Below are 144,179 nucleotides of genomic sequence, written 5' to 3'. Positions count from 1 at the left end.
CCATCTCACAGAGGAAAAGTGGGAGAAAACATCTGAGAGACTGAGCATTTTTAGTGAATGGCAGCTGCGCACAACCAAATGATCTGATCAGACTAAGGTTTTGAACCAGGACGGATGTTAGCTTTTTTCTCACAGTACCAAGTCCTGTTGTGACTTTGCATTCTACAGCGTATTCACAAGATGCCTCCTTATCACAGAACCTGGGGCCACGGGGAAAGAAGTGGGGCCACTCATCCTCAAACTCTCCCTCCGCCACCCACAAGACACAAGACTCTACTTTACCATTGTCACTCACCTCAGTGCTAGCCAGGAACAAGAACGAGCCGTGAAGTTTCCTTCCATTTCCAAAACAAATCTTTAACTTACAAATGAAGATGAAACGATATTTTTTTTCTAAACCAACAGTGTAAACCAGCTGGACTGTTTTGTAAAAATATCACACCCTCTTGACACTTCAGTGGCTAATTTGCATGGTGCCAGATGATTTTCTTTTCCCCTCTTTCAATCGACTCAAGTAAACATACAACACTCAACCAGATCGCATCCTCTAGCAGGAGAAGAGGTTTTGAAATGTTTTCTTGTTAATTGTTTACCTTAATCTGTGTGTTCACAATTTCTGAGACAGGACCGGTGGATCATCAGAACAAAGTTACTACAAGGATTTTCCAGGGGGGTGGGCTGCAGCTGGAGGTTTGTTATATAACTTCCGTTACGTGGCTCTTTCCATTTTCAAGGTGGTCAGCAGGCACTGACTAATTAAGGCAGGAATTGATTGATGTGCTGGAGCATCCCAGCTAGCTGCAACAAGCATTTCATGCCTGGTGTTAGAAAACATTCTCATTGCTTCTTTGGTAATGCTGAGCCCTGGTTAGAGAGTAATGACAGTTCACTATTGCCACTCTGTGAATGCTGATCCACAGAACCTTGGGGGTCACACAATCCTCCCAACGAAGGGACTCTAGCCCCCCAACTTTGACACATCCCAGATTCTCCCTGAACATATCCAGCGACAGCCAACTCACCAGTGCCAGACAGCTGATTGCTGGGGTTCAGGTGGGTCTGAGTGGAGTGAGTTGTTCACGCAAGTATTTCTCCCTTTGGGGAGAGGGTCCCAAAAGGAGGCATGTGACCATGTGACTCCAAGGGGCGCGTGGAAAGATGCGCATCCAAGTCTACTCTCATCCAAGGTCAGAATGCTCCCACTAGTGCTTGGTCCTCTGGTTTTAAAAAGCATCACTATTATTTTCCATTACTTATTAAGCAATAATTTTGCACCAGATACTGTGCTGTCTTCCGGGATGCACTTAAATAGACCTCCTCTTTGTCCGCCAGGAGCCAACCACATAGTTCATTAAGTTTTACTTACTTTCAAATAGGCAAAACCAAGTTCACCATTTTTAAAAGATTTTATTTATTTATTCATGAGAGACACAAAGAGAGAAGCAGAGACATAGGCAGAGAAAGAAGCAGGCTCCCCCGGGGGTCCTGATGTGGGACTGGATCCCAGGACCCCAGGATCACTCCCTAAGCCGAAGGCAGACACTCGACCACTGAGCCATCCAGGTGCCCTCAGAATTTGTCATTTTTATGACTTTCATCAAATATACATTGATTTATTCATTAAAAATGTATCAATGAGAAATTATAGTCTGGTAGGGAGAGAATCCTCAAGAAATGATCACAAGTGCCAAGTACGAGTTATAAGTGCCATAATAAAGCACAGTTTACTTATTTACTTGATCCTTCTTAAGGTAATTGGTCAGGGAAGACTTTCAGAGGTAGGCAGAAAATCTAAGGGCAGTAAATAAACACCTGCAGGAGTGGGCTTTGGGAGAAGATGCTGCCAAAAAGATCACCTACTTTCTGATTCTGTTCAAGGGCAGCTCAGCCAACTGATTCCCAATCGTCCTTGGACAACACCCAAAATCATTCTTACCCACTAAGGTGGTGTGACTAATGAGAGGTCTCGTGGTCATGGCTTAATGAGGTGAAATGATTAAACTGTAATTAGCACATTTATTACCTTAATATGAATCAATGCTTCTAAAGTTCCTGAAATGAATTTAATCCCCAAAATAAATTAAGCCTTTCCTACAAGCTCCTTCATACTATTATCATACCGACTTTATTTTCCTTCTTGGTATAAATCACAAATTTCATCCCCCAGATAGTCTCAGTCATGCAAACAGCCAGGCCAAGAGGTAATGAAGTTTGATTGTAAATTGTTCTTTGGGCTTTTCTGCAAATCCCAAGGAAAGGTGAGGGGGACCAGACCTCCAACAAGGAATGAATCCTGATGGATCATGATGAGGGAACCAGGGTTCTGGTAAAGCCAAAAATGGTGCTTTCTAGCCAGAGGGATGGCCAGAAGGTGGCAGGTGGCCAGGTCTGGGCTTTCTGCAATCACTTGTTGCCTTCATGCATTCATCCATCAGGCTGAACACAGAATCAATGACTAGCTGCCTAGCCGAATTTTTTAAGGTTATTGCTTGCAGTCTTTCATTTGATGGATGCTTAATGTTGAGCATATTGACCGAGAGTTGAAAAGTAGCCTTCTGATGCAGGTTTGAGGAATGACCATTTTCTGCCAGATAAAGAAGTTTCTACAAAAGAAGAAAAATTGCTTTTCTGGACTCTGCTCTTGCTCTACAGGAACAGAAATGTAGCTTAGAGGCTTAAAGCAGAAACACCAGATAATTCAGGTTTCACCAAGGACTATGGTGACTTCTGAGAGGAAATTCCTCACATCCTGCGTATATTCAACCTATGGACAATGCAGAGGTTAGGGGTGCAGGACTCCCACACCTGTGTGGTCATAGAACTTCTGAATCCCCCCAAAATGTTACTAATGGCCTACTCTTGACCAGAAGCCTTACCAATAGCATACACAGTCAACTAATACATATTTTGTGTATTATATGTATTATACACTGTATTCTTACATTAAAGTGAGCTAGAGAAAAGAAAATGTTATTAAGAAAATCATAAGGAAAAGAAAATACAGGACTGAACTGGATTTATTGAAAAAAATCCAGGTTATAAAGTGGACCCATACAGTTCAAACCCCTGTTGTTCAAGAGTCAATTGCATTTTTTAAAACCACTGTATCTTCTTTTAAGAAAGATTTTTTTTTTACAGGAAATCATTTTTAAAATGATTCCAAAAAAATTTTCTTTGGAAACTCTAAAGCAAAATCTCTTAGATATTTGAGATGTGGTCTTAGAATAATCTAAAGTTTTTTTTTTAAAAGATGTATTTATTTATGATAGATATATATAGAGAGAGAGGCAGAGACACAGGAGGAGGGAGAAGCAGGCTCCATGCCGGGAGCCTGACGTGGGACTCGATCCCGGGACTCCAGGATCGCGCCCTGGGCCAAAGGCAGGCGCCAAACCGCTGAGCCACCCAGGGATCCCCGAATAATCTAAACTCCAATCAACACATACCAAAAACTATAACTATCAAGTTACATTTATTCCCATTTATCCAAAATGTTTCCAAATTCTGGGATTTTTTTTTTTAATTGAGATTAGAAAAGGGATAGCAGAGTCCTGTCTTTGGCAATGGACTGACTCTCTTTCTTTCCATATTTGGAACTGCTTTCTCTAGCAGTGACAAACATGTCTTTTATTAATAAAAGTAGTTTTATTTCAGCTTTATTGAGGTACAATGGACAGAGTTGTAATATATTAAAAGTGTACGCATGATCATTTGATAGATGTATACATTGTCAAAGAAGTCCCACAATCAAGTTATTTAATATATATATAACAAGATATATTTATCTTCTTTTTTTTTTGTAAGAACAGGTAAGTTCTACTCTCTTAGGAAATTTCAATTATACAATGCACTATTATCAACTATAGTCACCTTGTTGTAGATTAGATCCTCAGACCTTAGTCATGTTGTAATTGAGAGTTTGTACCCTTTTTGTACCCAAATCTCCCCATTTTGCCTACCATTTCATTCCATGTTTCTAGGACTTTGACTTTATTTTTTTATTTTTATTTTTTTAAGATTCCACATATAAGTGATACAATGCAGAATTTGTCTTTCTCTGTCTGGCTTATTTCACCTAGCAACCTCACCAACATTTGCAAGCTCTTATCTTTTGGTTAATAGACATCCTAACAAGTGTGAGGTGATATCTCATTGTGGCTTTGATGGTATTTCCCTGATGGCTAGTGTTATCGATCACTTTTTCATGTATTTCTTGACTACCTATTTTCTTTAGAAACTTGTCTATTCAGATCTGGTGACTGTTTTTTAAAAACTGGCTTGATTTTTTTTTTGCTAGTGAGATGTATAAATTCCTTATATATTTTAGATATCAGCCCCTTACCAAATAAGTGGTTTGCAAATATTTTTTTCCATTCTGTAGGTTGCCTTTTCACTTTGTGGATAGTTTCCTTTGATGTTAATAAAAGTAGTTTTAGAATTGTTAGCCCAGACCACTGCAAAAAGCAAACCTCCTAACTAGAGTTCAATATTTATTTCCCCACTGAAGTAAAATGCATGAAGTGCAATGCAGATGTCTTAAATGTAAAATCCACTAGGTTTGATAAACCTATTCTCCAACCAAGATATAAAGAACATTTGTATTATCCCAGAGCTTACCCTTATGCCCTCTTTCAGTCGATCCCAGCCCCCAGACACCACTGCTCTCAAGCCTATCACTGTAGATTACTTCAGCCAATTCTTGAACACCATATAAATTTAATCATCAAACTATGTGTTCTTCTATACCTGGGTTCTTCTGCTCAATAGAATGTCTGGTTTTGCCATCAAGATTAAGCCTAGGGTCATAGGAACAACTGTGGAATATTTGATCTTTTATTATTCTCTAGAAGAGAATCTCTAAGATTAGAATTATTTGTTCTTTGAAAATTTATCAGAATTTGCCTGTAAAAATCCTCTGGTTCTGGAGTTTCCTATGTGTGAAAATTTTAAACTACTATTTCTATTTTTTTCCCTTGTAGATATTGGGCCATTTGGGCTTTCCGTTTCTGTTTTGAGACAGATTTAAGCACGTCGTATTTTTCTATGAATTTGTCCAGTCTGTCTATGCTTCTAAATTATCAGCATAAACCTGTTCATAATATTCCCTATTTCATTTTGAATCTTGCTTGTATCTGTAGTTATATAATTTTTTTCATTCCTAATATTACTATTTTTTTTCTCCATTAATCTCACCAGAGATGTAACTATTTTATTTTATTATTTTTTTTAATTTTTTTATTGGAGTTCAATTTGCCAACATATAGCATAACACCCAGTGCTCATCCTGCCAAGTGCCCCCGTCAGTGCCCATCACCCAGTCACCCCAACCCCCTGCCCACTTCCCCTTCCACTACCCCTTGTTCATTTCCCAGAGTTAGGCATCTCTCATGTTTTGTCACCCTCACTGATATTTTCACTCATTTTCTCTCCTTTCCCTTTATTCCCTTTCACTAATTTTTATATTCCCCAAATGAATGAGACCATGTAATGTTTCTTATTGACTTATTTCACTCAGCATAATACCCTCCAGGTCCCTCCATGTCGAAGCAATTAGTGGGTATAGATGTAGCTATTTTATTAGTGCCTTCCAAGGACAAAATTTTGGCTGTATTGATTGTTTCTAGGGTATTTTTTAAAATTATTATTGATTTTTGCTCTTATTTTTTTTGTTTTTTTTAAATAAATTTATTTTTATTGGTGTTCAATTTGTCAACATACAGAATAACACCCAGTGCTCATCCCGTCAAGTGCCCACCTCAGTGCCCGCCCCCCAGTCACCCTCACCCCCCGCCCACCTCCCCTTCCACCACCCCTAGTTCGTTTCCCAGAGTTAGGAGTCTTTCATGTTCTGTCTCCCTTTCTGATATTTCCCACTTATTTTTTCTCCTTTCCCCTTTATTCCCTTTCACTATTTTTTATATTCCCCAAATGAATGAGACCATATAATGTTTGTCCTTCTCCGATTGACTTATTTCACTCAGCATAATACCCTCCAGTTCCATCCACGTCGAAGCAAATCGTGGCTATTTGTCATTTCTCATGGCTGAGTAATATTGATTTTTGCTCTTATTTTTAATGTTCTCTCCCCTTCCACAGTCTTTGGATGTATTCTATTATTCTCCTCAATTTCTTTATATTGACAGCCTTTCTTCCTTTTTATTTTTTTAAAGGCAGGAAGAACTTCAGCATTTAAAGATTTATTTATTTATTCTAGAGACAGAGAGAGAGGAAGAGCAGGGGAGAGGAGCACAAGGAGAGAGAGTCCCAAATAGACTGTGCTAGGCGCAGAGCCCAACACAGGGCTCAGTCTCACGACCCTATGTTCATGACCTGAGTCAAAACCAAGAGTCAGTCACCTGACTGAGCCACTCAAGCACCTGTTCTTCCTTTTTTAAGCTAAGTGTTAAAAGCTATATATTTCATCCTAAGTATCACTCATAAATATTTTAGCATTTATATCTTGCTTCATTTGAGAAAAGATTTATAAGGAAGCGTACAGTACAAGATTTAAAAATGAGATTATAAAGAGAGTCTTAAAAGATGGCAATGGTGATTGCATAGGTTTGTTTTGTTTTGTTTAAATGCATTGCTTTTTTAAAATGAATTGCTTCTTTACATTTTGGGTTTCTTTTTGGCAGCATGTAGTTGGTTAGTGTGGTTTTATCAAATCTGATCATCTCTACGTTAGAATTGGACATTTAGAAAATTTACATTTAATGTGATTACTGATATGATTTGACTTAAATCTTCCATATAGCTATTGTTTTCTGTATATTCTATCTGTTCCTTTTACTTTTTATGCCCTTTTTTTTGTATTGAGCACATTTTATTATTCAATGTTATCTCCTTTGTTGCCTTATTAATTTAACTTCTTGTGTTATTTTAAGTGTTTACTTTAGGGTTTATAGTACACATTTTATCAGTCTATCTTCAAGTGATATTATATCACTTCACAAATAACATAAAAAGCTTACAATAGCATGCTTCAATTTCTTTGGAGAAATGTTTATTCAAGTCCTATACCCAAATTTAAAATAGATTGGGTATTTTTGCTATTGAGTTGTAGGTATTTCTTATATATTTTGGAAATTAACCCTTTATCAGATATTGGGTTTGCAAATATTTTCTCCCATTCTGTAGGCTGCCTTCTCATTTTGTCAATTGCTTCCCTTGCTGTACAGAAGCTTTTTAGTTTGATGTAGTCCCACTTGTCTAGTTTTGTTGCCTATTTTTGCTGTCATTTCCAGGAAATCATTAGCAATACCAATGTCATGATTTTCTTAAATGTTTTCTTCTAGGAATTTTACAGTTTTAGTCTCATTTTACCTGTCTTTTTTTTGGCATAGCTATTCTAGTAGATGTGAAGTAGTGTTTCTTTTTTTTTTTTAAAGATTTATTTGAGAGAGTGCGGGAGGGGAGGGACAGAGGGAGAATGAGAGAGAGAGAGAGAGAGAGACTCTAACAGATTCCCCACTGAGAGCAGAGCCCAATGTGGGGCTCGATCTCATGACCTGAGCCAAAATCAAGAGTCAGATGCTTAACTGACTAAGTCACCCAGGTGCCCCCATGAAGTAGCATTTCATTGTGCTTTTGATTTGCAGTTCTCTGATAGCTCATGATACTGAGCATCTTTTCATGTGCTTATTGTCCATTTGTATATCTTCTTTGGAGAATTGTCTATTCAAATATTTTGCCAGTTTTTAAATTGAATTATTTTGTTATTATTGAGGTGTAATTGTCTTTCTATATTTTACATGCAAATTCCTTATTAGATATTTTATTTGCAAAAAAAAAAAAATCAGCCATTCTGTGGATTGTCTTTTCTTTCTCTTGAGAGATACCTCCTTTAAGGCAGAAAAGTTGTAAATGCTTATTTCATTAAATGTACTTGTTTCTTTTTTTCCTTCTCTACTTGTTCTTTGATGTCATGTCTGAGTAACCATTGCCTAATCTAAGGTCATAAAGATTTATGCCTGTTTTCTTCTAACACTATTACATGGTCTTTTAAAAAATAGTCTTTTGATACATTTTGATTTAATTTTTGTATATGGTGTGAGGTAGAGGATTCTACTTCATTCTTTTGCTTGAGGATATCCAGTTGTCCCAGTATCATATATTAAAGAGACTATTCTTTCCCTCCCTTCAACTGTCTTAGACCTTTGTTGAAAATCAACTGACTATGAAGTGTTAGAGTTTATTTCTGAACTCTCAATTCTATTCCATTGATCTGCATGTTTATAGTTATGGCAGTACCACATTATTTTGAAAACTACAGATTAGTAGTAAGATATAATGACTATTAGTTTTATGTACAAAGCATTTAACAACAAAGGAGATGCAAGTAGAAAATGACAAAAATACAATAATAATAGAATTTAATATACTTCTTTCAGTCCAAGACCAATCAAATGGATAAAAAATTAGTCAAACTACAGAAGACCTAAATAACACAAGATGACAGATTTTATATCAAACTCTGAACTCTAATAATAAAAGATACACATCTATGTCAAGTGCTCATGGAATAGTGAAGAATACTAATCAGAGTTTGGGTCATAAGCAAAAAGTGCTATTAATTTTTGGGTAAAAGGTGAAACAAATCTAAATTGCAACATAAAAAAATAACAATAATGAGAACAGTATATACCAGAAACTGTGAGATAAAACTAAAGCAGTTATCAGAGTATTAAATGTCATACCAATAAATATTTTAAAATAAACTGAATTAAACACCCAAGTAAAAAAGGAAGAAAAATCAAAAAAAGCAGAAGACAGAAGAAATTTACAAACAATAATTTAGAAAACAGAACAACAGAAATAACAAATAAAAAAGCGGATTCAACAAAATAGGCAAAACAACAGGTAGCCTAATCAAGATAAAAAGTAATAGAGCAGAAATATACAAAAGTATCTATGTCAAATGGGAATAACCAACAAAGAGAAAAAGTAAGGAAAAACCAATGAGCCTGCTTCGCACAACTTTCTACAAATAATTTTAAAATGTAGATGAAAAGAACCATTTTTAAAGATATAGCTTTAAAAAAATGGATCGTAGTAGATACAAAAGGTCTTTTTTTTAAAGATTTATTTATTTACTTACTCATGAGAGACACACAGAGAGAGGCAGAGACATAGACAGAGGGAGAAGCAGGTTCCCTGTGGAGAGCCTGATATGGGACTCCATCCCAGGACCCCGAGATCACGCCCTGAGCCGAAGGCAGACGCTCAACTGCTGAGCCACCCAGGCGTCCCTAGATACAAAAAGTCTTAATAGACTACCTATCACAGAACAAATAAAATGGTTATTTCACATACACATACACACACACACACACACACACACACTGTACACAGTAACCGAAAAAACCAAACCTAGGTGGTTTCTCAGGGTACTTCCACCAAACCTTCAAAGTTCAAATATCCCCACTTAGACAATTATGGAACAGAAAACCAAATTTGCTTTATGAAGCAAGAATAACCGTGATGTAAAATCCTGAGTAAGATTAGGGTACCTGGGCAGCCTGGGTGGTTCAGCGGTTTGGCACCACCTTCAGCCCAGGGTGTAATCCTGGAGACCCAGGATCGAATCCCACGTCAGGCTCCCTGCGTGGAGCCTGCTTCTCCCTCTGCCTGTGTCTCTGCCTCTCTCTCTATCTGTGTCTCTCATGAATAAATAAATAAGTAAAATATTTTGTAAAAAAAGATTGGGGTACCTGGGTGGCTGGCTCAGTTGGTTAAGCATCTGCCTTCAGCTCAAGTCGTGATTCAGGGGCCCTGGGATAGAGCCCCACATTGAACTCCTTACTCAGCAGGGAGTCTGCTTCTCCCTCTGCCTCTTCCTCTCTCCCTGCTTGTGCTCTCTCTCACTTGCTCTCTCAAATAAATAAATAAAATATTTAAAAAACATACTGATAAAGATTGTTTTAAGAAGAAAACTAAAGAACAATTTACTTATGGGTGTTGAGGAAATGATCTTAAGATCATTAAGTAAATATGAAAAGGTTCTCAACAATAATGGTCATAAGGAAAAAAATTTAAAAAATGGTCATAAGGAAAAAAAAAATGGTCATAAGGGAAAAACAAATTTAAATCACAACATGACATTATCATATACAAAATGGCTAAAAATTTAAAGCCTAGCAGCATAAGCGTGGCAAGGGTGTAGGACATCAGATTTGAGTTCCTTCAAAGTCTGAGACAAGGTTTCAAGGACAAGTAATTTATTTGGGATGTGATCCCAAGAAACAGGTAGAGAAATGAGGAAGAGAGGGAATGAAAGGCAGATAATAAATTATGTGTCATCAAGCAAATTACCACTCCTCTGGGTAACTGAAGCTTAATCCCATGGGAACTCTGAGAGACACTGCAGAACACTTGCCGTATGGTTATCCTACTTGAGAAGTCAGGGAACTAAGGGGTTTATATACCAACTCCTGTGGATTATTGATTAAGAGCTACTCCTATAGGCAGTAACCTTAGAGTATTTCCCGTATGCCATCTGTGTGGGCAGAGCAGAGTCCAGCCTTCAGAGAAAGCCCTTGGACAAAGAGAGATGTAGATCCTGACAGCTGGAAGTCAGGGGGGTATATCCTACAACCCAAAGGGACTACTAAATGAAGCAACTGGAATTCATAAACTGCAGGTGGGAATGTAAATTGGCACAACTACTTTGAAAAATGTTTTTGAAACCATCTACTAAAGTTGAAAATATTTATAACTACTCTTACAAATATACCTGATGTAAATGAATGCATATGTACACCAAAAGACGGGCACAAGAATGTTCATAGATGCTTCACTATAATGGCAAAAATTGGAATCAATCCAAATGTCTATAGATAGTAGAATGAATTGTAGTATATTCAAACAATAGAATACATTAATGAAAAATTAAATTAATTAAAGGCTACACAAAACATGCTTTAATCTCAGAAATATAATGCTAATCAAAAAATGCAAGACCCATGAGTCTATACAATAGGATTTTATTTATATAACATACAAAAACCAATCCATGGTGATAGAACTTATAATGTTCACATTTGGGATTGATAGTAACTGGGAAGGAACAAAAGGGAGGCTCCTCAGATGTTGGTAATGTACTATGCCTTGATCTGAATAATGGTTACACTGGTGTATACATTTGTAAGACTTCTCTAAGCTACTCACTTATGATTTATGCATTTTTCTGTGTAGAAGTTATGTTTTAGGGGCACCTGAGTGGCTCAGTTGGTTATGTGTCTGCCTTTGGATTAGGTCATGATCTCAGAGTCCTGGGATCAAGCCCTACATTGGGTTTCCTACTCAGCGGAGGTCTGTTTCTCCCTCTGCCTCTGTGCTCTCTCTCTCAAGTAAATAAATAAAATCTTAAAAAGAAAAAAAGTTATGTTTCAATGGAAGGCTTTTTAAAAATCATTATTTCCTTGCTCTTTTCACAAGAACCAATGGATCAACACAGTAGTAATCAGCACTCCTGAGCTAAGACTGTGGTTTTGAAATACTATTTCCCATTAAACAGACAAGGAATTTTAGAGAAATGGCTGATTCTAAGAGGAAGGAAATGTGAAAGATAGGTCTGGATCACACCAAGAGCAAGGACACTATTAAAGATCACTGTATTTATAGCACAGGGACTCAGGAGTGAATCTGGGCAATACCACAAATGTCAAGGTATGTAAGGTAGGAATATTAGAGCACCAAAACAGAACAATAAATGAAGTGGAGGTAAACACTTCAAATACATTAATATCTATGAGTTAGTTCAGAGTGTCATCAAATAAAACCTCATTGGCCAACACTGGAGGATGGAAACATTATTTTGAAATATGATAAATAGGGAAAAGAATCAAGTATCAATTTTTCTATATTATCAGCACTATAACCAAATAATCAAAGAGAACAAGTGTCTATTTAAACTACTTGCGCTGAAAAATGAAGGCTGACAGAACGAAAATGTCACCATTTTGCAGCTCCTAATGAATGACAGAGCCAGGCAATGATCATCAGGGACACGTAACATCACCAAAAGGGACATTCCAGACATGATATTTCTCAGGCTGGACATCCCCAACACCACTTATGCAAGAGTTGGGCAAAGCTAAAACAACAAACCGACAAGAACTTTGACTCTACAGGTATTCTGCCAATTTACATGAAACATAAGGGACAGAGCAATATAGAGACCAAGACTAAATCTAGACCAAGATAAATGTGCCAGACAATTTAGTTTCTTCAAAGAAAATCACAATGAAAAAAAAAAAAACCACACCAGAAATGGAAGGAGAATCTCTAGATTGAAAGAGCTTTAAGAGTCATAGGTCAATTGCAATGTAAGGGCCTTATTTGTTAAATCAACAAACAAACCATAAGAAAATAAATAGCAGGACATAATCAGAAAAGTGTAAATAGTAACCAGATATTAAAGTATTGTTAAATTTGGGGTGTCATAATGGTATTGTGGGTGTGTTTTTATGGGGAAAAGTCCTTTTAGAGGTACATACTAAAAAATTTACAGATGAAATAATGTCTGGGATCTGCTGCAATATGGAGCCAATGGGATTTAGATGAAGAAAGATTAGCCACGTTTTAATAATTATTGAAGTTGAGCATATTGGCTAGGGCTGCCATAATAAAATAACACAGATTGAATGGGTTAAACAACAGAAATTTATTTCTCCAAAGTTCTGGAGGCTAGAAGTCTGAGATCAAGGTGTTGGCATGTTTTGTTTCTTCTGAGGCTTCTCTCCGTGTGCCCTTGCATGGTATTTCCACTATGAGCTCATATGTCCTAATCTCCTCTTCTTATAAAGACGCCAGTCATACTGGATTAAAGCCCACCTATATGATTTCATTTTAGTTTAATTATCTCTTTAAAGTCCCTTCTCCAAATACATTCACATTCTTAAGTACTGAGGGTTAGGTCTTCAACATTGGACAATGATGACAATGTGGTCATTATACTATTCACTCTACTTTGGTTTAAGTTTGAAAATTTCCATAACAGAAAGTTTTAACATTTTTTCAAATGTGAAAATCAGTGGAAGAGAAAAATAAACTTTAGCTGGTGTCAACTACTCCATCTAGTCGAGTAGAAACATTTATCTTTTATTTTTCCGATTAATGGATTGATAATCTGTAGGCCTTCTAGCATATCACCTTTTACGTTTCTGAAGTGGGTCCATCTCCAGTGTCTAAGAAACCCAAGGGTATATCCAATCCAAAGTGAGTCAGACCTCCCCCAGTGCCATACATAGAGAGAAGTAGTCTCCTTAGTTCACCACTGACTGGACTTTGCTGAAACATGATACTGCTATTCGTTCCTTCACAATATAGCACACATGCTTGCTTAGCACAGCAATAAAAGTGACCTTCATGCCCTACATTGTGGCACAGGCTGAAATGTTTGTGGGAGGACAATTGCTTCTCTTCATGGTAGGTTAAGACACTGCACTTAGGTACCAAGTTCAAGCCATTAGCGTTCAGCTCTCTTAGTTCATTTAAGCTGTCTCTTACCAGTACACTTCCAAGGTAACGGAGTCAGGACAGTTCCAACACATCATGGATTCAGAAGATCCATTTCATGAAGATGAAATAAGATAACTTTCCAAATTTACTAAATGGGAGAAAGTGGGTTAATACTCACAGAATCATAGAATTTAGACAACTGACTTCCATTTCTGACAGTATGGTAGATTACAATAACTGAGAAACTTCCCACCTGGAAGTGATGGAAAAAATAAAGTAAACATCCTTTTCAATATATATCTAAACACGCAAGAAAGTAAAGGAAATCTGTAAGGGCAAAGCTAGACATAAAATAAAAAAGCAGAAGTTCAGATAGCCCTCAAGAATTTTGCTGGACCAGACAGCTTTTGGGGAGGAAAACTTTTTATCTACCCTTTGAAATTGTTCCAGTTGGTCTAAGTATTGAATTGGCATGAGACATATTAATAGGAAAGAAATTCCGACAAAGTTTAATTAAGTGCACATGGCAGCACAATTATGAAATTGACACCTGGGATCCCTGGGTGGCGCAGTGGTTTGGCGCCTGTCTTTGGCCCAGGGCGCGATCCTGGAGACCCGGGATCGAATCCCACATCGGGCTCCCGGTGCATGGAGCCTGCTTCTCCCTCTGCCTGTGTCTCTGCCTCTCTCTCTCTCTCTCTCTCTCTCTCTCTCTCTGTGACTATCATAAATAAAATAAAAAAATTAAAAAAAAAAAAAAGAAATTGACACCTAAAGAAATGACTGATGCAGGCAGTTTTTATACTGTTTAGACAGATAGACGCTGTCTAAATCTGTGAAGAATTGACAGGACAAAGAAAACTTACATTCAGGAGCTTTAATTAATAAGGAATTGTAAACAGAATTTGGGCTGGGGTAGTAAGTAAAGTAACAAGAGTTGTTTAGTTAGCTGTTTCCACTCTGAATTCCTGATCTCTAGTAAAAAGGATATCTTTCTACCTTCTGGTATGATGGAAAAGTACCTTTTACATAGATTTATTTCCTGCTTTCTGGATACAAAAGGGGTTCAGAACTCTTTTTGCGTTGGCTGTTTCTGAAGTAACTTTTAATTTAAAATCATCAATATGCCAAAATGGCACATTTGGGAAGCCTACCCTTGGCCTCTCTATTGCCAAGAAGCTATCATTTTAGCAGCCATGTAAGGACCAAAAGCATAGCCCTGAACCCATGGTAGGAAAATGGAACAGAAGTTCTCAACAAGAGTCAGGGCCCTCAAGGCTGACATCCTCAGTAAAACTGTGAATTAAGAATATTACCCATAAGCAAAGCAATGCAACAATTTAGCTTTCTGGTTTCATCCAGTGCTTTGAGTCTAATTGTCTTTAAAATCAGTACTACTCTGAGACATCCATGGACTTTTTATCTCCTGTGTTTGCAGTTCACATTTGTATTACCTTTGTGTAGGGATTTCTACGTTGAAAGATTCACATAAAAAAGCCATCTCAGGGTATAAGACCCCTGGTATGCCTGAGAGAACTATCTAGAGACCCACCTTTACCCCAAGCTTGTAGGACTCCAGGAGATAAAACTCCACCAAACATGAGCTCACAACCCATGATTATATGATACTTAAAATGTGAGGACTGAACCCACTCATACATAACTGAACCATCTGAAACCCAGAGATCTTAATGACTTGCCAAAATCATGTGGTTTTTTAGTGGCTGATCCTAGGTCTTTGAACTGCTTACAAATTATGTTCTTTTTCTTCTAGATATATGCCTTTTATCATAGAGAACTTCTCTCTCTTGAGAATATAAGGGAAAAACCAGGTCTCATTGTCTTTGAATTCAACATTCCAACATTGAAAAAGGCCGAAGGCTTTCAGCCCCCAAATATCAAATGGATTCTGCTAGTATGATTTCTCAAGTTCACGGGTATTCTTATCTGTATTCTAGAAATACTCTTCACCTGAAAAAATATATTTTAAAATGTGTTACTCAGCACTCTCATCGTCTGCTAATCAGAACATCCTCTTGGAAAGTAATTTGGGTTAAACACACCAATAGTTTTCAGTGTAATGTTCCTTTGGGTAATTCATTCATAGGACATTCTTAGAGATGTGAATGAAGGTTTAGTGCTCAGTTATGCTCACACTTTTGTAATCTACAATGACAAAAAATTAGAAACAGCCTAATGTTCCACAAGGAGGAATAGTTATATAAATTATAGAACATATTTATAATAAATTAGTGCTTTTGTTTTGTTTTCTTTCTGAGACAGAGTGGGGAGAAAGCAAGTGGGGGCAGGCAGAGAGAATATTAATCAGCCTCTATGCCCAATGCAGAGCTGATGCAGGACTCAATCTCATGACTCTGAGATCCTGACCTGAGCTGAAACCAAGAGTTGGATGCTTAACCATTTGAGCCAACCAGGTGTCCCTAGAATAGATTGTTATATAGCCTTTAAAAATAATCTTTGAAGAACTTTGATATAAAACTGAGTGGAAAAAAGGGTTATATAAAAATGTACATGTATAAACCACCATTAGGATAACTGTTATAAAAAAATAAGAAAACAGCAAATATTGGCAAATATGTAGAGAAACTGAGGTTCTTGTGCTCTGTTGATTATAAAGTAAAATGATACAGGTGCTGTGGAAAACAGTATGGCAATTCCTCAAAAAACTAGACATAGAATTACCATATGAGCCAACAATTCCACTTTGGGGTGTATATATACCCCAAAAGAAATGAAAGCAGGGACATTAACAGGTATTTGTACAACCAGGTTGTTAGCAGCATTATGCGAAATAGCCAGAATGTGGAAGCGACCCAAGTGTCTGTCAACAAATGAATGGATAAACAAAATGTGGTACATCCACAATGGAATACTATTCAGCCTTAAAATGGAGGGAATTCTGACACATGCTACCAAACGAATGAATCTTGAAGACATTGTATGAAATGAAATAAGACAATCACAAAAGGATAAATACCATATAGTTCCGAATACATGAGGTCCCTAGACCTCCAGAACTTTTTCATCTTCCCCAACTGAAACTCTTTCCTCATTTTTAAAAAGATTTTATTTATTTATTCAGGAGAGAGAGAGAGAGAGAGAGGCAGGCAGAGACACTGGCAGAGGAAGAAGCAGGCTCCCCACAAGGAGCCCAATGCGGGACTCAATCCCGGACCCCAGGATCCCGTCCTGAGCCAAAGACAGATGCTCAACCACTGAGCCACCCAGGCATCTCAACTCTGTCCTCATTAAACACTAACTCCACCCACCCAAAAAAAAAACCACTAACTCCCTATTTCCTCTCTTCCCACTCCCAGCGCTTGGCAACAACTATTCCACTTTTTGTGTTTATGAATGTATTTGGAGATGGATGGTCTGATGGTTGCACAGCATGAATGGACTTAATGCCACAGAACTGTACACTTTAATAGTAAATTTTATAGCAATAAATATATATACATGAATATATACAATATGTATAAAATATGTGATATATATTAACATATGATGTACATATGCATATTGTATATATAATCATGCATATATATAACAATATATAAGTCATCTAAAAAAGACAATATGTGGTAAGTAGGCTCATAGGTATAAAAACTGGTAAGATTCATGGTGTATTCATTTCCTATCACTGCTATAACAAATTACCATAACTTTGGTGTTTACAGTTACAGTCTTTCACAGTTCTGGGGGTGGGAAATCAGAAATTCATATCGCTGGGCCAAAATCAAGGTGTCAACAATGCTGGGCTCTCCTGAGGCTCTAAGAGAGAATCCATTTCTTTGCTTTTGCAGCATCTAGAAGCTGCCTGCGTTCCTTGGTTCACAGCCCTTTCCTCCATCTTCAAAGCCAGTGGCAACTTGCTTTAATGGTGACTTTGCCTTCTTCTCCTGTGTCAAATCTCCCTCCTGCTTCCCTCATCTAAGGGCACTTGTGACTGCATTTAGGCTCCACTAAATTATCCAGAATATCTATTATCCAGAATAATCTATTTCGAGATTCTTTTTTTTTTTTAAGATTTAATTCATTCATTCATGAGAGAAACAGAGAGAGAGGCGGAGGCATAGGCAGAGGGAGAAGCAGGCTCCCTGTGGGGAGCCCAACGTGGGCCTCGATCCCAGGACCCTGGGATCATGCACTGAGCCAAAGGCAGACACTTAACCACTGAGCCACCCAGGTGCCCCCTATTTCAAGATTCTTTTTTTTTTTTTAATTTTTATTTATTTATGATAGTCACAGAGAGAGAGAGAGAGAGAGAGAGAGAGAGAGGCAGAGACACAGGCAGAGGGAGAAGCAGGCTCCATGCCCCAGAAGCCCGACGTGGGATTCGATCCCGGGTCTCCAGGATCGCGCCCTGGGCCAAAGGCAGGCGCCAAACCGCTGCACCACCCAGGGATCCCCCTCAAGATTCTTAATTTAAGGGCATCTTTCATCACAGAAGGTAACAGTCATCCTTTTGCCATAGAAAGTAATATTCACAGGTTCTGGCGATTAAGAAATGGCTATATTTGGGGGACTTTATTCAGCCTCCTTACACCATGGAAGGAAAGAAGGAAAGGCAACAAAAGGAAATGCCATGAGACGTTAATAGTAGCTAATGTGGATTCTAGAATCATGAATTGTTTTCCCCTTTATATTTTTATATAGTTTATAAGTATTCTGCAATAAACAAGTTTTACAATTAAAAAATACTGCCTAAAATGGAAATGTAGCTCAATGTTGTGGGGGTGCTTTTTCAGGTGTTTGATGGATTTCACTAAATCTTGTATAACTCTCCTGATAACCAGAGTAATTCATCTGTAGATGTCTATCCTCTAACATGAATGTTGTCTATAATGTAGAACCAAAATAAGTTGCCCACTTATGACTTTGTTCAGGAATGAATCCAGTCAAAATCAAAAGGAATTTCCTATATAGAAAAAGGATAATATAAAAAAAATGTGATGCTACAGTTAGAAGTCATTTCATGAAATCCAGCTCTTAATTCCTAGCATGGCCTTGGTTTGCACCCTGTTGGCTCATTGGTAATATTTATGGCTCCTTCTGGAAAATTTCCAGTCTCACCACAGTTAAGTCTCTGGTCCCTAAACTCTTATGCCACTAGCATTCATAAATATATGTATGCACCTTATAAATGAGGTATATTTGATGTAGTGTTCCATTCATTATTTTGGTAGCATGGTGAAAAAGTGAGAAAATTAAATATCTGCCAAGGATCTTCACTATCATTCTTCAGTTGGTGAAGTTTTTTTTTTTTTTTTAAGATTTTATTTATTTATTTATGAGAGACATAGAGAGAGGCAGAGACATAAGCAGAGGGAGAAGCAGGCTTCCTGTAGGGAGCCCACAGAGGACTGGATCCCAGGACCCGGGGACCACGCCCTAAGCCAAAGGCAGACGCTCAACCACTGAGCCTCCCAGGCGTCAGGAAGATTTTTTTTTTAAGTGAAGCACCATGCCAAGTGTGTAGCCGCATCCCAGTGGACTCTCAGCCAAAGGTGGATGATGGTCCAGAGAGATCAAAGACAAAACAGTGATCAAGAAATAGGTGTATTTGAGGGTAGTGCTTTCATGTGATAAGCTGGGGTTCTGTAGTTTTTACTAACCATAAATATCCTTTAATGACAGAACAAAAAAATGTTGTAAAGTAAGGCGGTTTTTTTTTTTTAATTTATGTTACTGTGAAATTCCTATCTCCTTGTGTATTAAGGCTCAAAAAGCAAGTTTTTAGGAAAGACAAATAGAGGAAGAAAAAAAAAGAAGGTGTCATGATTTAGAGCATTGGCAGAAAGGCGAGTTGCATCTATAAATCTCTAAAGAGCAGTTTGTTAAATAATGGTTTCTCTCTGGAAGGCAGATGTTTATCAGTAAATACTCTTCCGGACGCACAGTTTGTTAATCTGCAAGGGGACATGTCTGGGCATTTTTGCTCCCCTAAGGCCATGGTGAGATAAGGCGGACAAAGCTTGACAGCTGCTCTTGGATCTGTATTCACTAAGCAACACTGAGCCCTATTTCTGCTCCTGGCTGATCACAGACCTCTCGTCCTAAGATACAGGCTGGTGCTACTGGCCACACACATGCACACGCAGACACAAGCCCACTGTCCCTGATTCTGGCAGAGCAACAAGGATATTAATGTTCAGAAAGAGGCATGTCACTAGGGATTGCACTGATGTTTTTGACAGTACTACACAGCACACTGATTTTAACCTGGGTTAAGCAAGAATGAAGGCAACCAAGCTTACTTGAAGTCTAAAACTGGGGGTGGTGCGGGGACACAGCAAAACGTCAGAGTTTCCTAACTGCCAGTGGTTGCACTCGGAAGCACCAGCCAAATCTTGGGAAAGAGGCCTGAAATCTCCACAGGTAGTACAATATTCTTCTGAACCCAAACCCCTGAGACCAAGAGGAGATGGATGACTTCTCTGCTTTTAAATCCCCAGTGGAGGATGAGTTTAAGACTTGAATGACACAAGGTACTGGAGGGAGTCAGCTTGCTACATACTCTGCAGAGAATCTTACTCTCCCTGAGCCCAGGGAATCTGACTCACTTGCTCTCATTGCATACCCAGCCCTAGAACGGGACTGGGCCCAATAAATAATTGATGAATGAGAATATAAATGAATGAAGTGAATGGATATGAATGAATGAATGAATGAATGCACAAATATCATCTTAAGGCATGCATTCCCCCTCTTGGGGATTTCAGCCGGAGCAAAAGAGAGGTAACTTGCCCAGCCAGCATTTCCACTCTGTAATATAATGAGCTCATGACAGAAGAAAAAGGTAGATATGAACGGTTTTCCCCCTGTGGCTGCAAATCTTAGCAGGACCCTGATCACAAGGTACTAACCAAGTCTACAAAATAATAAGTTTTTCAGAAGCTTTTGCCTGAAAGGAGTAAGAGAAGTTCGTAATACCAAAGCAATTGGCAACAACACACCCACTCACCTCTTTTTCCCTACCAGCAGGCTCTATCCCTCTAATGCTGGTAGGAAAATATTTGGGTAAAGTCCCTTCTCCCCCTCCCAAATAATCCCAATGTTTGCTACTTCTATCACCAAACCCTTTCAAAAATTTACCCTCACTTCCCACCATCCAGAAATTTCAACTTTCCATATCCCCTCCAACCCTGCACACTTTGTGAGTAAAAATTTAAAGGTGGCATGCAAAACCAATAAACTTGTCACTAAACAAAAAACCCAGTAATTACTCTGCTTTCTTAAGTCAGATACCTCTGCTAATCTGATACAAACCATCCCAAATTAGCAGTTTCCTTCCCCCTCAGTGCCAACGGCACTAAATGACTCAACCCTGCCATGCACCAGCCTCTAAAGTTCCCAGGGTCTGTGCTGACATCCTTGTCACGACACACTCCCTCATTCTGTAACTGCATGTCTTCTGCATCTTTACATTTACCCTGATGAACCTCCTGCACTTCAGCCCCCTCTGACTAGTTCAAACAATACCAGGCTGGGCTCTTTGGCTGCACAGTGATAACAGACACTGTTATCTGACATAATGGGAGGAGGAAGAACACTTCATAGTCTGTGTTCTCGTTAAGGGAGAGGGATCAGGCTTCTCATAGATGGGTGGCCAACCTTCAGATAGAGTAACCACCCCCCCCCGGGAAAATGTACTTAATGCTGAAGTTATAGTGAATTTTAACAAGTCTTTGATGATTCAGAAGGCACTGCAGGAATACTGCAATACTTGTGACTCACCATTATGAACATCAGTGATCAATGAGTAGTAGGTTTTGGAAAGGCCACTGATGGATGCATCAGATTTGTTTCTGCTTAATTATTTCTTTGCATGGAACAGATACAGCAAGTCTCTGAATGTGTCTGGAAAAGCTCTAGGGAGTCCTAGCTGTTTTTATTATTATTATTGAAATATAACTGACTTGTAACATTGTATAAGCTTAAGCCCCACAATGCATTGGTTTGATACATTTATATATTACAATATATTACAGTAACTTAGCTAGTACCTTTACCATGTCATATATCATTTCTTTTTTATTGGTCTCTTGGAAACTAGTTTATAATACAGTATTGTTGATTATAATCACTATGCTTTGTGTTAAATCTCATAACTCATTTGCCTACTAGTTGTAAGTTTATACTATGAAACAACATCTCCCCAGTCCTCACCCCCACTCCGCAGTTCCTGGTAACCATCATTCCACTGTTTTCACAAGTTCAGTTTTTAGATTCCACATACAAGTGAGATCACGTTGGTATTTCTTTCTCGGTCTGACTTACCTTCCTAGCTGGTTTCTTGGTGCTCAAGCCTCTAGTATGATTTCATCCACCTCACAAATTAATTAAGTTCCTACAAAGCACCTGACAGAATTTTTGGTTCTGGCATCAATTTTTGGTTCTGGCATCAAGTACTGCAAATGCTCTCCTTCTCTGGAGCACCTCATCAAACAGTTAGGTGCCATGGCTCTTTGCCTCTGACTTTCTGGTAAAGGTTTGTTTTTGCCGGTTTCTTCTCAATGGTCAATTAGGCAGATGGAGAAGTTTCATAGGGCTTTTCAACTCATCTGGTCTGCTGGCTAATAAGGCACAGGTGAAACATGAACACGTTTTTAAATTATTTTCAGCTTATTGACGAGTTTTCTCAAATTTTTAAAAGTTCTTTATTTTAGAGAGAGAGAGAGAGAGAGAGCATAGCAGGGAGAGAGAGAGGGAGACGGAACAGACTCCCCAATGAGCAGGGAGCCTGACACGGGACTTCATCCCAGGACCCCGAGATCATGACCTGAGCTGCAGGCAGATGCTTAACTGAGCCACCCAGGTGCCCCTGTTTTTCTAACTATAAAAGAGAACTATACCCAAACTCATCCCTATGTCAAGCTAAGATACACTCAAAACTTTTAATTTTTAAAGTTTTATTTAAATTCCTGCTTAACACAGTATAATATTAGTTTCAGTTGTACAACATAGTGATTCAACACTTGGATATAATGCTTGGTACTCATCACAGGTGCCCTCCTTCATCCCCATCTCCTGTTTTCCCCATCCCCCCTCACCTTCCTCAAGTTTTTATTAGTTTATTCTCTATAGGTAAGAGTGTGTTTCTTGGGTTTGCTTCTCTCATTCCTCCTTTGCCAGTTTGTTTGGTTTCTTAAAATCCACATATGAATGCAATTGTATGGTATTTGTCTTTCTCTGATTTATTTCAATAAGCATAATTCCTTTTAGGTTATAAATGACATCATTTCATCCTTTTTTTAATTTTTAAAAACATTTTATTTAAATTCAATTTGCCAACAGATAGTCTTTTTTTTTTTAAGATTTTATTTATTTATTCGTGAGGGACACAGAGAGATAGAGAGAGGCAGAGACACAGGCAGAGGGAGAAGCAGGCTCCATGCAGGGAGCCCGATGTGGGACCCTGGATCACGCCCCGGGCTGCAGGCGGCACTAAACCGCTGCGCCACCAAGGCTGCCCCCAACAGATAGTCTTGACAGATATACTCAAAACTTAAAACTGTACCGGTCTCTTTCCTTTTATAATAACTCACCAATTTGGGGGTGGGGGCGAGGAATATATTCACTAATATTTGATCCCTAACTTTATTCAAATTTTAATTAATTTGAAGGCATGTTGGAGGGAAATGGGATTCTGCAAACCATGGACTGACCCTGGCTCTCCTAGTGACCAACCTCTCACTTGTCTTTCCTATACTTTAACTTCCTGAATAGTTTCAAAGCAGGTATGTTACAACCTGCCCATAGCAATGCAAGAATCAAGCAGATGACTGAATAGAAGGCTTTACATAAGCAAAAGTGTTTTGGAGCTAACTGCTGCCTTTTCTCAAGAGTTGCAATATTTTAAAAAATAATCAAGCATTTTTAACACTCAGATGTCTTTCCCTGAAATTCTTCACATTTTCTTGATGTGCTCATTTCAACAGAATTAAAGAACAATCTATCACATCAAAATATTTTTAATTAATGATATTTAGCACTATCCAGCAACACAACTCGATTCCCCAGGCTTTTACTGTATGTCTTCAGTACAAAATAAATGGCTCTTCTTTTCTATAATAGGATAAGCAATGCCACATGATTAAACACAGGTAAGCATTGAAATCCTTCATATAATTTGGAAGGAAATGTCACTTTTCTGAGTTTCTGCCTGGGTAAAAGAACAAACAGGATTGTAAAAAGTTCAAAGTTCCTTTCTCAGTGGCCATGACCTTCATATGCTACAGGTTGCTGTATGTAACCCATAATGGAAGGCAGAGACTGTGATAAACATCTTTCATCAGTCTGGTGCTTGCTTCTTCCATTTTGTGCAATATCTAATCTAAAGGATCTTAAAAATCATTTAATCCAATCCTTTTCTAAGCAACAATTACAGAAATCACTTGTTTTGTGAGTCTCCAAAAGCTATAATAATACTAAAAAGCAAAGGACGAGGCAAAAGATAGCTTTGAAAATCACATTCAAAGAAGGGAGGATGTAAAGGGAATTAGATATTCCATGTGTTGAGAAGTGGGACCAAGTTTGGGACTTAATTGATTTAAATCCTAACTTTTTACTCAAATTATTCAAAGTAGCATCTATTTCAAGCTGGGTCTGTTGCCAAGCTAATCTTTTTTTAAGTACAGCAGTAGATGCTTGTTGTAAAACTGAAGCAACAGTGCAGAAATAATGCGCCATACCCCAACCATGACTCCCTCACCCCTGGCCCCCCAGTCCCATTCCCCAGAAGTAACCACTGAAGAATGTGTGTGTGCCCTTTTGGACATTTTCACTGCATGTATTAGCATGTTACTTCAACACACACACACACACACACACACACACACACACACACACACACGGAATTAAAATATACTTTGTGTCCTTTAACGATTCATACAGCTGATTTGTAGCAAGTAAGCTATGAAGTGAGGTGGCTTTTCTAGCAGGGCTGTCCATGTGCTGCCTTCATGGAACAATAAAGAGAATATCAACAGGGCTATTTCTTTTAATATGAAATCCTGAAGCTGGGTGTTAGGGTGCTAGGGCTTTTATGTCCCAGTGTGCTTCTGAACAAGAGAAAATAATCAAGGCTTTACCCTCGCTCACTTAATAAACATTTTATGTAGTGAACTACATGGCAGGTGCCAGGCTAGGCTCTGGGGGTTCTGAGCCCAGTTGGTGAGTCTTGGCTCCTGCCCTCACGGAGCTTCATAGAATTCTCTCCCTACAAACCACTATCCCCCTGAGAGAATCTGCTCATCAACTCAAACCAACCTTTACTGAGCACCTATCAGGAATTGAGCTCTATTTTAGACATGCAAATATAAAGATGAATAAGCTTTCAAATCTGCCCTCAAGAATCGCAGTCTAGGGCCACCTGGGTGGCAGAGTGGTTGATCATCTGCCTTGGCTCAGGACATGATCCTGGGGTCCTGGGATTGAGTCCCCTACAGGGAGCCTGCTTCTCCCTCTGCCTGTGTCTCTCATAAATAAATAAAAATCTCAAAAAAAAAAAATCACAGTCTAGTGGGGAAGTAGATTATTCTGTTGCCATGACAGCAGTGGGAAGTATGCAAGGTTCTATTGGCAGACAGGAAGAGAGGTCACGTGGCTTTCAGGGAGTTGAGCATCTGAAGTCCATGGGTGGAGGTCGGGGTGGGGCTACACCGAGAGAAAAGACATGAGCAGACACCTCCTTCAGAGCACGTAGAGTGAGTATGCGGAAGGCTCTGTGAATGTGTAAGGCCTTTGGACATTTCCTAGGCAAGACGGACATCTGATCTGGGCAGCAGGATAGAGGTGGGCGTAAAGTTTCAGAAAGCTCACTGGAGGACGTCGTAGGAGGCCAGGAAACCCACCCAGCAGACTGAGTCCCGAGGAGAAATGAGAATCTAAGCCTGGGCAGGGTAGGAGAGAGAGGGACTAAAGAGGTATTCAGTGGGTAAAATGGTCAGAGTATGGCAACCAACTGGATGTGATGTTTCAGAAAAAGGGAGGGTAGGGACAACTCTCAGGTTAAATCATGGGGACTGGTAGATGGAAGTCCAGGCTCTCTGGACTTAGGTGAAAAAACATGTACTTTTTTTTTACTTTTGCACTCTCTAACCCTCGTAACCTCTATTTCCCCTTGGCATAAAAGCCCTTGTCTATCTTAAAATATTCCTTCCATTCTACCTACCACTCCAACATTATTTTGTTTGTTGTTCCAAGTTTTTATTTAGATTCTAGTTAGTTAACATATAGTGTAATATTAGTTTCAGGAGTAGAATTTAGTGATTCACCATTTACATGCAACACTCAGTGATCATCACAAGTGCCCTCCTTAGTATCCACCACCCATTTAACCCATCTCCCCACCCCAACCCCCCAGCAACCCTCAGTTTGTTCTCTATAGTTAAGTCTGTTTCTTGGTTTGTATTCCCCCACTCCTGCCTCTATGTTCACCTGTTTCCTTTCTTACATTCAACATGAGTGAAATCATATAGTATTTGTCTTTCTCTTATTTCACTTAGCAAAAGACACTCTAGCTTCATCCATGTCATTGCAAGTGGAAAGATTTCATTTTTTATGACTGATATTCCATTTTATGTGTGTGTGTGTGTGTGTGTGTGTGTGTGTGTGTGTATCACCTCTTCTTTATCCATTCATCAGTTGATGGACACTTGGGCTCTTTCCATAGTTTGGCTATTGTTGATAATGCTGCTATAAACATTAGGATGCATGTACCCCTTCAAATCAGTATTTTTGTATCCTTTCGGTAAATATCTAGCAGAGGAATTGTTGGATCCTACATAGTTCTACTTTTAACTTTTTGAGGAACCTCCGTGCTGTTTTCTAGAGTGGCCACACTCCTTTGCATTCCTACCAACAGTGCCAGAGGGTTCATCTCCTTTTTCTGCATCCTCACCAACATCTGTTTTTTCCTATATTGTTAATTTTAACTATTCTAACAGGTGTGATGTAGTATCTCATTGTGGTTTTGATTTGTATTTCCCTGATGATGAGTAGATGTTGAGAATCTTTTCATGTGTCTTTGGCTATCTAGATGTCTTCTTTGGAAAAATGCACATTCATGTCTTCTGCCCATTTCTTAATTATTTGTTTTTTGGGTGTTGAGTTTCAACAAATGGTGTAGGGAAAACTGGAGAGTAACGTACAAGAGAATAAAACTGGGCCACTTCCTTACACCAACACAAAAATAAATTTGAAATAGATGAAAGACCTAAATGTGAGACAGGAATCCAAAATCCTAGAGGAGAACACAAGCAGCAACCTCTTTGACCTTGGCTGTAGCAACTTCTAAGAGCTATGCCTCCTAAGGCAAAAGAAACAAAAGCAAAAACAAACTATTGGGACTACATCAAAATGAAAAGCTTCTGCACAGTGAAGGAAACAAAACTAAAAGGCAGTCTACGGAATGGGAGAAGATATTTGCAAATGACATTCAGATAAAGGGCTAGTATCCAAAATATATAACTTACCAAACTCAACACCTAATGTTCATTAAAAAACAGACAACTTCCTCACCTCCCCTTCAACCCTCAATCCGCCATGTCTGCCAACGGTCCCCACACCCTCCGATGATGCCGCAAATGCGCCCCCTCTCTCTCAGACCACCTGACATGGATTCTCCCAGTGTCCTTTCCCTAGAGAGCTGCCCTCCCACCCCGTTCCTGGAATCCAGCTGTCTTGGGTTCCCTTCTCATGTTCTCCACAAGCTGTCCTGTCCATGCTTGTGGCCTGGCTTCCATCTTCACAATGAAGCCTCCCTATTTTAAGGCCAGTCTTCCTAAATTCCAGTCATGTATCTGTCCATATTCAGTTGTGTCAAATTTGTCCCAAACTCATTTCTTCTCCCCTCCTATATTCTGTGCAGTAGCAAGCGGTACTGGGTGCACTCATTCACCAAAGCCCAACACGCAAAGCCACACTGGCCCTCATCCTGGGGTACTGCGGCCCAGACACAAGGCACCCTCCTGCCCCGCTGTTGTTTGCTCTAGCTGAAACGTCCTTCCTTTCTGAAAAATAACTATTTGACACACACAACATCAGATACAAAGCCACCATCCCAGATTTTTGCTAATTATTTTCTTTATTTAAAATATACTTAATACAGACATTAAATACATGTAATAATAGGTATGACCCTGTTATAAAGCATAATATAACAAATAGCCATAAACATATCATACAGCCCAAGAACCAGAATATTACTAATAACCTGCATCCACCTATGTGTTCCTCTATGATCTGCTCAGTTTCCCCTTCTCAGGGTTAATTACTCTACTAAATTTTGGTTTATTGTTGCTTCTTTTTCTTACAACATAGTTTTACGGTTTACATATGGCTAGACAACATATTCTTTGGTTTTGCTTGTTTATGAGCTCAATAAAAATAGCATCATAGCACATGCTCTCCTGGAGCCTGCTTTAGTTCTTGTATTTCCTGAGATTCATTCTTATCGTCCAGTACAGCTGCAGTCCATTCATTTCCACTCCTGAATAATGCCCGTTAGTGTGGAATATACCTATCTATCCATTCTCCTACAGACAGATGGACATTTCGGGTTTTCTGGTTATTGACTATTATGAAGATGTTACAATGAACATTGTTGCCCACACCTCCTGGTACACGTGTGCAAGGTTGTTAGATACTCAAGCAGGAGTCCCAAGGCATGCAAGAGGTCAACTTTGGGAGGTGGATTTGTTTTCTGAAGCAGAGGTGTCTGTTCACATGCCCGTATCATGCAAGTCCTCATAGACTTCTTTGGGATCCATCTCGTCAAGCTCCTTAATTTCTGCAAAACTTACAGATGTAAAATAGGATCTCACTGTGGTCTCAATTCATATTTCCCTGATTGCCAATGCTGTCAAACACCTTTTTTATAAGCCATGTGTATTTCCTCTTCTGTGAAATGCCTTTTCCAGTCTAATTCTGTCCAGAGTTATTTTTTCTTAAACCTATTCTGCTTACTAACCCTTTGTCAATTAAGTGTATTACAAATATCTCAAGTCATGGCTTGTATTTTTGCTGCCTTAAATTGTTTATTAGCTTAACATCAGTCTTAAAAAACAGCTGGTCTAATCATCTTTTCTTTAATGATTAGTCCTTTCTGTCTCGAGGGATTCTTTCCTGCTCTAAGGCTTGTCCATGAGGGGAATGGTTTTTTTTTTTTTTTGTATTTAAGAACTTAATATATTTGGAACTGACTGTTGGATTAACACGTGAGGCAGAAATCAAATTTCACCTTTTCCCTTCGAATACACATTGTTCCGGCACCACATATGGGGTCACCTTGCCCGTCCGCCTGGATGCACCATGCCACCTCTGCCGTTCGTAAAGGTCAATGCATGCACTGGTTATTCTGCAGGCTCCTCGTTTCATGGCACTGCTCAGAATTCCCACCTCTGTACCACATACAACAGAAATTACTACCTTGTAACCTCTTCACATTTGGAAGCACTCAGTCATTCCCAGTCCTTTGCTTTTCCATATAAATTTAAATATCTGCTTGTCACATTGAACAAAATCTCTATTGTAATTTCTGTTGGAAATGGCACTGAATCTATATATCAATTTGGGGAGGTACGATCCTTAATATTCTTGTTCATGAACAAAAATAGCTCTTCATTTGTTCTTATCTTGCTTCTTCACCTTAATCCTCAAGTCCCAAGTCAGGCCTTCATCTAAGCATTGCCTTCCTGAAATATCTCTACCACTATCCCAACTATAGTAGGCTAAGTGTGTCTTTCATATGCTAACTTTTCAGGTAACCATAAGAATCTAAGCCAAAGATGATCCAGGCTGAGTGTGAGGTCTGATGCTGGCATGGTGGCACCATTCATCATGACTGAATTTCACGATTTGAGAGGAATGAGACGAGATATACTAGGTCTGAGATGTTCATCTGTCTTCCTGGCAGGGGCTGCTGGGTGTATGCTGTGCTCCTCAAGACATAGCTGAGATGGGGATATTGGCTCAGTGAGATTGCCCACTGAAATGACAGACACTAAGGAGGCCACTAATGACAGGCCCTTGAGGACACCAGGATCTTTTTTTTTTTTTTAATATTTTATTTATTTATTCACGAGAGACACAGAGAGAGAGAGAGAGAGAGGAGAGAGAGAGGGGCAGAGACACAGGCAGAGGAAGAAGCAGGCTCCCTGCCAGAAGCCTGATGTGGGACTCGATCCCAGGTCTCCAGGATCACACCCTGGGCTGAAGGCGGCGCTAAACCGCTGAGCCACCCGGGCTGCCCGAGAACACCAGGATCTAAATGGGAGGAGGGAGATAAAAATCTATGAAAATGGCTGAGAAATTATCAAAAACACAGGACAGCCAGAGAGTGATGCCAAGAGGGAAGCAGGGAAATGAGAGTTTCAAGGAAGTGGTCTATATTGTCCAAGCCCATGCAGATGACGATCCCTGGACCTAACCTCGAGAGGTCACTGACGTCAGAAGAGGCAGGTAAAAAACTAACTTCACGGGGTTCAGGATAGTACGGGGGAGAAGGTGTAGGACACAGCAGATACCTGGTATCTGCAAAGGCATGCCAGAGAGAAACAAAAACAGACTATGTGAGTTCAGCTGAGTGCAGGGAGGACATAATTACAGTTAAGGAAGCCACTCTATCACGTACTCAGCTGAGGGAAGAGATAGTGAATACTTAATGAAATCAGGAGACTCTTAGCAACTGTAATCCTGAAAAGATACACTCAAATATTTAGAGAAGGTTACTCTTTCTCACAGAAGAATGTACCACCTGTTATAGAACAGAAGTCTTCTAAGTATCTTGGGAAATCGAGGCCCATTCTTACGCATACATGAGCTAACTGTACCTCACAAAGCACATGGCTGTCTTCGCTCCGACGGCAAGCGATGGCTGAACAGGTGCATTACTCGGCACATCCACTGCAAATGCAGATGGTTCTTTTTCTGAATGTTTTGTCCCTCTGCCTCCAAGGCACTTGAATGTTAATCTGCTACAACTGCTTTGAAAAGCAAGGCCAGCTTACACCACGGGAGCCGAGGGCGAGGCCTGTCATGCAGATGAGCACTAATGGTTCAGATGACACAAGTAGCTTCCCTGCCCAGTCAGAGGGTAAATGGGGGTCTACTCCAGAAAGAGCGCCTCCTGCAGTTGATCCAGTCATCACCTGCATTTCCCTGGTATCTTCTCACAGTCTCCATTCATCTCTTCCCTTGCCAGGAAGGCTTCCCATGTGCTGAGCTGGAGGCACTACCCACTGAGCTCCACAGAAGCTACCATTTAGCAAGCATGTCCTGTGCACCAGATCCTATACTACGTGCCCTACATGCAACTCTTATTTATCTGCCCTTCAGGTCCATGGCAGAGGAACTGGTATCACTGCCCCCATTTCACAGAGGGGAAGATAGTGTTGGAGAGTGTAAGCGATCTGCCCATGTCACACAGCAAGTAAGTGGCAAAGGTGCAATGTAAATCCAGGTAGGTTTGACCTCAAAGCCCATGTTCTTAACCATTTCCCCCAAAATAACTAAAAGCAAGTCAATGTGCCATTCCTACACTGTAGGAGTTGGGTTGCTGCAGAAATAGGAGAATTAAGTGGAATCAACGCTGCTCATCTGCCCAACTCTGCACAGGACACCACAGCTCATTTGAGAGTTGCTCAACTCCAGAAAACAGCTAAACAATGCTAACTACCCTCAGCAGCCACTTTCTCGCCCCACCTCCTTGCTTCTGCTCAGGGCAGGGAATGTGAAAACTAGAACACCACTGTGTTCCACCACACTAGGGCAAACAGCTTGGGCATTTCTGAACCATCAACAGTGAGAGCAGGCCTTCTGCAACCATGTGATGGAGACTTTAGAAAATGAGGTCTTCCAGAGGGACAGTAGAGTTATACTTTCTTCCCTGGCAGAGTCTGCTGTTGTAACCATTTAGATGAAAATGCCCCATTTTGCACAGTGTGACTTTTGCCACAGGGCCACATTTTTCGATACATCTCTCTATTCAGCTAAGTTCCAGGCTTTTTTCTAAGGGAGCAAGAGAAAGAAAAAAAAAAAAAATAGGTGACCTCCTGGACCAGAAGTAAAAATGAAAAACGCAAGTTGACTTGCTTTGAAATGCAAAAGACCTCCATCTCCAGCTTGTCCCATCCAGGAAAACCACCAGAGTGGGGGTTACTGCTCTTCATTTGAGGTTCTCTGGAAAGGAGCCACTTGCTTTTCAAGGACATAGGAAAGCCCTGCTCCTGTACAGGGTTCCACTGGACAGTCTTCCAAAAGCCTGACGCAGAGCAAATGTCAACCAGGTACGGCCGGGCTTGCATGTTGCTGTTACTGCTGTTAATTTTAAAAGGCACTCTAGACTATATTTTTTCAGGGATCCTTGAGGATAACAGAAAGGGATTAAAACAAAAAGTTACTCTGTATCATATCCCAGAATGGGTCCCAGCCATTTCTCAACCTCAGCCACAGACATGTTCTTCCTCAGAGCATAATCTTCAATCTGTAAAAGATTAAAAGCAGCATATCAAACCAAAATGATAAGACTTTCTGAAGTGAAGTTTCCACAGGATTTGCCAGGAAACATTAAAAGCCTTCCATTTCTTGTCTTAATAGCAATCTATTGAGTTACATGGAGATGGATATTTATTCGCCAAGTTGCCTTATTCTCTGGGCAGAAAACAACAAGCAGTAAGTATCTGGTGCTTAGATGCTGGCTGGAGTGTGTGAATGTTGCGGGCTAAGAGGTGTAAATGGGAGGAAAGAATCAGGGTAACAAGCTGAAATCAAATTAAGACATTATCCATTTATGGGGGTAAATTTCGTCATGTTTTCCCTTTGTTTTTATTCTCATTCACATGTAAAATAAATTAGGTTCTACAGTTCTACTTAAGACAAGACAAGCATTGGGGCGCCTGGGTGGCTCAGTCTGTTAAGTGTCTGCCTTCAGCTCAGGTCATGATCCCAGGGTCCTGGGAATCAGACTCCTGGCTCAGTGGGCAGCCTGCTTCGCCCTCTGCACCTCCCCCATTCATGCATGTGTGAAAAATAAATAAAATCTTAAAAAAAAAAAAAAGACAAACAATGTAGGCATCTAGAGAAGCCATAAACAATGAAACAGCTAACTTACCTGGTCCTTGGAAATCTTCCCCACTGCAAAGTATTTGGACTTCAAATTGGAGAAGTAAAGGCCGGATACTGCTGAAGCAGGTGCCATTGCTAAGGATTCTGTTAACCTAATGCCTGGAGACAGCAACATGGGGGAAAAACGCAGATTCATCCCATGCCTAGCAGAGGGCCTGGTGGTTGGTAGCACCCAATAAACTCTTGTTTAGGAGGTAACAGGTGAATGAAAATGAGCTGACACCTTCTAGGTGGACACCCGACACAGAAATTCAGGCCAGTGTCCTCTAATCCAGGGGGACAGGCCTGGCAAAGCCTGTCTGTCTGCCCCCACCACAAGTCTCCAATACCAGTTACAGAGGTCTCCACATGCTCTGCAGTGCAGGCCTCTCAAGTAAGGAGTGCCAGCCCTGGGAGGTGAGCACCATCTGGACCCCAGGCTTGTGCCACTAGGGGATGATTGATAGTCGGGCCCTGAGAACGAGCCCACAGCAGTACTCAAAGGAAACACCGAGGCCAGCCAGTACAAGCCATCCACCTCACGGACAGGGAACAGAGTGGTGCAAGGGTTAAACCTTTGCCGAAGATCACCAGGTAGTCTGTGGCAGGGAAGGACTCTAATCTGCATCTGACGGGCCTAGGAGTCCACACCATTCCTGCCAACTGCATCCAAACGCCCCAGTCTCTCACTGAGACATATGTTCCTGCCACCTCATGGGCACACAGCATGCTTCTGATGAGTTCCATGGAAACAGTTAACTGTGCTAAAAAAGAGTAAAGGCCAAGACAGCGAAGAGCAGAGGGGTGTGGTGGGTGTTGCACAGAAGCAGTGTCGGGAGACATGGTCTGTGAGCAGAAGGAGGAGGTGACGTGACCTATGTCACTAAAGGCTGCAAAGGTCACTGATGGAGAAATTAAAGCAGCGCGCAGGAGATGAGGGGAAGGGAGGGAGATGTGTGGGCAATATGATGTGCTAACTTCTCATCTGTTGCAGGTTAAGAGAAACTGTTCATTGCAACTGATTGATCTAAACATGGGCATGTGAGACTACCATTCAGTCACATGGATATAAACTACCATGATCAACAGCTACAAGGAGAGTCAGTGGGATGTCATTCTAAGGCTTTCCCTATTTTAAAATGCTTAGCCCGGGTGCACTGCTGTGAGAAGGGCAGGCCTAGGAACCACACAGGGGAGGACAAGGGCTCCCCAGCTCCTGGTACACACCTGTGCACTGTTCCACGTTGGCGAGCTTCCACATGGTTAGCTTCTCGCTGTGGTCAGGCTGGCTGGGGTAGCCGGGGGCTGGGCGGATGCCTTCATAGCGCAGCCTCCGCAGGTCCACGACATCCAGCTGCTCACAGCTGCAGTACGCCCACAGCTCCCTGCGGACCCGCTCGTGGAGCTCCTCCGCAAAGGCCTGCAGCCCAGGACAAGGTGTGCGTGGGCCGCGGCGCTCCCCCAACCCAAACCCCACTGGCCATCAGACCCCGCTGGAGCACTCCCCTCGCCTGAACCACAGCCAGGAGGAACTGGGCACAAGGGGTCAGACTGGGTTCCTGACTCGCTTGTGGCTCTGTCGGCTGCTCTCTGCCCACTTGTGGCCTCACAGTCTGGGCTCTGACGTGGCCTACTCAATGATCTGAGGACTTGAGGGCTGTGAACTGAAACAGTTCCCTGCTTGTGGCCATGAGGAGAATGGAGAATGAGGAGGGATGATTATAGCTGCCAGCTCCTCCTGCTTGGCCTCAGGAAAAGGAGAGGCGATCTCCCCATGGCTTAGATGACCCTGGCCACGACACAGGAAGATGAGCAATCTATGGAGGACAGCAAATGAGAACAAGGAGCCTGGACATAGAAATGTGCTCTGATTTTTCCAGGTTCTTCAGGAAAATATCACAACAAGCAAAGGGAGACATCAGAACTGCAGCGAAGGGGTCATGGTTCTAAGGACAGCTACAAACTATGGCAAAGGCTTTCCTTTGCCCAAAAGATGACGTGTGAGAGCAACTCAAGAAGAGCTGATTTAAAATTGTGTGTTATGAAAAAAATAAATAAATAAAAATTTAAAAAACAAAGTAAAATTGTGTGTGATGCTAAAGCCAGTCCCATCTGATTCGGTAAAAACAATAGCAGGACATGGATTCCAAGGGCTGCTTAGCATCTGGCACTGTCATGGGCTCCCCGCTCCACCCCCAGCGCCATTGCTTTACCTCAGCCAGCCGGTCTCCCAGAGCCTTGACCATGATGCTGCTGTAGTCATCACACTCCTGCTCGTAGGCCTTGCTCAGCTCTTCCACCCCAAAGCAGGCAACGGCAAAGAGGCCCAGGTAGTCGCGGACGCCCGAATGCAGGGGAGCAATGAAGTCGGAGAGGCAGTGGTAGGGGTCTGTGCTGGCAGAGTCCTTCTCGGCCTTAAAACCCAAGGAGGACACAGATGGACCATTAGCACGAACATGGCAACAACACACAGGGGACAGCAATCTAGGCTCTTTGGACAGATATAAGCTTCAAACAGGGATGTCTGTTTTGTTCACTGTTATACCCAGTACTTGGAAGAGCACCTGATATGTAGCAAGTATTTGATAAAAAATACATATGACATAACAGTCAAGAAACCACTGAAACCACTGAATTTGCTCCTGCACACACTGAGTGAACATTTCCTGCATGCCTATAGGCTCTGTGCTAGCAACTGGAACCCCAAACATTCATATAAAAAAAAAATTTCCCCTGAAAAGTTTTTCACAATTCAAGATCAACATTAAATCCTGAAGTTATGCCCAAAAGGGATCCACCAAATGCATAAACCTCTACTTAGCATCATAGAAGCAGTTCAACAGAATTGTGGTGAGTAGCCCCGGGTCTGGTGCTGCCTGCCACAGTGGTGGCTCGGGAGACAGCTGGGGACACCCCTGTCTGGCCTGACACCACAAGGAGAATCCAGCAGGTCCAGCTTCCGAGTGTCACCTCCAGGAGCCCGTCCTTGTCGGCTTCTCACTCCCAGCTGGTGACAGACTCTCTCCTGCCACCAAACTGACAAATAAGGTCACATACATATTTCACCACTGACAAATACTTGCTGAGCAGATAAAGAGCTAATGACTACTATTTACTGAGGGCTTACTATATGTCAGGCACTATTCTTGGGGCTTTACATGAATTTGCTCATTTCATGCTGTCAACAATGCTGTGATGTAAGTGATCCCATCAGCTCCATTTCACAGACGGAAAACCTGAGACAGACAGCGCTCGATCTGTAAGCTCAGAGTCAGACAGTGGAAGGTCTGGGGGTCGGACACCACAACCCCCACTCTTGACTGCTGTATGGCCCAGAACTGATCAATTTATTGATGAGTGCCACACCCTGGAGGCTTTGGAGTTATTATCTACTTGCTGACTCTAGAAACAAGCATAGCCTGACCCACAGCAGGCAAAACGTGGTTAAGTGGCCAGGAGGTATTTGATAACGGACCCCAAAAAGGTCAGAGAGCTCAGGGACAGCTATGCGGGGAGGAGCGGCTTTCAAGCTGTACTCTGTCCATCAACCATCCTCCACTGACAAAAGCCAGAGGGAGACACAAAGCTACCAAGCACCACAAGGAGAGATGGGTCACAGAGCCCCACACAAAAGAGATGGCCACGACAGTGAGACAGAAGACTCCCAGAGCAATGAGAGGCTGCAGCGGAATCTTCCAGAGCACTGGAAGAAAGCACCTCCTCGGCAAGAGCTACCTGAATGTGCAATATATGCACATAGAGACATCATCCTACTAGATGTCCTAACATAGCTGGCCACAGCCTGCCTGGTCATGAATGGTATTGGACGTAAAAACCACGCCAGGGGGGCACCTGGGTAGCTCAGTGGTTGAGTGTCTTGTCTTCTTCGGCTCAGATCATGATCCTGGGGTCCTGGGATTAAGTCCTGCTTCAGGCTCCCCACAGGGAGCCTGCTTCTCTCTCTGCCCCTCTATGTCTCTCATGATCAAATGAATAAAAAAAGAAAAAGAAAGAAAAAGAAAAAGAAAAAGAAAAAGAAGGAAGGAAGGAAGGAAGGAAGGAAGGAAGGAAGGAAGGAAAGAAAGAAAAGAAAGACAAGAAAGAAAAGAAAGAAAGAAAGAGGCCAGGGCAGAAGTCTGACACCTGAATTACACTTGCAGAAGAATAGTCACCAACTCATACAGATGCAATGATATGCCGGGATACCTGCACCCGATGTTTCTAGCAGCAATGTCCACAATAGCCAAACTGTGGAAGGAGCCTCGGTGTCCATCGAAAGATGAATGGATAAAGAAGATGTGGTCTATGTATATAATGGAATATTCCTCAGCCATTAGAAACGACAAATACCCACCATTTGCTTCAACGTGGATGGAACTGGAGGGTATTATGCTGAGTGAAGTAAGTCAATCGGAGAAGGACAAACATTATATGGTCTCATTCATTTGGGGAATATAAAAAATAGTGAAAGGGAATATAAGGGAAAGGAGAAGAAATGTGTGGGAAATATCAGAAAGGGAGACAGAACATAAAGACTCCTAACTCTGGGAAACGAACTAGGGGTGGTGGAAGGGGAGGAGGGCGGGGGGTGGGGGTGAATGGGTGACGGGCACTGAGGGGAGCACTTGATGGGATGAGCACTGGGTGTTATTCTGTATGTTGGCAAATTGAACACCAATAAAAAATAAATTTACTATTTAAAAAAAAAAAAAAGAAATAAAAGTCACTAACTCACTAGTGAGGAGGGAATGTTAACATTGGGGCTGGTTGCCTTGTGTTCTGTGGGGTTGGAGCCTGGGTGCAGATGGAGTGATGTAGCCGTCCTTCCTGGTCTTATGATGATATTATTGAATGTCCCCAAGTTAAGAAGCCCTTCAGATGCTGTTACAGTTAAACTCTGTGTCATTACAAATTACTTGTTGGGCATGATTAAAAGCAACACTATTGGTTTTTTTGTGTGTGTGTGTGTGTGTGTGTTTTTTTAAAGATTTTATTTATTCATGAGAGACACAGAGAGAGAGAGAGAGGTAGAAACACAGGCAGAGGGAGAAGCAGGCTCCCTGCGGGGAGCCCAATGGGGGACTCAATCCTGGGACTCCAGGATCACACCCTGAGCCGAAGGTAGATGCTTAACCACTGAGCCTCCCAGGCGTCCCAACACTATTGCTTTTGAATGACCAAAATCAGTCACAGAATTTTGCAGGGGAATTTACTACAACTCTTTGTTAATGGCTCTGGTGAGTTCTGGCTCCAATTCTGGATGAGGACAGCTATTTTTCATCACCACTATAGAGACCCACACATGCTCTTTGCATTCTCCCAGGCAGGGCCACAGGACAGGCAGCCATGTGAAGTGCCTGTTCTCACCGCACCGAGGGAAGCCTGGGTGGTGAAGGAACAGCCACCAGGTGTGGACAGGATGGCCTCTCCCCAGCTCCATCAGCCTTCAGTTCCCCTGCCCTGCAGAATGGACACACAAACTGCCTACGACAAGGCTGTGTGGAAAGTCAGCAAGACAATCCATCTAGTACCCAACTAAGCACCTGGCACCTCAGACTTTCAGGAAAGGTGCATTCCCACCTGTCTTCCCCTTGAGAGAAGAAGCCACTGGCCTATTTTAATAATAGGTGTATTCACAAACCCATTATTTTTCATCAAGGAAATGCCCATCTGTGTGTGACCACCAATGTAGTAACACCATTTACCACTCACCTGTCCAACACCCATCAAACAGCCCTCTCCTGCTGGTGCCCCAGGGCCCAGCCTCTCAACCCAGACTAGCTTCTTCTCTCTGTTGTCCTCACAAATGTGTCAGCCTTGGGCCTGTGAGTGGTCATTTGGTGTGAGGTGGGACAGACCTAGCATTTATACATAGCTGTGACTTAACTTAATTCCTATATATATATTTACATATATATATTATATATATACATACATATATAATAATTATCTATAGATAATTAGATATTATAGATAAGATATATATAAGATATATATAATTATATATGATATATATAATTATATATAAGAATTATATATGATATATATAATTATATATAAGAATTATATATGATATATATAATTATATATAAGAATTATATATTATATATATAGCACAGTGCTATATATATAGCACAGTAGCACAGTCACTGTCAGCATGGCTCTCTATACCTGCTGCCTTAGCCCATGGAAGGTGGCTATGGGCTCTGCGGCCTGCGGCGCTGCATCCTCTGCATACAGGTGAATGTCGTCTTGCACACTCTGCGCTGGCCAAAACCCTACCACACCCCTAGCTTGCAGCTTCTTCTGACTGATGAGCACTTTCAGCATGTTTTGGGCATCATCATAGACTTTTCTGGCCTCTTCGCCTATTAGGAAAACATGGTAAGAACTCACTAAAAACTGGCAATGATAGAAGTGCCTGGGTCACTCAGTGAGTTAAGTGTGTGTCTTCAGATCAGGTCATGGTCCCAGGGTCCTGGGATCGAGTCTTGCATCGGGCCCCCTGCTCAGCAGGGAGCCTGCTTCTCCCTCTGCCTCTACCCCCACTTGTGCTCCCTCCCTCTTTTTTTCTCTCTCACAAATAAAATCTTTAAAAATACCAATGATAGCCAGCAAGAAACATTTCTTTCTGAAGCTACTACCCCTCCTCAGCCATCCTCTCCTGTCCCCCTCTTTCCCCTCAAATACGTCACTGGTGCTTGTGAGCACTGAGTATTAAGGGTTTGGGCTGACTGCAGCGCCCCTAAATGCCTCTGTTTAACAGAAGGCAGAGAGCCCAGCCTGGAGATTCCAACACAGTCTGTCAGAGAATGAAACAAAGCTGGCCAATCCTCCCATCACCAACCTTGCTCGTGCACCCATCACTCCACTACCCTCTCATGGCCTTGGGGGCTGTGGAACAGGTGGAGGGAAGTGTGGCCCAGCTCCCATTACGTGGCTTCAGCGTTGCATCTGGGTGGTTGTCGCTGCATGGCGGGTGTCAGGCTCCTCTCAGCCCTAATCCCATGCTCCTAGCAGCCCACCCCTCCACCTTGCTCTTCTCTGGCTCTTTTCTAACCCACTGTGACCCCATGGCTCTGGGAGTAGGTTCTGGGGGTGGGGCTTGCAGTTTATCAGCTCGCTCAGTACTCTAGCTTCTCACCTCCCCCAACCAGTGCTCTCGGCACAGTGGACTCCTGGGCTTTCCCCAGATAGGCGCAGGTGACTGTGCCTTCCCATCCTGTCTCCTCTGCCCGGGATGCCCTTTTCTCCAATCCCATCTCACATCTCATATCCCCAGTCCCAGTGCTTCCCACTTAATCTTCAAAAAGCACTTCAAACACCACCTCCCTCAGGAAGCCTCTCTTGACCTCCCATTCTGAGGCCTCATGTCTCCTGTCCACAAAAGCCCTGGGCTCAGCCCTGCAGCAGGAGCTTGGTGGGCTCCGCAGGAACTGCCCATCGCTGGCAGCTGTACATGCCAGGAGCCATGCACCAGAGGGCAGGGTCACACCATTACCTTCTGTTAATCCCTGGTGCCCAACACAGAGCCTGCCTTGTGACTGAGGTCAATCTGCATTTATCGCAGAAGAAATAAACAAAATACCAAATTATCCCATAAATAAAGGACCAATCTAGCAGCTTATAACCACTGAAGAGCTGAATAGGTAAACAATACTCTAGTTACACATGAGATGATAACAATACAGTACATCCTACAGAATCCAAACCCTTTGCTTACCACCCATCCTCATTTTCAAAGTCCCAACACTGTCTCGAATAGCCAAGCAGAAAGGAAGGGCTGAGTGAAGGGTTAGTTCTAACCTACAGCTTTGTCCTTAAATATCTTGGGAAAGCTTCGATTTGGGTATTTGCCCCGGAGCTGCCAGACATCAAAGAAGGGTTTCCAGTCAATGTAGGCCACCAGCTTTTGCAGGTCGTAGTCTTCAAAGACTCGAGTCCCAAGGAACGTGGGCTTCACTGTAAAAAGAAGTACTGATGTAGCTGCCAGTGCTAGTAGGGGGGCCTAGTACACACTTGCTCGGATGCCTTCCCGCCAGCTCTTCCCTGCTCTGGGGCTCCCACACACTCCCTCCCACTTGTTCTACAAAGTGCAGAATTTTAAATTATCACAGAGAAGGAATAATTCCTCTAGCAAATCTTAAATCAAACCACTCTTCCCAGGCAAGCTGACTTCTCTACACCACCCCTTGGAAATTCTTCCCTCAGCCCTTTTTCTAAGAGAAAAGACTTGGGTTCCTCTTCGCTTGCACAAATGAAGACAATAGTACCATAGATGCCGCTGCAGAAAAACACAAATATAAGGAAAATGCAGGGAAACAAAGCATCAAATTCAGGATCCTGCATGGGACGGAGAGGCACTCAGGCAACTTCCACTATGTTTGTGTTGCTTCGTATTTTTTTTAAAAATGGGCACCAGGTTATTTCCCAGGTGGCTAGGGGTATACATGGGTGTTTAATATACTGTGTTTACACCCCTTTGTGAATCTAAAATAGATCAGGAGTGAATTAATGACAAAGAATTCAGAAGACAGATGGTTCCCCGGGGCCCTCTGTGACACCACAAGCTGCACTACTTCACCCCGCCCCTCCCAAGCTCACAGTGGGGTCAGGCTGGAGTCCAAGATGATGACTACGCCACCAGCTTCCTGGACCCCATGTCCCCAGTTCCCTGTTCTGTAAATAGGATCAGAGAACTTACACTCTCCTACTCACCTCAGGTGCTCTGGGATAACACCAGAGTCTCGAGAGTATTTTTGTGTCACAAGATAGTAAGAGGCAGACGTGAGAGGGAGACACAGGGAAAGTACGAGCTGCTTCTTAACTTTTGCCTAGAAATCTCTATCCTTTCACACATGCTCATAGTAGCACTTCTCATTTGTGGCTGGCCATCTTTTTACTATGCAGAACAAACTCTTCTGCATAATATCCTATCGTGTTGATTTGTTTGACAAGAAAAAACTACCGATTTCTGCTGGATGAATGCTCCTCTTGCCTGGAAGGGCAGGAGAAATGCTCCACTGTCGTCACTGAAGGATGCTATTCTAGAATTCTACCACCAAGGACTTTGAGAGAAGAGCCCCTTTTTCTTCCCTTTACTGATTTCCTGCAACTACTCTAAGAACAGGTCATCCTCTGAAACATCTACCTCAGGGGCCTCACTGCTCCTCAGGCAGTGGCCTCACACTGGGGACAGATGGCTATTTGAACAGTATCAACACTGCTGCCCTGCACCATGAGCCTTTGGAACACTGTCTCTGCTGAAGCGTGTTGGATGTTCGACTTAGTTAAAATGGGACTTTCCCTTGTGCTATTTTTCTAATTTCATAGTGAAAGGTAAAGGGAAAATAATAGTTGGACTATACAGTGACTTACATTTTTCAAAAGTTGAGCATCTTTTATCCTCACAACCTACATAGGGTAGTTCTTTTTTACACATTAGGAACCGTCAAACATGGACATAAGACACTCAAGGTCATTAAGTGACAGGAGTAGAACATGGACCTCTGGACTTCCGATGTAGGGTTTCCTACTAAACCACACTGAACTCAGTAGGCCTGAAATTAGAACCAAGCTCTCCCACATTTCTAACCTAATGCCCTCAACTCTGCTGAGCATGTACAGAACACAGATGTTGCGAGCACTGAGAGCAGATTTGAGCTATTACCTTGGAAATACAGATTCAGTGACTACAACCCCTGTTCACCCTGTGGCAGTCCTGCATTTGTACCTTATGCTTCTCTGAGCATGTCAAAATATCTTCTGTATTTGGCTCCCTCATGAACACCTCAGTAAGGCAAGAGAGGTGGCTGGAAATAAGAAAGGGAAAATATAGAATAGAGGGAAGCATTCTGAGAGAGAATGGGAGTGAGTAAGAAACAGGAGCTTTTGCTTTGCGGTAATGTTCTCCAGGGCTGTTCAGGGTGAGGGCATCTTCAATCTCAGACACTCCCTGTCTGCACCTGCGCCTGCCCTGTGACCCAGGCCACCCAGGGACAGCACTGCCCAGGCAGGTCTCCAGGGCTCATGTCAAGCTGCGGGGGGGCCACTCAAGCCCCGCATAGAGAAAGGACAGAATGTGGATCAGAGGTCAGACCAGAGATAGGATCCCAGTGACCTTTCAAGCTCTTACCTGAAACTCAGAGTCTTCACATGTGAGTGGGGCTAATAGCACATTCACTACAGACCCATGTCAAGCTCTCAGAACTGCTGTGGTCAGTCTCAGGACCCATCTGGTCCTCCATAAATGGTACCCATGTACTTTTATTTTCAGTCACCACTGTCCTGCATCACTATTATTAGACACAATGAAGAGTCTCTAGCTGCCTATGTGATTCTGTAGCCAAGTCAATGCAAACACCTCTCCAGCTCACATTATCACATATGCCCTCTCTCTCTAACCCACAGCCAGACCAACCTGGAGGCGGCTCTGACAGCCAGTCAATATGGAAACCATTTTTTCTAGCTTGACTTAAGGTTAAATATCTTCTCTCCTATGAGAAAAAGAAAAGTTATTTTAGTCAGAGACTCTTAGCTTTTCAGCTGCTACTATGAAAGTATGTCCAAAAACCTAGTATATGACTTTTGTAAAAAAAAATAAAAATAAAAAAACAACAACCCACAAATGCTTTAATTAATTTAAGTTCATATCATCAAAAGCTCTTCCTTTTCCACCCAATATGGCTTTACATCAGCACCAGAATAGAGAGTGAAGATTCAGCAAATATCCATTAAGCATTGATACACAGACACAAGGCTGGCCTGTACCCTTCACCAGGTGGGTAAAGCCTGGCAAGGGAGCAGTGTCCTGCCCGGGCTTTTGGAGCACCTGAAGCCAGGGTTAACGGGCCTGCTGCCAACCAGCCCAAGGACCCGAAGGCAGAACTAAGAAACTGTCAACTATGGGTGGACCTCAGGAGACCCAGAAAGCCAAGCATAGCATCTTGCACTAGTCAACACCTCATAAATAGCTGTTCTCTTCATGATGTTTGTCGTCTCCTTTTGTGCACCTAGCCACCCCCAAAATGTACCCCGTACCCCACCACGGACAAGGTCCAACAGGCAAATGGACTGGGAAGAATGGACTTCTCAGGAGTAATTAAGCCTGCTCTCTAAGGATTCCCCGCAGCTTCTGTAGAGAGGGTCAGTTCCTGAAATACTGCTCTGCACAGTCTACATTACGCTGTAGGGAGACAGGCTGACAGTGGTCCCCATATGCCATTTCAGTTTCTGTGTTCCTGCTGGGTATGTTTTACATGTTCTCATAATTCTGCTATGTGGCACAGCACCTAACACCTACTGTGTACCCCATAAATGTTTAGAATAAATGGAATTAATTTTAGTATCACCCCACAATACTGGGAACTTAGACACCAGAGAATTCCAACTTGAACTAGAAAACAGGGCTTCTCTAAAATGATCCTAAACCTTTGCCCTCCTTAAAACAATAAAGTCACATTAAAAAATGCAGGACTGTTTTAACGCCCAAACTAGCAGGGACCTGTTTTTGTCACTTACCTTGAGAGATTCGTAATGGTCCTGTCTAATATCTTCATATTCTTCCATGATCTCCTCAAAATATTCATCCTTTAGATTCTCATCTAATAGTTGCGAGCACTGAAAATGCAAGATGAAGTTCAAGAACCACAGAGGAGTAAAAAGAGACAAACAAAACATGAGCAACCCTGGTCATTTCTAGTGATGCCTCCTTCTGGAAGCTTTCCCTAGTTAACACCACTACTCTCTCTTCTCTAGCTCCACGTATTTCCACTGGGCTGTGCATCAGTAGACCAACAATGTCCAACCCTCATACACCCCAAGAAAGGCCTGGCTCTGGATGGCTCCTGTGAGAGAAGCTCTAAGCCCTTGTAACATCCTGCCTGATAAGAAAGTCTTTGTCTACTTGGAGCCCTGGGCCACCCCAGATAGTTTATGCTAACAATGTGATCCTGGCGGGGGGACTTGGCTTATGTTATATCTATCTGACCTCTAGAGTAACTAAGGCCAGTCAGGTGCTTAAAGCATTCCATCTTCCAGGACTGCCTGCCTATAAAAGCCTGGATACCAAGGCTTGGGTGAGCTTCTCTAGTCAGTGATGCTCCGTACATGGTGTCCTACAGTGCAAGGATCATGTACTGTCCATAGGACTCCACTAGGGCAGGAGAGCTGGAAGCTGGTTCTTGGTCTTTCTTGGATTCCACCCTTTGTATCTTCTGCCTTTGGTGATTTTAAATCTGTATCCTTTCATGGCAAGACAGCATGATTGTGTGTATAACAATGTTTCTGAGTTCTGTAAGTTCTTCTGGCAAATCGCTGAAACTGAGGGTGGTCCTGGGGACCCACACAACACACTAGTTAGGTACTGCTCTCTTGTGTTTCAAAGATGCTCAGTGCATCTCTCCATCACTGCATTCCCCAACAACTTGTAGTATCTGTGTATCTACTTGTCTCTATAGAGGACAAGCCCTTGGAGGGCAGGACTATACCTAAACCACCTTTGTGCCCCCCGTTTCTAGCTCTGTGTCTGGCTCATACAAGGTGCCTCCTTCCTAAATGTCTGCTGAAGGAATGAGGTCAACAATCTTCACGGTCAACTATGAGCTTCTGCTAAGAAAAGAAAGGAAACCCAACATCTGAGAAATGTGAGGTGACTCAGTAAACTGTAAAATGATGATCAGCTAAATCTCATTTAAGAGTGGGATTATCAAGGTAGTGGAAGAACAGCCATCACCAAAGCGCAAAATACAATTCTAAAGAAAGAAGAAATGGTTGCTGATCACCATCGGTTCAAAGCACTGAGATGCCCCATCTCTGCAGCCTCTAGCTGGATCTTCCAATAAAAGCGTCCGGAAGTTCAGTATCATTATATGAAACTGACCAGGTTAGACTGGACGATGGCTGAAGTGCCCACTGGCTTGACACATCCATAATTCTACATGAATGTCGAAGTATCTCTAATAGCCATCCAATCCCCTAAGAGTTCGTATAAAGTCAAATCACTTGAAGGAACTTAGAGAAGACCACCGTGGCAAGCCTAAAAAAAGGCTCCTGAATGGTATTCACACCACAAAGTACTTCCCAGCCTTACATCAACATGAGCTCAATGGAGTCCTCATTTAGGAAAGCCTGCGAAACCAAATGAAGACAGGGAGGGGATGCAGACCCTTGAGCTCCCTAAAGTACATGGAACCAGCGTTTTAAAATATTGTTTAAAATACCACATTCTGCTAGATTTTAGACTCTGAGAAAGCAATGCCCTGTTTTTCTAAACATCCAAGGAACTTTTAACAGTATTTGACACAGCTCCCATTGGGTAGACAGAGCACACCATGGTCTGTGGCACTGTCTACACCCCATGAGGCCCTAGCTGCCAGAGCCACAGTGACCAGCCCATCCCTGTCCATTAAAACTTGCTTGATGTAAACAACAAGCTCATGGCCTATTATCTGGGCTGATCTTCGTGATGTTTCCACCACAAAATCAGAGCTCATCGTGGGTTTTCACGTCAATCATTCAGACGTGTTTTATTCTTTTATTCTTTGTGACAATGACAGCACAATGAGAGGGAATAAGGTGAAAATATATTTTATAATTTAGAAAGAACTAAATATTGGCACCTCAGTTTCTACTTAAAAAAAAAAGGAAAGGGGCATCTGGGTGGCTCAGTGGTTGAGCATCTGCCTTAGACTCAGGTTGTGATCCCAGAGCCGAAGATCTCCGGTATTGTGATTGAGTCCCACATCAGGCTCCCCACATGGAGCCTGCTTCTTGCTCTGCTTGTCTCTCCTCTCTCTGTGTCTCTCATGAATAAATAAATAAATCTTTAAAAAAATGAACAGAGGACAGTCCCGGTGGCACAGCGGTTTAGCGCTGCCTGCAGCCCGAGGTGTGATCCTGGAGACCCAGGATCGAGTCCCACGTCGGGCTCCCTGCATGGAGCCTGCTTCTCTCTCTGCCTGTGTCTCTGCCTCTCTCTCTCTCTATGAATAAATAAATAAAATCTTTTTAAAAATAAATAAATAAAAAGAAAGGAAAGAAAGCTGGGGCATCCTGAGATCTAAAGCTCCAACGGTCATATAGTTGCCACATTTTGGAATTTTTAAATGCTTGACCCAATGGTTCAGAGCATGGGCCTTTGCCATACCCACTGGAGTTGGATCAAAAAATTCTGAACCAGGGCACCTGAGTGGCTCAGTTGGTTAAGCATCTGCCTTCAGTTCAGGTCATGATCCCGGGTCCTAGGATGAAGCCCCACATTGGGCTCCCTGTTCAGTGGGGAGTCTGCTTCTACCTCTCCCTCTGCCTCTCCCCCAGCTTGTGTGCACTCTCTCCCTCAAATGAATAAAAAAATAAGTAATTTGAAAAAATTTAAGACTCTGAAGCAACAATCAAACTAAATGAATTATACTACTGACTCCTGAAAAATGTCATCAGCCATCACCCAAATGACTTATCATTGCACTTACATTTGAGTCATTTCAGAAGGTGGCCATTTCTTTGTATATGAGAAGAGCCAACCACTGCTGGCTGTCCAGCTAGACCAACTGGAAAGAGCACAAGTGTCCATGTCTCATCTGGCTTTCGGGTGGGCCCTTACTGCTTTAGCTCTGCATGACAGTGAAGGAGTGCCCTCAAAATGGAATCCAGAGGCCAGTTCCTTCCCAGCCAAAGTCCTCCACCTACCCGTGGGGGCAACGCTACCAGTGTATACTCGATGAGGGCCAATGGCCTGGTCTCCAAATGGGAAATGTTCAGTGATTCATTAGCATTCGAAAATAGCAACAAGCCTTAAAAAGAGGCCCATTGGTTACTCAACCATAAACTCAATACAAGCTCCTTATATGAAGCACAATTTAAATATGAGATAAAAAAAACTGTTTTGAAATTGTAGAAACATAATTTATACATCAGTCTACGTCAATGGCAGATAAAAAACTGCGACTTTATGATTCCAGTCTGATTTCATTATATTCTTTATAATAAAGGAAAATCACTAAATATTAATGAAAGCAAGTTTAACGTGGCATAGAGTAAGACTTGCTTTCACACCGCACACCTGCCACTTGGTGAATGTGTGGCCTCAAGAGAGGTACTAACCTTTCCATTCCTGTGTCCTCATCTCTAAAACAGTAATAATTAAAGTATTTGCTTCATGGGGATTAAAAAAAAAAATCCATGTAAAGCACTTAGCACAACGCCTGGCATACTACCAATTTCCAATAATGTTAGCAATGATTGTTCAACTTCCATATAAATGAGTTCACAGATCTGGGAGGATGCCATTGGAAAATGGGAACTGTGGTCACCGGAGTTCAGGCTGCGTGATGTCACCTGGCAGCCTCACAAATCACCAGACCCCTGGGCAACTTTCCTGGCCTGTGAATACGAAGGCTGGGCTATATTAGCAGTTTTTAAATTGTGCTTTTTTGAGAACTAGGTGTGGGATGAAGGACAGAAGAGGCTGCTCTTACTCATACTGTACTGTACTGGAAGACAAGGTTTCTGTGGCTAAAACAAACTGGGCAACCATAGGACCACATGGTCCCTCAGATTCTCTCCCACTTTATTTCCTGTTATACGATGAAAACAATGAAACATAACAATGAGAGAGGATATTAGGCTTTACTGATGGAGAAAAGCATATAAACACACACTCAGGTAAGTTGTATACTACATTCACTGAGCAAAAGCATCTAGTATTCTGCGTTTTAGACATCTAGAGAATGTTTTTCTTTTGTTGGGTAGGGTCAACTAGTCTGTTCCCGGTCAAATGTCTTTCTATCTGGAAATAGGTCACTTTTTAAAAATTCCACATTCTTTTTAGCTCTGGCTTAGAGTTAAGACAGTATATATTCATATTTGTAAACGCATGTAAATGGCTGGAACCTTTCTCCCTCCAGGTTGGTGTGTCAAGGTCATGCATCTTGGTACCATGTCTCTTACTCAGACCAGCATTCTGGTGCTGGCTCAGGACGTGGTCTTCAAAAGCACAGGGCACTCTTGCCTGGCACCCTGTTCCAGCAACGGGGGCAGTGACACCATCCAAAGCCACATGCTCTTCTTCCACATTTTTTAGTAGATTTGAACAAAAATTAAAGATAATCTTGGGAAATACCCTTAACTCTGAATCTTCTCTTCTACAACATATCTGAAATAATATAAGGCCCCACACTTACCACCACCACACTCTTGGATGCATCCAGGACATGGATTACAGGCGCGCTGTATCTTGGAGCTATTTTCACTGCTGTATGGGTTCTAAAAAGAGGGGTCAGGAAGAAAAACATATCCATCAGCGCTGACAGTTCCTACACAACACTTGTTTGGAACCATTAGAGACAATATGTTTCTACACAGTGCTTTCCAGAGGAAGATTTTAAAGTAGTTACAAATACCAAACTTCACATTTCCCTTGTAAAACAAGGGGACTTCCTCCCCACCATAAGATGGGGAAGCCAAGGGGAGAAGACATGGGTTTGTCGGCTCAGGCTACAAAAAAGTCTATACCAAAATGCGGAAGATTTTGTCCTCAGCTCTCTGCCAACGGGAACGAGACTGTGACCTCATACTCATTAGTAGCCTATCTGAACTGATGGCGCTAACCAGCCCAGGCAATTGCACTTTGCTGCCATAAAGGTCAGGCTGAGTTTCTTCCTCCAAATAAGTTGGGAGAGCATCCAGGGCCCTGGGGAACCAGACAACAGGCAAGGGACGCATGCACTAGCTGCTGTTCCCCATTCCTGAGGGACACTACCACTTCCCAGTTCCAGCCCCAGAAGTAACACAGAGGCAAAAGCAACAACAACATTTTATGCTAACATGGGGTCAGCCCCAAACCTAAGGGGGCAGGACTCTTCCTGGAATCAGATGCTTTCATATTTTTCCCCCTCATCTAACATGCATTTTCCTTTGGAAAGATGTCCAGGATATGCTACTATGTGGGGGGGAAAACAAAGTAACGGAACAGTATGTTTAATACAACTCTGTTTTTTAAATAAACAAACACTGCCACCCTTAACCTGCCCTGACCTGCCAACCTTACATGTAAGTTTCTGTATATTTAGAAAAAAACAGAGAGATACACATCCGGTGTCAATGCTGCTTAAACAGAACTTGGAGGTGGAACTGAAGGCAGGAAGGGAGAGACTAAATTTTACTTTACATTACTCTGAAGTGTTTGACATGTTCTATTAATAAGCATGGATTACTGAGGTGACTTTTAAAAACCAAGAGAATATTAAAGGCACAATAGTATATGTGAACATGTTCTTAAGAGGCTTCTCAGAGATGACTAGAAATTTGGTTATAATAAGACAGACAAGACCCTGACATTTCACTTGCCCCCTTTCTACAGGTAACTCCATACATGGCTAGGAAGCAGGGCCCTAAAGCCCAAAGTCACAAGAACTGAGTTTTACAACAGACGTGCAGGCCTAAGGTCTGCTGTTCAAGAGTCTCTTCTGGCCTTGGGGGTTAGGGTACAAAGCAACAGGAGGAGTCAGACCATGGCCCCGAAGCAGCCACATGAACTCTCCTGCCTCCTGAGGATAATGTTTGGTGACCACTGTGTGCTCCAGGCCCAAAGATTTGAAAATACCTTCGGTATTCTACAAGGTGGAGATTTTCAAAAAGGAGGAATAATTTGTTGTTGTTGTTGTTTTTTTTTAAGATTTTAAAAAAATTTATTCATGATAGACATAGAGAGATAGAGACAGAGACACAGGCAGAGGGAGATGCAGGCTCCATGCCAGGAGCCCGATGCAGGACCCGATCCCGGGACTCCAGGATTGCACCCTGGGCCAAAGGCAGGCGCTAAACCACTGAGCCACCCAGGGATCCCCTAAGAATAGTTTTAAAGCAGAAACTGCTTCCAGTTTCTCAAGAGAACATAAGTGAGACTATGCTTTCTTCCTCCTCCTTCAGCTGGTCAGCTCTTAGAACATACAAATACACCTCAATATATTTTCTGCTTGAAGTTCTGCTAGGAAACTGTAAGCCTGATGTGATTTAGTGGACATTTCCCTTAAAGGGAACCAGTACAGTTTTAAATCTTAAAAGTCAACACAGTTAATATTTATTAAGCATCCAATGATTCCCAGTGAAATTCTGGCCATTGTCTCATGGATGATCACTATTTAAAAACAATACCACCAACAACAACAAATAAAAGCAAAGTGCTGCCTTCTAGCACCAAAAAAACAAAACAAAACAAAGCAAAACTAAAAAACAAAACAAAGCTAAATGAGCACAGACATGATCTGAACTGGCCCAGCCATCAAGAGTACTTCTGGTTTCCTTATAAAATGACATGACATTGATTCTACTTTCTCCTAAACTTCCATTTGTGCAACCTTCTCCAGCTGGAAGCAGAATTTTTTCAGAAGTCTGAAAGGACGTAAAACACTGGAATCTCTCCTCCCCTCCTATAGACATGTCGGGCCCTGAGGGTGAATGTCAGCTCCACCTCTGCTAAGTCCCCCATCAACATTGGTGATTCAATGAGTTGCCCCTTCACCTATACTTGCCAAATGGGCATGACAGTGTTAACTTTGGAAGCTCTTTTTTAAAAACTCTGAAAAAGAACAAGTAATCCAAGCATTTTTTTCATGTCTTATCCTTCCAGAATTCAAATGTTTTACATAAATACAGCATGACCAAAAAAAAAAAAAAAAAAAAAAATCCTCAGAATTTAACGAGAGAAATGAAGAGTCAGAGGAAACAAAGATGGGAGGCAATCAGCAGTGGGGTCAGATGCAGAAGTCAGGTCCATGCAATCCTCCACCCAGGCCTGAACTCCAAGCTTCCCTGCAGCCAATGCAAGGAGGAAAACAATGTGATTCAGCATCTTACCCCTAACAATTAAAAACCCAAAACTCAGAAAATTTCCTCTCTCTTTGAGCAATGTGACTTCCTTTTGAATTCTCCACTATTCACAAAAGAATAACTGAAAAAGACACTGAGCAGTTATTGGCTTTAAAGCATTTAAAAAATGAGAGCTAGAATGGTGCTTTTGAGAAGTTGTGCAGCTAACAGGGCCAGATTTCCATTCAAGTCATTTCTAGCTTGTGATACAAGCACATCTTGTCTCTAGCATTAGAGATATGAGAATATTTCATTTTCTATCCTCTCAGAGCTACAAGTTAAAAAGGGAACTCCAGGCGTATTTCCAGGAACACGTGATGCCAAGTCTATATAGCCCTTTCAGCTTCTCCCAGGATCTGTCAGTCACCCATAAGGCTCATTGCAAGAATCCTGGGAGTACTGTTCTAATTCTATCATGTCACCACAGGCCACTGAGATCTGGAAAAGCCAGGGAATAACAGTATTCTTTCATGACAACTTGGAAGTCCTGAGTCGCCATTTACTCAAAGAACAATTAGCAAAGGGAAAAAACAGAACACGGCTACACTCCCAATAGGTCTGTAGCAGGTAAGAATAAGAGCTCAGAGGGCTTCTAAGACATCTGAACTCTCATTGCCTTCCAGCAAAGCTGACTCTCCCAGGGTGAGAAGGTTTTCTTAGATACAAAAAGCACTAACTGTAAATAAAGAGACTGATAAAACAGACTTTATGAAAATTAAAAACTTTGTGACCCAAAAATACAACTAAGACAGCAAAAAGCAAGCCATGATGGAAGAATCTATTTGCAATATGTATTTCTAATGAAAGGGCTTGCGTCCAATATAAAGATATATATCTATATATGTACATAGATAGATCATTTATAAATAAATCAGTCATGAAAAAAGTGGCAGAATACTCAATTAAAAAAAGACCTAGAAAGCATATCCAAGTGGTCAACATATGCATGAAAAGGTACTCAACATTGTTAGTCAGCAGAGAAGTCCAAATGAAAACCATACCAAGATACTGTTATGTACATACTAAAATTTAGGATAAAATTGAAAAGGGTGTGGAATAACTGGAACTCTCATGATTGCTAGTGGGAGTGTAAATTAATACACTCACCTTGGAAAACTACCCTGCAACATCTAATGTTGATGATCGTACCACAGGACCCAGCAAGTCTCCTTCAGTGCACGAATAAGAACACAGCAGCATTCTATGAAAAAGCCCCAAACTGGAAAAACCCAATGTCCCCCAACAGTAGCATGGGTAGTAAAGGCTTAGTATACTATACCACAGAATATTCTATATACCACAGTATAAAAACAACTACTATAACCACCAGTCTGGGCCTCACAGGCATAATGGTGCACAAAATTAGCTGGACATGTGAAGAATACACACAACAGGATTCCATTTGTATGAAGCTAAAATGCAGGCAAAACCAACCTATGGTGATAGGAGACAGAACAGTGGTTTTGTTGTTGTGAAGGATGACTAGGTGGAGGAACCTAGCAAAGTGCCCAGAGTGCTATTAATGTTCTATTTCTTTATCTAGAGGTGTTTATGGAGGGCATCCATTTTTGTAAAACTTTATCAAGTTGTAGATCTCTGATTTGTGTATTCTTCTGCATGACTGTTATATTTCAGTAAAAGGGCTTAGCTAATCAAGAGGGCTTGATTAAGCAGGATTAAATGAGGCCTCACCCACCGTCACTACTTTAAAATGGAGTCAGAATAGGGAGTTCTACACTGATGTTCTCAGAGATTGCACAGAAATCTCCCACAATGGAGAAGGGAATGGATATCTGGAAGCACTGTGACTGGCTTTTATTTTCCAAATAATTTCCCAAAAATTAAAATAGGCATGAAGAGAGAACAGAACGAGAAAAGGCAGAGCTCCTATGGAATTAAGGCAACTGGAGTGCTGATGGAACTTCACATGGTCTTGTGACCCGGATTTCCACCTTTGGGGAGGATCACATCGCCATTTCCCAGACCCTGAGAAAAGTTTTCCAACAGCATGGAGACACAGTTGGGTGACTTCTGAACTGCTTAATCCTAACTTGATATATCAGATTGTAACTGCTAGGAGGATTTGTGGCTAATTTTGCATATACTATATCTTGGAAAGTTAGTTATGTTGCTTCTGAATGTTTTTTTAATAAACCCTCTTTAATCTGGTGGCTCTTACTTGGTAAGAGATATAACAGGAAGGACTCTTGTGATGTTCCAATTTGCATGTGGTTTTCTGACAATGAACTTCTCAGTATAGGGCCCTCCCTTATAAAATGGTTTATTCTGAAACCAGCATCACATCTGTTTATTCTGTTTTAACAACCTTGATCTTAAAAGGTATTTCATCCTCACAATAGTCTGTAAATTTCTGTAAATTCTCATTATCATTATCTTTACAAAGCTGATGAATATTCACATTAAAATCTCAATTACCCAAGACCCTGCTCACTTATACACCAGTTATCAATCCTTGGTCATGTCCCTGGAAAATAATCTGCTCCACGTCCTAGTGAATAAGTCCTTGGTGAAAAACAAATTCAGTTTTCTGAGGTGAGCAACAATCACCACAGTAGTGAGTCCTTCAAGCATGAAAAGCATACTTTCTTTTCATTTAGTGAATAAATGACACATAACACTACTACTACTTGTGAAAATAATCCATTCAGATTACAAATGGGATGATGGTTAATTTCATGTGTCAATTTGGCCATACCATGGGATCTAGTTTTTGGTCATAAATCAATCTAGATGTTTCTGTGAGGATATTTTTTTAGATGTGATTAACATTTAATTTAAATCAGTAGACTCTGAGTGAAGCAGATTATTCTTCATAGCGTAGGTGGGCCTTGTCAAATCAGTTGAAGACCTTCAGAGCAAAGCCTGAGGGGCCCTAGGAAGGATCCTGCCTCCAGACAGCCTTCGGAATCAAAACTGCAATGTCAGCTCCTACCTGGTCTCCAGCCTGCTGAGCTTCCCTGCGGATTTTAGTCTTATCAGACCCTAAAATGGCATGTGCCAACTCCTTTAAATAAATCTCTCTGTATACATAATACATAGCATATAGTAATAATATAACATAAGGTGATATATATATATAATGTACATAAAATAAATATATATACACACATCCTATTGATTCTGTTTCTGTGGAAAACCTGATTAATACGAATGGCTTAATGTGCAGTTGTTACTAGTGTGAAAGGAACTTTGGAATATCTTTGACTGGATTTCTATTGTATTCTTGTATCAAAAAAAAAAATACAGTGTGTTCTTGTAGGATCATTGAGTTCAGTGTTCCACCTGGCCTTATTCCCTCTGCCAAAGTAAGTGATATGGGATAAAAGACATGTCAGAAAAAATCTAGTAGTACTCATAATTCACGTATTTCTCACCAAATATCATTACAATTATAATCCCAGGAAAAATCAAACTGAATAATGGTCATGTGACCAACTTAGAACTTTCTCCTCTTGAAATTGCTTACCCCAAAGTTTCTCAAAAGGTTCCCCTTTCAAAACCAACTCCCCAAGGTCATCCTTTGGTTCATTCTTGCTAGGTTGGCCTTGTGCCTGAACTATTACAAAGCTGGAGTTTCTTCAAGGAAACCTGTAATTAGTCAATCAGACACCTGCTTCCAGACAGAGAATGGGCTAACATTCCAGAAACATATTTGTGTCAAAAAATACACCTTCCCCACTTGGTTTGATTTCAAGAGGAGTGTTTCTCAGAAATCTCAGGAACCGAATGGGAGGCACGCTGGCTCTTGTCCAGGTGAAGACTGAAAGCTTATACGCTTATATATAAGGAGCCATAGTGCCAAGCATAAAAAACAAACAAAAAAACAAAAACAAAAACAAAAAAAACAGGTTTTATCACTGTTTTTAAACACTGGCATTTAAATGAATTTAAAGGAAAGCAAAAAGTTTGTTAGCATGACTTACCTTGATGTGGTGGCTCCTCCAATCAGCAGTGGAATCTTTATAGCCAGTCTCTCCATTTCCTTGGCAACAAAAATCATTTCATCCAGGGAAGGAGTGATAAGTCCTGATAGGCCAATTATATCTATTATTTCAAAAAAGAGAAAAAGGACAGTGAGAAGGAGGATGAGAGAAAAAGCAGAAAAATATGCAGGACTCATTTTAAAACCTTTGCAATGAAGACCCTAAGATTCTCAGATGAATTCCCAATTTCCAATTCTAAGATATCTTTTCTGGGGAGTTTCAATTTATTTGTTTACTTTTGGTAGTAAACATGATTTGTAACTTAACGTTACAATCATGTACTTGCCACACTCTGGGGAAGCCATGCAAATAAAATACATTGTTCATGATTTCCCAGATTTGCACGTTACAGTGTCTGAAGAAACATAAAAATGACACACAGGGAAAAATCTAATAAGACCCTATAAAAAAGAAGCCTGTTCCCATTCCCCACCTTCAGAGCTACAAGGAGTCTCATGGTCACCCAGTCACCAATTCAACTCCCACTCTAAGTGATGATGATAGCAGCTGCCATGCAGGAGCTGGCACCTGACTGAATGCCCCACCAACCCCACATGGGCTAGGGATCACCATTTATAGACACACAAACACTGGGGGTAAGGACATCCAGTGGAATTCCCAGAAGCAAAGGTGCACAGTACCTGCTTTGTGGTCAAGAGCAGCTTTCAGAATCTTATCACAGGGAGTCATGACTCCTAAGTCAATAACTCTGAGGTACAGAAACGAGATGGAAAGGAATTAATGTCTCTCATCAGAGACAAAGGAAAAATGAACATTTTTACTTGGCCACCAAATACTCTTCTAATGTAAACTGGAATCACAGGGACATGCTCACTAAGTATCGACAATCATCACAATCACTTATTAAGTACTTAGCATATTTGCCAGGTGCTATGGTAAGATTTTAAAGCAGCTTTTTAAAAAAGATTTTATTTATTTATTCATGAGATACACACACACACAGAGAGAGAGAGGCAGAGACACAGGCAGAGACACAGGCAGAGGGACAAGCAGGCTCCACGCAGAGAGCCAGACATGGGACTAGATCCTGGGTCTCCAGGATCAGGCCCTGGGCTGAAGGTGGTGCTAAACTGCTGAGCCACCCAGGCTGCCCTTAAAGCAGCTTTATTAATATAATATTCACATAGCCTAAAATTCACCCAAAGTACACAATTCAATCATTTTTGGCATAAGATGTTACTATTTTTTTCAGCTCTGATAAAATATATAAGATATCATCTGCCCTATGAACCAGTAAGTCTCCAGTCCAGTGGCCCTAATTACAGTCACAATGTTGTACAACCATCACCACTATGTATTTTCAATACTCGGCTGTCACCCCAAACGGAAACTCGAATCATTCAGCAACAATTCTCCTTTCTCCCCAGCTCCTACTTTCTATCTCTGTGAATTTGTCTATTCTAGCCCTTTACATAGGCGGAATCATACGTAATTTGTCCCTTGATATCTGGTTTATTCCACTTGGCATAATGGGCACAACACATTTTATCTGTCAATGGACACTGAGGCCATTTCCCCTGTGCTAAGCTTTTTGCATAAACAATCTCATTTAGCCTTAAAAGTAGCTCTAAGATGCCAAGCACCACTACAGGCCCCATTTCACTGAAGAAGGACCCAGAGAAGTTAAGCAACTTGTCTAGTTATGCAACTAATTAGTAGTAGATTTGGGATAAGAAACAGGACTTGACACCAAAACCCATTCTCTTGGCCATTTAGGCCAATAAAAATGCTAGGCAAGTTCACTCAATAAATGTATTTGACCAGTAGAGGTTACCTGGAAGCCAATGCAAAGGATAATCAATCAGTTCCTGCACATGGAAAGCTGATGATATGATAGTCTGGTTACTGAGTCACAGGAGAGGGAGACAGAACCTGAGGGAGACAGGGTGAGAGACTCAAAGGAAAAACTAACTCGGGAGTTGGGGGGCTACACACAGGATGGACAGCAGGCAGCGAGCAGAGAATGTGGGGGTCTGCTCTGAGGGAACAGAGTAACAGCGGAGGGGTTCCAACTCACAGAGGAGGCAGCTTTCCCAACTCAGAGAATTCCTGCCCTGGACAGCACTTCACACCCATCGATTGGGTCGATCATTTTTACAACTTAATTTTATCATGAGTATACATCTCATAGCATAAACTTTCACTTCTTTCATAATGTCATTAAAATAGGCAAAATAATTTTAAATTAAAAAAAAAATCAATGCTTAAGAACCACGATTTGACACAGTTATAATCTGGTAATAGTGGATGTGGGACAGGAAGGAGCTTTGCTTCTTGCTATGTATCTTTTCATGCTGACTTTTTTAGCTTGCTCCTGGGTTACTTAGGAATTTAAAAAAAAAATCAAAAAACAAAAAAACTAGCACATACAGATACACATACACATACAGGCAGACAATTCCAAATTGATAGCTGTGTTCAGCGTGTTAGCACTAACCTGGTAGAATGAATGTGCAGGATTTAAAGATGGCAGGTTACAACCACCTTTTTTTTTTTTTTTTAGCATATTGAAAAAGTCTGGTAATTGGATCTTTTGTTAAACTATTACTAAACACAGACTGTTACATATAAAACTAAGCAAAATAGTATGTGGCCTTTACTTTTATTACTTATTTAAGTTAAGCAGTATATTGCCTTTAAATCAAGACAAAAAGGCACAATTTCTAAGCTAACTATATCCAACATTGTATGTATTTTAAAAATTCAACTAAAAATCGTCAATATGATAGTTGGGAATCAAGTTGCTCTCATTTCTTTGTCTTGTTTTAAGCAATGTGTCTTTCAGGAACACCTTATGCATGCTTGCTTTGAGGGCAGCAAGGAGACCGTGTGGCTGGAGAGAAATAGGAGAAGGAGCAAAGGGCAGGGAGAGAGGGAGGAGAGGCATCTTAATGGTAACAAACTAGTCCAATTTTCAAAACACTAAGTCTGAGATTCCTTTCTTTCTTTTTTTTTAAAGAGAGAGAGCGATTGGAGGTGGGGGCAGAAGAGAAAGAGAAAGAAGTTTTAGCAAGCTCCACATTGCCCCGTGCAGAGCTTGATGCAGGGCTTGACCCCATGACCCTGAGATCATGACCAGAGCAGAAGTCAAGAGTTGGCCACTCAGCCAGCTGAGCCACCCAGGTGCCCCCTGGGTTTGAGATTTCTTTTTGATATCCAAATGGAGCTTGAAGCATCCCAGGAGGGTGACACCCGAGCCGAATTTTGAAAGAGTAAGTAGGTATTAGCTAGATGAAAGATGAGACAAGCATGGAAGGTGCAGAATGAGGAGCCAGCTGGCCCCATGGAACTTAAGCTGGAGGGGATGGCATGGGTTACAAACCCACCTCCACTGTCCACAGCTGCAGTATGCTTCTCCCTTCCCCTGCATTCGTCCCTCATCTTCACCCCACATCCTGTCTCCCCTACACCTCCATTCCCTACTCCCCTAGGTTCTCTGCTTCATCCAGACCTACCTGCCCCATGTCTGCAGACCTTTTCTTACACAATTCTTACATTATGTCACATAAGATACGAGAAAATAAAAATTAGTGTTATGGGAAAATGCTGATTTTAAATCATCTTTCTAAATTATGTAGAATCGCTGTGCATGTAAGCATTTCATTTGGGCTTTTAAGTCAGGAAAAAAATGTAAGCTGCGCTAGCTGCTTTAGCAAAGGCATCCAATACTGCCTAAGAATACATCCAATTAAAAAAATACTGTAATAGATAAAGTCCCTCTTACTCTCTGGAAGAATTAAAAAGGAAAAACCAGAGCCCTGCACCCACTCAGGGTGCGTCATATCTGCTGTCTTTGGAAATGAACTGAACAAAGACGGCATTTTGTTCCTGATCCTGCAATTCACATGTGCTACCACCAGATGGCAGGACCCTACCGCTCTGCAGTCCCCATGGCCTGTTTCCAACCTGTGGTTAAGCCGTGCTAATAGGGTCTTTTTAAATAAATATTAATGAATTAATTAATTCTGGAAAGTCCCCCTTTCAAATATTACAAGTTCGGCAGAGGAACTTGATATTTTTCCAAAGAAGACATAAAGGACCAACATGTGTATGAGAAGATGCTCAGCTTCACAAATCATTGGGGACAGGCCAATCCAACCCATAATGAGAGACCACCTTAAATCTGTTAGAATGGCTGTTATTAAGAAGACACCGCAACAAAAGAAAAAAAAAAAACCACACACACAAAAAAAACAAGGTAACTCTGAAAAACTACAATGGCATTAGCTAAAACAACACGTAATAATACTGCAATATGTAAGTGTATCAAGTCAATACATTGTACACCTTAAACTTACACAATGTTATACGTCAATTATATTTCAATAAAGCCATAACACACACACACACACACACACACACACACACACACACCCAAGGTTGAAAGCCCCTGAATAATTACCAAGCGAGCACGTGTGGTGCACAGGACAAAGTGGATTACTGTGCCCTTGATTTAGTACAGTTGAATAACATTATTCAGTTTGAGAGTATTTCATAGCCATATGTTGCTTAGTTCTTACTCATACTACACAGATTAACAACCACTGGTTAAAATATAACCAGGCCTCGGGGATCCCTGGGTGGCTCAGCGGTTTGGCGGCCCCTGCCTTTGGCACCTGTCGGGCTCCCGGCATGGAGCTTGCTCCTCCCTCTGCCTGTGTCTCTGCCTCTCTCTATGTCTATCATAAATAAATAAATAAATAAATAAATAAATAAATAAATAAATAAATAAATAAATCTTTAAAAATATATATAACCAGGCCTCTGTTATTACCTGTTTTACTAGATCCATATTTTTAAAGTACTAGATATAGAATATCCAATTTTAAAATTTCTGTTGACATATCCTACTCTTTCAATTTGTGAGGTGCTAAACAAATGTTGGGTATTAGTAAACTCTCAGTGGACACATCCCTTAGTTCTATCTAAATTCTCAAACATACACATTCCATTATAACACAGAATCTAATGTGTCATCCCCATGAAAATGTTCTTTGTGTAGACAGGACTATCATCCTTACTCCTCTTTACTTCCTTTTCCTTCACAAAGAAAAAAAGTTCTTACCATTTTATGAGATTTTCCTGCATCAATGACAAAGAACCAGGAACTAGAAAGCTGCATTAGGATTTGGTCCTGAGTGGTTTGCTAGACTCACTCACTAGCTGGGTGGTTCACTCCAGATCCAGCCTAGAGCCCTGACAGTCAGTGAAAGTATACATTTAACTAGGTAAGGTAGATGTTTGGGGCACTTGTCTACTAGTGTATACCATAAAATTATACTGACCAAGGGGCCACATGTTAGGGACCCACAAGATCCAAAAGTGTGTCCAAGTGACAGAAAAAGTTTTGCACATTCACTTCGTTTTTATAAAAGGAATAATTACAGTTTGAGCAGAAGATAGTTCTCCAGTTAGACTTAGGAGCAAAGGTAAGCTGACTTTCAGTGCACAAGACAGAGGATGTGGATGTGCTGGAGGCAAGCCTCAAGTCTTATAAGCAGGCTTTCACAGATGCTGACATGCAGCTCTAGTGGCACCCTAGAGAAAGGCCACCATTCTTCTCAGCCTTTCACAATGTCTTTACTGGAGAGAGAAAACATTCCTAGTGTGGCTCTCTTGGCTACTCATCCATTTCTCAAAACAAAATTATGAACAGATGACAATAAGGTCTCAAGAACTGCTTTAGGAAGTTTACCTACAAAATGCTTTTTCAACAGTTTCCATCTCATGATGACAGCTGATTCTATACTTGGCCATTTAGCCTTATAGATAGCAAATTCCTTGAAATCTTGAGAAAAGTCAACTAAGCCATTTTGGTGTCACCAGTACAATGTGTGGTATGTGGCAGATAGTCTATGAACATTTACGAGTTGAATTCAATTTTACCCAATGGTAATGAATGTAAACAGAAACCAATGACATTGATTTGAAAAGAGGAGAGAGAGCAGGGATGTCTTGTAGATTCCAGGAAGCAAACATCTTATCCAAATACTTACTCTGTGGTGAAACCTCATTACAACAACCTCCACTGTATCTCCAATATACTTATCGTTTAAAAAATAATAAATACACTCCAAGAACAATATTCCTCATTTCCAGGACTAGAAGAGAGTGCTAAGTGTTTTGACAGTGAGTATGCATCAAGTAGAAGCATCTGTGAAGACAGTCAGGGGCAAAAAGGCATCATCCTGATCCCACACCATCTCCAGCCTTCCTGAGGGCTTCCTGGTTGCATCTTATTGGCCTTGAATGAAGAGATGGTTCACCAAGTTGAGAGTAGGGAGGGACTTGGAGGGTGGTTGTCACAGGGAGGCAAGGGTACACCTGTGAGGGACACAGATGCAGTGCAGCCATGGCTCCTTGCTTCATGGAGAAAACAGCACACTGTAAAGAAGTCCAGGACTCAAAGGGATGGGTGGTTGGACATGGACCAGAGAAGACATTAGTTGTATGAGGCTTCTGATCATAAAGAACGTGTTGAAATCTGGGCAAAACATACACTCACTATAGGTCATCAGCTGTCACATGGAAATAACAGTGCTGAATATTCACTATAATAAGACATATCAGCAAGCTATTTCACTTCTATATGCCTTCTGAAATCTAGCTTCATCATTTCCAAGAGGGATGTGTGGTCTTGTTGTAAGCAGAGAAAAAAGAGAGAATTGTACAGTCAAAGCCTCCTTTTAAAACCCCATTTAGCCGAAGTCTTATGAGAGCTCAGTTACAAAACATAGCAGTTTACTGGGAAGAAAAAGAGAATATGCTCCACACCACAGGCAGGAGCCCAATGTTCTAGTTATCAGAGCTGTGGCCCAAGGTCAATTCTCAAGAAGCTTTTTAATTGTTCTGATGCTACTGGAATAGTTTTGATATTGCTCTTTCTGTCCTTACCAAACAGATCACACAGATTAATTACTAACTTCCTTGATTTGAAAAGTTGTGTTCAATGCAGAAAATGAAAAAACAAAACAAAACAAAACAAAACACACACACACACACACACACACACACACACAAAGTCAGGAGACAAATTAAAAATAACCTACAATATCCAAGGCCATACCCTACCTCTCCTAACCAATAAGGAATCATCCTGTTGAGGCTTGTATTTTTAAATAAGAAAGCGGTTGAAAGAGATGGGTCTTGACTTACCTGAAATTATTGCAGCCAAGGACAACACCAACTATGTTCTTGCCTATATCGTGCACATCACCTTTCACAGTGGCCAGCACAATGGTGCCCTGGTATGGGTCCTGGAGAGTAAGCCAAGCAGCTGAGCATTGCTGTGGTCACTTAGAGCAAGTCACCTAATTCTCGGGAGCCAGACACGGGTCAGCACAGAAAGCACTTCCATATAACTAAGACAACTCACAAACAGACCCAGAACCCACGTCATGTACTCTGCAAGTAGAAAGCTGTAAGCTCGAGCAGTTTGAAGGAGGCCTGGCTAGTTGGTTAGCTCAGGGAGCTTCAACCAGGGGTTTCATCAAAACAGTCCCATAGCTGAAGAACTTATCCTTAACTCCAAAAACACTGTCTGACAAATTTTTACTGTGAGCAGTGAGAGGAGAGAAGGAGCGGAAGGAGAAGCTGGTGCGTGCATACCTCCCATCAGGATCTGAGCCATCATCTCAACAGCCCAGTGCAGGGGCATTTAATTATATTTTGTTTCTTCAATACCATTGTTCTATGCGCTGTCAGCACCCCTTCCCCCAAGTAAATAAATTAATTAATTGATTAATTAACTTTTAAAAAGAAAAAGATAAAAGAAAAGAAAAAAGCATGCCAGGCAAGTGGGATTCTATGTCTGTTGGAGCCATTCGCAAACTCGTATCAGTATAAGAATTCAGAATTCTACAGGCCAAAGTTGGCTGAGCTCCACCAGGAACAAAACAAGGTCAAAGCGTAATGACTGACTCTGGCAGTATAGCTAACAGGAATTAAATTGGATCCAGAGGCAGTGCCAAGGACATTACCAGTATACAGAAAAGAGTCAGGGAAGTGGTGTTCCAAAGCCAAACATCACTCAATTACTCAAGGCTAGGGACTGAACTCTAGGGCTAGTGTGTAGCATGGTATTTTGCACTTAGTAGGAGCTCTGTAAATGGTCAGTAGATGAATGAACGAGCTGGTTTTGATCTGAAATCGTAGGCTCTGTCTGAAAAACTACGTTCATATTAAAAATTCATAAAGCTACAACTTGATGGAAAAATCCCAGGGTATTTGGATACTTGATAAAAGAGATCGTTGCTCTATTTTATCTTCAATGACAAGATTGCCAAGCCTCATGGTGCCTACCCCTCCTAATAAGTCTTTGAGGCCAGTAACTCATAGGGCCCAGAAGCCTAGGACAAAATGACTTGCCTCTTCTTCCATTGTGCCAGCATGCATCTTATTTTTTTCTCTTTCTTCTTCCATGAAAGGAATAAGGTGGCCAACAGCCTTCTTCATGACTCGAGCTGATTTTATAACCTAGGAAAGACACACAGAGTCAGGTATCTACTTGATCTTGGATGGTTGTCAATGCCCACTTGTGAAGTTTAGCACAAATTAAGAATGCAAGCTTTGACCTCAGATCAGCCACCCTGGAATCCACTTTTGACAGCAAACAAAACAAAGAACAAGTTCCTTGTGGGGATAGACAGTGAATGAGGTATAGCGGAAGGAAAATGAGTCTAGGAACTGCATGTTATGATTTCTGTGTTCTGAAGTATCATCTACATGATACTTTTTCTCAGCCTAGAAGGCCATCTATCATTTCTTCAAGTTCTAGGCATCCTCTTCCACTAGGAGTCCTTCTCAGCCTCCTCTCCTCAATCTACTTTTTTTTTTTTTTTTAACATTTTTATTTAAGGGGAACCCTCTTGCACTGCCAGTGGGAATGCAAACTAGTACAGCCACTCAAGTGTGGAGGTTCCTCAAGAAGTTAAAAATAGAGCTACCCTATGACCCAGCAATTGCACTACTGAGTATTAACCCCCAAAGAAACAAATGCAATGAAATGCCAGGACACCTGCATCCCAACGTTCACAGCAGCAATGTCCACAATAGTCAAACTGTGGAAGGAGCCTCAATGTCCTTCGACAGATGAATGGATAAAGAAGATGTGGTCTATATATACAATGGAATATTCCTCAGCCATCAGAAAGGATGAATACCCACCATTTGCTTCAACGTGGATAGAACTGGAGGGTATTATGCTAAGTGAAAGAAGTCAATTGGAGAAGAACAATCATCATATGGTTTCACTCATACATAGAATATAAGAAATAGTGAAGGGATTATAAGGGGAACTGAGTGGGAAAAATTAGAGAGGGAGACAAACCATGAGAGATTCCTGACTCTGGGAAACAAAGGGTTGTAGAAGGGGAGGTTGGCGGGGGGTTGGGGCGACTGGGTGACAGGCACTGAGGAGGGCACTTGATGGGATGAGCACTGAGTGTTATACTATATGTTGGCAAATTGAATTTAAATAAAATAAAATTATAAAGATTTTTATTTATTTATGAGAGAGAGAGAGAGGCAGAGGCACAGGCAGAGGGAGAGGCAGGCTCCCTGTGGGGAGCCTGATGTGGGACTCGATCCCAGGACCCCAGGATCACGACCTGAGCCAAAGGCAGACACTCAACCACTGAGCCACCCAGGTGCCCCTCTTGATCCACTTCTTGTTTGTTTGTTTTTTCATAAAGGAATTTATTTTTGTTTTTTTATTATTTATTTATGAGAAACAGAGAGACAGAGAGAGAGAGAGAGGCGGAGACACAGGCAAAGGGAGAAGCAGGCTCCATGCAGGGAGCCTGATGTGGGACTCAATCCCTGGACTCCAGGATCATGCCCTGGGCTAAAGGTGGTGCTAAACCACTGGGCCACCCAGGGATCCCCTCTTGATCCACTTCTAATGAAGGTTTGTGCTTAAGCAAAAATAGAGCCTTTTACAAAATTCGTCAATAAATGCTAAAATTCACAACTGGAAGTCCAGTGGGAAACAGGATATTTGTGCTGCCTCCAAGTTTCTCCTTATAAGTAAATACATGGCACGGAAACCTAGTAGACATCATAACCAAGTGATCAAAGTCCACAGAACCAGCAATGAGATACAGCAGCATTACAAGCCTCCTGATATGACCCACTGGGGATGGCACAGCCTCACTCTCACTCTTATTCTTGCCAAAAATGAGTAAACATCAGACAAACTCAAACCAAGGGATGGTCTACGTAACAGGCACACTACTGAGGAAGGCAGGATAAAAGCAATGTGGGATCCTGGGATAAAAAGAAAACAGGGGTACCTGGGTGGCTCAGTGGTTATGCGTCTGCCTTTGGCTCAGGTCGTGATCCTGGGGTCCTGGGATTGAGTCCTGTGTCAGGCTCCCCACAGAGAGCTTGCTTCTTCCTCTGCCTATGTCTCTGCCTCTCTCTGTGTGTCTCTCATGAATAAATAAATAAAATCTTATTTAAAAAAAAGAAAAAAGAAAAAAGATGGTCCTTCCAGACACTCCTCCTAAATACATTTAGAGAAAGAATGACCTAATCTCACTGTCTATGAGCTCTTACCAAAAGCAACACTTAAGAAATATACCTTAAGTTACTATTTATTAAAATACAAAGTCTTTTTTTTTTGGTTGTTAAAACTGCACCCAACACCCAACCTGATCTTTTGCCAACCTGAGGCAGAAACATTTTTCCAGCTCCAAAAAGGTCACCAACAACTTTCATGCCATTCATCAGAGGCCCTTCAATGATATTCAGAGGCCGGGGATATTTTTCCTGGTTTAACCTGGCTTCCTCAGTGTCCTCAATAATATGTTTTTCAATACCCTAGTAAAAAAAAGGTTAGGGAAAAAGAGTCACATTAACGACTGACTTAAGTCCAAATAGCCAATAAAGAATGAATCATGAAAACGCTTAAGAGTATAGGTTTTAGATTCAGACTGCATGGGTTCAAATCCTAGCTTCTATCACTAATCTAAGCAATTTATCAAGTCTCAGTTTCCTAAATTAAAAAGTCACATAGTACCTGCTTCAGGTGGTTATTGTGAGGATTGAATGAAATACCCTATGTAAAGTGCCTAGCTGGCTGTAGTAATATAACATAAGCACTCCATAAAAGTACTCAGTAAAAGTGAGTTACCAGTGACAGAAGGAATGCTAGCAGTAAGTAAAGTTCAAATTCATCATAAAATACGCTTTGCATCCTAGGGGTTTCACAGAGTATATGTTACTAAAGATATCTGTGCAATCAGCATGTTTTGTTACTGTAAAGTACACTCTAGGGCTGTGGGAAGAATGACAATGGGCAGGACCCTTAAGTGAAGTTCAAATCCATGAAGCCTCTGAGGACTTTTCCAGCATTCAATGACCAAGCCCTAATCCTCCATGTCCCCAGTTCACCAACCCTTGGATGTGGCTGGCTGATTCCATAACTTCAAATATGTGAATCTCAAAAGTTTCAAGAAGTTAAATGTGAAATTTGAGAGCCAAAAAAAAAAAAAAAAAAAAAAATCCTCTAAAATTCTCAGACAACAAATGAGGACACTGAAGCTACGAGATTATGTTGCCTAAAATTCCAATTGTCAGCAGAAGAACCAGGACTTGTCTGTTGATCAAAAGACAGCAACTTGGTCTAGGAGAGCGTTTCTCAACCTTGGCACCATGGACACATTGGGCTGAGTAATTTTCATGTGGGGCCGATCCCGTGAATTATATACAGGATGTTCACAGCATTCCTGTCCACTGGATGCCAGGAACACCTCCCCACCCCCTATCGTGACAACCGAAAGTATCTCTAGCCACTGCCAATGGTGCTGGAGGTGGGGTGGGGGCCAGGGGCACATTCACTCAGGGGTGCTCTAGGGAATCACCCCTCTAGCACAACACAAGGCAAGCATGAGGTGCCTCCAGACCTCCGGTTCACCTCCCTCAGCACTCCCACAACTCACCTTCACGAGGGCGTACTCAAGGCGCTCTTCAATGGGGCCATTCCTCCACTCATCAGTCTGGATGACTTTCTTCCCTCCTTTGCCGTGAGTCTGAGTTGAAATTAGGACAGACAGATAGGTACAATGGGCCCTTATTGAACTACATAGCAGCAAAAAGCTATGCCTTACTTTTCTTGTATACTGCCAGTACCTAGTTGAATATGCAGCATGAATTAAGATCTTAACAAATATTTGCAGGAAGGAGAGACAAGGAGAGGTCTAGGTCTTTCAGGATTTGACCATGTAGCAGAAGGACACAGCAAGATCCTGTTCTTCCTTTTCTAGGAGAAAACAACTTCATGGGGATGCCTGGGTGGCTCAGTGGTTGAGCATCTGCCTTTGGCTCAAGGCATGATCCCAGGGTCCTGGGATAGAGTCCTGCATCAGGCCCTGCAGGGAGCCTGCTTCTCCCTCTGCTTATGTCTCTTTCTCTCTGTGTCTCTCATGAATAAATAAATAAAATCTTAAAAAAAAAAAAAAAACAACTTCAAAGGATTTTCAGGGCAGTTAGAGACGCTATTCCCTACATGTGATGGGCCTCCAGAGCCTTCCACAAGGAGCATCATTACCCACAAAGAGAGGCTGTGGAGGTGCTGAGTCAGACAGCATCTGGGACGTGGATACGCCAAGAGCCACAAGACATAGCCTCTCGAGGACTTCGCCACATCCTAAGGGAGCTGGAGGGGCAAGCCACCAGAGAAAGCACATGCCAGGCGCAAAACATACTAGTGGATGGTCAGACCACTATGTGATACAAACTAGACCGGGAATGTGAGGAACGAGTCATCATCACAAACCAGGATGGAGAAAGACCTGGAATAAACAGACAGATCCAGCAGAGGCACACAAAGTGAAAGAATCGTGGTCCATGAGGTGAACTGCAAGATCTTATCTGCTTTCTCCATGTAAACTGGTGGCATCATTCACCCAAAGCAAAAACCTAAGTAGCATTCTGAAATACTCATTTATTCCTCTTATTCGGTCACTCACCGAGTCCTAATGACTACAGTGTGGCAGAATTTCTCCCTGCCCCGTTTCCACACTTTCCAAGCCACTGCCTATCTCTACAGCCCAAAATCACCCTGGTCTCCAGTGCACCTTCTGTAGCCAGAGAGACCTTCTCCAGCTGCAAATCTGAGCAATCCACCCCCATAGGAAAAAATTCCTAAGTATCCTATTCCTCTCAGGACACATTGCCTCTCTTTTCTGAGGCTGCTCTCCGTGCCATGCAAGGCGCCAACCCAGCCCTCTCTGGAGCTCCATCTTCTGCCAAGCCGAGCAAGTTCAGTATCCCATGCATTTCAGCCCCTTGCACCCTCCACATCCCTTCACCTGACATCCACTTACTCAGCACCGGCTCCAGTGCCAGCCCCCATCTAGATGGAAAATGTCCCTGCCCTGGCAGGGACCACTGCCCGGCACTCCAGGCTGGCTAACTCCCACTTAGCTTTGAGGTCTCCCCTGACCTGCGCCTTCTGGGAAGCCTTCCCCAACCACCTCTACTTCTGGGTTCTGCATTCTCACAGCATCCTGCACCTGCCCTATCCCAGCGTGGACTGTGCTAGGTCACAACTGCCTCCAGTATTTCTGTATGTCTCATCCAACTGTAGGCTCCATGGGGACACATCTCTCTTACTGCTTAGATCCTCTATGGTCAGTGAAGTGCACAGCACAGAACAAGAGTTCAGTAAATATTAGCTGAGTGATTTAATGCTGAACAAAGCCAGATTTTCCGGAGCAATGTTTCAGCAGGATAAGAGAGGCCAAATCAGAGAGCACCAGAAATCCATGCTATCCAGTTTGGATTTAACCTTCCAGGCAGTTGTGGGGTCCGAGGAGTGCAGGACAAAATTCAAAGTTCTGAAGCTTCAGAATAATAAAGTAATATTTTTAAGAGCACCCTAGAAGGGGGAGGAGATTTTAATAGTCCACGATAAAGGCCTGGACTACAGTGGTGGTAACAGGGAGGAAAGAAAATCCAAGCATAAAGACATTAAGTGACAAGCAATGTGTTAGAAGAGAGAGAAGGCTGGGAGAACCTCCAGAACTGCATGGCTGGGGTGCTGATGGCAATACTGAGGACACAAGGGCTTCCTTCCCTATCAGGAAAACTAAAGATGGTGAATTTAAAAGGATGATTTGTAGCATTGTTGCCAGTAGCCAGGCACGGAGGCAGCCTAAACGTCCGTTGATGGCTGAACAAATACAGAAAACATGGTATAATACTATCTGACCATAGAGAAGGAAAAAAAAAAAAAAAAAAACTAGAGCTGCATGGCCCTGCAAAAAGAAAACAAGAAAGAGGAAAAGAGACAAGAAAGAGAGGAGAGGGGAGAGGACAGGAGAGGAGAGGAGAGAGGAGAGAGGAGAGGAGAGGAGAGGAGAGGAGAGGAGAGGAGAGGAGAGGAGAGGAGAGGAGAGGAGGAGAGGATTCTTCTGAAGCTCACATTCCTCTCACTCAGTACTTGTGACGCACCACTTGCCCTATAAGCCACAGCATCAGGCCATTTCTACCCGTGGGACAGAGTCTGAGGAGTACAAACAGGGCAAAAGGATCTGGTGTGTTCACAGAAAGATCCCCCAGTGTGCAGGGCCTCTGGGGCATGGAGGGGTCAACATTTATGGGATGATGAACAGTGGCTAACAAGGATCCAGGGAAGGTCAACAAATATTTTTCCAAAGCATAAAAACTATCCCATCTGATGACCCTGTTTCAGAAAATCAATACTTAAAAGGTACATTTTAAAGCAACTATTTTAGGAGTACAACCTTGCATGCTGAGCCCACCTTGCTTTCCAACTAGTCATTCGACAGAAGATTCTCCACGATTTAAGTACAAAATGCTGCAGAGGGGAGACCACACACCAGACACACTGTGGACGCTCACTGAGCACAAAGTCACCAAGCAAACCAACCAGCTACCTGTCCTATGCAGCTGTCTATCCTTGTCTCTGTAGCTACTGCTCTGGAGTATCTTCCTGCTCAGGGGGTCCTCCTGGTGACCTGTGCTTTGTTCCTGGCACACAGAAAAGCTGGACAGGCATCAAGGGGAGTATGGTGTTTGGAAGAAAAGGCAAACAAGACTGTGACCTCCAGGGGCAATGAGGAAGATGAAGGCTAGACAAATGATCAAATAACTTTTTTCCCAGAAAAGCATCAAGAGTATTCTCACAACCCACGGTCATTCAGGGGCCACTGTATTGACAGCAGAGATCCTTCCAGTCCAAATGAGGGAGGCGCGGAGAGAGAGGGAGGGAGGGAAGAACTCTATGGAAATCATATGGTACCATGACACCTGGAACTTTTCATTACCAAAACTAATTTACTTACCACAAGTCAGCCTGTGCCAAGCTAAAATAATTATTTTTTGATAAACCTGTTAACTCCCCCAAAGTGGGATTAGAGAGCTTAGAAAGATCAGAGAAAACTCTTTCCAGCTTTTCAATAATGTATCACACAGGAACCTGGGTGCAGACTTCATTATTTAATAACAAAAAGAGATCATTCCCTTATAAAGAAAAAAAAAAAACAACCCCTCAGCCTTTATTTACCTCTTAATAGCACTGCTTTTTACGTTCCATTTGCACTTGGTACATCCTGAGAAATTGCTACCAAGCTGGCAACTACTGGGACTTATTAAAGTATACCTGTTTTGGTTATTAATTCCCTTAATGGTAACAGAAGTCACCTTTGAACGTAGACAGCCTACTTGACAGAGGGGTCAGTGGCTTGTAATAAGTCCCTGTGGTTACACTAAGAGGGAAGAAATTTCTGGTAATAATGGACTGTTAAGCTCTAGAGATGGCTATTAAGATCTCCCTCAGTGTGGCTGTGCCCCAGGGGCAAAACTTCTTGACATCCCAGCATGACACACAGAAACAAAAACTTGTACACAAATGCTAAAAGTGAACTGACCCAAGAGGATGACTGACATAAAATACACAGTCAATAAAACCTCATGTGAGAATAGTCTGACAAATAAGGAGCTTGAACTTTTCTATGTGAGAGAGGGGAGGAAACAACAAAACAGCACATTATGTGGGTTAAGAACTCTCTACAATGACTTCATGCTTATAGAAGCTGCCACGCCCCTCTTGGCCTTCAACAGAACCCATGTGAGTTATGATTCTACTCAACAGAAGACAGGCAAGGAAGAAACCGGGTAGTGTTCCACACTCAGCGGCCATGCACTCTGTCTAGATGAGCAGAAAAAGCCCTGGAGAGAGGGAGAGAAGTCTAGAGGCTGTTTTGTATTCAGTGAGCCCCAAGAGACAGAAAACGATTACATTTGCAATAGTCAATCCCCAACACATTCTGTCCTAGGTCCACAAGAGAAATCAGAAATATTTTTTTAAAGATTTATTTATTTATTTATGATAGACATAGAGAAAGAGAGAGAGAGAGAGGCAGAGACACAGGAGGAGGGAGAAGCAGGCTCCATGCCAGGAGCTCGATGCGGGACTCGATCCCGGGACTCCAGGATCGCGCCCTGGGCCAAAGGCAGGCGCTAAACCGCTGAGCCACCCAGGGATCCGAGAAATCAGAAATATTTTTAAGGAACTGGAGGGGAGGGTCCTTTGCTCACCACACAGTCTGAACCCCACCAGCTCTGCTGAGGCTATGGTAATTTCAGAAATTTAAATCTCGTCACCCTTAACAAAGCTAATTAATCCTAAACCGTCCTAGCCTTCTTCCAGAATACTCTAGTACTCACACTACAATGGAGCAGGAGAAGTTGACAGTTCTGCTGGAGTTATAATCAGATTGTAACACAGAAAACATTAACAAAGGGACAACATCCTTGGAAGTGTTCTACCACTTTGCCAACATGCTTTGTGAGAAATATGTCTTCCTTTGCCATGGCTCTTTGCAAAAAATCAAAAAGGTTTTTTTGAGGTAAAGATTTCACCTTTCCTTAAACAATTTTAGGAAGCAGCCCCTATGACAGATACTTAATGTACCTAGGACTGCTGGACACTTAGTAAGGGGGAAACAAGGAGCCAGTTTTTGGATTAACTAACACATTCATATGTCTATACATCAAATGTGTACAGACCCCAAGCCTTGAATTGTGAACCTTCCCACGGATGGAACAGATCCGAACACAAACAGGCACACATATGTAAACACATTGCAATGGGTATCAGGTAATAAAAGCCACAAAAGAAAATCCAAAATAGTCTATTTAAAATGAGGTAGAAAATGTTTCTTAAAATGGAAAGATGCTGCCAATATGCTGCTAAACAGGTTACCCAAAAGCATCTAGAATAGAGGTCTATTATTATAAAAATGTATGTGTGTGCACGCACACATGTGTGAGGACAGAATTATTTTGAAAATAAACCAAAATCCGTGACTAGAAAGTCATAAAATCTCAATAGTGGTTAACTTTGGGTGGTAGGATCCTGAGTGATTTTCATTTTCTTCCTCTGCTTATCTATATTTTGTAAATTTTCTAGAATTAATATGTGTTACTTCAGTATGGGACAAGATCAATTTTACATTTTAAAATAAATTTAAAGAAACCTAAATTCAGAATACTGAAGCAGGGTGGCTATGCTCTGCTTCTGCTCCCTCATCTTTAACTAAAACACCTTCTCTTGGACTCTCTGTAGAAATCTTTAGTGATCCAAAGACATGATGAGATACTTGCTCCTACTCTATAGCAAAGGTCTAATAACTGGAAGTGGGTAGTAAGTTCGAAGAGAAAAGCCTTCATCAGAACACTTTTCTCTCTACCTGAGCATAGCGTAGGAGCTTCTCCGTGGCCTCAGGGTCTTTATTCCAGATGAGGTCTTCACAGAGCTGGAGGAGTTCCTTATGGATGTCGTCATAGACGGGGAGGCTTCCGGCATTCACTATCCCCATGTCCATACCAAACTAAGGCAAGAAAAAGGAAAAGAAAAGAGAGAATTTCCAGAGATACTCTGTATCAGAGGTAAGCAAACATTTTTTGTACAAAATATTTCAGGCCGTGGTCTCTATCACAACTTCTCAACTCTTCTACTGTCCTATAAAGGCGACCAGGGACAATATATAAAGCATGGATAAGACGTTCTTCACAGAAATTGGCAGCAGGCCGGAGTTAGTCTGTGGGCCATAGTTGGTCAAGCTCTTCCCCATGTAAAAGGTGCTTTCAAAGGGCAAACAGGTGTTCTACTGTACCTTGATTGCGTGGTAAAGGAAAACACCATGCATTGCTTCTCGAATGGCTTCCATGCCGCGAAAGGAGAAGGACAAGTTGGAAAGACCGCCACTTACTCTGACTCCAGGTAATGTTTCCTGGCAAAAATTTAAAAATGTGAAAAGATCTCCTTATTTTGCCAAAAGCAGCAATCACATCCCTTAAGCTTAACAGAGAAGAGTGGAAAGTAAAAAACATGAATTTCGAAGTAATCCAGAGCTTCCTGTAGGTAGACATAAACCAGAACTTGCCACATTATGGTACTGCAAAAGCACTGCTTCATAGATGGTTTTCCCTTCTAGATCCTACTCTGAGGGGAAAAAAAATTCTGCCTTCCTTGTAGATGTTTACAGTGAACCTGATGAGGCCACAGTAATTGAGAAGTGTGCCATAAAATATCTGCTGAATAAATATCAAAGAAAGAAACACAGACAGTAGCCTGCCATTCACTTGAAGGTTTCCACAGCCTAAATGAAGCAACTCCCTAATTCAGCATGAACTTGACTAATTTTAACAGGACAGAATGAAACTGAGGCTCCCAGCACACCTTATGACAATGTCAAGTATTAGCATGCACGTGGGGCAACAGGAACTCTTACTTACTATTGGTTTAAGTACAAACCAGCTCAAGCACTTAGGCAGATAGCCTGTCCTTCTACTCCTGTGACCCAATCATCCCACTGCTGGGTATATGCTACAAAGAAACTCGTGCGTGTGCACTCAAATTACACATACGAGAATGTTCACAGCAGCACTACTCACACTGTCCTCAAACTAGAAACAAACCAAATGTCTATCAACAGTAGACCAGTTAATTGTGGAAGAGTTACACAATGAAATATTATACATTAATAAAAATGAACAAAGTACAAGCTACGACAACAGAGATAAATCTTTTTAATAAGTTTGGGTAAGCAAAAAAGGCATAAGCATCTTAAGATTCTATTTATATTAAGCATAAAAATAGGAAACACTAAACTGCATTGTTTAGACAATCGATTCCCATTGTTGGTGGCAGTTATGTTGTATAAAGTCACTGTGAATGATGAATTTGGAAATACTGAGAACCCTTTCTCCTAGAGGGAGAAGTAGAGTTTATGTTCCTGTGAACCCCTGGTCACACAATTTTCATCTAGTCCTCAGTATAGAAACTTGTTTTATGTGTGTTTCTGTGTAAAGACATCTTGTTTAATGAATACTATTGATTCACTAACACTGAGTGCACGGCCAACTGGCTCACTACGACTCACGTCTAAACAAAGCTTATGTAATGCCAGCATTTTCTCCGTAAGGCTCATCATAGCCTTCCCGCAACCAGGAACATTAGACAGCTCTTCGGCACTATACTTGGGGGCCATTTAGACAGAGAAATAAATTACCAAGACAAAGGTCAAAAATGTGAAAAATACAGCACTATTACAGACCATGAACTGGACATGTGTTTACAGAGTAAGAGTTGAAACAAGCAGCAAGGCATGTCTTTGTTGACCTCACCGGGGAACATGTGGGTTGCCCCCATCTGGGCCACACGCACCTCTCTGCGCATGGGTATGTCTGTGAGTGATTGCAAAAGCACCAACAGAATTGATTTTGGGGGTCACAAATAAATTTTGGCAAGTAGGTGAATTTGCAAATACACAATCCACGGATAATTCAGATGGACTGTACATAGTGATAAAATTATACAGAAAAGCCACAAAGTGGTATCATAAAACAGGAAAATGGTTGCATCACAAAATTCAGAACTGAGGGTATAAGTCGAAAGGGAGAGTCACAGGAGCGCTGGGCATGTTCTATTTCATGACCTAAGTGAAAGCTATTATGTGCTTCACAATTATATATTATAGTTTATATTTTTCGTATATTTTCTCGAATATGTATGTTCCACTTCATCATGTAAAACATCACATAAAAGAAAAATAATGAAGAGCCCTAAATTTCAGAAAAGTAGTTTAATACCTAACAGTAAACTGTCAACATCCCCAGCCAGTAAACAGATAGGTTAGCTCAAACTACTCACTGGTGCTAGGAGATAAACGTGAGTGATGGCCTGAGTAGAAACAAGAAAATATCTGTACTTACTTTAATGATTTTTGTTGCGTGAATAAAATTAACAGCATACAAGTTGTGCTCTTCCATCCCAGTGCCAATGGTGAGGATATTGGGGTCAAAGATGATGTCATTTGGATTAAAGCCCAGTTTATTCACAAGTAGATGGTAGGCCCGGATGCACACTCTGATTTTTGTGTCTGTTTCTGTCGCCTGGCAAGAGGGGCAAAAGATGCAATTTTAAAAAGAAAATGAAGTGTTATCTATGAAAGCAGAAGCACATTTCACTTCTCGAAATGCACTTAACTATCGATGCTTAGATTTCATAGAAATCCAAATGCCAAGCAGCCTCTCAACATTTATCAAATTATCTCAGGGGAGGAGATGGTTTAAAGTCGCTTTGTGTTTTCATCCACACAACAGCTATACTGCTTCTGTGAAAATTAAAGCTTACACACACACACATACACACACACACGATAAAAACTCAAACATTACTAAGGAACGATTAACAAATAAGCACCCCTCCTGCTCTGATCTGCCTGGACTGCCATCACTCACCACCCAGGCAGCACCACCAAAGGCTTCTTTGACCTTCCAGAATCCACAAAGATTTAGGGATATGTCCCCAGCTTCTTCCCAACCCCCCAAGCACTAGCTAACTAGCGTGTGCCTTAAGTCATAAATATAAATCAGTACTGCTCTTCAAAATATGATGCTAGAAAGCAAAGAACTGACTCCAGCAAGACTCAAACTCCCAGTCACTTCCCCTCACCCTTAGAATCAGGGCCCATTTCAAGAGTTTTATTTCGTACCATTGTCCCTTCCTCTGCCCTCGGCTCCTCTGACAGTCCTTAAACCTGCCCAGTTCATCCCTACCTTAGAGCCCTTTTACTTATTGCTGCCACTGCTCAGAATACAAAACCCTGGGACAGGGCAGTGTGCTTCACCATCACTCACTTCCCTGCCCAGACACCTCTCCCCTGTAAGGCCTTCTCACTCTCCCTCTCCAACCAGCCCCTCTGCCATCCTGCCTGCTTCCTCCATCTTCTTCACAGCACCTCTCTTTCTAGAAACTATTTATTTGGCAACTCTTTTTTTAAAAAATCTGTTTCATTATTTATTATTAACCTGTTGAGCCAAAATACCAGTCTTGCTGTATCCCTTGAGCTGAGAGCACGCCTGGCCCAGAACACATGTTCAGTATGATTCACTGAATGAACACATGCTGCTTTTCACTCAAAGCCTTCTGAACTTGGTCATGGTCATGGAGACTGTCTTCACGTCACACTCTGAGTGCTTTCCTGTATGAAAAATCAAATCTGGGGGTGTCTGTGTGACTCAGTAAGTGAATCGTCTGCTTTCAGCTCAGGTTATGATCCCAGGGTCCTGGGATTGAGCCCTGCATCGGACTCCCTGCTCAGCAGGGAGATTGCTTCTCCCTCTCCCTCTGCCCCTCCCCGTGCTTGTACTCTGCCTCACTCTCTCAAATAAATAAAATTTTTAAAAAATCAAATCTGCTCTGAAGAAAAACTGAATACCTGCTATCACTAGAGTCCTTCCAAAAAAATAAGTCACATACAATTTTGAACAGATGTGCAAAATGTTGCTGAAGAGTGGCTACCACCACTGGACCATATGGTGAGTCTCCAAGCTAATCGGAGGGTGGCATTGGCTAGAGGTGGACACTCAGCATGCTGAAGAATCAGGTCCTGGTCACATCCATCCTGACATCCTGAGAGAGCTCTCTAGGCAAGCACAGAGAGGGATAGGGACACTGCTGTAGCTCCAATATTTAGGACAGGTCCCGCCCTCTGGAGAAAGGCCTAGTGGTACAACTATACAAAGAGCTCACTCTGACATCTAGGCTTTCAATGACTTTCCTACTTTGGTATTTGTTGCACTGTTCCCTTCAGCCTTAAATCTCTCCTGCTTCCTGCTGCTGGTGGGGTTAGATCTCACATCTGGCGGGTCAGTGCCCCCACAATGAAGCAGAACGAGGAGCTAGGGGAAAGGGAGACAGGAGCAGGCTCTGTGACCCTACTGCTCCACACTTTAGGGAAAGGGGCAAGCTCTCATCTTAACTGAATTTTTTTCAGCAACTTATTTCTTCAGTTAGTGCCATGGTTAAGACTAAGATGTGGGTCCAGAAGAAAGCAGTCAGGAGCAGGTCACCCAGGAAAGTCCAGCTGTGCACCAGAAGGCAGCACTGTACATGGGACAAGGAGGAGGGTCCTCACAGGACAGGAATTCTTTTACAGGTCAGAAGGGAATCACCAATTACCAGCCCCATAAGGACAGGGTCTTGTCTCACCAACCCTGTAGCACCTGCCATAGTGCCTACCACATTAACAGACACACAACTCCTGTCCGCTGCAGAAACAAAAGAACCTCAGAATGAACAGACATTCAGGGTGCAGGACTCTGCCAGGAGCAGGTCACATCATGTCAGACTTGCCAAGGTTTCCTCTGTCATGTTCCTCGGCCAGGGTTATGAGATCAACTCATTGCTAAGGAGTAGTCATGCCTGAGGAGCTCACAGACCCAGAAGGGAGGTCCAGGAAAGAAGAGAATGGGAGCCGCCTTCCTTTATTTGCTAGGGCTCTCAATTCCAGCTGCACATTATTACCTGGAGGGCTCCTTGCCTGGGTGCTAATACCTGAACCTCACCCTACACCCGTTAGATCAGGATCTTGAGAAGAGAACTGAGCAACAGTATTTTCTAGGAGTCCCCAGTGATTCTAGCATACAGCCAGGATGGGGCACCACCTTCTCAGGTCAAGCTACAAGAAAACCTCAGTGACAATACCATAAACCTTAGCTCAAGAAGGCATACATACTTTTTATGATTTTATGATTTACCCAGTTTACTGCTGAGCTGCACAAAGTTAGACGGCCATCAGTAGGGAGAAGGTTTAGTTAAAAAAATCCAACACCCAGGCTTTGCCAGAATATCACACTTGGGGAGAAAGGAGATAAACCTCAACTAATCTTTGATTTGTTCATCAAGGTGGATATTGTGAGGACAAGAAAGAAAGGGTGGAAGACACCTAGATTCTGTAAAAATACAGCCTGACAAGCAACAGGGAAGGCACAAGACCACCTGCGGAGGCCAGCCAAGGGTTGCAAACCCCTCAGAATGCGCTTAACATGGGCCAGGGAATGCAGTAGGAGGCCCACCCTGCCGCCACAAAATTCCCAAGAATGGTGATGGGAAGAGGCATCTGTGCCACCATCTGGAGGGCACCCACATGTCAGAAGGAAAAAAAGCCAAAGAAGCGAGAGCATGGGGTGAAGACAGGGCAGATCCTGCCCATGGTGGAAGAGAAGAGTAGAATAGCTGGGGTCACTGGAAAAACAAGGCCAACCTGGAATGCCTCCTGGTTCACTCTCTACCTGATGGAGGGGAGATGGTGCCCCTGGCACAGCTCATGCTCCAAGCAGGCAACCTTGAGGCCAGGAACTCAGAATCAAGGAGAAAACAGACTAGATGTCAGACAGGGAAACGAGACTGAGAGGCAGTCTCCATACTATGCCAACAGCAGCTGGGAGAAGTGGATCTCAGCTGTGGCCCCTGGTGACACAGCAAATGAGGAAATCAGAAACCAGACTCCTCTGCACGGCATTATCGTGATCCAATGCCCACCTATGGCTTTTTATCTAGAAACCACGGGTAGAGGCTACTTGCTAGAAAATCCTACTCTGAAGAGCCCAGGTGAAGCAGCACTATATCCTCACACAGGGCAAACTACTCCATTCAAATCTCTTTCACAAAGAGGAATGCCAGGCTTGTGCTAGGAAGCCAGGAACCTGAGCTGAGGAGAGACACCAGCTGTATGCTGTGCTGTTACTCTTGTGAGGTCAGTGAGCATCCCAGGCTCTGTGGAGATCTGGGATGAAGTGGCTTTGGAGGCCTCCTATTCCTCACATCCCTGCCATGAATTCCCACCTCCAAAGGTCATTTGGAGAAGTCACTTTCTTACCGAGAATTTAAGATCTGGAGCACCGGGCCGGCTCAGTCAGAGGAGCACACAGCTCTTGATCTCAGGGTTGTGAGTCTGAGCCCCATGCTGGGTGTAGAGATTACATACATACATACATAAACAAACAAACTTAAAAAATAGTTTCAGATCTATAGTCCATCTTATATAAGGAAAGGCCCAAGAATAAATACTCAATCATGTAAGCTTAGCCAGGGAGTGGTGACCTCTCTAGAGCCACCAAAAAGGAGGCCCCTGAAATGTAGAAATATATGTCAGATTTTCAGAGGGTCAGGGGAGAACATGTGAGGATCATCTCCTAGGTGTGGGTCAACTGCCTCGAGCAAGGTAAAAATAAAGGGAATTTTTTTTTTAAGATTTTATTTATTTATTCATGAGAAACACAGAGAGGAGAGAGAGAGAGAGGCAGAGACACAGGCAGAGGGAGAAGCAGGCTCCATGCAGGGAGCCTGACGTGGGACTCAATCCCAGGTCTCCAGGATCACGCCCTGGGCTGAAGGTGGCGCTAAACCGCTGAGCCACCTGGGCTGCCCAATAAAGGGAATTTTAAGAACAATTACTTCTGTTTCCTAGAACTATCTATGATACCATGGTGCGTATTTTCCTGGAAAATACAAGACATTCAACTGAAACACAGCATCAATTTATATAAATTTAATAAATAAGGTATTACCAAATAAAAATCTAAAAACTCACTGCCAAAGGAAAGGAAAAATAGTAATATTTACGAAAGGAAAAATAAGCCAATCCCACCAACAATAAAGCACCAAAAAATACCTAAGAATGTTCTTGAGATTTGCTATTTAAGAAAAACTACAAAACCTGATTAATTAATAGTAACCATGCTCCTGAATGACAACTCTGAATATTGCCAAGACAGCATGATATTCTAAGTTAGGATTAATTAAATTTTAATCAATAACCCAATGGAGCTTTATTTCTCCATAAGCTGGAAAATTATTTTTCAAATCATTTTAGCATAGAAAAATGTGTTGAATATAATGGATACACTTATAGAATATCAATTTTATATAGTGTGCATAGATGCAAACAAAATTGATATAGCCCATTCTATCATGTGATAATTATATTTCTAAGAAACCTTACATTATCAAAAATTATCATATAATATATATCATTTCAATTAGAAAAGGAAAATTAAATCTAGAAGTGAGTAGGAATAAAGTTATTTTTTCGCAGAAATTTCAATGATAAAGGTGTTCAGGATTGTTAGAGTTAAAACAACCGGGAGCAGGGATGCCTTGGTGGCTCAGTCAGTTAAGCATCAGGCTCTTCATTTCAGCTCAGGTCTTGATCCCAGGGTCCTGGAATCAAGCACAGCATCAGGTTTGTGCTCAGCAGGGAGTCTGCTTCTCCCTCTGCCTCTACCCCTCCCCCTACTCACAGATTTCTCTCTCTCTCTCTGTCTCTGTCTCTATCTTTAAAAAAAGAAAAAAAAGCCGGCGATCAAAACTACTGACATCAACGAAGACACAGAAATGCTTCCTTATTTGCCTTTCCTCTGGAAGTCTGGGGCCTAGTCCCCTCTGCCACAGGTGGCTCTGACTTGGCAGATTTCATTACAACATGAATCACAAAGGTCAACTGACATCGACATACAAATGCAGCAACAAAAGCAGGTGTGAGTTACTCTGCTCTCTTCTGTTGGAACAGTGGTTTTCCATTTGAGAGAGCATCTTTCTCCTTAGAAGCAACCCTGTCATGCACACAAAGTGAATTTTGATTCTTAACTGACTGCTACATCCAAAAGCGTGATGAGAACTCATCGACAGAAGACATGCCTTCATACCAAAATATCTGGATTACTGGTTTCTGTTGTTTTGCTCTTTGTAATTTTGCTGTTTATAACTGCTTACCACAATCCTTCAGTGAGCATATATAAGTCTACAGTCATATAGAAAAATGATCTCCTAATAGGAAAAGCAGTATTTAAAAGGAATCTTTAGGGACACCTCAGTGGCTCAGTGGTTGAGCAGCTGCCTTCAGCTCAGGACATGATCCTGGGGTCCCAGAATCGAGTCCCAAATCGGGCTCCCTGCATGGACCCTGCTTCCCCCTCTTCCTCTCTCTCTCTCTCTGTCTCTCATGAATAAATAAAAAAATTAAAATTAAAATTAAAAAAAATAAAAAGAAAAATAAAAATTAAAAAAATAATAATAAATAATAAATATTAAAAAAATAAAAGGAATCTTTAGTTCTAACCACCTTAGTCTGGCAATTACTTCCCTTTACAGCATTTTCTTCCCATCATTACCAAATGTAGTTTTTACATAGTCATATACACAGGGTCTAAATAACTTTGGGTTTTTCATTTCTTATTTATATTTTATAAGCACTGTCATCCTGCTCCATAATCTTTGTTATTAATATGTGAATACTCTGAATAATATTCCAACAGAATGACATAATCTAAGTTAGCATTTCTCTCCAGTTGGGCATTTAGGTTGTTTTCTTCTTCAATAAAGCTGAAGAAAACTCTTTGCATATATAGTGTTCTTATGTTGTTGAATTCTTTTGTTGGGATAATTTCCCAGAAATGAGATCATTAGCTCAAAGGGTAAGAACATTTTTATATTTCTTGGCAGGTATTATTGTCTTTCAAAAGGACCATCCCAATTGATGCTACGCTCTAGAATGAATAAAGCTTTCTGTTTACTATTGCTGGACCAGCACAGATGTTGATCATTTTTAAGTTTACTTTTACTTAGTATGGATAAGACACTATCTTAATATTGCTCTAATCTGCATTCTTGGGATCCCTGGGTGGCGCAGCGGTTTGGCGCCTGCCTTTGGTCCAGGGCGCGATCCTGGAGACCCGGGATCGAATCCCACGTCAGGCTCCCGGTGCATTGAGCCTGCTTCTCCCTCTGCCTGTGTCTCTGCCCCCCCCTCTCTCTCTCTGTGACTATCATAAATAAATAAAAATTAAAAAAAAAATAATCTGCATTCTTTCATAAGGAGCAAGTTAAATTTTTTTCCCCTATACTTTTTTATATGTAGTCACATTCAAATCTAAATTGGAAAGACTTATTCTCAGAGAGGATCAAACACTATTCAAGGCTAACAGACAAAGCCTGGGGATTATACAAGACTTGGAAACACGCATCAGTCTTCAAGCTGGCAGACCGGGGATCCAAACTTGGCTCCAGCATGTCCTAGCCATTTGACCTTGGCTCACTGTAAAATGGGACCACAGCTACCCCAGGTGGTTATTATGAGGACTGAGATACAGGGTTTCCGATTTTCAATCAGGGTATACATCACCTCTACAGCTTTAAAATTCCTGAAGCCAGATTTAAGAAACAAAACAAACTATCAAAGAAAAAAAAAGAGAGACAAAACAAGAAACAGACTTTTAACTGCAGAGAACACACTGATGGCCACCAGAGAGGTAGTAGGGAACAGTTGAAACGGGTGATGGAATTAAGGAAGCTGCCTGTGGTGATGATGAGCACCAGGCAATGCCCAGAATTGCTGAATCACTATACTGTACTCCTGAGATTAATGTAACACCGTACATTAAATATGCTGGAATTTACATTTTTTTATGCAGGAATGTATGTTTTTTAAAAGCATCAGCAGAGACTACCATTCCCCATGGGAGTGTTTCTGCCTCACACTCCTGGTTAAGCACCACAGACACACAAAGCACACAGCACTGCTTTCTCATCCTCACTCTCAGAGCTGACCTTGCTTCCTACTTCACGGAGAAAACAGAAGCTATTACAGACTCCCACCTGCACACGGCTCAGCCTGCCTCTGGATCCACACTCATACTACGCCTTCTCTCCCGCAGTGGGAGCGAACTGCTACTCCCTCCACTTGCAGACTGACTGCCATCCCTCTCCACTTACAAGGTCAGGGACATAACAAACACTCCCTTTCTCTGGTACATCAATTCCTCCCTCTTTCTCTACCAGATCATTCCCATCAGCTTACAGATACATATTATCACATGATCCATTTTCTCACACACACGCACACCCCTCCTTAACCTCCTATCCATCTCTGGCTTCCACACTATTTCTGTTCCCTTTTACAGCAAAACTCCTCAAAAAAGGCTGTTTACACCTGCTGCCTCCAATTCTATTTTCTCTTGAACCCACTCCAATTGGGCTTTCATCTCCTTGGAAACAGTACAGCAAGATCATAAACTACCCCATTCCTAATCCAGTGATAAATTCTTTGTCTTATCCAACTTGATCTACCACAGCTCTTTAAAATAGCTCATCATGCCTTTCTTGAAGCTTGATCTTCTCTTGACTTCCAAGTGAACCTGTCCTCTGGTTCCTCTCCTACCAAAGAGGTTGCTCCTCCTCAAATTCTTCTAGTGATGTTGGAGTCTCCTCTTTTCCCCAGCCCTGAGCACTGCAGCTCCAAGATGCACTCCTAGGAGCTCTGCTCTATAGTCATTCCTTTGGGAATAGAGTCAGTCTCACGACTTTAAATCCCATCTATGTACAAATTATTCCCAAGTATATCCACCATATATCCATATATGTTAGATGATGTGTGTGATCTGTTTTTATTTCTTACTCCGTTTGCCCTCTAAGAATGCAAATTGCACAAGGACAGAGATTAGGTTTTATTCTCTGCTATCTCCCCATGGCTAGGCACACAAGATATATTTGAAAGAATTAAAGCCCGTATCTGCCTCCAACAAACAATACCAGATTTCTGTACCGATTTTTAAATGACCACTTAAGGTAACAACAACAAACAGCTCTTAGAAAGAAGAAATAAGACTAATAGAGGATTTGGAGAATATATGTAGGTGTAGAAATCTCATATCAAGCAGAGCAAAATGCTAGAGCTGAAAAAACAGGAAGGAAAAGATAAAAAAAAACAGGCAATCTTTCCAAAACATCTAATATATGAATGCCACACATGACAAAAGATAAAATCATTCAAGAAAACTTACTACAACTGTGACCATTTCATTTGTGAAATTTGGTTTCCCAAATGAAAGGGCCCACTAAGCACCCAATTTAACTGATGGTTCATTGTCAAGTGATTTCATAACACTGTTGACATATGATGTCCCAGAAGCATCCAGAAAGTGGGAAAATAGGTTTTGCAAAGAAGAACCAATGGTTAGAAGAGTACCAGTGGAAAAGTAAAACACCAAATCCATCACCACTACAAGGAGGCAAGGAATATAAATGTCACAAGCAGAAAAGAGAGTTGACAGCAGTGGCCTCTGGGGGTCTGCAGGGCTGGGGATTTCTGGTTTTCATACAGAGCCGCACAGAACTATTTGTAACTACCCATATATATACCTTAAGGAAAAATGAAATTTACATTGGAAGGTCCCCCCAAACTGAACCAGCAGTGGGAGACGACTGGATGACAACTTCACAGAAGCACTATTTGGCAGCATGTGCCCAAATGCTTCCCGCAAACACACTTTGACCTCCCAGCCCCACGTCTATGAATGGATGAGGAAAACCACTGCAGGGCGGGGGTGGGAGGTAGATGGCTGAATGAGAGTTCTGACCACACTCATTCTACTAAAAAATTACAAACCATTGTAATTTCATTTACTAGTAGACTAAAGAAAACATGCAACTGGAATCTAATGCAACCATAGACGATGGAGTTATAACACAGATTTACTAAGACGGGAAGGTGCCAACATTCTGCTGAGTGGGACTGAAGAGTTCCAGAACAGCAGGTGTAAACTCCTTTATACAAAACTTCCAATTTGGGATAACTTCTCCTCTTTTCTTAAATGGGCACATGACTTTCTCATATTATTCAGGTTTTCAATGTTTCCTCTTCAGAGGGGCTTTGCTTTATGAGACCACTTTTTCTAAAACAGCCAATTCTTCCTGACAGCAATCCCCTGGATTCTTTCACCCAAACATTTAGCAGAGTCTGATGAATGATACCAGATCTAGGCTCAAATCCTGGCACTACTGCTTGCTACCTGTGTGACAACAGTGACTCAAGAGCACGGAACACAAAAATAACAACATATATCTAACAGGGGCACCTGGATGGCTCCGTGGTTGAGCATCTAACTGTGGCTCAGAACGTGATCCCAGAGTCCTGGGATCGAGTTCCGCATCGGGCTCCCCACAGGGAGTCTGCTTCTCCCTCTGCCTATGTCTCTGCCTCTCTCTCTGTCTCCCGTGAATAAATAAGTAAAACCTTAAAGAAAAAAAAAAAAAATATATATATATATATACACAAACACCTAACATTTATATGTTGGGAAGAAAAGCTGATTTAATGTGTGTAGTGTGTGTGCCTGCTTAGTATGAGTAAAGGTTCATTATTAAAATGATCTCTTGTAAGTCAAACTCTCCCTCTTTGCAGATGACATGATACTCTACATAGAAAACCCAAAAGACTCCACCGCAAGATTGCTAGAACTCACACAGCAATTCATCAGTGTGGCAGGATACAGATTCAATGCCCAGAAATCAGTGGCATTTCTATACACTAACAATGAGACTGAAGAAAGAGAAATTAAGGAATCAGTTCCATTTACAATTGCACCCAAAAGCAAAAGATACCTAAGAATAAACCTAACCAAAGAGGTAAAGGATCTATACCCTAAAAACTACAGAACACTTCTGAAAGAAATTGAGGAAGACACAAAGAGATGGAAAAATACTCCATGCTCATGGATTGGAAGAAATAATATTGTGAAAATGTCAATGCTACCCAGGGCAATTTACACATTCAATGCAATCCCTATCAAAATACCATGGACTTTCTTCAGAGAGTTGGAACAAATCATCTTAAGATTTGTGTGGAATCAGAAAAGACCCCGAATAGCCAGGGGAATATTGAAAAAGAAAACCAGAGCTGGAGGCATCTCAATGCCGGATTTCAAGTTGTACTACAAAGCTGTGATCATCAAGACAGTGTGGTACTGGCACAAAAACAGACACATAGATCAATGGAACAGAATAAAGAACCCAGAAATGGGCCCTCAACTCTATGGTCAACTAATATTTGACAAAGCAGGAAAGATTATCCACTGGAAAAAGGACAGTCTCTTCAATAAATGGTGCTGGGAAAACTGAACAGTCACATGCAGAAGAATGAAACTAGACCATTCTCTTACACCAGACACAAAGATAAACTCAAAATGGATGAAAGATCTAAATATAAGACAAGAATCTATCAAAATCCTAGAGGAGAACACAGGCAACACCCTTTTTGAACTCAGCCACAGTAACTTCTTGCAAGATACATCTACAAAGGCATGAGAAACAAAAGCAAAAATGAACTATTGAGACTTCATCAAGATAAGAAGCTTCTGCACAGCAAAGGATACAGTCAACAAAACTCAAAGACAACCTACAGAATGGGAGAAGATATTTGCAAATGACGTCTCAGATAAAGGGCTAGTTTCCAAGATCTATAAAGAACTTATTAAACTCAACACCAAAAAAACAAACAATCCAATCATGAAATGGGCAGATCACATGAACAGAAATTTCACAGAGGAAGACATGGACATGGCCAACACGCACATGAGAAAATGCTCTGCATCACTGGCCATCAGGGAAATACAAATCAAAACCACAATGAGATACCACCTCACACCAGTGAGAATGGGGAAAATTAACAAGGCAGGAAACAACAAATGTTGGAGAGGATGTGGAGAAAGGGGAACCCTCCTGCACTGTTGGTGGGAATGTGAACTGGTGCAGCCACTCTGGAAAACTGTGTGGAGGTTCCTCAAAGAGTTAATAAAAGAACTGCCCTACGACCCAGCGATTGCACTGCTGGGGATTTACCCCAAAGATACAGATGCAGTGAAACACCGGGACACCTGCACCCCGATGTTTCTAGCAGCAATGTCCACAATAGCCAAACTGTGGAAGGAGCCTCGGTGTCCATCGAAAGATGAATGGATAAAGAAGATGTGGTTTATGTATACAATGGAATAGTCCTCAGCCATTAGAAATGACGAATACCCACCATTTGCTTCAACGTGGATGGAACTGGAGGGTATTAAGCTGAGTGAAGTAAGTCAATCGGAGAAGGGCAAACATTATATGGTCTCATTCATTTGGGGAATACAAAAATAGTGAAAAGGAATAAAGGGGAAAGGAGAGAAAATGAGTGGGAAATATCAGAGAGGGTGACAGAACATGAGAGACTCCTAATTCTGGGAAACGAACAAGGGGTCGTGGAAAGGGTCATGGGTGGGGGGTTGGGGTGACTGGGTGACGGGATAAACCCTGGATGTTAGGCTATATGTTGGCAAATCGAACTCCAATAAAAAAATATACAAAAAAAATTTATCTCTTCTGCACCCTTTTGGATTATTTGAATTTTTCTCCTGATGAAAATATATCTTTTGTACAAATACAATAACCCTTTAGTAAAAACAATTTTATTTTAAAAATACACAAAGCAGAGGAAAAAAAAGGACATATAATACCACCACTTGTCAATTATATAAAATAAAAGTCAGTATGTCCCATCTGAAACCATCCTTACCCTCTAGTTAACTAGCTTTCTTTCTCTGCTTATACAGACAGACATACACCCATATAAACCTTTATTAAATAAAGTCAGGATCATGTCACCTGGTTTTTTCCCCCCATTTTTCAATATATTATAGACATGATTCCATCACCTCATTCTCTTTACCTGGTACAGTGTATTCTGTGTGGCATGTAGCAAGATTTAAGCATTCCCCTATTAATGGACTTTCAGAGTGTTTTCCATTTTGTGCTACCACAGTGCTACAATGAGTGTGAACACATACCCTACATATCAACCCATTACGAGATTCCCAAAGAGGGCTGAATCATAAGGGATGGAGGTTTTATCATTGTTTTTAAAAAAAATATTGAATAGACACAAAAATAGTTATAAAAGTCATGCAAAAGGGTCCCTGGCTCAGTGGGTTAGGTGTCCAACTCTTGGTTTCAGCTTAGTTCATGATCTCAGGGTCCTCAGATCAGGTCCAAGTAGGGCTCTGCACTTAGCAGGGAGTCTGCTTTTCCCTTTCCCACTGCCCCTCCCCTCACTGCATTTTTCTCTTTAAAATAAATAAATAAATCTTTAAAAAAAAAAATAAAGTGACAATACAATATAGTCACCACACACCCATCACTCAGTTGAACTATCATTATGTTTGAAGCTTCCCATTGCCCCTCTGTGATTCCATGGCAGAGACATTATAGGAGGTGCCATTTGTCAACCTTTTACTTCTCTCTTTGATAAAAAAAGAAATATCTCCCTAATACTTCATTTTCCATATCTTTAATTATTATAAAATAGAGTATCTTCTCATAGGTTTATTGGCTATTTGTATTTCTTCTTCCATAAACTGCTTATTTATTTCCTTTGTCTAGTCTCCTTTTGGATTGATTTGGGTGTTTTATTTTCTGATTTGAGGAAATGCTACATATTGGGGATACTAACCCACTGCTACTACTCATGCTGCAGACAGTACCACATCCTTCACCATAGAAAGTGTTATGTTTCCATGCAGATGGCTCTATTAATTCTCCTCCTGGCTTCCCAAGTTTAGATGACTATTTTGCCCATATACTCTTCAGAATTTTGTTTTATACATTTAGACTGTTAACTGACATAGACTTTATTTTAGCATATGGTGGGAAATAGGGCTCTATTTTATTTTTTTCCAAATGCACAGCCAGTCATTCTGATAGAATTTACTGAATAATTCCTTTCTCTATAAAGACTTCATTATGCATCTAATTTTGACATGCATATATAAATACAAGTATCTGTACATGTGTATGACCTGTGTGTGTGTGTGTGTATGGACACATATGGCACTTGTGGCGTTTACACGGCTGTTGTTCTCTTCCATCATGCTGTCTAGACTGTGCAATGCCATAGAGTGAGGTCAAAAGAAATCACTCACCTGCCCTTCTTCATCAAAAGCCATGACCACCACAGCAGCTCCAAACTTCTTAATCTTCCTAGCCTTCTCCAAGAAGTCATCCTCTCCCTCCTTCAGACTAATGCTGTTGACAATGCATTTTCCCTGGCAGCACTTCAAGCCAGCTTCAATCACAGCAAAATTGGAAGAGTCAATGCACAGGGGCACCTGAGATCAGAAGGGCAGGAAAAATTCACGGAAGATTTACAAGTCACCACCCTCCCCAAGAGTCCTTATTTATTTCTTATTTAGGGAAACAATACACAAGAGTAGTGAGGCAGAAAAAGGACTTTAATGTATTTGTTCTTAAAGCCCAAAATACTTGGAGTAATTCCAGTCTCACATGCATGAGAGAGAAGTTGACAAATCAAAGATCGCAGCTAAACACTGGAATGAAATCAGATGTCAGTTCACAGTGTCATCACCAGTTTGCACCTTCAAGTGCCTAAACCTCAAACAGGATTCAGATATCCCTGATCTGACTCTGGGATTAGTGTTTAGCCTCACATCCCCAGGAACAGCTCTCCAGCCAAGTTATTCAAATTCAATCTTGGGTTCTTGGGTGACTTCCTGGTTGGGCATCTGCCCAAGTAATGATCCCATAGTCCTGGGATCGAGTCCTGCATCAGGTTCCCCACAAAGAGACTGCTTCTCACTGGGCCTCTGTCTCTGCCTCTCTCCGTTTGTCTCTCATGAACAAATAAATAAAATCTTAAAAAAAAAAAATTCAACCTTCCCTTTAGAAAATCAAATTCCTAACTGGAAAAAGCAAACAAAAAAAGTTTTACTCCTAGGAAGGAAAAATGTAATATTTAATAAATGCATAGAACTACAATAAAGGACAAAACTGGAATGCACAGAGAGGGTAGGCTTATTTCTCACAGTCTCCATGCATTCATACCTCTATTCTAGGAAAGGTGAAAGTTAAGGGTTTCAAGGCAAGACTAGAGTCAAGCAAAGAAATGAAACAGGGCCGCTGATCTAAGCTCCATTACTGCAGCCACTCAATAAATATACAATTAAGTGACGACTACACTGGGCCCCGTGCTAGACCTGGGGGCAGTGACAGAGTAGGTGGCTCCCTGGCTTCCCCAAGCTTTCTGGAAGTAAGTGATTTAACAAATAACAACATGAAGTGTGGGTAAGGCGAGGGCATGAGAGGGACAAAGCTGCCATGAAAGCCTGTTTCAGGGCAGCAGACCCCCCAACCTAGGCACAGGGAGAGCCAGGCAGGAGAAGTCAAGGAAAGGAAATAAGTCAATCAGGGAAGGACAAACATTATATGGTCTCATTCATTTGGGGAATATAAATAATAGTGAAAGGGAATAGAAGGGAAGGGAGAAGAAATGGGTAGGAAATATCAGAAAGGGAGACAGAACATGAAGACTCCTAACTCTGGGAAACGAACTAGGGGTAGTGTAAGGGGAGGAGGGCAGGGGGTGGGGGTGAATGGGTGACAGGCACTGAGGGGGGCACTTGACGGGATGAGCACTGGGTGTTATTCTGTATGTTGGTAAATTGAACACCAATAAAAAATAAATTTATTATTTAAGAAAAGAAAAGAAAGAAAAGAAAAGAAAAGAAAAGAAAAGAAAAGAAAAGAAAAGAAAAGAAAAGAAAAGAAAAGGTTCCCAGGTTCCCAGGGCCCCTGGGGCCTTCCTGCGGCCACGCCTCTAAAGGGGAGAGAGCACAATGGAATGCGGGATCCAGGGATTCTACCCTTTCTAACCATGCTGGGTTTCCTAGGTTTGCTAGGAAAGGGATCGGGTACCAGTGACAACACCAGACCAATGTTTTGGAGTCCCAGCTCTGCTGGTGAAAATGGGCTAGTCCCACCTTTTATGCTTGACTCCAGCTGTTCATACTTTGATCTCAAATAAATTTGGTAGTAGGTCCAATCCAGGAAAGATACAGAAAAAAAATTACTGGAGTAGTCATAACAGTAATTAATTAATAATATCTTGTTATAAAAGGCTGTTCATAGTTGAGGCACTTTTATCTTCACAGTGTGAGTCAAACACAGCAGGTATGACAGCTCCCACTTCAGGGCAGAGGAAGGAAACAGGCCAATAGTCAGCCAAATTGTCCAGGACCAGAAGAGTCTCCGACTTCCAGCACAGCCCCCTTCCCACTGCTGAATAACTGTTCTCCCTCTGATTCCGGCAGACTTAGAACAAGTCCTTTGGCTTCTCTGCACCTTAAATTCTCAAAATACTTACTCCCAAAGGAGAGATGAGGCTTTTTACTGAGGAGTTTTAAGACACAAATGAAAGATGGGTTCATGTTTTCTAGTGCTTACCACAAGACATCTAACATAAGCATCTGCTGAAGGCCTAATGAAAACCTGACAGCCCCATCTCTCAAAGCATGAGGAAGTTTCTTTAAAAAAGAACTTTACAGCTAAGGGAGAAGCAGACTCCGTGCAGGGAGCTTGACATGGGACTCGACCCTGGGTCCCCAGGATCATACCCTGGGCTGAAGGCGGCACTAAACCACTGAGCCATCTGGGCTGCCTGAAGTAAAAGTTTTTAATGATTTTAGAATCCATCTAAAAAAATTGTTTCAAAAACTAGACGCAAAAATTAACTTTCATCTTTTAAAGAACAAATGCAAAAGCTGACATATACTATTTTGATTAAATCTTGTTTTATAGTCTTGTTTACTCTGATAAGCCACGGAAGGTCTCTTCCTCCCGCAATAAGGAAGAACTGCCTGAGCACCCCTACACTAGGAATGGACTAATGCCCTAGTAGGAAACGGCCAGTGTAGCCTTCAGAGACGTGGGAAGCAGGTTCTTCGTCTGGCTAGACACCAGAGGAAACCATTCTTGTAAGCAATTCCAGAAGCTGAGCTGAAGTCACAGCTCTCTCTAGTTTATATTGGAAGGCTAACATTAAGGGAGAAAGTGGTGGTCAGAAACCATTGGGCTTTCACAGTAGGAAAGCATGAGATGACAGATCCCTGGGACAAGTGACAAAGTTGAAGGAGTGACAGATGAGGTCATGTTAAACAACCTTGGCAATGTCAGGCTCAGAAGCGATAAAGTTGCAAAATTTGGTCATGGCACTCGAACCATCAAGCATGCCATCATCCATGTTGATATCCAACACCTGCGCTCCCATTTCCACCTGTGCTTTGGCAACACTCAGTGCTTCCTGAGGAAAGAATGCCAGAGGAGGCAGTGTTAGGAGAAGGTGACTCAAGAGAAGGTCAGCAAAAGTCATCCTCACCTCCCCAGCAGTCCTTTCAAATCAGACTGGACTAACCAGCCTCCCCAAGTCCAGGCCTGCTCTCTGCCCAACAATCATTGCAGACTGACAACTGGCCTTTCTTCCACATCTCCTCCCTCCCTCACAATCCACCAAGGCTCTGTTTGCCTGCTGTAAAGAAGCTAAACTCCTCAGCCTGGTGTTCAAAGGCCCTCTGTGACCTGGCCTTGTCTCCTGCCCTTCTGGTTCCCTCCACCTGGCCGTGTCTGTTTCCACTTCAGGGTCACAGATCACATTGTCCCCTCTGCTTGGAATACAGTCCCCTTCCCTTCTATACTGTGTACAACCCAGCTCAGGCCCCATCTCCTCCAAAAAAAGTCCTCATAGAAACCATCCAAAACTTCTGTGACTCTTCAGTGTTTGCCAAGACATGCAAAGTGTGTTGCAGGCTATTGGAAAAAGTTGCATTAAATAGGAGTTAAATAAAATCCAGCAGGTTTTTATACTGGAATGGTTTTCAAATCCTTTCATACACTGTTACACACTGTAAATATCCCAGAACAGAATACACAGCATTCCCCACTTACGACCACTGAAGGAATATCTTATAGGATCACTGTTCCAGAGAACATAGTTTGGGTGGGAAACACTGCTTATTCTAAAATGACTGCTGCCTCTGAAATATCTGTAACTGTGATCATTACATCATCATGGTTTATTAGATCATCATATCCTTGTGATTTCATGTGTTGGCTTATTCCTCAAAATAGAGTGTAGGTGTTTGGAACTGTGGAAAGGTCTTTCATTTCCCCTGCTCTCCTTTGGACAGTACTGGGCAAAATATACATGCTCCACGATGCTTTCCAACTAACTGATAAAACAGAGTTATTTTAGGTCTTTAATGTACACTTCGTAATGTAATAAAACAAATAAGGATAAAATGAATAGCAATGTCCGATGTTGTCCTAATTTTTCCTTAACTTAAGAAAACCACATGGACATCTTAAGCAATTGTGATAGAGCAGGGCTGAGACCCTCTAGCAGATGCCACAAGGAAACACCGTTCATAATGACCCAAGGTTACACAGGAAAAAGCTCTTAATACACTTCAGCACATCAAACAATGTTTTTCAGTTATCAGCAATGTGTTAAATATTATAAAAAATGAAAAGCATGCATCCCAATCCATGTTCTTGAAGGGCTCACATCTAGCTGGGGGCACATGACAAAGTCAGGCAATAGCTAGCAGCGCTGCCATATGTGATGTGAGTCAAAGGCAAGATAGTCTACACAATAGGAAAGGGTCTGTCTCTGCAGACTGAAATGGAGGAAGCCACCTCAGACAGACAGTCTGCAGGCACGGGAGGAAGCAGAGAGGAGACAGCCAGCAACCTGGTGAGACCAGAGATTGAAAGAGCTGGAAAGCAGAGATGCCAACATCGACCTTTCTAGGCCAGAAAATTCACAGAGGAAAAACTTGCAGGTCCAACCTTCCCAAATGGGCTCACTAGGAGGAAGTTATTTGTACAAGGTGAGCAAAAATCAGCACTGGAGCTTCCTCCAAAGTCAGTTCCCTTTCCACCAAACCACAAACCTAGAGGGATCACTAACTCAAGGAAAACTATAATGAAATGAGGAGTCGCCCCTAACAACCTCCTGCCAGATTCCACTGTCTCCCCTTCCTGTGTCCCCTGCAGAGTCAACTTGGGGTCCATCATGTCCTTGCTGTGAAACAACAGGAGAATAGCTTACCTTCCCCCACATGTACATCCACAAAATGGGTGCAGTGATGGTTAACTGCCTCACAGGCCTGTGAAGACTCAGTGAGTAATGATGCCTCATGCCTCATGCCGTGACCAGCACACAGGGAGACCTTACTAAAGGCTAGATAGAGGGGCACCTGTGTGGCTCAGTGGTTGAGCATCTGTCTTTGACTCAGGTCATGATCCCGGAGTCCTGGGATTGAGTCACACATCAGGCTCCCTCCCTCTGCCTATGTCTCCACTACTCTTTCTACTCTTTCTGTGTCTCTCAAGAATGAATAAATAAATAAAATCTTCTAAAAAAATTAAAAAATAAAGGCTAGATATTATTCCCATCCACTTTCATCTTCCTAAAATGCCCTCTGTTCACAGTATCAAATCTATCAAATCTGACAACTCAAAGGGACACCATGACCATAAGAATCAAAATGTAAATAGAAATATGGCCATTTGAAGCAGGCTATGTAACTACGAAGGGTCATCAGGATTTCAGAGGAGAATAAACATGAAAAGAGGGCATGAGTGGAGAAGCAAGCCTCCTGGAATGTGCGTATGATGGATTGGGATGGGTGTCTAAGTGGAGAGAAATGAATGCTGCCCTAAAGAGTCTGGATTTTATCCCATCTGCAAAAAAATTGTGACCCTATGAAAGCTTCTGATCTGGGGAAGACAGTGACAAAAGCACATGATGGCAGCAAGCAGCAGTAGGAATGCAGGGAAGTGGATGGACGGGATCTGGCAAGAGCCAGCAGACCAGCTAACCGGGTGCCTTTGAGGGCTACCGAGGAGTAGGAACTAATAAGTCCATAAAGGATAAAAAAGGGGTCCTTTCTTTGTGATTAAAATCAAGTCTGCTTTGATCCTGGTTTCTGGAAAACCTATTTCCTAAAGATTGTGAGACTTCCAAGTGGCAGTTGATGCCAAAATAAATCATCATGAAAGCCCAGACTAAATTCCTCCAACCTTAACTTCCTATTTTAATACGGAAAAAAAAAAATGTATCTGGCTATTTAGGGTGGCCTCTATTGGGATTAGATTTTGCTCACCCACAGAGTGACCAAGCTTAAAACTACTATGGCTAAACCGTCATGTAAGCTTTCAAAGGCAGGGGTCTAGTCCATCTTCTCTGTGTGCTTGCTTATTTTAGTCCACAGCTAGCAGAATGAAGAACAACACACTAGTCAGTTGTTAGATGTGGTCATGAGGAAGTGAGTAGGAATTCCCCTGGCTTCCCCTTCCCCTGGAGGGATTTGTGAGAAGCCAAAATGAAGAGTGTTCTCGAATTTTGAAACTCAGTTCACAGTTACTGAAAGAGCCAGACTCTGGATCCCTCCCACCTCACCCCACTTCAGATTCCAGATGCAGTTCCTTTTGACAAATAATAACAGCAGCTTCAGTTTTCTGAGGGTGATCATCCTCCCACCTGCCCATTGTCTTTTTAATGCGCAGGAGCTCTGCTCAGAACACTCTCGAAGGCAGAGCTGTTTCATTTACATGCTGTCTAGCCAAGAACATGGCAGATGCCTTAAGGGTCCTAACGAGATGCTCACTTCATAGTTTCCTGCCATGATGAGTTTAGCAAACTTCCTGGATCCTGCCACGTTACAGCGCTCTCCAATGTTAACAAAGTTGGTGTACGGTCCAATCCTGAAGGGTTCTAGACCTTAAAAGGAGAAGCATTTTGAAAATTTCCTGAAAATTCATATGATGACATTAGACACAAAGAAACCAAATGTTTTCATGAGAAAGAAAAGACATTTCAGTGGCCCAGCCCACATGACTAGACAGGATCCCTGATGCAGGATTAGGACCATGGTCTTCTCCAGGGATCTAAACACAACAAAGGCTATATGTCACAGCTACATTTACAGCCAGAACTCCCAAAAGAAGTATTTTAGGAATTTAGATTCAAAATTTTTCTAAAGAACTGCATCATGCCAGCTCGGAGAAACAAGAAAAAATTACTGTCATATCTCTATTTAACCAAGACTGTGTGGCAAAAGCCATGAAGTTAGAATCAGAAAGATTGCTCCACAGTGGTCCACTCAGACATCAGCTTGAAGCCAGGGGGAGCAGGGTTTCATAATCTCCCCAGCAATGCATTTAGAGCTTTACCTTATGTCTTTGATCGAGAGGCCAAGAATCCATAACCAGCAAGGACAAATGGGGTCACAAGGAAGGACCCAGCTGAACCCTGGGAGACAGAATTTGCCATGGCACACACACCATGCATGAGCTGAGTGGATGCTGGGAAAAGCAGGGCTCTCTGCACCCCTTTCCTTATTTGCAAAGGGGACATAACATCTCCCCTGTTACAAGCCAGTTGGGGGGCAAACACCAGCTTTATAATTATGAACACATTAACAGAGATAAAAAGCAATATGTAAAGTATCACTACAGAAACAGCCTGTAACTGTTTTCATTCTACTCATTATATTTAAAGTATGAGGAGAGGGAATCTTGCAGGGCAGGTTACAGGCAGGATCTAGGGACGGCCAGCCTCAGGTTCAAAGCCTCGTATAGTTATCTCAGTGCACAATCCAGGGCTTTCTTTCATCATCTCTGACGATATAAAAGACAGACATGAAAGGATGTTCATACATTTCATAACACTATTGTAAAAATCAGACTAGAGAACACTGATAAGCATATAATTAGCACGGCAATCATAGCTATTGTTGTCAATAAAACAAAACGGCTTTGGAGTCCTTTGCCAAAGTACTGGTTGAGGATGTACAAAATATCTGGGAGAGGAAAATAATGAATGTAAGATGAGGAATTATGAAAGTATCCCAGATTGCTTAACAGACTGGGGAGACCATCACTTTCCTGTTTTGTCCTGTGATTTCTTCCCATCGGTAGTGACCCTCCATGTGAGCCTGAGGGCGTCCCCGATCCTTAGTCAGACCCTGGGGTTTGCGGGGCCAGCAACACATAAATACTGAAGAGGTCCCACATCATCACTCTATGAGCACCGCATACAAAGTGCTTCTCATCTGTTATAAATGCCAAGTATCTGATGTAAAAACCACATTTTTTTTCTTAAGTGTGCTATCTATAAAAGAACAATTTAAAAGAGTATGTTTGATGTCATTCTTTTAAAATCTGATTGAAGGTGATTTTTAAAGCTATTAGAAATACCACATGAAAGTCAAACCAGAAGAAGAGGATTCTTTTATTCTTATATATAAATTCTTTTTAAAAATCCTATCTAGGGGCACCTGGGTGGTTCAATCGGTTAAGTGTCTGCTTTTGGCTCAGGTCACAATCCTGGGTCCTGGGATGGAGTCCCAAATCAGGCTCCCTGCTGGGAGCCTGCTTCTCCCTCTCCCTCTGCCCCTCCCCCCTGCTTGTGCTCACTCGCTCTCTCAAATCAATAAGTAAAATCTTAATTGAAAAAATTAAAATATGGGGATGACTGGATGGCTCAGTGGTTGAGCATCTGCCTTTGGTTCAGGGTGTGATCCCAGGGTCCTGGGATCAAGTCCCACGTCAGGCTCCTTTCAGGGAGCCTACTTCTCCCTCTGCCTGTGTCTCTGCCTCTCTCTCTGTGTTTCTCATGAATAAATAAAATTTTTAAAAAATAAATAAATAAAAATCATACCTAAGTGGTTCTATTCTTGTTTCAACTGTGGCAATGGCTATTTTTTTAATATTTTATTTATTCACTCATGAGAGACACAGAGAGAGGCAGACCCAGGCAGAGGGAGCAGCAGGCTCCCTGCAGGGAGCTGATGTGGGACTTGATCCCAGGACCCTGGGATTACGCCCTGAGCCAAAGGCAGATAGATGCTCAACTGCTGAGCCATCCAGGAGTCCCAAAGGCTGACTACTTACACTGTTAGCCCTTGGCTAAAGTCAGTCAATAGTTTTAAGATCCGAGGATGAAATAAACTATCCTACCACACCTCTCTCTGACAAAAGCCACTTTCTGGGGTAAGGGATGTGTCATCACTCCCTAAATCTCACTTCCTTTAGTCTCATTCTATTTTCTGGAGAATAAAACGAAAACAAGTAAGACTGAAGAGGATTTTTAACCCTATTTCACACTCACTCACTGGGATGAATTCAATGAAATAAATTCTGAATGAGAGAAGGAGGTGTTCCTTTTGCTGATCCTTGTATTTTATTTCAATTTTCTTGGAGGAACGTAAGGAACAAAAATATTTCAATTCGGAGAAATATTAAATTCTAAATTATCAGGGTGCATAATTTCCCATGTGTGCTATTTGTAGGTTTTCTAAGGGTCTGTTTATATACATATAATTTTTTATTGCTTTAAAAATACTACCTCAGAATATATCATTGAAATATTACGGGGAAAACATAAAATTTAAAGCTATTTTTCTAATGGTTGGCATGTTTCTTTTATTTTTTAATTTTTAATTTTTTCTTTTATGATTGTTTTTATTTTTTATTAGTTCTATTTTATTACTTCTATTACTGTTCCTTATTGGAACATCAAAGCACCAAACATAATAGTCAATATCACACCTATTTGTCAAGTCTTGAATAAGTGACAAATCTAAGATCGAGACAATAATATTTTTGAAGCAAGTACGATTTTCTACAAAGAGGCTGCCATCATTACAAACCATAGAGCCCTGGCAGTCTGGAATTTTCAATAACCAATAGCAAGTCTGATGATTAAAATGGTTAGCTTGTGGCCAAAAGTATGTTTTCAGAGCAGTGTCTAATAGAGCTGGGGCCGTATGAGTTCTAAATCTAAGCAAAGGCACTGCCTGGGCAAATCACCTGTGCACATTTCCCATGCCTCATCTCCACCAGAATTCATTTAAATGTAAGAAAAACATGTACACTTCTTTGACCTAAGAAACAAATTGCTTGGCACACACGTCACCACCACTTAGAATAAACATATGAAATTAACCCACAAATGGTTTCTGAAATTATAAAAATCATATCTTTATCACTTACCAGATAGTAACATATGCTCCTCAAAAACAGTGGCTGGTGGAACTCTAGGCTTACAGTTTTTCACAGCTTTAGCAATCTCCCTAAGTTAGAAGAGAAAACACGACATCCGTTAATTCAGAATAAAATAAATTTAATTAAACTAACCTCCAGCTATGAAATTAAGTCTATTTAACATAAGTATGCACATAATTATATACCTAATTCCAAATGTGCAGCAACAGTTATGCCTTCGGTTTCCTCAGCAATGTAGAAAATGAATGTGTAAACTTTAACTTTTTTGTATTTTCCCAGTCTGGTGTGTACTCACTGCACCACTTTTTGCCCTCAGAGATATAAACCAAGGTACCTGACGGTTTACACAAATGCAAACAGCAAATCTCCTCCTATCTTTCCCAAGCCCATGAATTTCCTTTACTCCCTGAAATATGTGCTTGCTTCTTAGTGGCTTAAAAGGAAAAAAAGGCTTTATCATTGAGAAGGAGGAGCATATGGGAGAGGAGGTACCAGGAACAGAGGCCTGTATTTTTAGGTCTGTTTTCCCAAACACAGAAAGCACATAGTAGGGCGGGTACAGAGTAATAAATCACTAAGGTCATAACTCTTAAAAATTTGCATTGATAATGCATGTACTTCTTTTTTATTTATTCATGACAAACACATAGAGGGAGAGACAGAGACACAGGCAAAATGAGAAGCAGACTGCATGCAGGGAGCCCGATGAGGGAGTCAATCTCGGGACTCTGGGATCACACCCTGAGCCAAAGACAGATGCTCAACCACTGAGCCACCCAGGTGTCCCATTTTATGCATATACTTTTTAACCTTATTGGCTGTAGTTAATTAGGTCTTTGATCAACCTGGAAAAATCTGGCTCCTCCACTAATTTATCAGAGCCAGTATGAACTCCACTCTGCTGCCCCCTAGATTGGCATGCAGATGTCGAAAGCAAAAGCAGCAAACACAAACACACACACACACACACACACACACACACACACACACAGAGGCAGACAAGTACCTTAGGGAAACAGATAACAGATAAGACATATATATACCTGCATGTAGATAAACCCATACAAAGAAACACAAATACACGGGTATTTTTAAAACAACTTTTTAAAAAGAAGAAGATAATCTTACAAACAAAAGGAGATCCAAAGATAAGCTACATTCAACTATTGACAGCTTTTAGATATTATTTGGGGTGCCTGGGGGGCTCGGTCAGTTAAGTGCCTGACCTTCAGCTCAGGTCATTATGCCAGGGTCCTGGGATCGAGCCCTGCATGGGCTATCTGCTCAGTGGGGAGTCTGCTTCCCCCTCTCCCTCTGCCGCTCACTGTGTGCTTGTTCTCTTTCTCTCTCTCAAATGAATAAATAAAATCTTTTTTTATGCTTTTTTTTTTTTAGATTTTTATTTATTTACGAGAGAGAGAGAGAGAGAGCGGCAGAGACACAGGCAGGGGAGAAGCAGGCTCCATGCAGGGCGCCTGATGTGGGACTCAATCCCGGGTCTCCAGGATCAGGCCCTGGGCTGAAGGCAGCGCTAAACCGCTGAGCCACTCAGGCTGCCCAATAAAATCTTTTTTAAAAAAAGATATATTTAAAAATTACATAGACTCTTAAGGGAGCCCATCAGAAACCAACAAAAACATTGAAATGTTAGGTAATTAATTCAGAAACAGTGGACATATCGCGTGCATGAAAACAGACTCAGAACAGTGAGATGACTGGCTCAAAATATGATCATCAATCTCTGTAGAAAAAAACAAACTACATTAGAAACGACAAATACCCACCAGTTGCTTCGACATGGATGGAACTGGAGGGTATTATGCTGAGTGAAATAAGTCAATCGGAGAAGGACAAACATTATATGGTCTCATACATTTGGGGAATATAAAAATAGCAGAAGGGGGAAAAAATAGTAGAAGGGAATAAAGGGGAAAGGAGAAAAAATGAGTGGGAAATATGAGTAAGGGAGACAGAACATGAGAGACTCCTAACTCTGGGAAATGAACACAGGGTGGTGGAAAGGGAGGTGGGCGGGGGATGGGGGTGAGTGTGTGACTAGCACTGAGGGGGGCACTTGATGAGATGAGCACTGGGTGTTATGCTATATGTTGGCAAATTGAACTCCAACTAAAAAAAAAAAAGAAAAAAAACAAACTACAAATAGTCCTAAACTATACTCTATTCCACTGGACTGTAACACTCTTACAAGCCACAAAATGGCAAGGATTTGGACACATCCTTTACCAGGCTCTTCTTCCACATCCCTGTGCTTTATATGTTTTGTATGAAGCCATTGCTTAATCCAATGACTGTGTGACTTCTCTTGACCTTAAGGCTGTCTTACCGTCTTTTCCTTCCATGAGAGAACTAATGGAGACATGTATTTTTCACAATATAAAGTTATCTGAGTTTGCCGGGGCTGCCAAGATAACATACCACAGGCTGAGTAGCTTAAACAGCAGGAATTTCTCAAGGTTTAGAAGCTAGAAGTCTGAGACAGAGGTTTTGGCAGAGCTGGTCTCCTCCCAGGCTTCTCCACCTTGTAGCCAGCTATCTTCTCCCTGTATGTTCACTCCGTTCCTTCCTCTATGTATCTGTGCCCTAATCTCTTCTTTTTTAAAATCTTACTTAAATGTAATTTATTAACATATAATGTATTATTGGTTTCAGAGGTAGAGGTCAGTGACTCATCAGTCTTATATAACACCCGGGGTTCATTACATTATATCACATGCCATCCTAATGTCTTCTTCAAAAGACACCAGTTATATTGGATTAAGGTCCACCTATAGAATCTCATTTTACCTTTATTATCTCTTTAAAACCCTATCTCCAAATACAGTCACACTCAAAGGAACTAAGGGTTGGGACTTCAACACACGAATGTTGGTGGGTGGAGGACACCGTTCATCTTGTAAGGAAAGATAAAATATTTAGAAGTGATTATTACCTGATATGATCTGGTGACGTACCACAGCAACCACCAACTATATTGACCAAGCCATCCATAGCAAACTCCTGCATTTGGGGGGAAAAAAAAGAGTTTCACAGAGTCCCTATGAATTCTATTTTTTTTTTAAGATTTTATTTATTTGAGAAAGAGAGAGAGAGAGAGAGAACACAAGTGGCAGGGAGTGGGGCGGGGGGCAGGCAGAGGGAGAGGGAGAAGCAGACTCCCCACTGAGCAAGGAGCCTGATGCAGGACTCAATCCCAGGACCCTGAGATTATGACGTGATCCAAAGGTAGATGCTTAACAGACTGAGCCACTCAGTCACCCCAAGTCCATCAATTCTAAACTCACCTCCACCAATTCAGCACAAAGAGATTACATTTCCTGAATAATGAATTTTTCATTAAAAAGAATTAAACATACTTAACCCAAGACATAAAGCTTTCACATACCCTGAATGTGAGTTTAAAAGCAGAGCATAGTTTAGATACTATGAAATCCTTTATATCATTTAAAGTGCAATGACAATCATTTGCCTACTTGATCATAATAAAGTTGTTTTTTGTTTTTTGTTTTTTTTTACCCTTATGCTGAGCTGAATGAATGTGAGTTGGATAGTGTATTAAATAATGCATAAAGTGGCCATTAATTTTAACACTTAATTTTAAATTTTAAAAAGTTAAGAATTCAGGGGCATCTGGGCGACTCAGTTAAGTCTGCCTTCGCCTGAGGTCATGATCCCAGGGTCCTGAAATAGAGCCCTGTGTTTGTCAGGCTCCTTGCTCAGTGGGGAGTCTGCTTCTCCCTCTGCCTCTGCCCTTCTTCCCCCTCATGCACGTGAGCATGCTCTAATAACTAAATAAAATCTTTAAAAATAAATAATTAAAGACCTAAAAATTCAGTTCCTCAGTCACATTTCAAGTTCTCCATAACCATATGGCAGTGGTAACCTACTGGTCAGTGTGGGTCTAGAGTTCAAACACATGCTAGTTAGCAAAGGACAACCTGACGGAGCCAGGAAGTCAAGAAACTGAAAAGTCAGAGTACTAGAAAGATCATCTACTAAATAAGGCACTGGAATCACAAGAATTAAGTCAGAAATCAGAGATAATGTTAGTGAGCCAGAAGCTAAAAGTTCAAGGAAAGAGGAAGAGACCCAGGGGTTAGTTTGGTTGGGGCAGAGTCGGGGAGGGGAGCCACCACTTGGGAGGGTTGTAGAGGACAGCCAAGTCTCAATTAGTTTGGGTTGGATCTGACTGGGGACTTTCCCAACAGCCACCAGTGCAGGATGGGGAGACAGGGAGCCCCTCCCCCTGGCTCTATCATCTTAACTCAGAGTGTCAAGCCTTTGTTATCTATACACCAGGATTTCTTTAGGAGAAAAATCCTCTTCTAAATATTCTAAATCTAAGATTCCATTTCTCTATCTCTTAAAAACCAAAGTGAAAGACCATCCTTCACCTTTAGCTGCATGGCCATCATTTGCGGAGTTTCATCGTAGTCACCAAATGTGTTGGGAAGACCTAAGAAATCATATTTCAAGCATTACTGAAAGCCATCTTAACAAATAGGCTATGGTGTTTGTGAAGACAGTAGTTAAAAGTCAGAAAATGTTATATTAAAAAAAAGAGAAAATATTACATTTATAATTAAATGGTGATTACTTGCAAAAACAATAGTTTCTAATATTGACCATAGTAAACAGAGATACCACACCTCCCCTCCACACCCCCAAAAAATCACAGAGGCAAAATAAACTATTTCTATTCCATTTGATAGAAGAATCACTATTATATGGGACAGAATTTCTCCACTGCCACCCCTTCCCACAAAGGAAACTCAACCTTGCCAGCTAGCTGCTTGGGGTAGAGGTTGGGGGAGTATTACATACCCTTTGAACTAATGAGCACCTGATATGTGATTTAAAACAAACGCAAAATACAACCAGTCTTCTTTCAAATAAATTTTCCCAAGTAAAATTCTGGCATCAAACTAACCAATTTCCTGTTTTTATTTATTAGCCCTTTCCAGTTATCTTACTCCTTGTGGGAAATAAAATTTGCTGAGCAATAAAATATATATATTGGGAGAAAGAAAGTTGGAAAATGATTTTTTAGCCCTAAGTAGCTAAGCAAATGCTCAAATACATTCACCAGGAAATCTGGTTAATCCAGAATAGATTACCAATTTCTAATTGGATAGTTTGAGAACTGTCTATAAATATCTTAAAATATATATAGTAAACTAGAAGTGCTAACTTCTGGAAGGGAAAAAGCTGACACATAGATTGTTAATGCAGCAGAACAGAGAAGAGGGCTCTCTCCTCTTCTTTGCACTCATCTCTTTGGCCACATTCACAGGGCCAGCGCTGTCACCTAGAGTAAGGTTGTGATCAATTATGTAACTAGGCTTCATTCCCCCAAAGTTCTCTCTAGTCCTGAAGCTCTTAGGGTGAGTCAGACTATTCCTTCAAGTCTAGAGGCAAGCAGTAGTCTAGACCCAAATACCCTTCATTTGGAAAACTGCCATTGCATGTCAACTATGTAAAAGACCTACAAAAGAAACTCTTTCAGCCAACTCTTTTAACTCTACCTACCTCTGTCCTGTGTATCTGGATTTCCCCACGTGCAACTCCCTAGAAATACATACCTGCATTGGGATAACAGAGGACATAGGCTGTTGTACATTTTCCAATTGTTTCAATAAAAGGTCTCATTTCAGCCGCACCCAGAGCACAGTTTAATCCGATACTGTAAAAACCAAAAGAAGAGATGAGGAACATCATCCTATATACAAAGTACTTACGTTAAGTTTATTTAACAAACACACAGAACACCCATTCATGATAAAAACTCTCAGAAAACAGGGACTAGAAGGGAACTTCATCAACTTGATAAAGAGTATCTAAAAAAAACCCTATAGCTGACATCATAACTTAAGGATGTAAAACTAGATGCTTTTCCCCCAAGATGGGAAACAAAACAAAGAATGCCCATTTTCAACTCCTACTCAACATCATATTGCAAGTCCTGACTAGTGTACGAAGAGGAGGAAAATACAAGGTATACAGATTGGAAAGGAAGACATAAAACTGTCTTTGTTCACAGATAAGACAGTCAATGTAGAGGGGGTAGGGAAAGATGGCGGAGGAGTAGTCACCTGTCGGCTCTAATCAGGCCAAAATTAAAAATCAATTAAATGAGATGCAATCCAAACTGGAGGTCCTAACGACGAGGGTTAATGAGGTGGAAGAGTGAGTGACAATGAAGACAAGTTGATGGCAAGGAAGGAAGCTGAGGAAAAAAGAGAAAAATAATTAAAAGACCATGAGGAAAGGTTAAGGGAAATAAGTAACAGCCTCAGAAGGGAAAATCTACATTTAATTGGGGTTCCAGAAGGTGTCAAAAGGGACAGAGGACCAGGAAGTGCATTTGAACAAATCATAGCTGAGAACTTCCCTAACTAGGGAGGGAAACAGGCATTCAGATCCAGGAGATAGAGAGATTTCCCCCCCCTAAAACCAATAAAAACCGTTCAGCACCTTGACATTTAATAGTGAAACTTGCAAATTCCAAAGAAAAAGAGAAAATCTTTAAGGCAGCAAGAGACAAGAGATCCCTAACTTATATGGGTAGAAATATTAGATTAACAGCAGACCTCTCCACAGAGACCTGGCAGACCAGAAAGGACTGGCAGGATATATTCAGGGTCCTAAATGAGAAGAACACGCAGCCAAGAATACTTTACCCAGTAAGGCTCTCATTCAGAATAAAAGGAGAGATAAAGAGCTTCCAAGATAGGCAGAAATTGAAAGAATATGTGAACACGAAACCAGCTCTGCAAGAAATATTAAGGGGAACTCTGTAAAAGAAAGAGGAAGTCCAAAGAAATAATCCACAAAAACAGGGACTGAATAGGTATCATGATGACACTAAATTCATATCTTTCAATAGTAACTCTGAACGTGAATGAGCTTAATGATCCCATCAAAAGGCACAGGATTTCAGACTGGATAAAAAAGCAAGACTCATCTATTTGCTGCCTATAAGAGACTCATTTTAGACCTAAGGACACCTACAGCCTGAAAATGAAACGTTGGAGAACCATTTATCATTCAAATGGTCCTCAAAAGAAAGCTGGGGTAGCCATCTTCATTTCAGATGAATTAAAGTTTGTCCTAAAGACTGTAGTAGGAGATGAAGAGGGACACAGTATCATACTTAAAGGATCTATTCAACAAGAGGACCTAACGATCACGAATATTTATGCCCCTAATGTGGGAGCTGCCAAGTATATCAATCAATTAATAACCAAAGTTAAGACATACTTAGATAATAATCCACTAATACTGGGAGACTTCAACACGGCACTTTCTGCAAATGACAGATCTTCTAAGCACAAAACTCGAAAGAAACAAGACCTTTAAATGATACACCGGACCAGATAGATTTCACAGATATTTACAGAACTTTACATCCAAACGCAACTGAATACACACTCTTCTCAAGTGCACATGGAACTTTCTCCAGAATGGACCACATACTGGGTCACAAATCAGGTATCAACTGATGCCGAAAGATTGGGATTGTCCCCTGCATATTTTCAGGCCATAATGCTTTGAAACTTGAACACTATCACAAGAAGAAATTTGGAAGAAATTCAAACACATGGAGGTTAAAGAGCATCCTGCTAAAAGATGAATGGGTCAACTAGGAAATTAGAGAAGATTTAAAATGATTCATGGAAACTAGTGAGAATGAAGATACAACCATTCAAAATCTTTGGGATACAGCAAAAACAATCCTGAAAGGGAAATACATCGCAATACAAACATCCCTCAAAAAATTAGAAAAAAATCAAATACACAAGCTAACCTTGCACCTAAAGGAACTGGAGAAAGAACAGCAAATAAAATCTAAACCAAGCAGAAGAGAGTTAATAAAGGTTCGAGCAGAATTCAATGAAATAGATACCAGAACAACTGCAGAACAGATCAACAAAACCAGGAGTTGGTTCTTCAAAAGAATTAGTAAGATAGATAAACCGTTAGCCAGCCTTATTAAAAACAAAAAAGAGGGCAGCCCCGGTGACCCAGTGGTTTAGCGCCGCCTGCAGCCCAAGGCATGATCCTGGAGACCCTGGATCGACTCCCACGTCAGGCTCTCTGCATGGAGCCTGCTTCTCCCTCTGCCTGTGTCTCTGCCGCGCTCTCTCTCTCTCTCTCTCTGTGTCTCTATGAATAAATGAATAAATCTTAAAAAAAAAAGACTAATTAATAAAATCATGAATGAAAAAGGAGAGATCACAACCAATACTAAGGAAATACAAACGATTTTAAAAACATTATGAGCAGTTATATGCCAATAAATTAGGCAATCTAGAAGAAATGGATGCATTTCTGGAAAACCACAAACTACCAAAACTAGAACAGGAAGAAATACAAAACCTGAACAGACCAATAACCAGGGAGGAAATTGAAACAGTCCTCAAAAAACTCCCAAGACACAAAAGTCCAGGGCCAGATGGCTTCCCAGGGGAATTCTACCAAATGTTTAAAGAAGAAACAATACCTATTCTACTAAAGCTGTTCCAAAAGATAGAAAGGGATGGAATACTTCCAAACTTGTTTTATGAGGCCAGCATCACCTTAATTCCAAAACCAGATGAAGACCCTACCAAAAAGGAGAATTATAGACCAATAACCCTGATGAACACAGATGCAAAAATTATCAACAAGATACTAGCCAATAGGATCCAACAGTACATTAAGAAGATTATTCACCATGACCAAAAGGGATTTATCCCCAGGATGCAAGGCTGGTTCAACACTCATAAAGCAATCAATAGATAGATCATATCAACAAGAGAAAAAACAAGAGCCATATGATCCTCTCAATAGATGCAGAGAAAGCATTTGACAAAACACAGCATCCATTCCTGATCAAAACTCTGCAGAGTGTAGGGATACAGGGAACATTCATCAGTATCTAAAAAGCCATCTAGGAAAGCCCACAGCAAATATCATTCTTAATGGGGAAACACTGGGAGCCTTTCCCCTAGGATCATGAACACAACAGGGATGTCCACCCTCACCACTGGTATTCAACATAGTACTAGTCCTAGCCTCAGAAATCAGGCAACAACAACAAAAAAAAAAAGGCATTCAAATTGGCAAAGAAAAAGTCAAACTCTCCTCTTTGCAGATGACATGATACTGTACATAGAAAACCCAAAAGACTCCACCGCAAGATTGCTAGAACTCACACAGCAATTCATCAGTGTGGCAGGATACAGATTCAATGCCCAGAAATCAGTGGCATTTCTATACACTAACAATGAGACTGAAGAAAGAGAAATTAAGGAATCAGTTCCATTTACAATTGCACCCAAAAGCAAAAGATACCTAAGAATAAACCTAACCAAAGAGGTAAAGGATCTATACCCTAAAAACTACAGAACACTTCTGAAAGAAATTGAGGAAGACACAAAGAGATGGAAAAATACTCCATGCTCATGGATTGGAAGAAATAATATTGTGAAAATGTCAATGCTACCCAGGGCAATTTACACATTCAATGCAATCCCTATCAAAATACCATGGACTTTCTTCAGAGAGTTGGAACAAATCATCTTAAGATTTGTGTGGAATCAGAAAAGACCCCGAATAGCCAGGGGAATATTGAAAAAGAAAACCAGAGCTGGAGGCATCTCAATGCCGGATTTCAAGTTGTACTACAAAGCTGTGATCATCAAGACAGTGTGGTACTGGCACAAAAACAGACACATAGATCAATGGAACAGAATAAAGAACCCAGAAATGGGCCCTCAACTCTATGGTCAACTAATATTTGACAAAGCAGGAAAGATTATCCACTGGAAAAAGGACAGTCTCTTCAATAAATGGTGCTGGGAAAACTGAACAGTCACATGCAGAAGAATGAAACTAGACCACTCTCTTACACCAGACACAAAGATAAACTCAAAATGGATGAAAGATCTAAATATAAGACAAGAATCTATCAAAATCCTAGAGGAGAACACAGGCAACACCCTTTTTGAACTCAGCCACAGTAACTTCTTGCAAGATACATCTACAAAGGCATGAGAAACAAAAGCAAAAAATGAACTATTGAGACTTCATCAAGATAAGAAGCTTCTGCACAGCAAAGGATACAGTCAACAAAACTCAAAGACAACCTACAGAATGGGAGAAGATATTTGCAAATGACGTCTCAGATAAAGGGCTAGTTTCCAAGATCTATAAAGAACTTATTAAACTCAACACCAAAAAAACAAACAATCCAATCATGAAATGGGCAGATCACATGAACAGAAATTTCACAGAGGAAGACATGGACATGGCCAACACGCACATGAGAAAATGCTCTGCATCACTGGCCATCAGGGAAATACAAATCAAAACCACAATGAGATACCACCTCACACCAGTGAGAATGGGGAAAATTAACAAGGCAGGAAACAACAAATGTTGGAGAGGATGTGGAGAAAGGGGAACCCTCCTGCACTGTTGGTGGGAATGTGAACTGGTGCAGCCACTCTGGAAAACTGTGTGGAGGTTCCTCAAAGAGTTAATAAAAGAACTGCCCTACGACCCAGCGATTGCACTGCTGGGGATTTACCCCAAAGATACAGATGCAGTGAAACGCCGGGACACCTGCACCCCGATGTTTCTAGCAGCAATGCCCACAATAGCCAAACTGTGGAAGGAGCCTCGGTGTCCATCGAAAGATGAATGGATAAAGAAGATGTGGTTTATGTATACAATGGAATAGTCCTCAGCCATTAGAAACGACGAATACCCACCATTTGCTTCAATGTGGATGGAACTGGAGGGTATTAAGTTGAGTGAAGTCAATCGGAGAAGGACAAACATTATATGGTCTCATTCATTTGAGGAATACAAAAAGTAGTGAAAAGGAATAAAGGGGAAAGGAGAGAAAATGAGTGGGAAATATCAGACTCCTAATTCTGGGAAACGAACAAGGGGTTGTGGAAAGGGTCGTGGGTGGGTGGTTGCGGTGACTGGGTGACAGGCACTGAGGGGGGGACCTGACAGGATGAGCACTGGGTCTTATGTTGGCAAATTGAACTCCAAGAAAAATATATAAACAAAACAAAACAAAAAAAACTGTCAATTTAGAAAATCTCAAAGAATCAACTAAAAAATTCTTGGAACCAATAAGCAATTATAGCAAGGTTGTAAAATACAAGGTTAATATACAGAAGTCAACTGTTTACCCATATACCAGCCATGAGCTACTGAAATTAGAAATTAAAAACAGTACCATTTACATCAGCATCAAAACAAATTAAATAGTGGGGTATATTCTAACAAAATATGTACAAGACTACATAAAGAATACTATAAAACAACACAACTCTTAAGAGATAAATCAAGGCAAATCTAAATAAGTGAAAAGATATTTCATGTACATGAATTAGGAAGACTCAACATTGTTAAGATGCCAGCTCTTCCCAATTTTATTTATAGAAAATTCATTCACACAAATCCAATGAAAATTTTAGCCAGTTATTTTGTAAATATCAACAGCCTGAGTCTAAAGTGTATATGGACAGGCAAACAACCCAGAATAGCTAATATGATATTGAAGGAGAAGAACAAAGTCAAAGAACTGACACTACATGACTTCAAGACTCACTAAAACCTAAACTAATCAATGATATTGGTGAAAGAGACAAATAGATCAATGGAATGAAATAGAGAGTCTAGAGAAAGAAACACACAAATACAGTCAAAGACCATTATCACTGACAAAGGAGCAAAGGCAAGCCAAGGGACAAAGGACTTCCTTTTCAACAAATGGACATTCACATCTAAAAAAATTCAACAAGAGACAGACCTTACATCTTCCACAGAAAAGTAACTCAAAAGGCATCAGACCTAAATATAAACAGCAAACTATTAAAGATATAAAGATATATTAAAAGATAACACAGCCTGAAGCTAATACTATATGTTAACTAACTGAATTTAAATAAAAACTTTAAAAAAGAAAAAAAAAGAAAGAAAGAACACAGGAGACTTAGATGGCCATGAGTTTAGCCATGAGTTTTTAGATAAAATACTGAAAGTGGGATCAGTGAAAAAAAAAATGGATATACTAGATTTCACTAAAACCAACAACTTCTGCTCGGTGAAAGACACTATATTGTTAAAAGCATGAGAAAACCACCACAGATTGGGAGAAAATATTTGTAAATCATATATTTAATAAAGAAATGATAACCAAAAGTAAAAATTCTTAAAACTCAATAATAAATATACATGCATCCAACATTGGAGCAAAAAAATATATAAAGCAATTATTAACAGAGCCAAAGGGAGAAAGTGACAGCAATACAATAGAGGACTTTAACACACCACTTCCATCAATGGTGATCATCCAGAGAGAAAATCAATAAGGACACATTGGCCTTAATACGACATATTAGACCAATGAGTGTAACTGATACCTATAGAACATTCCATCCAAAAGCATCAGAACACACTCTCGTTCTCAAGTGGACACAGAACATTCCCTACAACACATGGTAGGTAGGCCACATAACAAGTCTCAAAAAAATTAAAGAAGACTGAAATCATATCAAGGATCTTTTCCAACCACAATGGTATAAAACCAGATAAGATCAATTACAGGAAGAAAACTGGAAAAACAGTAAATAGGTGGAGATTAAGCAGGTTACTGAACTACTGAGTCACAGAAGAAATCAAAGGAGAAATTTAAAAATACCTAGAGACAATGAAAACAGAAATATGACACACCAAAATCTATGGGCAGCAGCAAAAGTGACTTTCTAAGAGGAAAATTCAGAGTAATAGAGGCCAATCTCAAGAAATAAGAGAAATCTCCAATGAACAATTTAACTTTACATCAGAGGAACCAGAATTAGAATATACAAAGCCCAAAGTCAGCAGAAGGAAGGGAATAATAAAGTTCAGAGTAAAAATAAATGGAATAGACGAGGGACCCTAGGTGGCTGTTAGGATAAGCAAGCAGCCAACTCTTGATTTCGGCTCAGGTCATGATCTGTCAGGGTCCTGAGATCGAGCCCCAAGTCAGGAGTCAGGCTCTGTGTTCAGCAGGGAATCAGAGCTGCTTGAGATTCTAACTCTCTCCCTCTCCCTTTGCCCCTCCCCCACTTGTGCACGCGCGCTCACGTGCTCTCTCTCTCTCTCTCTCTCTCAACTAAATAAATAAATATTTTAAAAAATAAGTAAATGAGCCTAAAAAACAAATAGAAAAGATCAATGAAACTAAGAGCTGGTTCTCTGAAAAGATAAAATTGACAAACCTTTAACTAAACTCACTAACAATAAAGGAGATGGCTCAAATAAATAAAATCAGAAATGAAAGTGGAGAGGTTACAACTGACACCACAGGAATATAAAAAATCATGAGACTATTATAATTATTATTTTTTGACTATTATAATTATATGCAAACAAATTGAACCTACAAGAAATGGATAAATTCCCAGAAACTACAACCTTCCAAGACTGAATCACAAAGAAAAAGAAAATCTCAATAGACTGATTACTCGTAAGAAGACTGAAGCAGTAATCAAAAACCTCTCAAAAAACAGAAGTCAGGGACCAGAAGGGTTCACTCGGAATTCTACCAAAACATTCTAAGAAAATTTAATACCTATCCTTCCAAAACTATTTCCAAAAACTGCAGAGGAATAAATGCTTCCAAATCTCCGTAAGAAGTCAGTATTATCCTGATACCAAGACCAGACAAAGACACTCGTCTCTTCAAAAAAGAAAATTGCAGGCCAATATCCCTGATGAACACAGATGCAAAAATCCCCAACAAAATATTAGCAGACCAAATTCAACAACACATTGAAAGGATCATACACCATGATCAAGTGGGATTTATTCCAGGGATGCAAGAATGGTCCAACATCCTTGGACAAGTCAGCCAATGTTATATACCACGTGAATACAATGAAACATAAAAATCATAGGATCATCTCAAAAGATGGAGAAAAAGCATCTGCCGAAATTCAACATCCACTTATGATAAAAACTCTCAACAAAGAGAGTATAGAGGCAACATACCTCAACATTATATGGCAAACTTACAAGTAATGGCATAGTCAATGGTGAAAAGCTAAAGCCTTTCTTCTAAGATCAGGAAAAGACAAGGATGCTCACTCTCTCCACTTTTATTCAACACGGTATCAGTCTTAGCTATAAGACTTAGTTACAAGTCTTAGCTATAGCAACTAAAAAGAAATAAAGGACATTCTATTGGAAAGAAGTAAAATTCACTATTTGCATATGACATGATTCTATATATAGAAAACCCTAAAGACTCCACTAAAAAACTGCTAGAACTGATAAATGAATTTAGTAAAGCAGGACACACAATTCTTGTCACCAAAAAAAAATTTGTTGCATTTCTGTACACTAAATAGCAAACTATTAGAAGGAAGAATTAAGAAAACAATCCCATACAATTGCATCAAAAAGAATAAAACACCTAGAATAAATTTAACCAATAGGGTGGAAAAACCTATATACTGAAAACAGTAAGACACTGATGAAAAAACTGAAGATGACACAAAGAAATGGAAAGATATCCATGCTCGTGGAATATAAGAATACTATTAAAATGTCCGTAGTACCCAAAGCAATCTACAGATTCTATAACAATCTATGGTGCAATCACATTAAAATTCCAATGCATTTTTCATAGAACTAGAACAAATAATCCTAAAATTTATACAGAACTACAAAAGACCCTCAAAGCCAAAACGATCATGAGAAAGAAAAAAAACCTGAAGATATCACATGCTCAGATTTTAAATCATACTACAAAGCCATTGTAAAAAGTATTGGCATAAAAATGGACACAAAGATCAATGGAAGAAAAGAGAGCCCCAAAATAAACCCATGTCAAGTAATTTACAACAGAAGAGGCAAGAATATGCACTGGGGAAAGGACAGTCTCTCCAATAAATGGTGTTGGGAAAACCAGATAGCTACATGCAAAAGAATGAAACTGGACCATTTTTTTTTAACACCATACACCAAACTAAACTCAAAATGGATTAAAGACCAGATCATAAAACTCCCAAAAGAAAACATAGGCAGCAAGCTCCTTGATATCAAGCTTAGCAATGGTTTTTTGAATCTAATTTCAAAGACAAGGGAAATAAAAATGAAAATACACAACTGAGACTACATCAAACTAAGAAAGTTCTGCACAGTAAAGAAAACAATCAATAAAACTAAAAGCCAACCTATGGAATGGGAGTTGTCTACAAATCATACCTCTGGTGCTCGCTTCAGCAGCACATGTACAAAAACTGGAATGATACAGAGAAGATAAGCATGGCCCCAGCACACAGGTGACATGCAAATCATCTATCTGATAAGTGGCTAATTTCTAAAATATTTAAAGAAATCATATAACTCAATAACAACCAAAAAATCCAATTAAAAAGTGGACAGAAAAAAAAAAGTAGACAGAAGAGCTGAATAGATATTCTTCCAAAGAAGATATTCCACCAACAGACACATGAAAAGAAGCTTAACATTGCTCATCATCGGGGAAATCCAAATCAAACCCACAATGAGATCACCTGATACCTGTCAGATTGGCCAGTATCAAAATGGCAAGAAACAAGTGTTGCTGAGGATGTGGAGAAAAGAGAGCCTTTGTGCACTGTTGGTGGGATGGCATACTGGTGCAGCCACACTACAGGAAACACTATGAAGGTTCCTCAAAAAATTAAAGATACAAATACTAATATGATCCAACAGTTCCACTACAGGGCATCTATCCAAAGAAAATAAAAACACTAATTAAAAAAAAAAAAACCACATGTTCACTATGTTCACTGCAGTATTACTTATTAGCCAATCAGGGCGTTATGCCAAGTGAAATAAGTTAGACACAGAAAGACAAATATCACATAATTTGACTTACATGTAGAATTTTAAAAAAACAAAACAAATAGGGCATCAGTAAGGCATCTGCCTTCAGCTCAGGTCATGATCTCAGGGTCATGATCTCTGGGATCGAGCCCCACCTCAGGCTCCCTGCTTAGCAAGGAGTCTGCTTCTCCCTCCCCTCAACCCCCTGTCTGTGCTCTTTCAGATAAATAAATAAAATCTTAAAAAAAAAAAAACCCAGATTCACAGGTGTAGAGAACAGACTGATAGTTGCCAGAGGGGAGGGGGTTTGAGGGTGAAATGGGTACAAATCAAGAAGCACAAACTTCCAGTTACAAAAGATTAAGTCACTGGGATGTAATGTACAACATGGGGAATATAGTCAGTAATACTGTGTTAACTTTGTATGGTGACAGAAGATAACTAGATTTATTGTAGCAATCATTTTGCAATGTATACAAATGTCAAACCACTGTGTTATATATCTGAAACTAATATAATATTTTAAGTCAGTTATACCTCCATTAAAAAAAAAAAAAAAAGATTGCTAGGTCCTGTGCATGACTAAGTTACAAGCCTCAAATAAACCTGTTCTGTTGCACCAGTTTCCAGCTCCACTTGGAATGCTTGTACTCTGTTTATCTTGTGCTACTGTCATCCACACTCAACACCAGATAATAAACTGAAATTTTTTTATCATCACATTATCAGTAGAAAGGATCCTAGACTTTTGCTAAACTTCATTCCAATCCTAACTCATCTGGTTCAATAGTTAGGTGGCTTCAGTTCCTCATTTGCTGCAGAGAAAACTATGCCTAACAGGCAATCAGGGTCAAATGAAAGTGAAATCAGATATGTGAAAATGTTTCAGGAAAATACAGTCCTTATCCTATCTGCTCATTCTGATATACCCATCTGCCTTTGCCTAGCAAATTCTGACTCATGCTTCAAAAACCAGCTCAAATGTCACCTTCTCTACAAAGCCATCCTTGCCGCAAGGACACCATTATAGGTGGATAGGATGGATCCTATGTACTGCCAGATTTTTGTTCATATTTCTATATACCAGTTGACATTTTACATCTGAATTCACTTATGTATTTCTCCAAGTGTGAACTGTTTCACATTTGCCTGTATTCCAGGGCACAGAGTAGGATTTCAATTAATGCTCAATGAATAAAAATTATATAAAGGCTCATTGTTACTCATTATTTTGTTAACATATGTACAGTTTGCAATAATCAGGAATTAATAAGCAATCGTTTCTCACAGTCACCTTGTTACATACTATCTGTTTATATATGTGTGTGTATATACATGTGTATATATGTGTATATACATATATACACAAATTTATTAAAAATCATCATATATTTGTTAACAGGACTCCTCTCTACTGAGATTGACCCTCAGTATTGAACTAGAAAGAAAACCAGTAGGCACTACTCAGAGTTCCAAACCTGGAACAATATAAACAGGACCTGATACAATTCTCCAATTCCTGGGCTGCCGTCTATCTGCCTACCTGCCCCTTCGGTCTGTAAGATTCACAACAAATTGGAGACCAGATATATTCTCTCTGTGAAAGGGGTACAGATGAATGTTGAAGACATAGACAGACTTATAGGATAACAATTTTTAAAAAATTAACCGCTGAGGGGATCCCTGGGTGGCTCAGCAGTTTGGTGCCTGCCTTTGGCCCAGGGCGTGATCCTGGAGCCCCGGGATCGAGTCCCACGTCGGGCTCCCGGCATGGAGCCTGCTTCTCCTTCCACCTGTGTCTCTGCCCCTCTCTCTCTCTTTCTATATATATCATGAATAAATAAATAAAATCTTTAAAAAAAATTAACCACTGAGTGGGTCAAAAGTCAAAATTAACTTCATGTTTGCTTAAGGAACAAATATAAATTTTTGAAACTCCATAATAATACCATCTGTGGATTCCTGCAAGTGAGGCAGGGCCAGGAGAACATCCTCTCAGGATGCCTTCTGAGAACATGACAGTTGGGGCAATGTACATGTTCATCTACATATCTAGGGATCATGAATTAAGATCATGAATTAAGACTCAGTAAAGGGGATGAATGAAAGGAGGAATGCTCAGAGTATATGAGGAAAGACAAAAAAAATTCAAGAGTAAATTAGATATTGTTTGTCATCAGAGACCCCTACACTTTACTATCTTTACTTTTTCTGTTAAACATTTATTGCAGCCACACTACATGCCAAGGACTTTATTAAGCACTACAGAAACAAATGATTAAGACATTGCTCTGAAAAAGCTCATAGGCTGTAAAGGAGTCAATCACAGGCAAGTTCAATAGTTACTTTCTTAATTATCAGCCCCAATCAACCGGATGACAACACACTCTAAATTAATAGCAATTTTTAAAAAAAATTCACATTAACTCAACTGTAAGACATGTCATGAAACCAAAAACATTAAAACATGAAAAAAACCCATCAAATAATTGATAAAATGTGGTATGGCACCGTGGCTACAAGCGTGCTCCTATCACCAGATTCACTACTGACTGACTTGATGTTGGGCAAGTGACAACCCAAGTGTCTCTATTCCCTTTTCATCAAAATGAGGACATGAACAGCAGTGCCCACCTCAAGGTGTTGCAGCTAGAATTAAAAGAAATAACTCACATAAAGCATTTAAAATAGCAAGCTCTCAATAAATGTCCATTACTATTATTTTTGTGACAAAAATAATACTCAGAGTGAGAACATCAACCTGCGCTAGTCAGAAAGGGCAGGTTCCCTAGAAAGGACCCTGGAGATGATTCTTAAATGCTAACAAGGAGCCAGCAAGAGTATGACTGTGTGTGTGTGTGTGTGTGTGTGTGTGTTGGGCAGGGGCAGGCACAGCTTCCAGGCAGGAAGATCAGTAAATGCATGGAAAAGGCAAAGGTGAAAATAGTACATACTGTTGGAGGTTCCATTTCATTCATGGTATACAATGTAAAACATTTTTGATAAGATAAATGGAAGATATTTTAAAATAGAATGCAAAAGCCAGGTTAATTTTTTTTTTTTTTTAGGATTTATTTATTTTAGAGAGAGAGAGAGAGAAAGCACAAGCAGGAGGGGAAGAAGGAGAATCTCAAGCTGTGTTGAGCATGGAGCCCGATGCTCCATGACTTTGGCTCGTGACTTGAGCCAAAATCAAGGGTCAGACGCTTAACTGACTGGGCCACCCCGGCACCCCAAAACCAGGTTAAATTTCAAGATAAAAAATCTGACCTTTAGAATTCCCACCTTACCCCAAGCTGGACTGCTTCTGTTTGCCCCATAAGCAGGAAGTGAAAAAACCTTGCAAAGCACTGCCCTAAGAGCGTAAGCACTGGCAGCAGTTTTATAGCATTCCAACTGAGTCGAGCATAGCCATACATTGTGAGGGGCACATTTACAAATAAACAGACAACCATGTGCCCAATCCCAGGGGTAGGAGCAATCTCCCAGCCCTTCAAATCGACCCCTTCAGGCAGTGGTCTTCTGATGTCCTTAAGGAAAGTCTGAATGTACTGCCCAGAGAGCCAGCGTCCCATTCAGGCAGTTCAGCAGAAATATGCAGGAATGATACCCTCCCAGGGAGAGTTCTGTAGGCATCAGGGAAGATCCCTCTAAAAGGAATGGAGTCAAGGAAAGAATGATCACTTACCAGAGTGGGCTTGCATGAGACACACTGATGACAAATGCCTCTCCTGTCTGTCCAGAAAGAGTTCGCCCACTTTTATCAATAATTGTCCCCGAAATCTGAATTAACAAAGTAAACACAGTCCATGATAGACTCAAGTTAAGAACATGGTCACAAACATGAAATAAAATGAGTATGCTAACTTTGTTGTTTTACAAGGAAGAAAAGTGTAGAGCTCTCCCCAAGGAAGCACTTTTCATCACAGTTAAAAAGGACACAGGCAAAGTGATTGTGGGGAGGAGTTGATAAGCCAGGGAAGTCGGGAAGTCAGGAAGTCAGGGAAAGTCACTGAGGCAAAAGCAGTGACCAACAAAGATTTAGAATTCACACATCCAGTGCCACTGCAGAAGGCTTTCCCAGAGACCTCAGGCTGTCCCAGCTGTCACACCTCTGGTTCATCTAACACCCCTTGATTTGATGCTATTCTTTTCCCAACAAGAAATCCTGGGACTCTCTGGTGGATTGGCCTCCTTGCAGGTTGGTGTTGTCATTTCTGGGTACTTTGATCAGCATGCAAGCCCCCTCTCCTGGGGCTCTTATCAGCGGGAGTCTCTAAGACTTTCACTTCAGGAGACCAATTCATCAAGGCTTCTTTGGAATACCCTGCCTTTCGCCAAACATTTCTGGGTTCATTTTCTTAGCATTTCCAGAGCTGAGCCTGCCACTGGTCTACAGCTGGTGAACTGGGGAGAGGAAACCGAAATGGGTGGTTCCTAATAGATTACTAAAGATAGTTCCGTGTTGGGAAAATGAAAACCCTACCCTCAAAATGACAGTATTAATAAAAGACAAAATTCAGCATGCAAATTCTCGAACTTACGAAGATAGGCCTGGGGGAATACTCCTCTTCAAAAAGTGTTTGGAGTGCAAACAAGGCTGCCTGTCAGAGGTAAAAAGAAGACAGCTTTATTTTTGAGAGACTGTATCCTTGGACAGTCTAACTGGCTAATCAGAATGCCACCTCTTCCCAAAACTCTCTAGATAAGATAGACATCACATTCTCTGGGGAAGAGGCATGTCCTCCCTGTAAGGTACAATCCCAACACCCCTTTCTTAAGTAGAACACTGTACATACTGAAACAAAACAATATGAGAGTTTACAAACTAATATTAGTTTACAAACTAATATTTCCTCCGAAGAGGAGCTCAAGAGCTATGCTCTTTCTTCCTTTTCCCAGTCAAAATTAAGTGAGAATGCCTCCATCTTCCACATCCTCATATATACACAGTCGGTACAGAGCGAACGGTGTGTGTCATTACAAACAACAGTGTGAGCTCAGAATGGTCTGCAAAGGTACAAATGCCAAGCTACTCTGTGCATGCCCGTGATGTATTAAGTTCTAGGGAACATATTTTTTTATCACTATATTTCTTGATTCCAAGAGGAATTTTCACATTTTTCTAAAGTCAGAATGCAACCTGCCCTTAGTGTATACCTTTAGTGTGATGGTGGGGTTCTTTTGCATAGAAAGTTATTAAATCAACAATATGAGAATTTCTTTTCCTTTTCCTTTTTTTTTTTTTTTTTAGAACTAGCCAAGTTGATCCTAAAGATCTTATGGACAATAAACAAAGAAGAATAACCAGGAAAACTCTGGGGGAAAAAATAGAGGGGGAAGGAGGTTAATGCAAGCCTACCAGCTACTCAGATGTATTTTAATCACAATCCTACAGAAAATAGCAGGAAGGGGGTGTGATATCTGACAGATTACTGGAATAAATTCTACCCAGATGCACTTCTGAATTTAGGATGGTATGGGTGACATTCCACATGGTTCTTATCACTGGGAAATACTAGGATATTTAATAGTGTTAAGAAAACTAGGTTAACTTTAGGCAAAAAGAGTACCTAGTTAGATCTCTACCACATTCCTCACTCCAAAATAAATTCCAGATGCATCATGGGGGAAACCCATTCCTCAGTAATCAAAAGAATGTTGTATCATACTTCCCTCTACCTGTCTGGCATCTCTATCAGGAACCCCATGCCAATAACAGTAGCCATACCAGGAAAGACCTGGATAACCAAGGAACAGAAGGAAGGATATTTACTTTTTACTCCACACATTTATATACCTTTTAAATTTAGAACCATACATATATATTTACTACATCTGCATTTGTGCACCTAACAGCTGTATGTGTACATGTGGACATGTACTTTCATAATTTAAAAAATGCTTTTGAAAGTTAAAGAGAATCTTCTGAAGTTTTTCTCATCAACTAGATGGCCTCAACTAGAAATCCTCAAGAACAGAATCGAACAGAAGACTTTCATTTAACTTTGACAACAGCTGTGATGGTCATCTCACCCCACCGGGGGACTCATCACAGCCCCCACCCAGCTGTCCCCTTCATCTCCCTCAACTCACCTTGGCATTGGCAGTATCAAAAATAGTTTCAATAAGTAAGATATCAACTCCACCATCCAGAAGCCCTTTGGCCTGCTCTTTGTATGCTTCAACAAGCTCATCGAATGCTGCAAAAAATAAATCACATCCAGGACATCAGTCATCAAAATCCTCTCAATGGCCAGGACATGCTGTGTTTAGGCTTGGTACCTGTCAACTCACTACTATTGTTGGTTTATAATGCTTAATTCACGAACAATATCACCTTTTGTGAGAAACTAAATTAAAAAAACAGGGCAGTGATAATTAAACCTATAGACTAAACACTATTTCTCCTAAACACTTACCACACAACCTCCACTTCCCATGGATAAGCCAAGAATGAGTGAGTGAGGTACATGGTTTCTTGAACCCTGTCCCTTACTTTCCACCTCTTTAAAGCAGGTCATTCCTTCCAAGATGGTTTTAATCAGTCACTTAAGGGATGTGTGTGAGGAACACATAAAGAAACATGTCACCCTGACTTGGAAATATGGGGGGGAGGGGGTCTAGTCACATGCTCTCACACTCACTGTGTTAAAAGGCTTCAGTCCTGTGGACTTCATCCCTGCCCAAGAGGAAACCTGACTGAGGGGCAATTTCAGTCTGAAACCAAAGTGTTCAATTGTTCCTGGATAAAAATTTTATTAGAAACATCTTGAGTTGTCCATTTCCATTTGAGAGGTCATCCCCTTTCCCATTTTCCTTCTGATAAAAAAAGAAAAAAGCTTATATATTCAGTAAAGAAATCTAAGTAGTACCTTTTTCCTTGCTATATACAGCACAGGAGAAAGAAAAAGTTTGCCCCCAAGGTCATACCTAGACCAGAGGCCATCAACCATGTATAGGCCCCATATAAGTAAACCCCTGGTGAAGAAGTACAGTAGCACCACAAACCATACTTGCCTGAACCTTTCATCTACACAAAATTCTTCACCATAAAAAGTATCAGTATGATCCAACTAAGTCTAATTCTTTTTTTTCATTGTCTTGATGCTTAAGAAATTGACCTCGAGGGGATCCCTGGGTGGCGCAGGGGTTTGGCACCTGCCTTTGGCCCAGGGCGCGATCCTGGAGACCCGGGATCGAATCCAACATCGGGCTCCTGGTGCATGGAGCCTGTGTCTCTGCCTCTCTCTCTCTCTCTCTAAAATAGATTCATTTACCAAAAAAAAAAAAAGAAAGAAAGAAAGAAATTGACCTAGATTTTTTTTTAATTTTTTTTTATTTATGATAGTCACAGAGAGAGAGAGAGAGAGAGAGAGAGAGAGAGAGAAAGAGGCAGAGACACAGGCAGAGGGAGAAGCAGGCTCCATGCACCGGGAGCCCGATGTGGGATTCGATCCTGGGTCTCCAGGATCGCGCCCTGGACCAAAGGCAGGTGCCAAACCGCTGCACCACCCAGGGATCCCCTGACCTAGATTTTTAATAAAGACTCAATATGAGTATGTTTCCATACACTAGTTTATAATGTCAACAATGCTAGTATGTTTATGTAGTTTGGACACTTTCTGCCATAAAATGGAAACCTAATGGGTTATTCCATAATAGACCAAGGCCTGGTGTCCATATTTGCTCAACTTCTCAGTTTAAAGCTTTCTCTTGATTAGTTTTATTTCCTCAGCTGATAAAGAAACACTATCACAATAACCAAGCACATTTGAAAGCAAACTCAAAATAATAATAATAACAACAACAGCAAGAAGATCTGACTTTTGAATTAGAGGTTTACTATATTCTAGGGACTGTTATAAGCCCTTTATGTCCATTAAGTCACAGTAACCCTTTTAGTGATCCCATTTTACAGATTTTAAGTTCACTGAAACAGAGGCACTTGCAGAAGGTCAAAGATCATATATGATACTCACTAATATTCCTATAATCTGGTTTTTCCACCGACGGGGACACGGACAGTGTCTTATTAGTTGGACCCAGCGCTCCTGCCACAAATCTCCTAATTCCTTTGGGAAAAGAAAAACAAGTGTAAAGAATCTCTAAATAGCTTGACCTTTTTGTTGTGACTCAACAAAGGCTCTAAGATTTTTCCCTAGAACATAGGTCTATAGTCCTTGATCCACAACTGAAATACAAAAGCACAAATTACGTTCTTAATTTAACAAAACTTAACCCATCTTGGACCAACAGGCTAGTTACAGTCTATCACACTCAGTGAGACAATGACCAGATTTGACTGCAAATGTGTCTGTGATGATGGGAGCTCTCCTGGGCCCCACTGGGAAAATTATGAAATACGGGGAATTGTACATATTATTGCCAAGCCAATCCAAAAGACAACAAATTCTCAACTCTCTGGCGTCAAAGCATTTCAGTAACTAACCCTTTTCTATCTCTACAGTCATGTTTGGACAAATTATCTCCCCTTATTCTTAAGAAATCCTGAACTTAATACAGATTCTAACACAACTTGCGATGCTTGCCAGTACTGTGCTGCACACCCTTCGCTGGGCAGGGTAAGGGTGGGGGATACTAAATCAGGATCAGCAATTATAAAGCCTAAAATTAAAGTATGAGACAGACCAAATCTTACTTTAAGAGCTCTTTTCATAATTATTTAATAACCTTTCCTCCAGGCTAGAGTCTAGGTGCTTCTAAGAGAGCCTCAAAAGTTAGGTTCATTTACATGTCATAACCAAAGCCAGGGGGAACACCGCCCATCACTTCTGGTAGATGGTAACTACTCAGTAACCTGGGTTACTTAACACTTTTCAATTTAACTGGAGAAGACTAGTGACTAGTTGATAACCCAGCCTTTGAGCAGGTGACCTTCCCCAAAGCTAAATAATGTGCATTTCAGAAAAATGTCCTCATCTTTCCCTGCTTTGGCAGGTTTAATATTCTCTGACCTGTGGCTCTGTTGGGGTAGCAGTCCACGCACATTCATGGATTTAAACACTTTCTCTCAAAAAAAAAAATAAAAAATAAAAAATAAACACTTTCTCTCAGAAGCAGAGTTCCCAGGAATGGCTTCAGTCTGTTAGTATGCTGTGTCCAACTTAGCCACTTTGCTTTATATTTTCTCCTGTTGGCAATAATTTTACATTTCCATATCTTGAGGGGCTCTATACATTTCCTCTATTCCTTTCCCTCCCTCAAAGCCTCCCCACCAGCTGGCGCCCAAGTCATGTTATGGCAGTCAGCCAGGAGGCTAGTTATTTCAGGGAGCTACTTTTCACGTCCCAGCAAGACTGAATCTAACACCATGCTCCTGTACCGCACAGAGCCTTCAAGGACATTAATGATAGGAAGTGGAAAATGCTCTAAAGGCAGTGTCTCTTTACCTAAGTAAGCCTATCTCAAGGATGAGGGTAGCTTTAAAGAGATAAAATCAAATATCTTATTGTTAATCACAACAACCAGAACAGACAGCTGTCATCTTAGTCACCTAATACTGTGCTTCCAAAAAGGAGGAAAATCACGTTAGCTGCAAATATAGGAAAAAGCTATAACTGTAAATATACAAAGTAGCCACAGTTACAAAGTTAAGCTAAAACCCCCACTAAAGAAAATGCAGAGTAAACCCTGAGCCTAAGGCCCAGAGAGACAGAATCAATTCTGTCTGAGATGTGGATTTCTGATTATGAAACTGCAAAGGAGTAACCTACACACAAGTACAAATCAGTGTCTGCCATGTTGTTAGTGGGCCACTTGTCACAAAAGGAAAAAGTGCAATAAGAACAGCACATTATAGCTGAGAATCTCAAAAGAATTATCTTTGTAAAATAAAAAAGAGGAAGAAAAAGTCCCTTACCCGTCTGGAAAGATACCTCCTCGGCTGCTTTTCTGGCCACTCCTGCAGAGCACTTGTTCATCTGGTAGGCCTAACATATCAACCACAAACATTAGCTAGAACTTTTTTTCCTCCACACAATAAATAAGGAATTAATGACCTTATAAAAGCCAGTCTTACTCAGTAAATCTTAGCCGAGAAGGTCTATCAGCTGCCACAGGTATGGAGGCAGCAGGAAAGCCAAGAATCCTGGAGAATTGCTTTTAGCTTCTTCTCTTAAGCTATGAGCTAACTGGTAAAAATGGGCAATCTCTTGGACATCTGGTAGGTCAAAGAATAAGCTGATGCCATTAAATACCCTGTTAGTTCGAAAAAGTAAAAGCTTCAGAGGCAAGAGACCTGAGTTCAAGGACCAGATCTTCTCAGCACCTGCTTGGGCAGTTCCCTTAGCAACTTCTCTGAGCCCTGATTTCCTTCACTGTATAGTGATTGTACTCAGTGGTTCTGAACTTTTTGGAGAGGATTATCAACCTCTTTAGAATTCAGTAAAGGTCTCACTAGGAAATAAAAAGTAAGCACACATAGAGTAATGCTTATAACTTAAAGAGGTTCCTAAGCCTCCTGAAACCCTTTCCCATAGCAGGTTGGAAGGTTCTAGACTTGCAGTCCTCAGGACCCCTTCCCAGATCCTATGCACTGTGGATTTTCATTATTTAGTAATTAAGAAACCAGAATATCCTAAAATAGGAGTTGGCAAATTCTACAGCTCCCAGGGCAAATCTAGTCTGGTCCAGTTTTATAAATAAAGTTTTACTGGAACACAATCAAGCTCCTTCGTTTACATATTGTCTATTGCTGCTTTTGCACTACAGTGAGAAAGTTGAGGAGATGCTGTATGTGGCCAACAAAGCCTAAAATATTTACTTACTTGGCCCTTTAAAGAAAAGGTTTGCCAACTCCTGCCCTAAATTACATAAAACTAATCATTTTCCCTTGATAACCCAAAAGACATGAGATTCCCACTAAGTCCCAACATCATGAGAGAAGACAGAGTTGTGTTGAAACAGAGGCATGTCTGGAAAAATCCCACACAGACATTACATGGAGTACCCAGAGGAGTAAAATTCATAATAAAAGCAAGTAATGATGGTGGTTTCTGGGGCCTAGGGGCTGAGAAGAGGATGGGGAGTGATTATTTAATGTCATGGGTATAGAGATTCAGTTTTACAAGATGATGAGAGTTCTGCAGATGGAAGGTGGTGATGGTTGCAGAGCAACATGAATGTACTTAATACCACTGAACTGTATGTATGCTTAAAAATGGCTAAGATGTCAATTTTATGTTACATGTGTTTTGCCACAGTTAAAAAAAAAAAAAATCTGCCACCCAGTACATAAAAATGGTGTGCACAGAGCCAATCGTTATACCTTTATCAGCAGCGGCTGCACAACAAGCTCATTTTCACTTGGTCACTTGCCCGCAAAAGAAACCAGTTAGAAAATGAATGGTCTGCTGTATTCATAACCAGAAGAGAGATTCAAATGTTTTTTTCCAGGCTGACCACAAACAGACAGCTAGGCATTAGCCTGACTCTGCAACTTCTGGAGGTTTTCTCACTAGCAACATCAATGCAGCAAATGCTCAGGAACATCTTAGAGATATGGCAAAATGGAACTCTTACCAAGTGTTCGAGGCCATAGTCAGCTTGGGCAACATTAGTGCTACTAAAAGTATTTGTTTCAATGATATCTGCCCCGGCCAGCAAGTAATCCTGCAACGAGATAGTAATATCATTTGCTCTGGAGTTTTAGAACTTGTCTCTCCACAACAGACACGTCTGTTCACCACCACCACCACCACCACCACCACCACCACCACCACCACCACACACCTTGTGACCAGTCACTGAGCACAGGCACTGCAACTAGGGGCCAGAGATGCAGAAATAGATAAGTGTTTCACAGAAAGGAATGTGGTGTAAATAAACAAACGCAGAGCTTGAATTCAGATGAAGTTCATATGCTAAGCCGTATGAATGGAATCAAGTTCCTTAAACTCTGAGTTTCGTTTTCCTCTCTGGAAAGTACTAGAACCCAATTCCACCAGGTGGCTGTACAATGACACAAGTAACACAAGTTCTGGCCTAGGATGGCACTTTCCAGTCTCAGCACAATTTGATCCCCACTGGCAACCGCGCTGTCTCCGAGAGCCCAGGTCTGCCCATAATTGTCTCGGTCCCAATCTGCTGGTCCATCTGAGCCAGATCCGCACTCCTCCTAGAACCCTGAGGATCTTGGTGCCTTCCAGTCCTCCCTGTTTGAAACCTGTCTTCCTCCTTTTGCCTTTTGGACAACACCTTCTCAACCTTAATCTGATGAACACCCTGGAATCTCTCAATTCCCTTGATCATCCAATAGTAAATTAACCCAACCCCTCCCAAAGAGATAAACACTGTTTATAGATTATCTGGGAAATGAAAACCAAGATTTACACATATTTATAAGTGACAAACATTCTGAATATCCACCAATTAGAAAAAACTGGAGAAGTGAAAATATAACCATTTTGTAACATGCTTTGTGACAGCTAAAAACATTGTGTATATCTCCATATACTGACATGGAAAGATCTCCAAAAGCATTGTTGAGTAGAAACCAAAATTGATTGAAATGTAAAATATGAGACCAACAAGTTTAAAACATACATGTACACAAACAGTTGTCTTCTACAGATATTTTTAAAATCCCAGTATAAAAACTAGATTAAAATATAAGTTAAACAATGTGAATAGTAGTTAAGTCTTGTTATTGTTATGTCCTGGTTTTGATTTTCCCTTTTATGGCTTTCTATATTATCTATTTACTTCTTTTTTAAGCACTAAACACGTATTCTCTTTACAATTAGATAAAAAAATTTAAATTCAATTTTCTCCAATTTTGTGTAGATTTGAAATTTTCCACAATATATAGTTTAAAAGGTGTTTCTTCTAGCTTTTCATCCTTTACATCCTATGCCTTTTTTCCTGGCTCAATATCCCACGCCTAAACCCTAGGCAGGACAACCCTCAATTCCAATCCTACTCTTGCTAATTTAAAAAAATGTGTGATATGAGGCACGCTGCTGAATTTCTCTGCTCCTCACTTCTGTCAGGATTAGAGGAGGATATTAAGGACAGCATTTCTAGAGGCTAACAGAGGTTTTGAATTCAGTTTTGTGACAGTGATGCCACTAGAATGCCCAAGGCACTCACCTGTCCTCCTTGAGGCCAGCTCCCACAAACGTTTCCCTGGGCAGAGTCCAAGTTGTGGTTCTGATAATTGCAAAATGCATTTCAGCAACAATCATAGGGAACTTTGGGGAGAAAAAAGTGTACTACGCAGAAGTCCTGAAGGGTATAGGCCCAGGGCCACACTTGAAGGGGCAAGAGGCAGATGGGGGGGTGGGGTGACCACAGACACAAGCTTCTGCCTTCTCTGAGGTACAAGGATGGGACACCTAGGGTTTGACAGTTTCACTCTTTACTGCCAAATTTAAAACGTAAGAGTGGGAGTCAGGGTGTGGAAAGAAAAAAAATAGGGCCACTCAAACAGTCAGTTGTCTGGGTCATCCAGAGCATCCAAAAGCAGAACTTCATGGGTGGGATTAGCCTGCTATATAGTTGTTCAGCTAGTAGGTGCCATGTTTAATAGGAGATGGATGTCTTTGAAATGAATGTCTTGGCAACCAAAAGCTTAGAGTCAGGCACCTACATTACAACCAGAGCAGCTTACTGTCATTACATTACAAGTATAACTTGGACAGTCCATTAAAATTAAACATCAGGGGATCTGATTTATGTCATGTGTGAAAAAAAAGAAAACCATTCTGTTTCCTTTCTTCATCCATGAACACAACATGTTCTCCAGTTCTCTAGAAATGGGACACCCAGGCAGACTTTATTGTATTTACAGCCATTTTTGCTTCATGGACCTATCATGGGAACCTTGTTGTTCCATCTAGATGCCTACCTAATACAAAGAGTAAGGATTCTTTCCTTTAACAAGTATTTATTGAGCACTTCCTGTGTGGGAGATAATGTTCTAGGCAGTAGGGATTTGGTCGTGAAAAACAGGCATAAATTCCTGCCCTGCGGAAGCTTCTAATCTAGTTATAATCTACATGAATAATAATGATGAAGCCACAGGGCATGATAGTTCACGTGATTTCATCAGCTGCATTATATGAAGTGTATTTGTAACCATACCAAGCAATTCATACCCATGATGACGTTCCCAATCTACAAGAGACTAGGATTTTATAATAGGATTTAATTACATATTCTCAAGGCCTACCAGAAAAACTTAGTTAGCATTCTTCCTGCAGAATCACACCTTTTCGAGGACCAATTTTAAATCTTCTAGTACCTAGAATTCCCATTATAAGCAAAGGCAAGGCATTCTTTGCTTTTCTTTGAATGAATGCCATTCTGCATCTTACCTAGAACAAAGTCTTGACCACACAACAGAATGATCCTTTCCATTCTTGATGGATCAGTCAATCACAAAGTGATTTGTTCAGGTGATGTACCTGGGTGGCTCAGTGGTTGAGCTTTGGCTCAGGTCATGATCCTGGGATCCTAGGATTGAGTACTGCAGTCCCACAGGGAGCCTACTTCTCCCTCTGCCTATGTCTCTGGGTCTCTTACGAATTTATAAATAAATAAAATAACAAAAAAGAACCTGAAACACCTGTAACAATGCCCTTCTCAAGAAAATAAAACTTTCTCCCTTCACTGGTAAATATGCTTTGTCCTTCCAACTGAATTCAAACCAGGAAAACAGATTCAACCACTTAATATCTCTTCTGGTTGTAATTCTATGAAATTCTGATGACAACCTATCAAACAATTCCATTTTGTGTTTATTTCCAATTTTTTTTAAAGATTTTATTTATTTATTCATGAGAGACACAGAGAGAGAGTGAGAGAGAGAGAGAGAGGCAGAGACACGGGCAGAGGGAGAAGCAGGCTCCATGCAGGGAGCCCAACATGGGACTCTATCCCAGAACTCCAGGATCACGCCCTGGGCTGAAGGCGGCGCTAAACCACTGAGCCACCCAGGGATCCCTATTTCTAAATTTTAAAAATCTACTGCCCCCAGTTACTTGTTCCTGATTTATGTTGGCTAACTTTTTATTGCATGAAAGAGCATGGAATTTCAAGTCAGGAATCCTCCCTAACATCAGGGACGTTCCTTAACCTCCGTGATCCTGAACTGCCAAATCTACAAAATAAGAATGAATAACAACCACCTTTGTAAGGGCTGCTGTGGTGACTTAAAGTAGCATATGTGACAATCTCAATTTGTCCAAGATTTTTACGGTCTTCCACTGGAGTTGAACTGCCTTGAAAGCACAAAAACTATGTTTCTCATCTCCTTATCCCAAATGCTCATCACAGTGCAGGACCTGTATTTGATATCCAACACCTTCTTTGTGAATGAATCATTTCTTTCTTCTGTATCCTCCAAAGCTCTTGGTACAGGAAGTGGCTCACAGAATAATGGATAAGAACAGAAAACGTGGTGGGTACTGTACCTTATGGATTTGGTAAATGACATTGGGTTGAGTTATACTTAAAATGTCATTGTTGCCTTTCAGTGACCTGGCATGATCTTGAAATTCGTGACCTCGGAAGTCTTCTTCACTCAGCTTGTGCCGCTGGATCATGGTCCCCATCCCTCCATCCAGTACCATAATCCTCTCCCGCAGAATGGCTTCAATCTCATCCTGCAGGCTTTTCTTCACACTTGCTTTAAAGAAAGTGAAAATCCAACTTTCAAAATCAGGGGAAAAACGATGTATGGAGAAAGTTTCTAAGAATACTGGAAAGCCACAAAATTGTGCTAACTGGAGTCCCTGAGAATTTCTAACATTGAGCCTCCTCCTTGGTTCACTTTTTCTTGGCTACCTTCAACTCAGCTCACATCTGCTATCTAAACCTTTGTTTTAGCTCCAAATCCTTCTCCATCTGTAGGAGATTCCACAATCCTGTCCAAAGAAGTCTTCTCTTGGGAGCTCCAAAATTCACCCTCCTCCACCTCATAATCCTCTTACAGCTTGGACTCTATTTGCCTTCCCTCTGCACTTACGGAAGAGCACTTCCATACCCACTGCAGGTCTGACGTAGAGCACGCCTCTTTTCTCGTCCCATTTTCATAAAAAGTCTAAGCACTTTTCCATGGGTCCCTGCTGTAGTCACTTCTCAGTCCAGACATATGAACTGTTTACTATTTGCCATAAAACAATCCCACCCCCACATATACAAATTCTGAAATGATGTGAAAGGAGTCATCATATATGCAAGAGATCAAAGCTTTTCTTTAAACTCTAAACAAAACATCTGATTTTTAATTAGAAATCTGACAAACATATTCTATGTGGAAGACTAAAAGTCCAGAAAAACCTAAATTAATATTGATAAAATAGAAAGACGTTGTTTGTCCCACTAAATATTATAACATACTATTAAACTATATCCCTACAAAATAAGGAAAAATAAAATATAGAATATCTTCATTATTTTAAAGTAGGGAAAGACATAGACTCAAAAAGCTCAACCTGTAATATTAAAAAAAAAGATGAATTTGGTTCCATAAAAACTAAGGATTCTTATGAAATGAAAGTCACCAAAAAAAGAAAAGAAAAGAAAAGAAAAGTTACCACAGACAAACATAATAAACAGATTATGGCTTGGAGGAAGATTCTGCAATGTCTAAAACTGAAAGGGACCAACAGTCATAATGTACAAGGAACTCCTATAAAGACACAAATAGTCAAGGGAGGGGAAAATAATACCCAGCAACTATATGAGGAGATGCTGAAACTCATTAGCAATCAGATGTGAATTAAAACGAGATGATACCTGTCTACACCCAATAGATGGGCAAAAATTAGGAGACTGGATAATGCTAATGAAAATCTGAACCCAAGTATGCTTGCTGGACAGAGCCATTCTGGAGAGAGGCCTAGCAGAACTTAGTAAAAAATTAACTACGCAGAAAACCCAGCCATCTCAATCCAGGATAGATTCCCCAAACAAAATCTCAGATCCATCGAGAACATGGAAGAAGATGTTCATAGGAGTGACACACTGGAGAGAGTGACAAGTTGGAGACAACCTCGGGAAATGGCCACGTAACATGTGGTGGATGCTCCTGGGGAGTACTGCACTGCTACACTACGAGGATGTAATACTGAGTCCAAGAGTCAGGAATTGGTAACTACCAAGATACGATTTATATCAATTAAAAATACCTACACAGACAAGAGTACTAGGAAATGTACGAATACATGGCAATATGGGAAACAGGCTACTTGTGGGACCAAGAGAAGTGTGAACATCAAGTGACATGAAAGGAGATACATAATAAAATGGGAATTACATGCATTGAATACAAAACTCCCCCCACCCAAAAGGAGGCCCTTAAAAACTGACTGCTTCTACATGGTCCACATGCTGATTTACCCTTTAGGGCTTAAGATTTCCCTTTTAGGGAAACTAAGAGGCCTTCTTCCCAGATTTGTTGGTTTTAAGTGTTCACTGTTATCCTTATGTATTCCCCAAGCTTTTCCAGTAGGGGGTTATCTTTCCCTGGTTTCTAATCACCGCTGCCCCCTCGAGAACCTTTTCATAACAGTAAGTCACCTTAACAATTCTCATTTCCCCTGGTAAGGTGAGCAGTCACTGAGGGCCCACGAAGGGCAATGATAACCAAAACACCTTCATATTTATCTATATATCCGGTTCACTGTGCACAGAACATTCCGTCCAGTTTACCACTGACTAATCAGGTTCTTAAAGGGCAGATTCTCCCCAGTATCTCTCACAGTGAAAACAGAAGTATATTGCTTTGCATTTCCCTCATTTAGCTAAGGCACTGTGCTGCTGATATATTTAGATGAAAAGGAAATCATGTATTTCCTTTTTTAATTAAATGGGAAGGCAAAAAGTCATGAGGCAGAGATGTTATTCAAAGAAGTACTAGCTCTTCTTTTACGGCAACAGTGACAACGTGTTTCTGCCACATTTCCACTGGTTTCAAGCACAACTTTACCAGTCCCATATCAGAACCCTAGAATATCAGTAGGGTCACTAGCTCACCTCTGATAAATGCCCTTCTGAGTCATGAATTCCGTGTTCACCCGCTGCCCAAGCTGAACACCCTCCTTGTCACGGCCGGCTACTGTTTTGTCCTTATGACTGATTCTCTTCTTTCTACATTTCCTACCTCATTCTTCCCGTGTTTTTATGGGTATGCCTGACCCCAAGTGTTAACCAGGGATGGCCTCAGAGACCCAGCGCTCGTTAGAAAGCCGAAACGACTCCAGTTCTTGAGCTAGGCCAGTTTCTTCTCGGTGTGGATCTCAGAGCCACCTGAGATGACCACTCCCCACCACGACCTACTACCTGCCCATTCTAGTGTCTCCCTGCACACTGCAGGTGCAGAACTACTGCTGTGCCCCGGTGTGCCAAGGAAACGTTCGCTTAAGTTTTAAACAGTTCTTGTCTCCCAACAGATGAGGAAACTCTCCTTGGATGGGCACAGCAGGGGCTCCACAAACGCGTATTCAGTAACAGCGTTGGCTCAGGGCAAACTCCCGCCGCGCCCCGCAGGAACGCGCTGCCCGCCCCGCCCCGCCCCTGCTCGGCCGTGAAGAGCGTGTGTCGGGGCGCGCGGAGAGCGCGGAGAGCGCGGTGCTCCGCGGCCGCCGGCGGTCGGTCGGGCTGGGGGGGGGGGAGCAGGTGCGGGGGGAGCAGGTGCGGAGGGACCAAGCGGCCCTGCGGCGCTCCTCGGCGCTCCTCGGCGCTCCTCCGCCCTCCCGCCTGCGGGGGAAGCCCCAGGGATTCGGAGCCCCGGGCAGGAGCCACCGAACCACCGCACCCCGGAGAGCGGGCGGCAGCGTTACCGGAAGGCGTCAGCGCGGGCAGCGCTGGGGACATGACGCCGAGTCTCCTCCTCCGCAGGCCGGGGGCGAAGCCGGGAAGTCGCACTCCGCACAGGACGGCACGGCCAAGAGCGACGCCGGCCGGCGACGCGGCGCCGGCCCCGAGGCCCAGGTCGCCGGAGCCACCGCGGGTCCCGGGGCCCGCCGCGCACCGCACGCCGCGCGGGCGCCTCCCGTGGACCCGGGGCGGCGCGGCGGGGACAGGCGGCCTCGGCCTCCGCCTCCGCCACGCTACAGCACGTGCTTTCTCCCCGCTACCCGGCCTGTCCTCGGCGCGGGGCTGGCGGCCACGCTCGCGCGACCCGGGGCCGGGCTCGCGAGAAAGGCGCGGGCTGGACCCGAAGAGGAGGACGACGCGGCGCCCCGGGCACGGGAGCGAGGACCTCAGCCCCCCGGGGCTCTGGGACACCTTACGACGCTGTTAGTTTCTGCGCTCACTCTAGCCTCTGTGCGGGAGGTCCCGCCCCTCCGGCCTGTGATTGGTCAGTCCGAGCACGTCGCGGCTATATTGGTCGATCTATTTCAACCAATCACCTGAGGGCTCGCCCCACGGCTCTATGGGAGATGTAGTCCAAGGTCCGGCGCAGTCGGTGTGGCCGGAGCCCACAAGTCCCGCAGAGGTTGGACGCACCTCCACGCCGATATCCGGAAGTGTGACCTCCGTGGCCTCTCCAAGTTTAAGTCCTGCTGTGAAGTTGGCGCTGGCTTGGTCGTGTTGTGGCGTCAAGAGCCGGGAATTTGGAATCAGAGGAGCAAGTTCTAGCCACGTTTTGCTATTGACTGGCGCGGTGCGCTGCAGCAGGAGAGGATACGGCGGCAGTTGTCGCTATTTCATCAGGTTGTCGTGGGAAGAAAAATGACATCATGCGAATACGCTGTGAAAACTCTCAAGTACTACACACGTGTTTACTGTCACTTACTGACAGTAGAACTAACTATTGAACGCAGCGATGTGTGGTGCATCGCGCTACTCACTTGCAATGCAAAGAAAGACGAGCTGCATCACGCACACACACACACCCCCTCTGTCTTGGGGAAAGGACTCACAAACTGGGAAAAACTAGCCACGGAACAGGGAAAATAAGAACCACTTTGTGCCGAAAGAGCTGCGGTCCTCCACGAGTGTTGGGGGAAAGCTTCAAGGAAGTGACTGAGACTTGAAATAGGAGCATGTGCCCAGCAGGTAAGGCCATTCCAGTGCAGAGAAACTCCCTGAGTAGAACACAGTGCTTGAGAGAATTTGGGAATAAAGGATGCCTCTGGAAGGAGGAGCATGGTTGATGGGAGGAAAACAAATGAATCTGCAATAAAATGGAGACCAAATTGTGTGAAGTTTACTAATCTTTTTCTTTTTAAGGTACCAATTTGCAGGCCATTTTCATCTTACTGTATGTAATTAATACCCAAGTTTCGTATGTCTAAAAAATTAGGGCAGCCCCGGTGGCTTAGTGGTTTAGCGCCGCCTTCAGCCCCGGGTGTGATCCTGGAGACTCAGGATCAAGTCCCACGTCGGGCTCCCTGCATGGAGTCTGCCTCTCTCTCTCTCTCTCTCTTTCTCTCTCTTTCTCTCTGTGTGTGTGAATAAATAAATAAAACCTTTTTTTTTAATTTTTTTCTTATTTTATTTATTTATGATAGGCATACAGTGAGAGACAGAGAGAGAGAGAGGCAGAGACACAGGCAGAGGGAGAAGCAGGCTCCATGCACCGGGAGCCCGACGTGGGATTCGATCCCGGGTCTCCAGGATCGCGCCCTGGGCCAAAGGCAGGCGCTAAACCACTGCGCCACCCAGGGATCCCAATAAAACCTTTTTTTAAAAAAAAAAAAAAGTTCTGTTTTAAAAAAAGTATGATAATGATGGGTCTTTAGCATCTTTACAGAAAATGGTCCGACTTGGAGAGCAAAAACTGATGTGGGAGAGAATGGACCAAAAAAGAGTGTGGGAGGGAGAGGATGGCCTTGAAACTGAAGATCTTGTTAAGATTGTAAGGTTTTATTATCACTTGTCTCACAGGTTTGTTGATGTGTCCCTTGGGGGAAAAATCTTTTAGGTACCTAGTTACTTAGTATTCTCTATCTTAGCAGTTCCTCTTACTTAGGAATTGTGGATCAGGCTCTGTATTTAGTTAGTCATCAGATGTTCACTTTGTCAGCTAAAACTGACCAGACCCGGTGTTTTCTTGGTCTTAAAAGGGTAACAAATAAGGGTAAAGGGGCAGTGAATTCCTCCACAAAAACTCACACAACTTAAAAGTTCCAAGGGGCTCATGGGTGGCTCAGTCCATTAAGCATCTACCTTCAGCTCAGGTCATGATCTCAGAGTCCTGGGATCGAGCCCTGCATCCAGCTCCCTGCTCAACGGGGAGTCTGTTTCTCTCCCTTTCCCTTTGCCCTCCTGCCCACTTATGTACTCCTTCAAATACATAAAACCTTAAGAAAGAAAAGTTCCAAGAATACTGTTAGTTGAAGTGTGTCCCCCAACAGATATATGGAAGTCCTAAACCCTAGCTCTTCAGATTGGAACTTACTTGGTTGGGGCACATATAACTAGTTAAGATGAGGTCCAGGTACAATGGACTCTTAGTCCAACATGAGTGGTGTCCTTATTGGAAGAGGAGAGAGACTCAAGAAATAAACAGCCACATGACAGCAAAAGCTGAGATCAGCATGACCCTACTGATACCTTGGTTTTGGACTTGTAGTTTCCAGAACTATGACACAGCACATTTCTGTTGTTTTAGGCCACCCATCTTGTGGTATTTTGTTACACTAGGCCTAGGAAACTTATACAAATACATCTATAGAGGACGTAGGACCACCAAGGCAAAGAAAGCCTCAATTTTTCCATCTCTGTAGTAAAGCAGTTTTTCTTGTCATAGTAAAGCTATTATCTTATTTTGATAAGAATCTGCTAGCCCACCCCCCACCCTCGTCTCCACTCTCACTCTCATCAAGCTCATCCATCACACACCCATTATGTAGAAGTAAGTCTCCAAAAACCCCTCAATTGTTTTGGGCTTCCCAGCAGGTTTGTCTTCACAGAAAGAAGATCTGATTGGTGAACCTAGATATCCAACTCTTATTGTACGCCAGGAAGTGAACAATATTCCAGCTTAATATGTTATTCTATGGGCTTGATTGTGCAGGTCATACCCATTGGGTTGCTTTGGTGTCCTGCTCGTCAGAGTCCTAAGAATGTAAACTGAGATCCAGTTCTGGAACAAGGTATTGCTACCCCTGAGGGGCATGTCAAGGTGACCATGAGCTTTTCCCAGAAATCCCTAACTTTGTCCTCCTTCCTTCAATTCCTTTATAATATGAAGATTTTGACTCACTGCCCCTTCCAGAGTCCCATAGGTCAACAAGCCCTTTGATTATCCACATGGCTTGTACTAACTGAGCTGAATTTACTAATGCTGTGATATATGGTCTTGTTGCCAAGCACAAGGTAGTGACAAATATAAAGGAGATTTGAAGTTATTTTATTGTCACCAATAGCCCTAGAGAGGCCTTGCCCCACCTTTTTTCCTACACAGAATTATCATCTCTTTCTGTGACTTGACACCCGGGGAAGTCAGTTGGCTCAATCTGTACCACCTGTTCCACTAACTCCAAAAGCATTCTTAATTATCAAAAGGTAGTTCATCTTTGACCTGGCTAATTATGCCAGCACTTCTATGTAGACATCACTTGGCTAAAAGGAAACACAAAAAATGGGCTTGATCTGCCTCCATGATAAAACTGGCTGTCATGTATGGAACACAAGTTCTTATGTGGCATCTCTTATTTTAATCTTCATTCTTATAAAATAGGATTCATATATTTGTTCCTATTTTAGAGAGACAGAAATTAAGTGAGAAAGAAGTACCCAAGGGCTCATACAACTAAAGAGCAATAGAGTAGGGACCCAGAGCCCAACACAGGAAGTAATGGGTTAAACAAAAACTTAATTCCAAATACTGAAAATATCAGCATTCAGAAGACAGGAGAGGAGAACATTTGTGGATTTAACTGCGAGGATATTGAAAGCTTTTTCAGAAAATCCAAGCAAAGTGCAGAGGGCTTTGCTTTTATGATCACGGAAGGGAAGAGGGAAGAGCAGAGGGAGAGGGAGAAGCAGACTCCTTGATGAACAGGATGCCCAATGTGGTGCTTGATCGCAGGACCCTTGGATCATGACCTGAGCCAAAGGCAGCCTCTCAACCAACTGAGCCACCAGATGCCCAGGTTTTTGCTTTTTAAAATTTGCTTTGGTTTGGATTTTTGACTTTGGGTTTTTGGAGGATGGTTGGGTTGGTTTGGGTTGCGTTGGGTTTGTTTGCTTTTCTGTAGGAGTATAGTCAAATATTTTTGTTGAATAGGAATATGGTATTTAATCAGCATAAGATGATGAACTGAGAGCTAAACTTTTAAGTAACTGCTAACTTTTTACTTTTATAAATGAGATATAGAGGCACCTGGGTGGCTCCGTTGGGTTAAGTGTCTGCCTTTTGTTCAGGTCAAGATCCCAGCGTCCTGGGATTGAACCTGCTTCTCCCTCTCCCTCTGACATTCCCCTTGGTTGTGCTAGCTGTGTCAAATAAATAAATAAAATCTTTTTTAAAAATAAGAAATGAGGGGATCCCCGGGTGGCGCAGCGGTTTAGCGCCTGCCTTTGACCCAGGGCGCGATCCTGGAGACCCGGGATCGAATCCTATGTCGGGCTCCCGGTGCATGGGACCTGCTTCTCCCTCTGCCTATGCCTCTGCCTCTCTCTCTCTCTCTCTCTCTGTGTGTGACTATCATAAATAAATTTAAAAAAAAATTTAAAAATAAGAAATGAGATAGAAAGAGGAAAAGTGACCTGACAAACACTTTTTAAAGTCTTATCTTTGAATTCTAGAAATTTATGGTATAGGCCTGGAAGGAAATCAGAAATAATTTTTAAGTTGCAAAGAGTTAACTGAGTACAAATTCTTTTCTCATAACGACAAAAAGAATTGGTTAGGGCTTCAGTGCTTTAAAAGTTCAGCAATTTTTGCTAAGTTAATATTTTGTTTTTGTTTTCCTCTGAAGGGCAAAATTATTTTTTAATTGACAAATTTTAAAATAGAGATGATTTAAAACATTGTTTTCTGGCCCTGCCTGGGAAACTGGGAGGCAAGATCCAATTAAGATAGTGAAGTTGAAGCCTAGAATTTCTACAGTATTTGGGACATGATTCAGAGGTATTAGAAGATAAGAGTTCTTGGAGTACTGGCATTTAAAGATCCGATTGTTGGAAACCTATGAATTGTTGGCATTATTATTTGTTTGTTTAACAAGTATTTGTCGACACTAGCCAGGCACTGGAGCTAAAATAAGGAGACAGACTCAGGTCCTGCAGGCTAGAGCATAGGAAAAATGATAATCACATATATCATTATAAAGCAAGATTAGTGCCATGTAGGAGGATCTCCTTATTTTATGATGAAAAAAATCAAGGGAAAGAGAATTTGGCTGGTCAGAGTGCAGTCGTGTTTACACAATTGATCACAGCCAGTTACAGATTTCTTCATTCCTTCTCCGCTAAAAGAAAAGGAAAAGAAAGGAGAGAACTTAAACATCTTGCCTAAGGTCACATTTCCGGTGCCTGCAGCTGGTCCTCAAACCTGGAAAAACTGGTTTCAGCATTTCTGGACTTTGTCTCAAAGGTAAGACCTCCCTGTGGGCGGCTAATGTCAGAGTCCTCTCCCCAGAAAACTGGATGTCCCAAATTGCTTATAATTTTAGCTGTTACTCAGGTGCCCTGATCCTCATTTCCAATATAACATGAGTTTGTAAAACATTACCGCTTTCTTAGTAGTTAAATAAATGCCATTCTCATTCCTGAAACTATGGAATTTTAAGTGTGCTACATTTTCAATGGGAAATATTCCTACGTGGCTTTTGGTGCTAGAAAAAATTCAGTACAGACTTTTTCTGGCTCTGTCCTAACTACATCTACAGCACATCTACTAACTGGGCACACAATGACAAGTGAATAAGTGTTTGCAAGAATAAATTACTGGGGAGTGCCTGGCTGGTTCAGTTGGTAGAGCACACGACTCTTGATCTTGGGGTTGTAAGTCTGAGCCCCACACTGAGCATAAAGATTCCTTAAAAATAAAATCTTACCAAAAAAAAGTTACTGGAGGAATACAGTAGTCACCATATTTCAGACCTTATCAAATGAACACTGCTAGCTCAAATTTCACGGCGGACTCTATAAAAGGCACAGAGAGGATTTTGTGTGCTTGTTTTGTTTTAACCAAAATATAACTTGAAAGCTCAAAAATTCTCTAATATTGGAGAGATGATGCTTTTATTTTCCAATGGTAGGATAAATCTCACAGAGTTAACATTAAATAAAGCAAAGTAATCCCCAGGTGAAGCTGACTGTAATTTAATGAAAAGTGTTAATCCTGGTAAAGAAATGCCCCGTTCCTTAGATAATGGGGAGGTTTGGGGGCAGCTGAGTATTGGTTAGAAATGGAGGCACAGAGAAAGGATTCAGAAATATACAGCTTGCTAAGGGCCTCTTTGCCTTTGTTTCTGGTGTAGGGGATATGTATACTAGAAATCCATACCTCAGGCTGTCATGGTTTGACAACACTAGCTTTCAGAGTCATCCCACTAGCTGAGTGGCCAGTTAGTCCTCTGGCAACAGACAACCATGCTGGAATAGTTCTTTCCATTTAAGGTAGAACAATAGGGGCACCGGAGTGGCGCAGTTGTTTAAGTGTCTGCCTTGGGCTCAGGGTCACGATATCAGGGTCACGGATTGAGCCCTGCATCAGGCTCCCTGCTCAACAGGGAGTCTGCTTCTACCTCTCTTTCTGGTGTACACCCTGCTTGTGCTCTCTCCCTCTGTCAAATAAATAAATAAAATCTTTAAGAAAAATAAGTAGAACAATAGTATACCTAGTATATGATTGAGAACACCCATGTGTAAGTATCATGTACATCTAATAATATTTGAGGTAGCTTTTGTATTTGGATGGCCAGTTGGTATTAAGGACCTTGATATAAAAGTCCTTTTTAAACTATTAATTTGGATGTCTCTCAAAAATGAAATATTGCTTAAAAACATTGCATAATGCATGTTTTTCTTCCAGTAAATATTTGATCAACAATTACTTCTTCATTCTATGTGTCAAACACTATTAATTTCCATCACAGGATTAATTCTGTAGTGTGTTAAACCTTGGAATTTTTTTTATTAGGAGCTAATTTAATTTCAAAGAAATTGAAACCTATGGCATGAATCAGACTATCAAAATGCATAATTAATATCAACAGCAGAGCTTTAGGAAATCCAATAAAACAAGTGCTAATTCAGTGTCAGAAGTACATGAGTATTATGTCAGGTACTTTGGGGGAATAGGGATGTTCAAAATAGGATTTCTACACCAAAGATCCTGCAGTATAGATGAAGAGAGATTATAAATGAAGACAAAGCAGAAATGGAATAAGGGAAATACAAACAAAAAGCTACTGACCTAGAGAAAAAGAAGGCGTTCATTCAAAATACAAAGAACTAATTCATGATGTGATGGTACTGGAAGGTGGGGCCTTTGGACGGTGCTCAAGTTATGAGAGTAGAGCCCTTGTGAATGAGATAGGGCTCTTATAAAAGAGGACAAGACAACTTCCTTGGAAAAGGGTATTAATTGTTCACGAGTAATTGTTTGAAGAAAGGCACATAGATGTTCTAAGCTCTGCCACATGTAACATGTCTTTCTACTGCTCATATGCTTGAATGGCTGGCTGATTACCTATGAAATTCTTGAATTACAGCCTTTTTCCTTCAAAACTTTGCTGTCAGATTGCCTGGGTGGCTCAGTTGGTTAAGCTCAGCTTAACTTTTGGCTCAGTTCATGATCCCAGGGTCCTGGGAGCAAGCTCCATGTTGGGCTCCCTGCTTAGCAGAGTCTGCTTCTCTCTCTGCCCCTCCCTCTGCTCATGCACACGCACTTTCTCTCTGTCTCTCATGCTCTCTCTCTCTCTCAAATAAATAAGTAAAATCTTTTAAAAAGCTGATTGCTGTGTTGTCTCTTCTTTCTTTTTTTTGATAGCTCTACCAAGATAAAATTCATATACCATAGAATTCACTTATTTAAGGCATACAATGCTATGGTTTGGGGTGTATTACATCATTTTTTAAATTACATTATAATTCATAAATGTATTTTTATATAAATGTATTAGCAACAAATATAAAATTTGCCATTTTAATCTTTTTTAAGTATACAATTTAGTGGCATTAATTACAGTCACAATATGGTGATCACCATTATACACTTCCAAAACATTTTTTGCCATCCCAAACATTGTAACAATTAAGCAATAACTCCCCATTCCTCTTCATCCCAGTCCCTGGTAATCTATAATCTACTTTCTGTCTCTCTGAATTTGGCTACTCTGGGTACCTCATGTAAATGGATTTTTTTTTTTTTACTTTATGTACCCAAGTTATTTCATTTAGCATAATGTTTTCAAGGTCCACTCACATTGTAGCATATGTCAGAGCTTCATTTCTTTTTAAGGATGAATAGTATTCCATTGTATGAATATACAACATATTGTTTATCCATTCATTTGTTCATGGGTACATGGATAGTTTCCACATTTAAACTCTTGTGAGTAATACTACAATGAACATAGGCAGACAAGTATTTGCTCCAGGACCTGCTTTCAACCTTTTGGGTTAATACTTGGGAACTAGAATTGCTGGATCTTTTGGTAATTCTATGTGTAGTTTTTTGAAGAACTTCCCAACTGTTTTCCATAGTGGCTGCAGCAATTTACATTCTGACCAGCAATGTAGAAAAGTTCTAATTTCTCTGCATCCTGCCAACAATTGTCATTTTTCATTTTATTGATAATAGCCATCTTAAGAGGGTAACATATCTCATTGTGGGTTTGGTTTGCATTTCTCTAATGATTAGTGGTGTTACACAACCTTCAATGCTTATTGGCCATTCATCTATCTTTTTTTGGAGAAATGTCTACTTAAATCTTTTGCCCATTTTTGAATTGGGTTGTTTATTTTTTGTTGTATTTATATTTACATATTCTGGGTATTAATCCCTTATCTGATACACGATTTGTGAATATTTTCTCCCACTCTGTGGGTTGTCTTTTCACTCTCTTGATAATGTCTCTTGAGACACAAAAGTTTTTAGTTTTATGGAAGTCCAATTTATATATTTTTTTCATTTTATGACCTGTGTTCTTGGTGCCATATCCATTAAATCATTGCTCAATCCAATGACATGAACGTTTTCCCCTATGCTCTCTGTTTTCTTCCCAGATTTTTGTAGTTTTAGCTATTAAGATTAGGCCTTTCATTCATTTTGAGTTAATTTTAGCATATGGTGTAACATAAGGGTCCAGATTTATTTTTTGCATATGGAATCCAATTTTCCCACCACGATTTCTTGAAAACACTTTTCTTTCCCTATTGAATGATCTCAGCATCCTTGTCAAAAATCAACTGATAAATATATGAGGGTTTATTCTTGGGTTCTGAAGCTTATTCCATTGGCCTATACGTTTATCCTTATGCCAGTACCACTGCATTTACCTTTGTAGGACATTTTGAAATCAGGAAGTATGAGTCCTTCAACTTTGTTCTTTTTTTTTCTCAAGATAGTTTGACTATTTGAGGTTCCTCGAGATCTCAGAAAAATGTGGGGGTGTTTTCTATCTCTATAAAAATGCCACTGGGATTTTAGTATGGATTGCATTGAATCTGTACATTGTTTCGAGTAGTATTAACATTTAACAATATTTCAATTCATGGATGTTTGATATCTTTCCATTTATTTAGGTCTTCTTGAATTTCTTAAGAAGCGTCTTGTACTTTTCAGTGGGCAAGCCTTTTATCTCCTTGATTAAATTGATTCCTAAGTATTTTAT

General features: G+C 41.3%; 1 protein-coding gene and 1 non-coding gene across 4 annotated transcripts; one reads left to right on the top strand and one right to left on the bottom strand.

Moving 5' to 3' along the window:
• Nucleotides 1-28,354: 28,354 nt before the first annotated feature.
• On the bottom strand, nucleotides 28,355-134,684 carry MTR (5-methyltetrahydrofolate-homocysteine methyltransferase). 3 transcript variants are annotated; one of them, XM_041749065.1, is made up of 34 exons: nucleotides 134,220-134,684; nucleotides 130,848-131,062; nucleotides 128,524-128,583; nucleotides 126,955-127,044; nucleotides 125,294-125,363; nucleotides 123,393-123,485; nucleotides 121,507-121,613; nucleotides 119,955-120,014; nucleotides 119,099-119,193; nucleotides 105,129-105,229; nucleotides 103,941-104,002; nucleotides 102,479-102,546; nucleotides 99,517-99,596; nucleotides 96,129-96,241; nucleotides 92,621-92,761; nucleotides 89,589-89,774; nucleotides 75,732-75,911; nucleotides 73,631-73,747; nucleotides 73,205-73,345; nucleotides 67,427-67,516; nucleotides 66,153-66,305; nucleotides 63,852-63,959; nucleotides 62,640-62,740; nucleotides 56,105-56,172; nucleotides 55,404-55,524; nucleotides 48,774-48,855; nucleotides 44,116-44,214; nucleotides 43,016-43,091; nucleotides 40,402-40,557; nucleotides 38,767-38,963; nucleotides 34,809-35,009; nucleotides 33,823-34,015; nucleotides 32,603-32,715; nucleotides 28,355-31,975 (listed from the first exon to the last, which is right to left on the bottom strand). In XM_041749065.1, exons 1-34 carry the CDS (start codon nucleotides 134,251-134,253, stop codon nucleotides 31,889-31,891), a joined length of 3,858 nt encoding a protein of 1,285 aa, XP_041604999.1. In that variant the 5' UTR covers nucleotides 134,254-134,684; the 3' UTR covers nucleotides 28,355-31,888. The 3 variants fall into 3 exon arrangements, with proteins under 3 accessions (XP_041604999.1, XP_041605000.1, XP_041605001.1); XM_041749066.1 differs by lacking the exon at nucleotides 128,524-128,583; XM_041749067.1 differs by lacking the exons at nucleotides 96,129-96,241; nucleotides 103,941-104,002; nucleotides 105,129-105,229; ... (7 more) ...; nucleotides 130,848-131,062; nucleotides 134,220-134,684 and having other exon boundaries at nucleotides 102,479-102,499.
• On the top strand, nucleotides 114,810-114,921 carry LOC121488505. The gene has a single exon (XR_005987124.1). It is a non-coding gene; the product is annotated as a U6 spliceosomal RNA (small nuclear RNA).
• Nucleotides 134,685-144,179: the final 9,495 nt, after the last annotated feature.

Source organism: Vulpes lagopus, chromosome 3, assembly GCF_018345385.1.
Source record: "Vulpes lagopus strain Blue_001 chromosome 3, ASM1834538v1, whole genome shotgun sequence".
In the NCBI taxonomy this organism is placed as follows: domain Eukaryota; kingdom Metazoa; phylum Chordata; class Mammalia; order Carnivora; family Canidae; genus Vulpes; species Vulpes lagopus.
Note: the sequence above shows the minus strand (reverse complement) of the source record. Positions and strands in the feature narration are given on the sequence as shown.

Excerpts from the sequence above, each read along its gene's own strand:
- MTR (XM_041749065.1), bottom strand. The coding sequence starts at position 134,253 with ATGTCCCCAGCGCTGCCCGCGCTGACGCCTTCCG. Across the intron at positions 66,306-67,426 it reads TTGAGTACGCCCTCGTGAAG|GGTATTGAAAAACATATTAT; the intron begins GTGAGTTGTGGG and ends TTTTTTTACTAG. Across the intron at positions 56,173-62,639 it reads CTTGGCTGCAATAATTTCAG|AGTTATTGACTTAGGAGTCA; the intron begins GTAAGTCAAGAC and ends TCTGTACCTCAG.